Raw genomic sequence first — 144,179 nt, forward strand, 5'->3', positions numbered from 1 at the left:
TCATAAAGAGAAAGCAGACATCATGTAGTGCACTGTTGTGCACTGTTCTAAGAATGTAGACAATGAGAACTTCTGCTTGCAGGCTGTAGTACATATCCAGATAACTCAAATTATTGTCTACGTACATTCCACTTTAACTATCTTTACTTCAACGCCTTGAAGAAAAGCGGAAAAGAAAAATATACCTCTCGGTACACATACAGTCATTTTGTTGTTGTTGAGTGCACATGTTTGTATGTTGATTCCTTGTCGCTCTCAGCGGTGGCTGTCCCAGCGGCAGATGCGATTCGAGGGGGGCTTCCAGGGGCGGACCAACAAGCTGGTGGACGGGTGCTACTCCTTCTGGCAGGCCGGCGCCTTCCCCCTCGTCCACTCCATCCTCAGCAAGCAGGAAGAGAGAGCTCTCAGCATGGAGGCCTGGATGTTTGACCAGAGTGAGTCCACTGTTGCCATGGCTACCAAGTTGTTGTTGTTGTTGTTTCTTTTTTTAAGTATAATTTGTGAACTTAGCAATGCCAACAATGTATGTCTGACATATTGGCACAGAGGGAAAACATAGATTGAAAAAAAAAAAAAAAAACATTAATGTTCAGTATACAGCAGAAGCAGAGACCGATTTGATAGTAAAGCCATAGCTAAATTCACTGGCCTGTAGGAGCCTGATGAGTATGTTTTTGTCCCTTCATGAACCACTGAAATCAGATATGAAATTTCAAGCACTCAGAATTTTCTGGTATTCTTTGTAAATTTGTGCTTTAAGGTGAAAGCCCTGTGGGAGTCTCTTCTAAAATTCATGAAATTACAGTTGACTTCGGCAGTATCCATCGGAAATGTAATGTCAGAGCTGTACGAGTGTATTCGTACTGATATGATTGCTTAATTGAAGGACAAAATGAATGCATGAATGAATATATGTTTGTATGTGTGTGTGAAGGAATGAATAATATAAATGTATAAATGAATGAGTGAATGAGTAGATAGAATATGATATGATAACATGATGATATCAAAGAACTCTTCAGTTTATGGTGAATTTGGGATGAATAGACCTCAAATTTGATTTGCTGGTGAAGACTGTTCTGAATTAAAGAACTTACCTACATAGTATTTAGCAGAATGTTGCCCAAGTATATTAATTTGGATTTTGACTTCCTGTAGCCCAGTAATGTACCTATGTAGTGTCATTACCATTTTTTTTCTCATGCTTGTTTTCTTGCACTGATTCTATCTTCTTTTTAGGAGCCTTACAGGAGTATGTACTACTGTGTTGCCAGAACCATCATGGTGGACTTATAGACAAACCAGGAAAGTAAGTGTGTACGCTTCATGTGTCCTCTGTAATCACTTTGAACATACTTTCTTGCTGCTGGCATGTATGGACAATTTTGCCGTCTCATAAGCTTAAAAGTCCCCTGACAGCTGAGCTGTTACATTCTGCTGATGTCAATAGGTCTACAAATCACAAATTCTGTAATTTTTTTTTTTAATCAAAATATGTTTTGCAGATTTTTTATCAGTTTAATTCTCTCTCTTTTTTGATATGCACCCACTATTAAAGCTTCACCTCTTAAATAACAACTCTCTTGTGTATTGTGATGTCATCAATGATAAAGCCACCTGAAATAAGCATCACAGTGCCCAATGTTATGCCTAAACTAACTCACAAATTCGCAAGAGCACCTCCAAAGCTTTCCATTTTGAAGGTCATATCTGTGTTGAAAATGTTCTAGGATTGAGAGTAAGGGCAAGAAAATGTGTGGAATTGTATCTTATTGTATGAAACTTGCCTTGCTGTTGTGAGCTAGTGTACCTGGTTATGGCAAGGTGTATACCATAAAGTATTATTATGCTAACTCTATTTTAGTTAACTCTTACTCTTGATGACATCACGAAAGCAAAGAAAGATTTTTAAAGGGTTGGAGCATAGTGGGTAGGGAAAAATGAAATGATCAAAAACATTTCATGCATATTTCAATCACGAAATTCCAGGATTTGTGATATGAAGTCCTAACCACATCATTAGAAGTCAACATGGATGCAGACTGGAATTGGATGTCAGGGAGTCTTTAAGTTTGTCTGTGACATTTGACCATTGAACTCTTAAAAAGATTATGAAGGAGGTAGCAGAAATACAACCTATGCAACTGCATATCACAGTACAGTCAACCTTGCCTAAGTCGACTTCATTTAGAAGGAAGAAATGGCTTCAACTTAGAGAAAATTCAACTTATGAAGGATTAAAATCAATAGAATATAAAGAGAAGAGGACTTGAAAAGACCTTCGACTTTGGCAATTATTCGACTTTTGCGAGGTTGACTTAAGCACGGTTGACTCTAGCTTAACAGTTTTCCCTTGCGTATTAAGCCTCAGTTTTTCATGAATGCCATTGCTGCATTCATAAACTCGAGTCCTTTTTCGTAGTTTTGAATGAAGCAGTCAGTGACACCTATAAACAGATTCCCTGTTTTAACATCGTCAAAGATGAAGTTTGAACATTTTTCTGCAAGTCATCTCGCATGCATATCCAGACTCAGAGTGTCTTTTACCATATTCTGTCTTTCCAGGTCAAGGGACTTCTACCACACCTGTTACTGTCTAAGTGGTCTTTCCATAGCTCAGCATTTTCTAGCAGGTCAACTCAGGGAAGAAGAGATCCTAGGGGATCCAAAGAATGAATTGGTAAGGATATAGAGTGGAGGCAGAAATTGAATTGGTCAAACTTTCAGGTGCTTAGTAAAATTTCATTGATTGTTGAGGTAATGTCCAGCACGACATGTTTCTGAAGATACTGGAATTACAGTACCAAAGTATGAATAGGCCACTTCATGAGTGCATTCCAAAATCCCTGCTGCCTAATGGATGTGGTACCCATTTTACTATCTTCTTTTAAATTTTCTCTGTGATGACTAGTCATAATCATTTCCACATCATCAACAGGTGCTTGTAGGGTGCGTCAGCATCGTTTTTGTCATCTTAATTAATTTGTCAAACAAAAGGAAACATGCTTATAAAAAGATTCAAGAGTACACTAGTCATTGGCCAATGCACCACACAAAGGACAATGATCCAAACCAAATATCGACCAGTGATGCATGACAAAGGACGTTAAAGAAGAAAACGTGTTCATTTCTGTTACCAAATGGCAGGCATTTGACCTACAACTTGAGCCAGGTCAATCAAGTTCTAGTTGCATACTAAAGATAATTTGTCTAAGCCTTTAAAAGCTTGATTTGGCATTCTTCTTGTTGTTTTGTTATTGATTTTGTTGAAGGAGCTGTCAAATGCTGTAGTGTCTTTTGTACTACTATTGTACCGATAGTGTACCTAGATGTACCTACCCTGAAAATGTTGGCATCCCATTACTAACTTGGTTCATGACAATGGTAATGATGGCGGTGGTTGTGATGATGATACTAATGATGTTGATGATGGTTATAGTGATCATGATGATGGTGGCGATGATGATGTTGAAAATTTGTAACAGTTCATCTCTCATCCTGTTGTCGTGGCACTGAAATCTTTCTGCAAATACTGTCATCATGTGTCTTTTTTACTCCACATCTGTCTACAGAGGCCGACCCATCCTGTGTACAACATCAGCCTCCAGTGCGCTCACAATGCCACACAACACTTCAGCTCTCTTCCTGTCCCCACTCCAAGCCCAAGATGAACAGAGGCCATCCTCCCCCCCCCCCACGCCCTCTTGCATCTAACCACCGAGTCAGCGCCGATCCCTGCTTTGCGTCGTGTCATAATGAATGGCCGCATTCCAAGCTTGTCTCTGTGACTTGACTTTCCCCACCCGTTCTTTTTGACATGACACTTATTTTCTTTTTCTCTTTCCATAGTAAGTTTGTCATCATAGCATACACTTACTTGTGATCAAGTACATATGCCACAAATGACAGTATGCGACTGTATCAAGATAGATGGCACTTAGCAAAAGGAATTTCTATCGGTTATCTAAGGAAGTGGAGACATTGCAAGCTTTTTGAGGATTGGTCCTTCTTTTTTGTATTTTTCCTTCCTTGTGCTGGGGCTCATCCTATACCCAAAACAATGCCCCCTGACTTTAAAGAAAAAAAAAGGAGAGAGACTCAGAGAAAAAAAGAGTATTGAAGGTTCAAAACTGCCACCTTGATGCTTAAAGAGCTCAAGGAAGGCATTTGTTGTGACCAGAATGATAACTACTTGTGAATGATGCATCTTCTCTTGTTAGTACCAGGATCTTTTGTGCTTCATCATGTATGGTCCCTGTGGTCCTGGCGAGAAGTGTTGATATTACCACCAACTGAATCTGTCGTGCTAGCTGCTAGTAGCCCCCCCCCCCCCCCCCCCCCCCCCCCCATTTGAATATGAAACTGCAAACCTAGATAGAAAATATTCGAGGAAATCTCCATTGCTTGAGATAATTACAAGAAGAAAAAAAACAGTAGTGATACATTTATAAGCATTGAAACATTTTGATGTCATCATCGTTGTCATGTATCATGTTCACTGCCAGTGCGAGACACTGTAGATACTTATATTTGTACTAGTTTAGCTAGCAAGGGAGTGGAAGCTGCTGAGAAAGAAGAATCAATGTTACTTAAGGTCTGATCTTGACTTTGCATCTTAATGGAACTACAAACATAGCGGCAAGTGGAAAAACGTGTGCAAGTTTACATCTGACAGACAGAATTTTTATTCTATTTTGTCTAGTGATATATAGCATGTCTTTTACTTTGCCTCCCTGAAGCTGTGCAGCACCTTCATGCTTTTTGTGTAACAGTGGCTTCCAGGTTTATCTCTCCTTTTTCCGCTATGAAAACACCAATCAGATCCCCACACAAATTTCATTCTCACGTATATATGTACAAGCAGTGGATCCCATGTTCAGAGCAAAAGAATTAAGATTATTTATTGTGCCTCCCAAAAGTGTGGTACATGTATAAAACCATTCAATAGCTATCAGCTATCGAGTTACAGATTGCAATTTACCAACTTCTGCAGTCTCTAATGTTTAAAAATGTTTTTTTTTTTCCTGTTTAAATGAATAAATGCTATATATCTATATATACCTAGCTAGTGAGGGGTGGCTTTAGTACTGCAGCCAGTGCAGGCCAATCACACTGCTACATTGCTTGTAAAGAATTGCCAGAAAAAATGGGAAGTTAAGGTGTACCAGTTATCAAAAACATTGTTTAAAACAGAAAAAAGAAAAGCTACCCCCTTGGATGCGCAAATATTGAGGTCCTCATGTAGGTTGCATTTTATGTAGTATGTACTAGTTGATTAGCAGTGTAGAGGAGCTTCATCTGAAATATGAGAGGTACTTAGTACGAGTGAAGAAACTGAAAGGTAAGGAGATCTTACATGTGGCGACATACTGTAATCCATCGAATTCCTTTGAAGTTTGAAAATTCGCAAAAGACTTAATGACCAGTGTTTATCTTAACCCCTCCCCCCCCCCCCCACCCCCAAGTTGAATAAAAAACATGATTTAGAAAGATCAGAGCTTCACTTCAGTAAATTTTGGAAGGAAATCTTTGCCCAGATTCAGGAAAGTTTTTGTCTTCCTTCAGTTTGGCACATTCACAATTACTATAACCAAAGCTAGCCGTCAGTGTATCTGGGAAGTATTATGTAACAGTGCTTTGTTATGCTGCGTTTGCATCATGTTCCCGGTGGCCACGGCAGCCCTGTTTCCCGAAACATAGTGTGCTGTGGGTAGATGAGACATTCTCTAGTTTTTCCTCCCTCCGCATTTTAGTCTTTGTTTGTTCCAGTCCTTGCCCCAGTGAACTATAGCTATCAGATGCTGTTCTCACAGCGTCTGGTCAGGCTAGACTACATTGTATCAATATTTTCTGTCGCGTCCCGCTACGAACTGCCTCCCAAGTTTTATTACGGCCTATTACGTGGCGTCCCGTTTTGTTGCGTTCACCTCGTTTTATCATGGCATACAAGATTCCTCATTAGTACTGGCACTGCAGTGGCAAATGTTTTGACAGTTTAAAGATCTGACACAGCATCCACGGCAATCACGGCCTGTCACGTTTGCCTATCTCGTCTCACGGCATTGTTTCACGTCCATCCCATTTTGTCCATGGTGGTCTGAAACGTAGCTGCCGAGGCTGCCGGGAACATGGTGTAAACGAAGCATTAAATGTGCAAAGCTTGTTGCTGCTATGGGTAAATGTGAAAAGTTATTATTCAGGGATACCCGTATGTGTGTTAGTGCAGCTGCTTGATTATTGTTGTCAATTTCGTTACCATGATATGAAACACTAGCTTTGCTCTCATATGTCAAACTGACTTTCACAAAGGCAGAACTGACTGTTGCAGAAATAATCAGAGATGCAACACGTGTGTGCAAACTGTGAAGGTCCTGTGGAATGGAGCAATATTTGATGAAAGCATTGCGGCCAATGAACACTATACTTGTGCATGACTTGCATGAGGGATCACGTTGCCCAATGTCAAGGGATATTGAGATAGCAAGAAAAGAGGGACCAGCTTGTTTGTGAAGGAGCAATTTGTGAAAAATTTTGGGAATGTCCCTTGAAGTATCCTAATGAGTCACTGTCAACTCCATGGAGATCAATTGTGCTGTTCCATTAGAGCTACTTAATCCTTGTCTTATGTTGACCTTTGTCATACTGGAAGGTGAATTATGGGTACATGTGTATGATGCCGATTGTCTTAATCATTTCCTGAGGCACATGTGGTGCCAATGGTGGGGGGGGGGGGGGGAGGGGGAGGGTAATTATAAGGGGCAAAGAAAGGTCATTTTTTGCCAGGCTGCCTAAAGTGGTGATGCTCCTCCCAACTTTCATCTCTATTTATGGTGATGATGATGGTGATATGATGGTGATGACAATGATGATGATGATAATGATGACGATGATGATGGTGGTGATGACGATAATGAGATGGTGATGATAATGATGGTGATGATGATGTGATGATGAGGATGATGATGAGGATAATGATAATAATGATAATGATGATGATAATGTTGACATAATGATGATGATGATGATGTAACCAAAGGAAAAACACAAATGAGATGGCTGTTAACTTAAGAGGACATACTGGTAGTTATTTGTTGTCCATTGTAACTCATATTGATGCAAGGACTTTCGTCGCTGACTGTAAGTGTACACATGTGCAAAACGGCATAATGGAAAGGGATGGATTGCATCAAAGATGAGAAAAATTCAGGTGAATTAAACTGAGAAGCTTTATGTTGCATGTGCTCTGTTTGGTCAGAATATATCAAGAGATGCAAAGATTAATGTGGAAAGCTTCATGGTTGCGTAAGTTTGTTTTTTTTTTCGCTGGTGTATGAAATACACATGTATGGCATTGAACTTTGTATATATTCTGCTGGTAGGAATTGTCTGAGGTGGCGTCCATTCATTCATAATCATGCCTGTTTTGTCTTTTCTTTTCTGTGAGAAATACAGAGATATAAAGAGGTATTATCAAGAGATGATCTGCATGTGCAAAGTGGGAGAGTGTAACCACCTCACTGAAGTAGCGATGATGTTCATTGGGAATGGTTTCACGACTTGTGTGTCCATAGAGCAGATTCCCAGTAGTACCTGTTCTAGTTGTGCAGGATTTTCAATGTATGCAGAGACTACTGTACCTCTACAGATCAAATACACTTGATGCAGGATTTACTGGTGTCATGATAATCTGAGAACATTGTATCAATATAACAATATGAAAGTGAAATAAGTCTTTATAGTTCAAGATGCGTACTCATGAGTACTATGACCGACTGAAATTGACATTATCCTATTGTCTGTAATTAACTACCGGTAACCATAGTGAAACTGGAATATAGGTTATCAAATCAACGTATGTTAAAGAACAGTGATGTCTTAGAAGTGAATGGCCTCAACTATCCAAGGAGGTACTAAGGGCCTAGTACCTCCTTGAACTACCTAGTAAGTCAAGATGAAAACTTGCCATGATAAGAATTCTGATGACTTTGTTGCATTCTAATCGATCTGATCTCAAGCAACTGAATTATATGACTGGTTCTGTGTACTTATCAATTACATAATCCGTACCGGTAATAATTGTGGCCAATGTTATTGACCTTGCTGACGTCAAAGTGGAAAGTGAGAGTGCTTTGCCACAGGCATCGTCATTTTAGAAGCCCAGTGATCAGTGTATGTAACTGTTTGAATACTTTTGCATGAGGAAAACTCAAACCAATGGTGGTTGAACCTCTTTATAAAGACCACCTGTGTGAATAAAAAGATGTCTTTGTGAGCAGGTGATCTTCTTAGGTGGTTTCACATACATGTACTAGTACAGTGCTCTGAATGGGAAAACTTACAATGAAGAAAATTAAGAATCCATTGTGCGAATGTCGGCAATTGGTCTTTCAAACAGTTTGTCGCAATGAAACAAGCTTGGCTGAATTAAATGGGGGCCACTGTTATTTGACCATCATGCAGTCCAGCTGCGACCATTTTAGGTCCACATCTGCACTGGCTGTGTTCACAGTTGCAGAAAGCTGTAGCTTTGCTTTAATGTTGATACTGTGCCTGCTTCAGAAATGACTGTTTCCTTTACTGTGCCATCCACCCTTTGCACAACACAATGGTGGAAATGTATCTTGTAGATGCGCTCATTAACATGGGCCATTAATGCCTGGCAAGTGTCCTCTTGTTAGGATGTACCGCAACACAAGTTCTCATAAAAAGTTCCCACACAAAATTTCTTGTGTGGGTGGGAAGCCAGCACAGGAATAAGAGTGAAGAAGAGCCAGATCAAGAAGTTACACTGTTTTTGCTCCCCACGCCCAAAGTATTCATGGCTACAATATATGTACATGTATTTGACCATCACTTTTCAGCGTGCCATATAATTGATTTTAATCAGTGGACAATATCATAATCGTATTGTCTCTATAGCAGTGTTGGATAATAACTGAGCAGATTTTTGAGAATTTTTTTTTTCTACCATCAAGAAAATTTCCTCAATGAGCAGATGTTGTATTAAACTTGGGCTTTACATGGCTTGCAAAATAAATGGAACATGTTTTGTAAATTTTATTTTCCACCAACTCGTATTCATCATTTCAAGTTCCTTTTTAGCCTACCTTTGAAAGTATACTCTGAAATTATCTTCACTAAACATGTTCATTCACATTCTATTGTGTGGTACACTGCACTCCTGTTATAACGAACACGGTTATAACGAAATTCCGGTTACAACGAAGTAAATACTAGTATTCAAGCCGCAACATTATCCTCTCTCTATATTTTATTGTTTATTTGTTCGGTTATAAAGAAATTCTGATATAACGGGGAAAAAAAACTGCTGGTCCCGAGGACTTTGTTATAACAGGAGTCCACTGTATGTGCATATTCACATCATGTCTCTTTCAGTGAATACAGTGTACATTACTGTCTGAGAGATAGCGTCCTAAAAGCAAGCATTTTCCCTTTCCTTGTTCATTTCGATCGAAGCTAGATAACGCAGAGATTTTTGAAAATCTCCAAATGTTCATTTCTTCATGCAATCATCACATCACCCATCCACAAAGTGAAGTGTGAAGGGTAAGATTTACATGCACACTAATCTGGGGCCATATTCTGAGGGCGTAATTAACCCTAATCAGGCCGGGCTTTTTTGGCCATGCTAAAATCGGAGGGGGGCGGATCCCCCCCCCCCCCCCCCCCCCCCCCCGATCGGTGGTGCGATCGCGACAAAATTTGGCATGCGTGACACCCACGTCATAATCCCCCCCCCCCCCCGATCGGTGGTGCGATCGCGACAAAATTTGGCATGCGTGACACCCACGTCATAATCTACAAGACTGTGTCATTAAATTTTTTGAAAAAAATCAATTTCTAATTTTAATTAATTATGCAAATTAAGCTCAAGATCATATTTTAGCCTAATTAAAAGCATTGAGTCTACTTTTTGGTCTGTTAATCTATTTTAGCATATTCAACAATTGTACATCACAAAAACTTCCAAAACTCATTTCAATTCTCATGTATTTTGTTGTTTTCAGAATTTCTTCTGTATTTATCTGTTTTTCAACTTTTTTTTTGTTTTTTATTGGAAATTGTCACTGACCACTTTTCTACCATAATTAGTATAAAATTAATCAATGAAAGTGATTAATTGTAAAAATAATCAGGTTTTCATGACTTTCATGACAGAGTATTGTTTTTCATAGGAAATGTACACAAAATCACAAAATTGTGCCCGTTTTGGGGCGATATGCCGTTACAAAAATGGGCGTGGCTTCGAAAAAGTATGCGCGGACGTTGCAAATTTAGTCTCAAAAGTTGCGCGAGACTTGAACGAAGAAAGTCAAGAAGCCTCGCGACGAGGCCTTCTCGCGATACAGAATTATAGCGCGAAACATCGAGGGGGGGGCGGATTCTGCCCCCTCCCCCCCCCGCCCTGTTAGGATTAAGGTGTAATTAGCACTTAATTACCGAATTGGTATGCTGAGAGCATAATTGAGTAGGGTGTTTATTAACTACCATGACAACAAGTGTTTTGGCAGGAAAGTCTTACGTGCTTGCGCGTATCAACGCGTGTGCACTTCTAAGAGGACTTAATTACAGAGTTAATTACAAATCGGTATTCTGAGCATGTAATTAAAATGGAAAACTTAATGATACCAAAGAGTGTCATTAACTACTCCGATATCACACATTACAGCGTTATTTCTAAGCCACAATGATGCTTACTGTCTTCAAGGAGCAGTTGAATCTTATTGTCATGGTCTCCATAGAATGCAAAGAAAAAAGAAATACAGGCGATCTCTGAGCAATTTTGTCATTTTATGTGAGCTCTTGGAGCGCGTATATGAAGGGTTGTAATCAAAGACCAGAGTGTGCGCATGGAGCTCTTGGGTTGTAACAAGGAGCTTCAGTGTTTGAAGCTCCTTGGTTGTAATTACAGGAGGTGTGTTGAGGAGCGCGCATTGAGGGCATATTTGCGCGCGTAATCATCATTTTGGCTTCTAACAACGTGTCTGATTGGATGGAATAACAATTAGATGGGAGGAACCTAATTATAGGGGACTTAATCATACCTTCATTACATCCTCAGAATACCGATTTTGCCAATGATTAAGGGCCTATTAACTTCTCGACTTAATTACTAAGTTAATTACAGACTAATTACGACCTCAGAATACCATCCCTGATGACATGAAATCTTCCATGCCTTCTCCTTCTCTATGTACCGCACACATCACAACCACATACACAAGAACCTCATTATAATGAGGACCTAACAACCATGACAGTTACTACTTTGTTACATCTGGTTTTTCACTGTGTATCGTGTAACAAAAATAAAGAAATGTGAGGGTTGGGACTTGCAAAATAACCTCGTTATAAGAGGGCTTTGTCACTATTTCCGACCCCTTTATTATGAGGTTCTACTGTACAGACCTATTCTCCACTACTAGCCCACGCACAACCAAGTCACCTCTGACCTCTAGATCAAACATGTACACGTTACTGATTAGCACGCCTATTCAGGCCAAAAAAAACCAAATACTGTACATACAGTATATATATATTTTTTAAACCTAACCATAGCTGTTGTCGTGGTAACAATTTAATTCAGTCCAAGGTAAAGCTGGAAATGCGTCACACACAACCTCAGATCAGGGAGGCGTTTCATGAAGCATTTTGACAGATATATTTTTTCTGACAAAATTTTTCTTGGCCAATCAGATGCAAGGATTTCAGTAGCTTACAAGTTCGTCAGTAAAATCATTAGACAAAACGCTTCATGGAATGCCCCCCTGCCATCACTCTCCCTCTTCCTGATTGTATGTTTCTTACACCACAAAGTAAACACAAAACAATGCATTCAGTTGAATCTACACCCAGAATGTATATTTATTTCTGATGTAGAAATATCACGTCTCTCCTCCTAGCTATACAAAAAACACATCTAAAAAAAAAAATATCAACACCACATGTCCACCTTCTTTCTTTTTCCCTACCTCCCAACATCCAATGCACATTGTGATAATAAAGCTCTAGCAAATTTCAGGTCCATGTTCTGTCCTTCTTCCTGTACAATCACACCAAAGAAACAATCGCCTTATCCCATACAGTTCCCTCTGTGTAAGGCCTTTTTTATCCTGATCAGGACTTGTCCAAAGTTTTTCCCAGACTGATGCCAATGCAAATTTTTCACAATTTCTATGACGGCTGTGTCTTCGGAGGTCAAAGCGAAAGAAATGCCATAATGAATATGCAGGCATACACCTCTTGTTAAGCAATTGTTTTGTGAAGTTTTTTTTTTCTTGAAAAAAATCTCCACCAAAGAGCAACTAAAAGTCAGCCAGGTATTCAATGCCACTTAGTGGATGGTCCTGAATCACGACATTGTCCTTAAAACAGGTTAAAAAAGCATCTCACACAAATACTAGCAAGTCTTGGGAGGACGCTACACATTGTATCTGATACAAAAATGTCAAACTCCAAGCAAAGCCATCGAGAAATCTGGGGGGTGTCACACGAGCTGTACAGTTTGCGGGTTCCTACACACCTCCCTAACCACGGCTACGGAGAGAGAAAAGAATGACAAACGCACCAAAAAGTAAGGAGTTTCAAACTCTTGATTACGTGCAAAAGTGGAATCTTGTCAGTGTGACTGGAAGGAGGTAAAAAAAAACATTGGACTACACACGTGGCCATGTTGCTAAACAATGCCATAAGGCATCAACACACACACACTCTCTCTCTCACACACACACACACACACACACCTATACACTCTCGAAGAAATTCACAATGAGTGAGCCATTATGTCAGAAAATAACAAACAGGATTTTACATTCTTTACTCTGGAAGAAGAAGCAAAATCTTGATGAAACTGCTTCTGAGGCAAGACTCCCCCCCCCCCCCCCCCCCCCCTCCCCCAACCCTTTCCTCCTGGATCTCTCCTCCTGTCCTCTCACAGAAAGAGTAAGGGCTTCCAAGGTAGAAAGAATGCTGCAATAAAGACCTGAGAATTGGAGGAGGACCTCCATGGTGATACCTGTTTTTTTGGTGAACAAAACTTTGGGAGTTAAGACAGATTTATCGTTTTTGCATAGAGAGGTACCGACATGTGCAAATTAAAAACAAACACAAAAATGCCAATGAAACAAAACAGGTGGGTTTACTAATGTCTTCAAATACATATCATGGATTTTTTTTTCCCTTGTGAGGGCCTAGTAACAACTATTTCATCCACCAATACATACTTGATGTATTGCAGTACATAGATTTGTATTCCTTAGTTACTGCTCTGTTGAGCAAGTCTAGGCAAACTTGCTAGTTGTTGAGGGAAAAGACGTACACATAAAATTTGAATACATTAGTAAACCAGTTTGTCTGGAGAAAACTCATTCTACGTCTTCTTACTGCCGTACAGAAATGTACAATCAAGATTATAGTGATATATGATACTTTCTTGCACGCAGAAATACACAAAATGTACAATACTCTCAAAACTCCAGTGTGAACACAATAACTCTGTACATGTATGCAGTTGTACAGACACATCACTCTGAAACACATTTTCTTTTCACTCGCTTCATTCTAAAACACTGATGAGATTCTAGCCAAACACATTTCAAAAGTCTTGTCATTTAAACCCAGTCTAAACAATCCACAAGGTTGAATATACTTGCTGCAGAACTGTATTCACTCGATAGTCCCTTTGTATAGTAAGACAACTCGAACTGTCGCTAAAATCATTTGTCAAGTTAGTTGGCGCAGATCGGTTGCTTCTGAAATTTTACTGCGCCTTTTAATTCAAACCAAGAATCCACACTGTTCTCTCTACATCCAAATGGAGTAGACTGAACAGCATGACAATACTATTGCTGTGTGCTTTCATTTGTAAATGCATCATTGCATAAAATTTATGTCGCAACAGCCTCTGCATCAGCCTGGCCACCGTTTCACGAAAGTTGTCAGCCCTGACAAGTCATCAGTCAGCGACAATTTCAGTAAAATCCCTGGTTGTGATTGGTCAAGAAGCTCTGGTCACTGACTGTTACAATGGTAACAAGGAAAAGTAGAAATTACGCGGTGCGTAACATATGTCCCCGCCGGAAGTAGCATTTTGTAACAAAATGTGCAATATAGGTAAAAAATCAAGGTCAAAGGTCAAAGAAGTCAAAGGTCAAAATTCTGTGTAGAAGTTTTGAAGCCCTCACCTAGTGCCATCACATAAAGCAAATGGAATCGAAATTGGGTTAGAAATGGCGAAGGAGTAGCATTTTGTAGCCAATGTACAATATAGGTCAAAAATCAAGGTCAAAGGTCAAAGAAGACAAAGGTCAAAATTCTGTGTAGAAGTTTTGAAGCCCTCACCTAGTGCTATCACATAAAGCAAACGGAATCGAAATCGGGTTAGAAATGGCGCAGGAGTAGCATTATGTAGCAAAATGCACAATATAGGTCAAAAATCAAGGTCAAAGGTCAAAGAAGTCAAAGGTCAAAATTCTGTGTAGAAGTTTTGAAGCCCTCAACTAGTGCCATCATATAAAGCAAATGGAATCGAAATCGGGTTAAAAATGGCGAAGGAGTAGCATTTCGTAGCAAAATGTACAATATAGGTAAAAAATCAAGGTCAAAGGTCAAAGAAGTCAAAGGTCAAAATTCTGTGTAGAAGTTTTGAAGCCCTCACCTAGTGCCATCACATAAAGCAAACGGAATCGAAATCGGGTTAGAAATGGCGAAGGAGTAGCATTTTGTAGCAAAATGTACAATATAGGTCAAAAAATCAAGGTCAAAGGTCAAAGAAGTCAAAGGTCAAAATTCTGTGTAGAAGTTTTGAAGCCCTCACCTAGTGCCATCACATAAAGCAAACGGAATCGAAATCGGGTTAGAAATGGCGAAGGAGTAGCATTTTGTAGCAAAATGTACAATATAGGTCAAAGGTCAAGGTCAAAGGTCACGACTGAAATTCTGTGTAGAAGTTTTAAAGCTCCCATGTAGTGCTATCATATAAAGCAAACAGAATCAAAATTGGCTCATAAATGACAGAGAAGTAGCAAATTGAAGATTTTGATCACACACGGACGCACACACGGACACACGGACACACGGACGGACAGACGGACGGACACACGGACACACACACGTACGGAGCCCGTTTCATAGTCCCCTGCTCGAACTCGTTCGGCGGGGACAAATAATCAGAGACTGACAATTTTCATGAAATGGTGCCCTGATCCTAAAAAACATTGAAGCTTTAGCTGTGATATAAAAGGAAAACCAATTATACTCTACCATTACCTTGGGCATATATTTGTTTTTCCTTCTAATTATCACTACATCAACTCTTTGATGGGAAGGAGTTCGCTTCATGATGACTGTCACTGCTAAACTGGCAGCAAAACCTGAATGTTGGGTTGGACTTACAACCAAACTTTTGCCACTTTCTAGCTGCCATGGGGCCATTTCTGCTTGAAGCTGCATGCAAATTATGTCGGGGAAAAAAATGCTTCTTTGTTCAAGCATCTTGATACAGTAGTTAAGCGCAGTTTTTTTTTTTAAATATATACTTTGTCAAAAGAGGAAAAAAAAAAGAACACATACGCACACACAAAAAAAGCAATTACAGTCATACTCGCCCTAAGTTGAACCAAAACAGACAAGGGAACATCTTTTCACTTGTATGAATTTTGACCTACATCCATTCAGAGTAGAGTTTTTCTTTGGCTAAGCCACGTTTTTGACTCATGCAAGGTCGACTAATAAATGAGGCTGACTATGGTATGTATTGTAGCAACACCCTGACAGTTGGATGCTACAGAAAGCTTCAGTGGCTTTCGAGAATTGTGTGAGTACGTGTCTCAATTTCAAATTGATATGAGAATACCAACATAATAATTTTCATTGCAATACTGGAATAGGACAGCTCAGGTCTTTGATGCCCTTACAGAATCTGTCCGCTGAGACTTTCTAGCGTGGAACCAAAGAGGAGTTATGACTCATTATGAATGAAAGCCTTCACTTCTGGCATTGGCTACTTCATCCAATGGATGCAGATACATGTAATCCTCTTCTTCTTTTTTTTTTTTGAAATACCCCCATCCTTTCACTTCCATCCAACATTTTCCCCTGTATGTGGTTTACTGTGTATCAAGTTACTGTAAAAATGGAAATTTTCGTACATTCTGTGTGACCTGAAAATAGCACAAACATTTTTTTGCCTGTTATGTGTTATATCACTCAATATCATTGATTTTGGGAAATAAAATATATGCAAAATTCGTCTCACCCAACTGAATGCCAAACAACTAAATAATAATGATAATAACTCTTGAAAATTTCCATTTTCACAGTACTGCATTGGTCTCATACAATTAGATATCTCCTCTTCGACTCTTGGCGATAAACACACACACAAAAAAAAAAATAGCTGCTTCTGCTGTGACTTTTTTGTTTGGTTGTTGTAAAAAATATAAATATGCTGATAAACTGGACAATCCTGTTCCAGCAGTACCTGTATAAGAATAAATAAAAATACCTAATTATCTGTTACATATACTGAACATTTCTAAATCTAAACAAAATAAAAAGAAACAAAAATGCTTCACAGCAGTATTGTCATCTTTACACAAGTCTAAAAAAAAAGTGTAAAAAAAATACCAAAAATAATACCAGACACTTGTTACTTAAAGAAACCTCTTGGAAATTCATAATTTCAAATCGTTTCGGATATCTGCTACACTGAATCCTCAGATGGAAAGAAAAAAGACCTTGAATAAGACAAAGCTTCTTTCAATTTCCAAAAATTAAAATTTGGGAATTTACTTCAAACATACAGGCTTAGGTCATACAATGTGCAGCATGATTAGCCACTGATAAACAAAAAAATCAGAGTGTGTCGTGCACAGAAATGTTAATTTTTACATATTTTGCCTGCAAAGTCTGTTTTTGATCTTACAGGTATGTGCTGCATGCTACATTTACTGGAGAAAAAAAAAGAGAGGAAATCTAATGAAATTTCCTTTGGAGTCCATTTTAGAGGTGTAAGCATTGAGCCATTTCCCCATATTTGACTGCATCTAGTATGAGTGTGTCTCTGAATTTGGGACATAGCTGACAGCAATATTATAGAACAGAGTCACAGAGACATATTCACAGAAGGCAAGTTAGTAAGCAAATGCATTTACAAATCTCTCTCCCGAGCCATAAAAACCATATTCTGCCATTTCTAAAAGGTCAGAAACAAAATTAAAATTTTCAATTGGGCCACATTGTAAAGCTTTCGATGCTCTCTACATCCAGTTAAAGGCTTGCTTTGATTTTCAGCACTAACATAAGCGACAGGGCCTGAGCATGGGGCAAAGGCCAAACAACATCCCAACTCGTGATGGAGCCCTCTTGTGTTGACTAGTAGAGACTCGATCTATGGACAAGCTCCTGTGAGGTATTTCCAACACAGAACAACCATGCTACAATGTATACATCCAAATCTGAAGACATTCATTGGGTCCATCTCAAATGCGAATAAATAACAGGATGCTTTTAGAAAAAATCTACACAAAAAAAAACCCACCCAAAACAAAAAAACAAAAAACAAACAAACTTATGACTTACACTGTATCACAGGGTACCCTTTCTCCATTCTGTTTTCCTCCTGACCTTTAAATGATAAGGTGTTTTTTGTTTTTTGCTTGCAATACATATATTTTTGATGCAACAATCAGTGATGCAGTCTCTGTACCTGTAGTTGGTGCAGTCAGAATTAGCCAGAATAACTTCAATAAAATACAAAGTGAACAATCACTGCCACACCACTAAATGTGAGCTTGCTTTCCACATCAAAATGAAGCCCACTGCCTTCAGCCACTCCCCCCCCCCCCCCACCCCACAAAAGACAATGCCAAAATAGAGCAATGAAATAATGCCAACAACTCTGCTCCGAAAATGACTCGTACACACACATCTTGTAGAAAAATAAGTCCCTATCACTGCACACTGCAACAATGCTCCGAAAATGACTGGTACACACATTTTGTAGAAAACAAGTCCCTACATCTGCACACTGCAATGCGAATCAAGCCAATTTAACCCTATTGGGATCGACACATCAAGATGATACTGATGTGGTGTATAAGTACCTTAACATCAGAAATTTTTGTGAGCATGAATCTCTTGCCAATTTTGCGGGTGAAGATTCAAGAAAGTAAAACGCATGTGAGAGTTTTTGTCTGCATTGAATGCCAGTACAATGCTGTACATCACGCTAGTACAACAGTAGTATTAGTAGTACGCATACTAGGAGTGCACATTTGTTTCTCTTTTTTTTAAAACTATGTGTGTTTAGTAGTGCGCATTCAGTTTTGTTGTGTGCTTAATATCAAGCAGCAGTGTATGTTCAACAAATCCCTGTATAACTAGTACATGTTGTACACTCACAATTTTTTTCATGGTAGGCAATTGGTGACAGTTTCATGCCATGAAAAAGGTTCTTGGCTCCAATTTGCAAATGCTTCTGGTTTTACAGTAGGTTGCACATGGTGAATACCACACCATAGGTAAGGTGGCAAACTGCTTCTACACGGTGCATGGACACAGTGGTACTGTTCAATGTATGGTTGCAACAAGATATACCGATCTAAAACGGCACATGCTCTACTTTCTGGCAATGTGTGGCCATAAGAAGCTGGTATTGTTGCGTACAGCATATAATTCATGCTGGTTTTATTTTCAGAAATATCTGTACAAATGTGCCAAAAACGCGCCAACTAAGATCTCCTGAAGCACGAAAGCAACCACCTTCTCCTCCACAATGAGAGATCAAAAAGAATGGTACTTGTGTCTCATTCAGTAACAGGGATTTTCATAGACAAATTCAACCACTCCTGACATTTGTCTTTTTTTTTTTGTCTGTACCATTTCATGAAATACTACCCTTGCGAAATAGATGGCGTATACAGCAGCTACCTACATTTGTTGCCCCATTCTAATTGATGGCTGAAAAGAGAGAAACATAAGCCCTGACCACCTACCACATCAACACCTCTCCTATCCATCTGTCCAACACGAATGGTGGAACGATACATATGTAACAACTCTAACTCTTTGCATCGGACATAATAGGCAGAAAAACGGCCTGAACACACAATAAAAAAAATGTTAGGTACTGAATTGACATAAGCCACCTGCTAACAATACCAACAAAACCCTCTTCCCAGTCCCCCTTTTATTTTCCTCCATTCTCTTCATGGTGTCCCCGAATAAAGTCATCTTCTTTTGTATGCACACAGTAGTTGTCTGAACATGGAGTTACGTACATGCTAATATACCTGTCTGTATATGAAAATATCACCGTAATCCATGCCAAACTTTCTTTCAGAGTTTCTCTTCTACCAACAGAACAAGGGGTGTAAAAAAACAAAAACCGAGAAACCGATGACGAAACAAAACACGGGAGGGGATGTTGACTCACTTCCTAATTGTGTGTAAATATAGGTCCCACAAAGTTCTTGACATAAAAACAGGACAAAAAAGACGAGGATCTAGGAATTTCAATGACACAAGAGAATTATGTAGGAAAAAAAATTGTTACAATAAGGTTATAAAATTTCCAGAAATAATAAATCATTTCTTTTTGGATCATCTCTTTTGAGTGTCACTGGCAACCTTGTGAGATTTGGAACCACTATCCGAGGCGTCGCCTGTCTTTAATCGTTTGCTCCGCGCCTTGTGACTAGCTTTGTCGGTGGCTTCCGAGGAGTCAGTGTCCGAGTCCGAACCACCGTCAAACGCGGAAACGGGTCCGCCCTTCCTGTTGGTGGCCATCAGAACGCCGTTGGTCTTGCCCAACTCGCCCGTCGTGGCCCTCTCAAGAATGCGAACTGGAATGAAGAGGATTGACATGAGAAAGGCGTTACATATACATTCTAGGGCACACAAAGAGCCAAGTTTTCCCTAGTCTCTTTCCTGAATGACCCTTCCACACCATGACTTCCCTAAGTCCCTGAATAGAGGCTCCTGATTAACAAGGAAAAGTAGAAATTACGCGGTGCGTAATATATGTCCCCGCCGGAAGTAGCATTTAGTAGCAAAATGTACAATATAGGTAAAAAGATGAAGGTCAAAGGTCAAAGAAGTCAAAGGTCAAAATTCTATGTAGAAGTTTTGAAGCCCTCACTTAGTGCCATCACATAAAGCAAACGGAATCGAAATCGGGTTAGAAATGGCGAAGGAGTAGCATTTTGTAGCCAATGTACAATATAGGTAAAAAAATCAAGGTCAAAGGTCAAAGAAGTCAAAGGTCAAAATTCTGTGTAGAAGTTTTGAAGCCTCACCTAGTGCCATCACTTAAAGCAAACGGAATTGAAATCGGGTTACAAATGGCAAAGGAGTAGCATTTTGTAGCAAAATGTACAATATAGGTCAAAAATCAAGGTCAAAGGTCAAAGAAGTCAAAGGTCAAAATTCTGTGTAGAAGTTTTGAAGCCCTCACCTAGTGCCATCACATAAAGCAAACGGAGTCAAAATCGGGTTAGAAATGGCGAAGGAGTAGCATTTTGTAGGCAATGTACAATATAGGTCAAAAATCAAGGTCAAAGGTCAAAGAAGTCAAAGGTCAAAATTCTGTGTAGAAGTTTTGAAGCCCTCACCTAGTGCCATCATATAAAGCAAACGGAATCAAAATCGGGTTAGAAATGGCGAAGGAGTAGCATTTTGAAGCAAAATGTACAATATAGGTCAAAGGTCAAGGTCAAAGGTCACAATTGAAATTCTGTATAGAAGTTTCTAAGCTCCCATGTAGTGCTATCATATAAAGCAAACAGAATCAAAATCGGGTTAGAAATGGCGAAGGAGTAGCATTTTGAACATTTTGATCACACACGGATGCACACACGGACGGACACACGGACGCACGGACACACGGACGGACACACACACGTACGGAGCCCGTTTCATAGTCCCCTGCTTGAACTCGTTCGGCGGGGACAACTAATGGACATCAAAAGAACAAGGCAGTTTGTCAAGACCCAATGAATGCCTGAGTGGTGGTAAGTTAAAAGGGGCCATTGGTAGTACTGTACATGTACCATGAGTCAATATTACATAACAGAATAGCTGCATTTATTGTTCCAAATGAAACTTCCAATATTGCATCATGACATTTTCTATAATAGTGAAATGTGATTTCATGTGTAAGTTTATGGCCTACTGTTAGCATGGTTAGAGGGAGGCTGTGTTTTGTTTGTCTTATGGGACTGGTAATTTCAGTAAAAACTATGAATTTAATCTAAAGAAATAAATACTTGTTAAAGAAGGAAAGATGGCATGTTTGCCATTTCTCAGACACCCCATGAATTTGATTCAAAGAATTGCATCAAAAGAAGTACTGTTAGTCTACTCCGACACATACATGCATCATCAAAATGCTACCACATGCTTGCCAAAAATATGTCGATTGTTTTCAGTGTATTACCAAATAATGTTGAACTTTCAGAGGGAGCAAAAGAGAGAGATGAAGATATACCTCCTAAAATCCTAGAGTGATGACGTGATGATTAATCCTTTGGGGGTGTTCCATAATCTAAAATATTCCAATGGTCTACATAAACACTGGTCAGTAATTGGTCATAATGCGATCACGTGACTAGTGCAGCAATGTTATATTGCCTGCAGTGATGTCACATCAGGAAATATAAATAAAGAAGTGACGGGCTGCCAACAGGGCTAGAATGAAATGATGTGTATTCATTTAGACCATATGATATAGCAAATATTGCCTTGTCTATTGTTGTAGTATAACACTGGACAGTCTCTTGGGTTTTTTTCCCCCTCAGTACAGAGCGCTTAGGGAAAACATACTTTCTTTGGGAAAATATAACTACACGGTATGTGGGGATGTCAAATGCTATATTACACCTCTAACACGGCAATATACAATGTATCTGTATGGATGACAATACACACCAATGTAGAGACGCATCTTGGAAATCAAGTGGTACTCACTTTGTTGTTCTAGTGTTTGGTTCTGTTTCTTCAGGTCATCAATGTCTGACTGGTGGGAATTATTTTTCCTCCTCATGAACTGAATGTACTCTGTTGCCTTGTTAAGAATCTGTGCCCGTGATGCCTGTACATGGGAGAAAAAATATCCCAAGCGACAAATAATGGTAGATTAGTGAGTTAGCTCAGCACTAATAAATTCAAAATTTTGACTCATCTGACAGAATCATAATTCTGTGGGTATCTCCTCCAATTGGACGAATCATCCAGAAAAATAAAACATATACCGGTATTCACAGGAAATATGCAATAATTCTACTCTGAAATTATTTCACTGAGGTTCACTGTACAGTATGTCCCAAAAAAATTACAATCAGATTTTCGCATTGATAACAACCAAAATGATTAAACTGTCTAAATGCTACTTCAGGGTCTTAAAATATAACATCTTAGCTCTATTTTGCAGAAAACCCCATTCAATTTGGTTAAGCTGTCACAGAGAAATGTGGAATGTTGGAAAGCATGTCATGAGTCTGATTCTTCCAAGTATAGCACTTCGATGTTTTTGTGTGTGAATACAATAGACAGAACTTGGAGGGAAGAGATTCTTGACATCCTCTACAAAATTCCTCATTTCTCTTTGACCACTGAGGCAAATCGAATGGGGTTTTCTGTAAGATGTGGGCAATGAGTTATTGTTTCATATCCTGAATTTGTATTTGGATTGATTCACCATTTTTAAAGATATCATTGCGGAGGGTCCCGTTGTAATTTTTTTTTTGTTGACATACGGTAGATTGACCTGAACATTACTGACAGTCAAGCTTTTGTACGCTGTAAATTAAAAAAACAACTAATTGCAAAAACAAAAAAAGAAAAAGAAAAAGAAAACCACATGTGTGGAGAAACAATATTTTATGACAGCAATATATTTTCTTGTTGGTTCAAATTCTTCACTTTACTGTTATCCGAATTTCTGCTATGCTTTGTGTTTCCTTACACTTATTTTGCACAACCACTTTCTTTGTTTTTCTTTTCACCCACATACATGTACTATTCTAGTATTTAATCTAACGGATAACACATCCACATAACAGATAAGACATATCAGTGACTGTGTCTTAGAGCACAACATGGAATAAATGGAGAAAAAGGACTTTATCGGAAGAGTTCTTCAGACAAGCTGAATGAACTCATCCTCAAGAGTTACACAATACGTGCTACATTCAAACACACCAATATAACTGATTCTCACAAAAGCAAGGTAAACAGATATCTGTGCAATTTCACTACAGTGAGATGCTGACTTGAATGCTTCTGCTATATCACATTTAATCTGTATAAAGTATTCTGCAGTAGTTCATGACCTTCCATCTACATTTCAATGAAGGTCAATGACCCTGATCACTGACCTTAGGGACTGACCTTAAAGGGATGGTACAGTTTCAGTTGAGATGGGGCTTGAGGTTTCCATTTTTGTGGATGATCATTTTTTGAGATGAGAAACCTCTTATGAAATATGAAAGGACATATAATTCTAGGAGTAATTTTGGGAAATTTTCCAATTTATTTTTTCCTATTTTTTCCCCTTTCAAAGTACACACCGGCAATTGTATCTCTTGTTATGTGTAAAATACAGATACATATGCCATAAACAATATTGCTACTTTTCCCAAAAATAACAAAGCCAGGATCCTTATGTATATATGTAAGAAAAATGATGAAAGAGGGGAACAAAAACATGCAACTGATGACAAGACAAACCATCGCCTTCATTCTGTCAGTAAAGCTTTTCTACAGATGTAATAACTCAGAGCATTTTGAGATGGAATTTTCCACTTGCAATGATTCGTGACTATAATTTTCCCCCCTTCTCACTTCCTCAACGAGATGAGGCTCTTTTATGCAACTCTTTAAAAGGGGCTAATGGAATGCATTAACTGGTGACCCACTTTCTCTCCGTGCAGGTTCGGCACGGAGTCCCTCAGCATGCTGAAGCTGTCCTTGATGTGATCCCTCCGCTTGCGCTCTAGCGCGTTGTGGTGCGCCCGCTTCTCTGCCTGCAGCGAGAAAAAAGAAGAGCAGACATCCATCGGGAAAAGTCAAATACGTGGCGATTGAATGAGACAGAGGCTGCGTGGAAGCACACAAAAGTGACAGCTGTAATCATTGAAAACATTTTTTTTTTTCCTTTTTGCATCTATAGTTAAATCCACCTGTCATTGGGGCAACCTGTCAACTGATGAATATATTCAATACAGGCTTTGGTTCGGGATTGACAACCACTTTACCAGGTGAGTCAATCCATACTCCCAATACAGTGCATGGGCAGTTGGTTACTCATAATGCAACGATAGCGAAAGTTGACATTGGTATTGACATTCACGGCAACAGAATATGCAAATAGAATAACCAAACAAACAATATATTTTGTTTTGTACCACACATGATTGTACATGTACATATATAACATATAATCAAATATTTTCTCACCATTTTCTGACATAATCCTTTCTAAGGCAAAGATCATTAGAAAAAATTATCTTTCATAATGAACCAAGCAAACTACAATGTATCTACAAATCTGTACAAGGCATTAAATTTTACAGAACAGATAATGAAACCTTATTTACTCAGCTCAAATAATCAGAAACTTGTTTAGAGATGATATCTCATATGTAATGATACATATCATGCATTTTGAACACAAAAAATACATAGTCTATGTACAACACACCATGATGCAGAACAGAAGTATCATTTTTTTCCCCCTCATCTTGCAGTATATAATTTTCTTTACTTCAAGGTTGATAATGGCAGGAGGCACTACACCGTTTGCCCAGCCGTGCTCGATTGTGCGTGAGAAACACCATAATGGGATTAATGGATGACAGATTATAACAACAAGGATGAAAGTGAGTTAAGAGCATGATTCTGCAGCAAACTGCAATATATAATATATGTTGCCTCTGGCACTGCATCAACATCCTGCACATTCCATTGACCAGCCCTTTTTCTGTGCAATATTGTGGGGAAACTGTTCTGAACAGACAAAAAACAAAAAAAACAAAAAAACAAAAAACAATATTGAACAAAATTAAAAAACAAATAGATGGATAAACAATGACAAATAAGTGCATCTCAAGTTGGCAACATTTTTTTTTTTTTATGTTACTTCATTCAACCCATCAAGCCCTGGGCAAATTTTGGGCAGATATTGTGATCTTCTCTTCAAATTGGCACCTTTGAATTTTACTGCGCATCCTTCACTGTTATAAGACTTATAATGGCACTATATTCACAGGTCGATTATATGATTTTTCCAAAAAGAGCTCTTTAGTAACTACCGGTATGACCTTGATATTCAAATTTGTCATTAACATTTTTTTTTTTCCTGGGGAAAAAAAAAAACACCCAAAACTCATTTCATCACTGTTATGCATGCAGCCATTCAACCATACAATGTTCATTAAATGCTATTGACCAATTTGGAGATTGAGGGGGAAAATAAACTTGAACTTGAACCTGAAGTAATTACAATTAAAAATGGAAAGACCACATTTATAACAAGCGATACATTTACTGACTTCAGATCGTATATATATATAGATTTTGTCTGATGTCTGATCTGCTCATCTACTTTCCATAATACATTGTTTAAAACTCATGGCTTAGTAGGCTTAAAAATCCTCCTTAAAAGGAAGTTTTGATATTGCCTTATAAGTTGAGGGAAAATGACATATATCGGTATATAAATAGAGCACTGCTTTCTGAAAAATACGGTTTTCCAGCTCTGGTACAAGTAAGTCAAGGTATCCCTTCCTCTGTATTACACAAAGGCAACAACTGTTTTCTATAAAGACATATAAAAAAAAGAGAAAAGAATAAAGAAATATTTGCTTCAATGACATTCGGCTGTGACCTATATTTTCCATTGAGGCATGGAGCTACAAACGTTCGTAGCTCCATGATTGAGGCAAGCGCTGCCCTTCATTTGTGCTTGAGTAGTTCACCATACAATGCATTGAACACACAACACAACGGGTCGACTGTAAGAAAACATGTGCCTCTCTGAGTCACGTCGAGCTGAAGCAGGGTTTCACATTTAGAAATGAGCTTGTCTGTGAACATGTTTTCTTACAAACTTCTTTGCTAAAATTGAGTTTATTTGTGTTTGTTTGTTTGTTTTTCGTAGTGTGGACACAAATTTGAATCATATGGCTCTCACAAACACTTTTCAAATCATGTTTGATTTAGTGTTCCAGGGCTCGACACTAACTTTTTTCTCTGGTGCCCCCCCCCCCCCAAAAAAAAAAGAGAAGAAAATGTAGTGGCCTGAAATAGAAGGAAATACAAATTGTGCCTGATTGACAAATTGCCCTGCATCAGCATATTTATGTCGATTTGTCGGGCAATTTGTCAATCAGTTGCAAATAAAAACATCTCAACGCAAGGATTTTATCAAAAAGAAAATATAAAATTTCATTTTTAATTTCACTTGCCTGGTTGGGCCACCAAAAGATAACCTTAATGGAAATTTGGTGGCACTACATCAATTTTTAGTGGCCCCTGGCCGCTGGGCTAACGTCAAACTGTGTGATTCCAATTGACGTTTGCTTGACTCTTGAGTGTCCTTTCGTGCCTGTCTAACTGTTTGACCTTTCTACACAATGGAGGACACAGAGCATATTGCTTGACCTCATATTCATTGCCACAGTGGTGAGTGCATTATTATGACGTGCCTACACACGTACAATAAATAGTACTTTTTGTCACACGTAAGCATATCACAAATTGCATAATTGATTGACAGTGCATGGTGTTTGTGCCACTGCTGTGCATTCAACGTTGCTGAAATTCAGCAGTGGGCAAGACTTTACATTAAAGACCAATTCAATTTGGGTACTCTTTTTTATCGTAATTTCTAACTGGGGACATCAAGTATGCCTAACAAAAGATAATTCATGCACTGACAATATAGCAATGCATCTAGCTCATTTATTGCATAACCCATTGAAAGTGCTTTTGTTCTTCTTTGAAAGCCTCCCAGTTATGGCCGCCATAAGTTACAGTGCTCTGAAGTCGGATTCATCTAAATCAGTGTCTGTGAATACTCACAAACTTTAAGCATGCTCAGAAACGTTTGTACTCAGACATATGTTTACATAGGGGTTCTTTGTTTTTTTGAAGTCGGAGCCCCTTCAAATCAAGTGTAAGCTCTGATCTGCCATTGATTCTTGAAATCAAATTTCACTAACACAGTGCATAACCCATTTCTTTGTGAGCTTCTGCGATCAGGCGTGCTGGCATAATGAAAATCCACAACTTCCAGAGGCAGCATGCAGTTTGCAACACACAATAACAACTGCCAGTGTCATATGATACAACTCATTGCTTTTTTTTTTTCCCAGGCTGCTCCATTTTTCAATCCCCCCCCCCCCCCCCCTTAAAGAATGGGATGGAGGGAGGGAGGGGCACGGAACCAAAAAATGGGTAAAGGTATGCATTACAGCTGAACCTACAGCACCAGAAATGGCTCAGTGGTTGGATGACAGGCTGGACATCATACAGAGAGGTCAGTGGAGACCCACCCCAAAAGAGGTTTTACTAGAGGCGGTGGGTGTGACCTCCACGTAGAGTTCATCGCAGGGTCAGCCCGTTGAGCTCCAGTGGCTCACTCCACTCCACTCACTCACAGTCAATGACGACTACATGACAGGAAATCAAACACACAACCTGACAGCCTTTACACACAATTCACAGAGAATGGGCTCGTGGCCCGGCGTGCGCCTCTGCATGTGTGTATCTGTGTGTGTATATGCGTAGGCGTGTACGAGTACACATGCTTGTTTATCAAGAGATGCATTACGATGTGTGCTCACTATTGCACGGGGGATGATGAATTTGGGGAATAAATCTTTCATTTCCAAACAAGATCAACAAAGAACCTACAAGGATTGCATCATTAATCAAACACAACACACAGTGTGACACAATTTTTCCTAATTCTGCTGGATGAGAACAATGAAGTTCCTAACGTAATGCCCAGGATTGTGAAGTGATTTCAAACTGGTTGCATGCTTTTGCATGTCAAAACCATTAGATATGGGGGTTTTGACACTGTTCTGAACTGCATGCCAGATGCACCTTTATACATGTAGGGGCCTAGTTGGTGCTCCTCCTGGCTACCACAAAAAAAAAAGAAACAAAGAAGAGATAAACAAATACAGAGTATGAGTGGAAAGCTCGTTGAGTGCTTTAAAGTTGAATGAAGATATGTTAGATATGTATAGACCTGTTAGTCACCTATATTTAAAAAAAAAAGTGTTGGGAAATAAGTTGTCTAAAATCCCATTACAATTCACTACATTATATTTCAATCAATATCAGATCCATGTAAATACAAGACCTGTGCAGCAGTTTATGGCCCTCCTATAGTATACCACAGTAAACACCAAAATGCAACAGGGCCTAGAATTTGAGTGTTCAAAATGTTCATTAAATCAGAATTGTTGATCAGTTACTGTTTGTATACATTTCTCACTATGTAGAAGGACTTTTTGTATGGTTTTGTTCTGCCTCAATAACCACCCCCCCCCCCCCACACACACACAAAACAACATACTATACAGTCTGTACGTGCAGCTCACTTTATCAATTGATTCACTGATGAGTCCCATCCCTGTCAAGGTTGCAATATCATGCCCCCACCCCCCCCCCCCCCAAGAAAAAACAAACAAAAAACACCCAACTACCAAAACAAAGCAAAACAAAACAAATGGGAGAAATCCTTTTTTAGTAAAGTGTCACACTGTATCTTATGTGTTCATTTCTCAGCAAGACTTTCAGCTCAAGTGCCTAATTGCAGATACAGTACCACATGACACATATGGTGTACTTCACAAATACACTGCAGTTCTACTTGACTATTATTTGATATGAAAATATCCACTCTCCAACCATTCAACACTGCATGGCAAAGACTAGCTACAATTGTACATTGTATGTCTATCATAAGATGGACTGAAAAATTGCTCCTTTTACCGATACATGACACTTGCTAGTACAGACACACACTGCATTGGCCTCACATCTCCATGACAGACTGGGCGAAAAGCTGTATCATGCTACCCTCTAGAAGGAAATTCATTATTCACACCTGGTTGCATGACCAAACCAGCTGCCGATTCCACACGTCACATAAATTTTTGAGTCACAAGATATAATTTACACCAATGCGTCGAATTTTTGAGGGAAGAAATGATGTCAGTACATTCATTAAAACACTAAACATACTGATATATACAGGTGGAACCCTAGCAATCATCTACACTACAGATCTAAAGAGGCAACATGATACTTGTTTTTGAAAACAAAAGAGAAACTCAAAGCCATGTAGTGCCTTCCTTTCATGGCCAATTCTAATGAAAGTGCCACCTTCCTCTCTGTTTATCTGATGTACAATAATTGGGTCTTCATTCCTACAAATGTACTATATAATCTCTGGGGAAAAGTTCTAGAGGTAAACAAAATGCCTTTTATATATCACAGAAAAAAAAAATGGCAGACGATGTCACAATTAGCAAATTACTCATTCATTTGCTGCCTTGAGATACTAATAAGATGATACGTCACTTGACTTACAGACATTCAAAGGGCACTCAGTTTAGCATTTTACAGTTTTGTCTGAACTTGCTCTTTTGTTTATATAGCTGTTTTGCTCGAGGGTCCACTAAGCTGGTATTTTTGTGCTTTTTTCTGCTCCCCATTGAAACAATTCTTACACTGTCGAACCATGGACCTAGAGGTCCATGGTCGAACCGAGGCAGAGAGAGGTAGGGACATGAACACCATCCATCTGCCAATCTTTCCCCCCGACCCGTCATCTACAATTCTAATGCTTTAACCCCACAAATCCTAGGGTAATATACTTGTAAATGTAGCTCGAGAAATTATCAAATCATCTTCTCAATAAATGAGCAAACATCTGGGAATTTTACCAGAAGGAAAAACTAGGTGGAAAGAGTTAGATTCTTTCGCTCTGCACGAAACCAGGATATCTGAAGCAATTGCATCTAAATCTAATATTCCAGGATGTGCTGCCAATTGACAGATCAGTAGCAAATTTAGTGATTTTGAGGCTATTGATTACTGTGAAACCGAAAAGAACACTGCCACAATCACAATCAGGATCAAATGAGAAAGAACTCCTTATTCTTAAAGGACAAGTTCACCTTCATAGACATGTGGGTTGAGTGAATGCAGCAATATTAGTAGAACACATCAGTGAGAGTTTGAGGAAAATCGGACAATCCGTACAAAAGTTATGAATTTTTGAAGTTTCTGCTCGATCATGGCTGGATGAAAAGACTACCATAGCTTGTGATGTCACATGTGTACAATGATATAAAGAAAGAATAAGGAAAATTCAACATATTTCCATTTTTCTCGCATAACAAAAGAACACTCGACTTCTCTCTTTCAGAAGGCAGGGGGAATAATATTACCCTTAACATATGTCAGTAACCAGTCGAAGAAATGTGCGCTCTGTTCAAAAAGTAAAGTTTTGTGAAATTCTCTTTTTATTTTCCTTATATCGTTGTACGCATGTGACATCATACACTGTAGTAGTCTTCTCATCCAGCAGTGACTACACAGATACTTAAAAAATTCATAACTTTTGAACGGATTGTCCGATTTTCCTCAAACTTTCACTGATGTGTTCTACTAATAGTGCTGTATTCTCTTAATCCTTATGTATATGAAGGTGGACTTGTCCTTTAAGTGGGAGGTAATACCAAGGAGTGATGAATGTGATAAGAAAAAGGAACAGCACCAAGCAACAAAACTGTGGTTTCTGATATTTGATGAGCCGAAAAGAAGTGTTATATGCATGCTCACGTCTTCAAAAATACAAACGGTACCAGTCGGTGAAAACTGTAAAGCTATATCTTTGCAGTATGGTAATGAAATTTTCGCGAATTGGAGCCAACAGCCTTTTTAGCGGCATGAAGGGGCAATTTTTTTTTGTGAATTATCACTGGCATTTGATACAACAGTGTAGGCAAGTACTTTCGCCTGCATTTTAATTTGGCGAATCTTGGCTCTCGCAAATTGAACATGCATGTACAAACACTCCTTGTTTTACAGTGGTTAAGGAAGAAGAAGAAAACAAAATAATCCCAAAATGTTCAGACATCCGTGTAATCAGAGACCGAGGAAGGATGCATGGTATTTTTGACGAGCGTATTTTGAGGAGCTAGGAGCTGCTAGGAGGATCCAGACACAAAAGAAGTCTGGAAGACAAAGGCAGACAAACTGAGCTTCCAGTCCTTTTGACTAAAAAGAGGAGCTACAAGCATTAAAGCCATCGAGTAACAATACGCGCTTACAAGAAAGAGAGGGAAAATACTGTCTGCCAGTGTACGAAAATAACTGGAGCATTCTGGACAGGTCTACAATAACAAGAACTAAAAAACAACCACTGACAGACAACTAAGGGGAAAAAATAAAGTGAGGGTATCGAAAGGTTAGAGTGTCACTCACTGTTCACTGAAATCAAACCTGTACCCATTTTTTCTCTCTTTTTTTTCCTTTTTTTTTTTGGGGGGGGGGGACAATAAAAAGGAGACAGGCATCACATGAAACCAACACCATGAAGCAGGGACGGGACTGGGAGAAAAGGAGCATATCTAATCAAAACTGGCATGGAAAGACACACAACGGTTGAATAGACCCAAGACAGGTACAATGCACAATGTGAAATGTTCAATCCCTAGCGCAAGTTTGAATAACTGCACCTAGCACATCACAGAGGGTATAGGCCTACATAACTTGTAGTCTTACAGGGTTGTGGGGCCCTCTTTAAAACATATAAGTACCCTTTTATACATTTACATAATGCTATCTATAGCAATTACACATGACAACAGCAAGCATATATAATACAATGTAATAATACACCTGCTACCTGTACGGTATTCGCTAAGTTTGCAAATACAATGCATGATTACTATACTATACGCCCACACACTGTAAATGCACAAATTTTCACAGTACATTAATTTTCATGCAATGTTACATTTGGCTAGCGCGAATTTTAAAACCCACAAAAATATCTTCACAATTTTCTCTGCATATTTTGAATGGGCTGACAATCATGCAGTGCAAATTCAAGAACATGCAAATATGTTTTTGAGTTGGTCAGCACGAAAAATAAATCGCGTGAAAATATGGACATTTATAGTAAATGCTCTTTGCCATCTTTCCATCCAAATGTAACGACAATCACACATTACCAAGGACGTTCAAGAGATGGAGTCACAACAGTCTCATTCCCTTTGAACCCACATTTGATGCTGCCACTCAAAAATATCTCAAGTATTTGGCAAACTGGACCTGTCTCATAGATTGGAGGCAACTCATGTCTCAGTACATGACGAGGAAGACAACAAAGTCTTCATGATGGTTATTACTTTTCGCCATCCCTACAGTACTTACGTGTACCATCGATACAAAAGATGAGCGATACATAATGGTATGTAAGACAAGGTGATGCACGAATACATGTAGAAATTGTGCAATTTTTGATGAAATACAAATCAAAATTACTCGACGGGGCATGTCTGGGCACTAACTTGACGTAACAATTTATAAAGAACTATAATTGAAGATTATACAAGATCAGTTTTATTTGTCGGAAAAGTGATGCAATTGGCTTTCCAGGAGTTTCAAACACTTTGATTTACACTTCTGCACATATTTATGGACAAGATTGATTCTTGTTATATGTTTCATCATTACGTGAAATCTCAGTTCATTTGATACATAAAACAAGCAAACTACTGCCATTATCATTACCAGTATGTTACATTTCACTATGAATGTTCAGATTGCTCAGAAAGATGGCAGCATCAAACCCCCACCATCAAAGGCACAAATACACCAGCAGAATTCTTTTGTGCATTCCTTACAAGACTAACATCTGCTTGAAGAATTATTACAGCCAGTTGGAACTCCACTTAACTTGGACCTCCTTAATGATATAGCTAGTCTGGTTTTACACATCCACATACATACCTCCCCCCTCCCCCTACTTTTCTGCTGCAAAGTCAGTGAAATTCTACTCAATTTCAAGTTGCGTCTATTAAAGCAATCAAGAATATCTAAGACTTTGTGCAGTGAACCATTCTAAACATATTTCAAACAGTTCCCAACAGTGCACATGTACTCTGGCTTTCAACCTCACTTGGAAGTACACATTGTACAAGCAAAAAACATGTCCGGTCATGCATGCAGCAGACCACATTGTAAGCAGAAAACACGAACAGACCTTTATCAGCCAAGGCTAATATTGACTGAGTTGATGTGTCATACTGAACAGCGAACAAAACATGACTCTGATAAAAAGTCATCTATGCCTTTAAATATCCTCTCCATTGATAAACAACTTCTATGCCATGCTTTAATGGCAACATTCCTGGAAAGGGATAACAGTTCTGATGCTTTCACTTTGGCATTAATATGCTCACCAAACTTTACTCAGAACTTAAATGTTACGGTAATCCTAAAGTACACTTTAAGTTTCAAATAGCTTGCTGCAAAAAGAAAGAGAAGACAAGGATGAACATCAAAATGCAAACAATTCAATAAGATTCGTGCAAACACAGTAGCATACTATGCACAATATAACTCTTGTTAAAACAGAGCTTGCTCTCTTGCTGGGAGAAATTGTGTAGGACTACATATTAGACTGCGACAAGTACTTTCTATGCAGCCTATTATGATAGGTATCTTAGCTTCAAGGCATTTATAGCAGGACACCAATGACTTATGAGGGTTGACATCTTTTACAGTCAAATAAGATCATGACATGTAAAAATCGACTTTTCCTGCCAGCATTTTCATTCAACAGGTACATTTTATTGGCCTCATAACAAACACTTGCCACTCACTGGAAATGTTCTTACCTCCATTGCACTAGTTATCTGAGAAGACATTTGACATAACAGGGCATAATAAAGCAATTCATCATGCAGTTAATTCAATATTGTATTCGATCTTCTTTTTACATGACAACTGGGCCTCCAGCTGTAAGTACCTACCGGCATACAAATTTCACATGCTAAATGAAAACCCCTCCTTAATACTAGAAGAAACCCTCAAGGGTCCAAGAAGGAACTGATGAACAGTTTTGGTTCTACTGCTTTAGTTTGCAATCTTTTAAAAAGTTCTTTGCTCAAAACCTACAAGATTAAAAGCCAAGTTCGATCAGTTTATGCACTACATGAAGATGATATAAATAAAGTGGTTAAGAACTTCATGGGAAATTAAGGGAGCAGGTGTTAAACTGTAGTTTTCTGACTTTCAGCAGTATCCAAATTTTATTACCCCCCCCCCCCAAACAAAAAACAAAACAACAAAAGTTTGAGCAGATTCATAGAGTTTGGCAGCACTGAATTGCTTCTGACTTTCAGAAGTATCCCATGCCATTTCTCCCCCTCCCCAACAAAAAAAAAAAAAGTTTCTGCAAGTTCACAGAATATTGGTAGCACTAACACATGCTGGAGTAGTTAACCAACACATTCATCCATCATAAAACAAGCAAATGACAATGGTCACTCCTGATGACCATAAAGTTTAACATAAGCTTGTCAAGCAGTATTATTCAAATGCACTAAAACTGATTTCCAAGTATTGAAAATGCTGTATTAAACACGAAGATATGTGAACTCATCAGTTGGTATGAGGACAAGATGCATTAAGACGTTCACAAAGACCAAAATTACCGGTAATCAAACAGTGACTACCGCGACACAATTATCAAATTTTACACAGGGTTTTGACTGCCCATGGTTAGTTAGGTAGATCTTTTTAGAAAGAATCACATCAGAAAAACATAAAATAGCTAGACAAGAAACCTACTACCTAGACTCACTCGATAGAAAAGTTAATGTTGCAAAAATGTGACAGAGAAAGATTCCATCCATTTCTATCATATTCACTGCTCTGGTGTAGTGGCATGTATTATGTTGCACTTCACTCACTACATTAAGTGTTGTCTTGTTTTGTTCTGTTTTGCACAATGTGCCTTGACCTTTCCAACCTGACCTCCTCTTCAAGTACATACCATACGACTGATGTCCCATTGGTGATGTCTCCTTTTATAAGTTCATTCTTTACCAAGTTTGACTACCTGTGGTAATTCCACCATCGACCACACCTGGAAGTACGGTGGGTCTTTTGAAATATTTGAAGCTGGCCCTGACCCAGTCCACCCACATTAAGTTTAAGGAACAAGGAACAAGCTCTATAACAAATAAAATTAGATCAACTGTTGCGTTGTAAAAGTAAAATTGATTTTGCTGACATTGTTTTATACACTATGCAGTCTCAGCAGCAATGCAGTCCCACCCCCCCCCCCCACCCCACCCGACTCCAGGAGAATCAGAGCATACAGGTATCAATAGCACATTTATCATTATAACGTTGCTCAGCAATATGCAACTTTAGACGAACAAATAATGCAACCAAAGGGACCTTGGTCATGATATGCATGATTTAATCTAAAAACTATTTGCTTGCCTCCTGGAAACAGTGTGTTGGTATATGACTGATAAACACATGTACATGTACCATGAAAATCACACGATATTATTTCAGCCCTTCTTTTTTTTCCCTTTTTTTTTTCCCCTTTTTTTTTTTTATTTTTTTTTTTAGTGTGCACGTGCCCTGTATTCAATGAAAAGGATATGAAAATGAGTTTTCACTGTGCCCTACGATACAAAACCTGTTTATTTGACACTACACTCACCTAATCCATAATTTACACATGTGTTCTACTGTGATAAATTCTTCTGTTTTCAGGCTGTCAGTAGCTTCCTCCAGTGGAAAGGGGGGACACTCCCCTTCCACACCATCCCCAACCTCTTCCACCACCACCATTACTTCAATCTCTTGGGTTTGGTCGCTCTCTTCCTCACCCTGTCTCACTCTAAACTCTCACTTGAGGTTGGCAGAATACAGCACAAATATAGTTCTTGCTTTATTATAGTAATACAACCAACATTTACTTAAATTTTCCATGAGACGTTTGCCAAATTCATGAAATTCAAATCAAAATCGATACCTGCATTATTTTGAAGTTTATTCCAGACTTCTCTCTACTGACATAAAAGGAGTCCTAAATCATCATTCATTACAAAATATCACCAAGCAGCTCATGACCACTTTTCGTCTGACCTCCCACCCATTGCCATTTCTTACAAAAATTGGTCCAGTTGATTAACAATTTAGAACATTACTGAAGAATATTTCTAGTCAAACTATCAAATTTTATGCATGATATGGTACTTAACTTGTTGAGGACGAGTCCCGAGTATACTCGGAGTCGGACAGGCGTCTATGGGAAATGCGTCCTAGCAAAATCAGGCCAGCCCATCCTCAACAGGTTAACACTAGCACAGGCATTGTTAACCCATTATATACGGCATACAACAGTACCGGTAGTCATCACAATAGTAGTGAGTGCAGTGCAGACACAGATCTTAGATGATTTTTTAGACTGTACATGGTAATTTGCAATATTATTATCTATGCAGCAAAACTACCCCGGGTACCATGCATGTTTAAACCCCGGAGCGCTCCTCTGAATAACAGTAACACAGTGATGACAATGTGTGATGACAATGTTTACTTATCAAATCAAAATGACACTAACAAAATAAATACATAATGCAGATGGTGTTCTGAGCTGTACAGCATACAGATAGTAATTAAATCATGTCATGAGGATTTTTGAGAATTTAATACAATAATTCATTTCACTATTTTTAAACAATAATGTTCTTGAAGCTTGACAGCACTCCAGCACTGTCTCCTCGTCTGCACTGCTGGTTTGAGTTTAGAATATGCAATAAAATGCATGCTGTGGACTAAAAGATTAGTAAAACTAAAAAGTAACTTGCCCTTATCGGCCTTATAAGTTATTGACATGTTTTTATTGTACAATAAAGAGCAAATTGTGATTGACTAGGATCTACTGTATTTTCGGCGATATTACATGTGCATAGTACTTCAAGTCGACAAAGGGAGGGTTGACTTATCGAAGAGTCTGATACAGTGTACACGTCCACAGTGGTCCATGTGTGGCTCAATGATACAGCTACTCACGCAACTATACTGCAATAGCCAGTGTGCAGAGCCGTCAACGTGCCGCGTTGCACACTGGTCTTGCGGTCTGGCGAAAAAACACATGCGACCGAAACACAGGGCTTCAATCTGTGACAGTACTATACGTACGTGCTATGCGAGATCGAGAGAGAGGCCACTCACCAAGCTCGTATACACACACTAACCTGTGAACGATGGTCCTGCTCGCTCTCAATGCCATCCTCCTGGAAAAGATAAAAAAGCAACTTTTTTTAATACATTGTAGTGTCACAAACCCACGATCCATAATATTCTCTAGTGCATCACACTACTTACATCACTTTCAACATCAATGTCTCTTTCGTCGTCGCTCATTTTGGAACTTTAACCGTCGCTTCTAGATCGCACTCAGCGCAGATTTGCACGAAACACTTGCAATATGGCGGTATAAACAACGCCACGCGACTTACCCACGTGTGTTCAATGGGCGGAGCTGTCTCATATCAATCCGCAAATAGCATTACAGCACAAATTCCTTATATCACCTTTTAGATTTGAGAAAATCAATCTGTTTTCGTTGTGACATATAATAATTGGCTTAAGATTACATATATAATTGGCTTGATATTACATATCTTTGTCGTAAGTGGATTGTTTTGCGTGTGTTGCTGGAACTAATTTATTTCTATGGTTGTGGTACGTCCCTACGAGGGGATTGTAAACATGTTGATGTAAACAAAGTTCACAGCACGCACGACACTACCCTTGCAAGGTTGCATGCATACAACAATGCATACGTACGTACGTGTGTGGACTTGCATGCATTTCTAGCATATCTATAATCGAAACGCATGCGTCATTTGTCCATTCGATATCAAAATAGAATGGTTTGGGAATTTTTGAGCAAATTGTGCACGCGGTAACTTTTCCGTTCTTTAGATCGCATTCACCACGGGAAAATCTTTTCTGATTTGTCAGCTCAAGGCAAGGTTACAATAGACAGTGTACGGGACCTTGGCGAGGGGTGGGGCCAATGAATCATAAAATCTTTATTTCTTCAGCGAGTGACTGCTAACTACGTTCTCTGAGTAACAATTATACAGGCTGCCATCTACGGTTTTCCCGTAAAATTTCAGTCTAGGGAATACTAGTAATATTAGTACATTTTCAATGCTTTATATATGGCATCAAAAAGGCATATTTCATATCTCACTCATAACTTCTAAACCGTTCTCATGATGCTCCAGATTCAATGATACATATAAAGCCATTAGTGATATATTTTTCACTTTCAGAAGAATTGCACAGGCCTACATTTATTGATTTGTAGAAAAAATATGTCATATGCTAAAGATCTTACTGATCGAATCACAAATGAAAACAAATTAGATTATCTTTAATTCCTACACATTGATCTAGAAAAGAAGGCAGGCCTATAGGCCTGTATATAGGCCCTACCTACTATATTTTCACATCTTTAGAAATACTACCGAGTAGCCTTTTAGGCCTATATGTATCATAATTATAGGTTAGCTTAGGCCTATATTAAACACAAATTAAAGTAGCTGCCTACCCCCCCCCCCCTTTAACAAAAAGATTTTGAGTGAAATATTTATTGGCAAAGGGTAGCTATACAGGTCTCTGCTAACTTGAATTCTGTGTAAAAAATGAGAATGATTTGTGGAGTCATGTATGGGTGAACACACATTTAATAAAGACTACATAGGCCCAAATGGTTGCTACCCAGAAGTTACAAGAGTCGTTTCTTTTTTTTCTTCTTTTTTTTCTGGGGGGGGGGGGGGATCTGCAAAACATTGCTGTGGTGTATGCTTCAGTGCTGCTGTCATTTCATCATCCATCCTTTGACCCCTCACACCTCTATCATGACGCATGTATCACCTATTTTTATCTTTGTTTTGTTTTGCTTTTTTTGCACAGTTTTAGGGAAAATGGCTGTCATTCTTTAATATACCCTCCTAAAACAGCAAAATTTATTCAGGTTATCAAAAGAATTGACATGAGAGATTATATATTGGTAGGCCTAATATATATATATACAATGTATTACCAACATGTAACAGCACATCCTGTGTGAACATAAAGAGAGTTACGTCATGGTTGAGTGATGTGGACATTTTTTTAATTATGTAGCAAGAAATGCTTTAATATATGCATATACTGTTATTATTGTGTGTGTGTGTGTGGGGGGGGGGGGGGGTCAAACAATGGATGACAAACCCAGATGACAAAACAATAACAGCACTTAATCATTCACCAGAAACAGAATGTTTCACAAATACCAAAAAATGACTCTTTATGACTTAAAAGTGACCATTTTGTCTTTAATGTTTGCTCACTCGTGCATGACTCAACAGATCACTATCATTTTCACACAGAAGTTAGTTAATAAGGGTAGAAATATATTTCTGAAGGATTATTTTGCTCAAAATCTTTTTGTTATAAAAAGTTACAGTACTTATAAGGGGATTACTTTTTGTTATATGTACTTTCATCATTGCAATGCCTTTAATTTTCCTCCACCCAGGCTATCATAATTTAGCAATGATGTCAACAAAATATTTGCAATCATCAAAGAGAGAACAAAAAAATGAATATACCCCCCAAAGACAAACAAATAAAAAAGAAACAAACTTGAATTGATGGCTAGCAATTTGTGGGATAATTAGGGATAAAGGGTTTCATTTGTTATTTGCAGCTTGTTTTAAATGCTGAATGCATTGATCGATACTTCAAAATGCTTTCAAACCCTGAAATTTTGAACTTTTGATGATTGCTCAGTTTGTTCTAGCTATCCTCTGAGATATGGAAAATGGAAGGGAAGATTTTGGACATTATGAACTTATGTATTCAATTGGGAATGTGCATCTGTGTTTATATGCATATGTACATAGGCCTAAATATATTTGTTGTGTTCATAATATTAATTGCCTCAAGTTTACATGGGGTTTAGACCATTTTCCTTTCATGCAAATCAAGTGAGTGCAGAATGTGAAAGAAATTGCAAATATTAACACAAATAATAATGTATGCATCTAGATCTATGTCATGTCACATACAATATCATATCATGTATGTTGTATCATATGCCATGTCACATACAGGGCTGACAATAGCTGTGGCCTGGTGGCCCACGGCCAATAGAAATTTATGTCGGGCCACCAAATGTCTAAAAAAGGCTGTCTTTTGGTGACCCTATCAGGCACTTAAAATTCAAAACAGATTGCTAGGTTTCTGCTTATTTTGGGCCCGGCACTGCATTTCTTTTTTGGGGCACCAAAATTTCAGATTATATGTAAGACTTTAGCTGCTCGAACGGGCCACAAGAAAAAAATAATAATGTAGAGCTCTGTCATATATCACATCATCACACTGCACCACACTACACCACACATACATCACATCATATCATATCAGGACACATCATCAACACAGAACACAAATCAATAAATTTGGAGGCCCGAAACACAAATTAATACTTTGGAGGCACAAAGGCCCAGATTCAGTAGATCTTATCACACATACAGGTTTTCATCTAAAAGTATTATCTCTATAATCTCAAAGTCAAGTTTGCATTCTACTCAGTATCGAGTAAAGCATTCTGCCATATCCCAACCCCCTTCTTCTGGGTCTACCTAATTCTAATTCAATCGCAATTTGAAAGACTAGGATGGTAAACACAGATGACTACTGAATTGCCGGCACAAGGATGATGAAGAATACTGTAAAACACAATATTTTTGTGGCATGAAATTTTCGCAAATTGGAGCCGACGGCCTTTTTCGCAGCATGAAATTTTCGCGAGTTGCTTCTAACATTCAATGCACGTAGTGTGGACATAAACTTTCATGTGCATTTTAATTTTGCAAATCTTGGCACTCGCAAAATTCGCGAAATCAAAATGCATGCGAACATTCCTTGCTTTTACAGTACTGTGAGCAATGGTGTTTAAAAGCTAATACTTTTGATCACCATGACTTGATTTTTACGAGATTGGCAAATATCACCATTCAAACGCAGACTCTTAAAGGGATAGTACAGTATTGGTGGAGATGAGAATTGGGCTTTTAAATTTTTGCGAGATACCAAGAAAACACTTATGATATAGTACAGAGCAAAGCATTTTAAGGGGAATTCACAGTTTATTTGATGAAAAATCGGGTTTGGAATAACTGAAACATCCAAAAACAAAGTAAAACAAAGCAATCATTACAAAGTGTGGGTCCCACACTTTATTAGAATCGCTCTTTTTGGATATCTCAGCCATTTCAAAACCAATTTTTATCAAATAAACGTTGAATTCCTCAGAGAATTACATGTTCTTTCATATTTCATATGAGATTTCTCATTATCTCACCTAAAAATGTTAGAAACCTGAAATTAGGTCTCAACCAGACCTGTGCAATCCCTTTAAATGTGAAAGAATGAAGAAGAGAATCTTAACTCATTCCTGAGTGACATTTGAAGAAAAAAAAAAGTTTATTCACGTAGAATGCACTCATCACTTCATGAAAAATATTTTTCAAATTTCCACACCTAACAGGAAAATCCTAAATTGACACAGAATTTAACATTTTGGTGATTAATCATTTGAACTTTGATTTGAATATACAGACCTACTTATCATGATTAAATGGACTGACTAAACAACAAAAAAGCCCCCAACAAAATGTGTTGAAAATCATATATAACAGGCTCTAAACTGACACTGACTTGGACATAATTATGTGGGACAATGTATCATAAACTTAAGTATTTCAGTACTTGAATACATGTATCTGATTATCAAAATTTTGGTCCATTGGTAATTTGTCTCTCTACCTCACTCTCAAACCATGCCATGATCTTACGATTACAATTGTACTGGGGTAAGAAAGGGAGTTTATCTCGCAATGTATTGTTTGACTGGTTGTCATTTCCCTTCACTGTAGTGTTCTGGTCTTGAGGATAGCATCTGGTTTTTCAACCTGACAAGGTCCATGGTTCAAACCCTGCCATGGCACTACAGCCCCCTTGAGTGCAGCACTTTATCCACATTGCTACTCTCTATCCAGGGGTATGAATGCCCCTTCCCCCTCCTCTCCCCCCCCCCCCCCAAGTTTGAAAGCGAACATGACTGTGGTTTGATTTAGCATGTCAGTGCTGGACAGAGCGTGCGGCATGTACAGCTTTAAATCAAGTAACCAGTTTGCTGTTCCATATGAGAAGAAAGTAAGTTAAAAGAAAAACCAAAAACCAGCAATCACAACTGCTGTCACAATTATCGATGACTACACTCTTGGGCCCTGATTGATGTATAATGTACACAGGGAAGAAAGGATAACAAACAAAGTCTGGTGATGGGTATATCGGATTTGATCATATATTTTGTGTATGTGCAAATCAAACCTGTACAAAGAAAAAACAGAGAGAGCATGGATCGGGATATTGCCTTGCGATTTCACAAGATTTTTCCATGCTTTACATTGAATCACTGGTACATTCTTAAAGCAGGAGGGAGAATAAATGATTTTTGTCACATTGCCTTAGTTCATAACGAACTTTACAGTAATGGATCTAGTGCAAACATACAATGATTGGACATTCATGCACACACACTCACAAACTCTATTGGGCATGTCATGGATATTATTTTTTCTCAACCTCCACAACAAGACTTAGGACCATGCCACTACCAAAGAGATCTACAGAATTTTAAGAAATAAAAAAACAGAGGGAACATTTATGCCAAGTCAGAGACGATCACAAACATCAGTGTCTCCAACAATGACCAGCAAATAATAATCATCGTCAGCATTGGGCCTTCTCAATTTACCAAACACAGTAGTTTCCTGCAACAGCAACATGATTGATCACATCTGCTAGCTACTGGAAACATTATAAGCCCCTTGTCTTTGTGGCACGATCATTTAGGAAATGTTTTTCACACTCTGAGATATGACTGTAATGACATACAGCGTAAGTGAGCACGAACACAGTCACAACAAAATACATGTACAGTAAAATCAGACTTTCCCTACATATTCTGACCTGTTTGTCGTTCAGTTGTCAAATGGCCTATTCATCAAGAACAACACCAATCAAATGTAATTCAGGCAACATCCCTCCCCCTTCCCCAATCTTGCAAAAATAAACCTTCAAGCAATGCTGAGCTTTCAAATGCATTTTAAAGTATTGTCTTCAAGAATCTGACATTGCCATGGGTGTCACAAATTTCCAGTTTTTACATAAAAACACAGATAGCCCTACATCGAGAAGCGTATCTTTAACCAAAATTGCACATGCATGGGTACAACTTTTCAACAAAAGGAATGTGTTTGTCTGTGTGGCAAATCATGAATTCTTCTAATAAACACACAAATGTACATGTACTAGCAAAACAAATGATCAAAAACATTAACAAAAACAAAAAATGCACCCAAAACAAAACCTCTGACATTGTACTGAAACTAAAAGCTTTGTATTTTCTCTACTGGTAGCAGCTGCCAATATTTTTATGCAACATCTGAACCAAAACTCAAGTACAGAGATAAGTTTTGATGTTTTGGTGTGTGCTCCATCTCAACTTCCATAACAAGTGAGTATCATCGATAAACCTCTTCTCAATATCTAAAAAAAAAAAAAAAATCAAGAAACAATTTTTTGTAAAACTTCTCAGTGATAAGCAAATCGGCACAAATGGGTGGTGAGATTCTCTCTCGAGCTTTGTATGTATTTGCCTGTCAAATATTAAAGTTCTCTTTAGTCTTCTTTGGCCATTTTTTTTTTCATGAAAAAAAAAAACCTGTGACAAAGTATGTAATATAACTACATTCATATTGCTATCAAATACTGTTTCACCATCTGTAAAACTTTATTTGCACTTCTCATTTTCTCCTTAATGTTTGTTTGGTTTTACACAATGCAATCAAATTTAATGCACTTATCTGTGTACAATATAGAAACGTTGCTTGTACAGACCAACATGATTATACAGGGTCTGCGCCACCTAGCTACAAGTAACATTTGCCATCAAAACAAAGCGATAAAAGCAATCACATTAAAAAAAGACAACAAACATGCTAATACCCAAACAATGGACACTTGAACAAGTCTAAAGCACGAATGGTAATTTATTTGGGATCTAGCTGAGTATATTAAAAATTCCTTACAATGGGTGCCTGGGAGCATTCTATGAAAGTCTTACACCATGGACAATGCATTGGTCAGACAGCAGATAAACATATATAAGACACTATCACGTCAATGTTTTTGAGGACTTTAATATAAACTGCTCATGATAAACTTAAAGCATGACAGTGATCAATACAGAAACCCCAGTAAATCAAGGAGTATGTCATGGAATCTTGACTTTTCTGCTTTCAAATTTAAGCAACAAGAAAGGATTAAAAGTAACATATATGATGTTCACTTTAGCAGAACACTTTTATTGAAGTTGCTGAAACAGAACCTCTCTAACCACAAGTGGGGCAATTCTCATCCAATAACCAATCTAAATTTGGGTCTCACACAGATCAAGGTTTATCAAATCTACAAATGCCATGACATGGGGTCAAATTTGCTTAATTTCCCTGTGACTGCCGACAAATCACTGCGGCAAATACAAAGCACATTTCTAGAAATATTTACAAGAACATTCGGCATCATTTATGCACCTTTTGAAAGGTGTCCAAGATGCCAAATACTGGTGATCCTGGCTAACTGAGTGAGCAACTATGGGAGAGTATAAGACAACACACGATGACGGCCTGTTCTTATAGCGAATAAGAAAAACTGTGGCTTCAGGTCACTGACAGAGTGATTTGCAGAACTGAATCATATGTAGGAGAATGAACATGTGTAAAAGAGGCAAAGGACATGCATACGATACATACTCGAAGCACATGAATTTTACAAAGGCCTCTGGAACCACCCCCTATATGCAACAAAGATCCCATACGACCACTGTACACTGTCTCTTTGAAGAGGAAATAATAAACTTAATACAGTAAATAATAAAAGTTAAAAATAAGTCATAAAGTACTCATATCACATCACAAACACCTGGCAAAATCATACGAAAACACAAGCTCTTCCAGTTCAACCTCAAAGCTTTGAATAGAATGACAACAGTCATACCAATATAAATCATAAGAAAGAATATATCCATCTCCAAAACACACTAAAGCTGCTGAAAGGTAAATGTACTTGGTCTGTATTGCAGTATTAAAACTCACTCAAACAGTCATGATATCCAAAGCATGTTCCCGTCACATGCTGACTATAAAGTAAAGTTACCTGTGTTTATACACTACACTGGAAGGAAAACTGTCTTCCAATGAATTTCCATCACCAATGCTACTGTCTTCGGGGGGGGGGGGGGGGGTTCATAAAGCTGTTCGTAAAGTTACGTATGACATACGAGCGACTGATGATCAGTTCTTTTGCTAAATTGTGGAAATTCTGATAAGTATAGCACATCAGAAGAGATCACCAGTCGCTCGTAAGTTGTTCGTAACTTTACAAACAGCTTTATGAAACACCCCCCAGGTACGATACATGACAGCTGGTTCGACATTCTTCACATATGGTACAATATGGGTGCCACGTCCTACAGGTACGACTGTCTGCATGTATACGACAGGTACCTTTGTCCTGTACACTACATTGCTGGTATTGCTGTCTCCTAAAAATAATGCATTATTGGTACTACGGTCATCATGTATAGTACAGTACTTTACTGGTACCAATGACTGTCGGTAGGGAACATCATAGGCAATATTGTCTTCAACTATAGCACATCATTATTACCACTGTTTACAGGATAAAGTAACGCAAACATAATATACCAGTAACGACAGCCTATAACAGACTATCTACATGCAATTTACTTGTAAAAAATAGGTAGATCTTCTAATTTCGTTACCAGCTCCACAGAATGATAAAAATTTGAAATACCAAAACACCTTACATTCAGTGGTACGTATATAATGACAATGAATGCCTCATCTGGTGAACAGAATCAGAATAGAATAATTCCAGCAGATCTTGAGCCCAAAGTGTCAAGATTAGCACCCAACATTTTTTTTTTTCCTGCAACGACACATCTAAAAGTACATTACAAATTCTCACTGTGTGACCTTAAGTAACAATTACAAACGATACTTCTGGCGTTTCCACTGCAACTATTGAGCAGCCGTGTGCTTAATGGAAGCACAGAGGTGCAAAGTGAGAACTGCTCTGAGAGACTTGAAAAAAAACCACACACACAGAAAAGAAATATACATATCTGTATATAAAGCAAATATTACAGTGTAACTACCATGATCCAGAAAATGCAAAAAATATACCACAATGTGCTGATTGACAGTGGGTTGGTCAGATTTCCTGCAATGTTTACAAATACATGGAACAGAATACAGAAAAAAAAGAAGAAAAGTATCTCATTTACATGTCAGTGGGGTGAACAAGCTGTGAAGGGCATTCAATCACCTTAAAGTGGCACGTTTTCTGGCTGCAAGGAGCTTGTCTTCAACCAAATTTGTAGAAATGTTTAATTCTGAAGCAAAGCACTTTGCCTAATTGCCTCTACACATTACAGAATGCAACTTGTTGAAAGAGGGGATTAAAAAGAAATGACACTACTGCTGAAATTTACAAAGCAAATTGAAATCTAGTCCATGAATTTTGCAGTTTCGACTGTGACACATCACGTACGCCAACTCATATCCCACAATGGACACACAAGGACACATTCATGAGTCACATACGCATACTTCCCACCTGTTCTATTCCAAGGACTAAACTTAAATAGATTGGACTATAGCTACCTTTGTGAATGCACGACTATATATGTTCAAAGAAATTAAAAACAAGATTTCACAAAAAAAAGCCAAAAATATAACTCAGCCGGGATATAAACAGTCATCCATTTCCTAAGTTGTCACTGTAAAATCATGCAATGGAGTAACTTGCAGGGTTTTTTTTGTGTGTTTTTTTGGTAGTTTTTTTTTTTTTTCCTCACCATGATTGAGGCATACAATGCACAATCGATTGTCAAAATTTTAGTTGGAACAAAGCACAACCCAAGCATGGTATCAAATGACACATGTGGAAGAGGAGGTGTCATTACTATCTCTACATCAACTTTCTACGATTTGAATGCAAAATACCCTCACAATTCATACACCCTATTGCCTTCACCAATCAAGTTTTAAAAAAAGCAATCACTGAAATGGTTAGATTTTCAAAAAACCTTTGCTCGGTGAGACAAAATCAGTCCTACTGTGAACTACTGCTATCTTTTTAAAATTTTCAGAGGCTGAAGAATATTAGGTCAGTTGATCTTCCTCAAAGCACCTCCACTGCAATATAAGGCCATTGGAGTCTGGAATAAATTACGCGTAATACAGGAAACTTACTTATACATTCTAACTCTTCTACTCTCACTCTCAATATTTACTTCTCTATCTCTTTCTCTCTCACTATATCTCTCTCACTAATTCTTTTCTTTTCTCTATTCTCATGGTCGGACATCCTGGTATTAAGTGGCAGCTGGAGTGAAAACAAACCCACAATCAATGCACTATTGGGGTATTTTTTAGACCAAATTATGTACTTTTTCTTCGGTAATTGGCTTTCAAATTCCATACAATTGTCAGATATGTCCATCTTAAAGCCGCTATTTACCATATGCAGATTATAGAAGAAAAAAAAAAACAGCTTTAGTGCCTCAAAATAGTTCTAAAAAGTGAGTTAGGGATAATAACAGCCAATGTAAAAATGTTAATCGGTATAATCAAAGTAGAGTATTGTTAATACAAAATGTGAACAATAGTTTTATTAAAATAATAATTGTTTTTTTAATAAAAAGTCTACACTTATGGTTTATGGAAAAAATTAGCGATATCTCCTTATATTTGCGGCTTTATTGCAAAATTTGTACATGGTAGGATGTTTTGTGATACAACTGAAATATACATATGCATTAAATTTGATGACTCGAACATTCAAAAAAAAAAAAAAAAATCACTGCTCCCAGTGGCAAAGAGTGGCTTCAACACTTCTGACAGCTCCAAAAGACATGTTATTGATAAATTATGTAAACGTTAGGTAGATCGAGGATTTTGACCATCAACGCCAGTGTCTGTATCATCACGCAGATTCATACACTGGATGCTTGTAGGGTAATTGTGCACGCAAAGCATTCACAGTGTCACCGATTCACAATCCAGCTCTGCACATGTATTGTACAGACGAGCCGTTCGTTTTCACTCCAGCCACAACCGGAAGCGATGTATACCCAACCATAAAAATGTGTTTGTTGCTTAAAGCAAAAAAAAAAAAAAAATTAAATCTCCCGGGTTACTCCATCTTGTTTCTCTCCATGTTGGTGATGAGTTCCTCTTCAGAATCATCAAATGCTGCAAGTGCCCTGTAGTGGCCAAAATAAAAAAGAGTGAAGACAATCAGAGCACATTAGCAAACAATGAATCACTAGGACAATTTTGCATATTACATGCCCTGCAATACAACTACCACCTAGTAAAATCTCCAACTAACAGTTTTGGTGTGCTTGTTGGTATGCTAAATTCTCATTAATTTATATATGTTTCTGAATAGGAGGTAAAATCAGTGTACCAAGGGTAAATAAATTAGTACATTTCACATCCCAGTGTCAACTCCAGCATCATGGCTCGTGCTTTCTTGCTGATTTTCATGGACTCATTCTGTTCCTCCTGTCCTATCTCTGCTTTTAATTATCACTGTTGCCCTGCAAAATGTTTTGTAATTTCATTGTGTAATTCCTGTGCGTCTTGTACATCAGAGAGAATCAAAGACATGATCACGCCCTCTGGAGTTAGAGGGCAAACTACTTAAAGTGTACCATTACCCTTAGTATTTTGTTTGCTACAATTGTAGAATATACTTCAGACATGCCTTCTGCAAAATATTAGAATTTTTTGTCACTCCTATTTCTATTTTTGTGGGCTTAAATGTAAATGTCAAAGAGAACACAAAAAAAAAATGACTTGAATTAGACTAGTCGATCACCCAATTCTTTCAATTGAACGACTGTGCTTTCAATATTTTTTCCAAACACGTCTTGTATGATAGTGATATGCAATGCGTGCGTGCGATCAGCTAACCGATCGACATGGAATCTCTATATTATTTGTAAAAAACAGACATGTGTAGCCAGAATGCGCACACATCAGTACCTGCGCTTACGGAGTGGAACTTTAACGTGCAGAGCGCAAGTGCTAAATTATTAAAGAGATATGATCTGATTTATCAAAATATGTATACTTCCAGGGGCTATCACAAGTGAATTATGGTTATTTTTTTGTGTATTCTAGCTGTACACTAATTTGATTTCCAGGGTATTGATACACTTCAAACTTCACAGCAATCTCTGGAAAGATCAGATGCCAAGAATGCAGAGACTCCAAACACAAGCATGTCTTGAACTGGAGAGTCTCCTGCCTGGACCCCCTAGCAAAACTGGAGACTCTGAGTGCATATTATCTGTGCAAAGACCCTTGCAACCAGGGTCCAAAAGCCCAAATATAAATGTGGATTGAGTAAAAGAATATAAAGAAAACATACAGAGAATCCCACAAAATTTGATTTTTCATAAAAATCAACACATTCCATCAACTTGTTACTGACATATGCTAAGGGTAATGTTATTCCCCTGCTTTCTGAAACAGGTAAGTGAAGCACTTTTTTCATTATATTTTCTTTATATTGTTGTCGATAATGACATCACAAAGTGTAATAGTCTCCTTATCCAGCCATGATTCATTGAAACTTTAAAAAATGCATACTTTTGAATTGATTACAAGTCTGATTTTCCTCAATCTTTCACTGATGTGCTCTACTAATATTGCTGCTTATACTCAATCTGCATTCATATTTGGGCTTCTTTAGGGCAGGGATGGATATGAAAAAGGGAACATCTGCTGGACACGTGTTGAGGAAACAACAAAAAGTGATCCCGATGGGAAGCATTGTGGCACCACTGAATTGACTACCAGTACTTATTCTGGGAATCCCCTAGTGTAAGGATGGCTATCACGGAAGTGAATGCCCTCTGTTGGAGAAAGTCATTCTCTAAGATAACCACCCTCACAGCTGGACAAAAATTGAAACCCTAGAGCAATCTTTCCGACAAACTTACGCGTCAGCCACGGCTGCTGGAATGTTGTCCTCCACCCACTGTAGGTCGTCCTGCTCCTTGTTGGCATGGCTGCTGCTGGACTTGCTGGACGGCACATTGCGCATCTTGACACTCTCTGCAGACCCATGGGGAAGGGATGGGGTGTGGTGGGGGGTAAGGTAAGGCAGGGAGGGGAGAAGAATGGCGGGAGGGGGGAAAAGAGTTTCTAAAGGTAAGCTCAAACTCATTGACATTACTATTCTTACAAAGCCATTGCTCACAAATGCAGAAAATATGTGTAACACTTCATGGGGCTATCTTACCATGCTTCTGACAAGTAATTTGAATATCAGTAACATTATCTGATATTGCATTCATGGAACACTATCAAAACAAAATTGCAAACCTGGGTATATGTGTCTATAATAAAGCGTAATAAAAATCAGATTTTTCATTATGGTGATTCCACTTGACTTGGTAGCTTTTAGCATAACAAACAAATCAGCAAAACTGCAACTGCAAATGAGGGCAGCCAATATCAAAGCACAAAGCCAAAGTACGACGTACCAAAGGCGTCATTCATCATGGGCTCCTTGCTGTCGTCGTCGTCGACGGCGTCACTGAGCACCGAGTAGGCGTAGCGCTGGTTGTTGGCCGTCGGCCGCAGCAAGATCATAATGACAAAGAGGATGACGCAGAACAGTATGTGCCAGTAAGCGTCGTCCAGCCAGAGTTCGTTCCATTTCTGGAGAAGGGAGGAAACAAATGAGTATAGCACAGCTGTAATATTCCCCCCAGTCAAAAGGTGAAAATGAGAGAGTGGATGTAAACAAGCTATATTCCCTGCTCACAACCATCGGCATACACAAAGGAAACCGACATTCTAAGATTGCCAGCAAAAAATTTGTCTCTCGCATTAAAAAAGACAGAGACAGAGATAGAACGATTGAGACAAATACACACTATACAGAAACACACAGACACACAACCAATATTCTAACATTCAATGATGTGCTGCTGCGAGTGGCTCTGCCCCTATTTACAGCAGCATACTCGAGTAGTGCATGAGAAGGTATGGTGTGAGAGAAATGCTTTAATGTAAAGTCAAGATCCCCTTCTGTCCCCCCCCCCCCCCAAGGTCAGGACGAAAAGGTTTGTAAAATGTAGACACACTATCTTATGACCCCCCCCCCCCCCCCCCACACACACACACACACTCACAAAGACAACGTGTGATTAGTAAGAATCTGTAAATAGAGTTCACAGTCAGAATTGTCAGATGTAGGTAAAATCTCAACCATGGATTGTGCAAATTTCAACTGTGTATTTAAACAAATATGACATATCACAAACACCAACAGGCATCCGAAAACATGCCAATGCACACATGAGCAAGGTACCCCATTATGCCCTTGCTTTATTACACAGACTACATTCAAACCATGAATTTTACTCAAACCAAATTGGTGGATTCAAGAATACTGTAATCACAAATCTCCTTGTAATGAAATCCTGAAACTATGTGCTACTGATTGAAACATAAGCCTGAATATGCCCAAATTGCCTTGTTGTGGTGGATAGCAATGCAGAGGCAAATGGATAAACATTTGCCCGGCTGATGTACTGATGCCAACACACCAACCTTCCACTAGCCTATAATTTCGGCAGAGGATGCTGCTATTGTCCATGCTGCTACACTGCGGGGAGACTTGTCTTTGTTAAGCGATACCACTAAACTAATGCAGCCAGACTACGAACAGTGGAAGCATCCACAGCCTGTATCCACTTGTCTTGCTTTATAGTCGTTTCATAGTTGTTAACAAGAAAAACTGCCGCGGATTCAAAGTCGATACTAAGAAAATAACGACTAGAGCTAGACGAGTGGATATAGGCAGTGAATGCATCGTAGTCTCGCCGCATCAGACACTTACAGTAAAGACCATAGTTGCATCCTCTGCCTAGAGTATAGGCTAACCTCCCATGCATTCGAAGGTACTCACGTGGACGCAGTTGTTCATACGGTGCATCTTGACGGACCAGATGAGAAAGACGAGGGCCGCGACGACGCAGAAGATGAGGGCGTTAGTAAAGTGGCGGTAGAGCCAGAGCTTCACCACGTTGCGGCGGAGGCGCAGGGTGCGGCTGGTGTCCACAAGACTCCGGAAGATGTGCAACGGCACAGCGTCAAGGAAAACTGTACGTTGCTTTGTGCCATGTGCCTCGTATATATATGGCATGCAATTTAATAAGCTTCAGCTTTTTAATAGAATGAATAACAAGACAGCAGCTTGGCAGCTGAAGAGAGGTACATATTCACACAAGCCACTGGCCACTCTGGCCCTTTGAAAGACTCCAAAGCTATCGCCGATGTAAAGGATCCCCACTGACAGTCAACAAATGTAGGATCACAAGAAATCTGAATGACTTAATTTCCCTCAAGCTCCCCTGGTGCACTGAAATGAATAGCATCTTGCTTCCAAATGAAAAATTGACTACAAGAAATATAATTACCATTTAACTTACATTCAGCTTATCTAATTCCTGACAACTGAATCTGCTATGATTAAATCTATCTTTACCAGTTTCAGCCAAAACATTTACATAACTTGAAAGCATTGACAGTACACTCTCCTAGCAGACAATTTCACTATGATTGTTTCATTCAAAAGGATTAAGAATATCCTTTGAGAAGCAATCATAAACATGATATTCTACACTTGTATGCTATCCCTCCTGTTGCACCAACAGTCATTTTCCTACAGCAGAATGGCCTCATCTTTAAACTATCATAGGTAGAATTTCCCTATGGGTTACTGAGTACGCCATATATTTTGCAAGGTTTCTATTTTTGCAAAGTTCCCAAGTCGGGGTGCCATTCATGATTCTGACTACATATGAAAATACTAACTCTGATCCTGACATGAATGTGATGTGAACGCATACATTTTTTCTGTTCCCTACCGCACTCCACGATCGCGAATTTAACTACTTCATGAAATTGTTGGGAAGTCTCGATTTGTGAAAAAGTATAGTTGCTAAATATACGTATGGCGTACTAGTATACAATAGATTTATGTATGCATGATGGCCAAGTACACATGAGCAAATATCTGCACACACGTGCCGGATGGGCAGAATGAAAAAGGATATCCACCAGCATAGCAATGCATCAAGGACAGACAGAGGTAGGAGAGCAATGGTGCTGTTGTAGTTACTCTGGAAGAGAAGGAACATAACAAATCAAATGAATCAACTGACAAAAGTGTACCTTCTGTGAATGATTCTAGAATATCCACATCATTTGTTTCTCATATCTTATTTTAGTCATGACAAAACCATGGCAAAACCACGGCAAAAATACCTCATCTAAAATTATGAAATGTACAGTGAAAAACAACAAGCACAGATGAGGTAGACTGTGAGATTTACATTTTATCCAAACAAATATAATTGCTTATACTATTTTTTTTAAACCCGACAGTTCAACCTGAACACAACTTAGTTGATGAGTTCTTCCTCATGACTTTGGCAGTACTACACTCTGCTTTTCCTTGTGTTTTGCATAGTATTACTAACTCATTAGAGTAACTGAACACTATTCTCTTATGACTGAAAACACACACACACATACACAATCACACACACAATGAAAACACAAAAAGAAATAAGCATATTCATTTGTCTGTCATGCATGTGAATAGGTATTGAAGTGTCATTCTACTACAAAAGAATGATGAAAATACACTTTCTGCAGTAACATCGCATGAAATTCCAGACAGTGTGAGAGTGTGACAGTACCTTCAGGGTTACGAGTGAACTGGTTGGTTGGCAAACATGAAATAACTCCCTCAATAGATTGTTTGTTTTATCCTCTATATATCATTCTCTAATATCATACTTATTTTTGTTTAAGGAAAGAAAAGGATTTGACAAGAGAATAAAAAAAAAGAAGAAGTCATGTCTATCACAGTCGACTCGGGTCATACTGGTGCCTGAAGAAATACTACACACGAATAGTCCAAGTGACATCTTCATGAAAAAACAACTGCTGGGCTCAAAACAGAAAAGTATGGTTCTCTCAGAATTACGGTTATTTCAAGTGTAAATATACACATATAATAGCAAAAAAAAAAAACCAACAACAACACCTACACCAATCAATAACATAAAAATTCACTCATATAAGTGCTGAACAAATCTCAGTAACTAGCTGCGGATGAACAACATAATCCCAAACCTATATGCCCCACCCGAATGAATATAAATAAAACAGTATGCATATTTGAATCAGTCTGCAACCCTGGTCTCACCCCACTGATCCTGAAGATGGCCTCGATGGAAGAAAGGATGAAGAACAGGACACCGGCTCCCATAACCCAGTTGAAGTCCCGTCCTAATCGGGGCCTTCAGAGATCAATAGCACCCACATTCCATGAGAAGGAGGAAAAATTTGCATGGGAAAACTCTTATAATCATGATGCTCAAACTGCTAGGCAGACACAGAAAAATGTATTTCAACTGTACTTGAAAGGAGAGTGCAGCAACTTTACAAAAAAAACAGATGAGAATCCAGCTTAGACTATTCTCACGACATTTGCAAACAAATGAAATAATGCGGGGCGTTCCTTTTTGATGATGTATCATCCTACTCTTTCTGACTCATAAAGTAAGCGTCACACACTACGGTACTACGGAGCTTTAGATTTTCACAACGCGGACATTCAGAGGAAAAAAACCTGATCTGCACATGCGCATTACTGCTTGTCAAAATCAATCGATTCATATCTTGCGTCATCTGAGTTTTCACTACGCATTTTTGGCTATTTTGCGTCCGCTCAATTCAGAACACAAAGAGCTATTTGATGAACTGATCATATGGGGTGCCATTTTACTTTTTACAGGTTGCGTCGTGGCGTAATGTAAAGCTACTTTGCAACATAACGCAGGTAGAGAGGAAAACTGCCAACACAATCATCATCTTAAACTTTTGTATCACAAATCAAAAGCTACCTATCATCTAATGTGCCCTCCACATGTCTTTCCAAAAGACCAATTTGCATAATCTGTTAGTGAGCTTGAAATGAGCTGCTACTATACTGGTTGATAATTTTTCACAAACATTCCTATGAACTTTGAAGATATGCTGATGTGAGCAACATTCATTTGCACAAAGACACTTTTGAAATTGCCAGAATCTACTTTCTGTCATAATGCTTACATTCCACAAGCTTGACTTAGTAAATCACCTAATTAATAGGACACCATCACTCCATTTCAGTTTGATTTGGTTTTCACCACAAACACCCCCATTTTTTCTCTCTCTCTCTCTAATTGCACTGAATGAAAAATGATGACATTTGACCTTGACCCTGACCCTGAAATAAAACCAGGAAATATCTTGTAATGTGACAAGTACTTGTTTCTTAGATTCATGCAGAGATGCCAACCCTCAAACCTACTTGTCAGTAATATCTCACCCATTTGTCAGTAATAAATAGGGGTAATTTACTTTTTGTCAGTAATCTGGCGATGATTAAAAATTTGCGTTGCATGTGCGCAATCACAATTGACTATCAGCCTGGATATACTCTGCTGCGGGTATGCGTGCCAATTGTGTGTTTGCTTGTTTGTCTGTTTGTTTGTTTGTTTGTTTTCAGTGATCTTTTCATTAATTCCATTTCCTTTGAAAACATGTTTTTAACAAGAAATGTCGCTATGGCGACTGGTATGCCTCCGCCATAATGCATGATTCTCCTAATAGGTCTTGATAGTACATGTGGACAATGTGTGATTACATTTTCACAAAATTGGCAAAATATTACAATGACAAGTTTGTCACAAAGGTGTTGAATGTTCACCTTCCTTGACCTAGGTTTAATTGGATGAATAGGAGAGCTTGTATTTGGGATTTAAGGATTTTAACTTGACTTTGACCCATTCATATGTTTATGCATTGAGTAATTTTCAAGGTATGGAGAAAAAGTGCAATTTCTGTATTGAATAGTAAATTGTTACCATTTTCATCTGGCCTTTGACCCTAAAATTCATAAGATAATCACTGTCATGCAAAAGATGCATAAATATGTAGTACGTTTCAAGATAACTCGAGCCACTTCCGAGATATGGAGGAAAAAATTAGTTCAGCACTTTCACTTGATCTTTGACCTTTTGACCTTTGAGGCAAAAACAAAAGAAGAAAAAAATCTTTCCAGAGAATCTCTTTTAGGATATACATGCATACACCAAGTGTAAACAAAAAATAAATAATCCTGCTGGCATTGCATAAACATGAGGGAAATTGTAAAATTTTGAAGTGTTGCCCTTGACCTTTGACCCCATAAACCCTAAATTCTCTAGATAATCACTGCCAGTCAGCACATGTATATACAGTATGTTCCATGAAGATACCTTGAACAATTTCACGGTACAGATAAAAAGGTTAAGTTTTCATATTTTCACTTGACCTTTTGACCTTTGACCTCATGACCCAAACTTTCACCAGAGAATCTTAATTGGGTAATACATGTATACACTAAGTTTCAAGAAAATATCTTCAGGCATTGCACAGATATGGTGGAAATAGTGAAATTTTATGTATTTGACCTTGACCTTTTGACCTTTGACCTTGAGCATGTGCACCCAAAAGTTGACAGGCACAACTTCACCTCCTAATACACATACATGCTAAGTTTCATTAGGATACCTCAAAAGGTTTTGATAGTTACCCTGTCCACAAAATTCATTACGGACGGACAGAAGGACGGAAGGACGGACGGACGGATGGACAACCCGAAAACATAATGCCTCCGGCACCACTTCGTGGCAGAGGCATAAAAAATGTGTGTGCATATGCATGTGTTTGTATGATACAAACGCATGCATATGCACACATATGCACACATACACACACACACACACACTCACAGACTCACAGAACATGCACAGTCATTAACCTATCATTTCAAAGTGATCTCACCGTGTAATACCATAGCCCAGACTGACAACAATGACCAGCATGCGCGCCAGCGTCCGCTTCAGCACCGAAATCTCTTCTGCTATGAAAATGCCCGTGTTGGTGCTGCGGCCAGTGTTGTTGTGACGCTCAAATTCCGCCACAAAGGCAGCCTTTTCAATCAGACCTACAAAATACAGAAGAATACAAAGTTAACATTCACATTCTACAGATGCTGTCTGGGAGCTAGCATACCAGAAATAATGACACGTTCAAGATTCATATGGGTGGATAGAAGCCTGCATTAGGGCAAAAAGGCAAAAATATGCCAACCAATTACACACAGCCTAAAATTCATCTCAAGAATTTGGCAAAAGAACACAAACAAACAAACAAAAAAACCTCACAGAAATGCTTTACAGATTCTCATTCTGCAAATTGCAGAAGATAAGCAATATTACAAGACATGTATTTCTTTCCCGAAAACAATCTAAAATGCATGTATTGCTGTTGGGGCGACAATACCTTGTATGGCATACATGTCAAATGTTCAGGAGAGTGAAAAACACAGCAGCCAAAGCACTATGACAAATAGGATCTCCATTCCATTGACATGCCATGGTGGCTTCATTTTTGGGGTAAGACAGCTAAGATTTGGACAGGACATCACTCAACTGATTATCTGATAATTAATGATGAAGTGATTTTCACCAAAATTTGAGATACAAGGTCTTGTTACCCCTAGTGATAATAATTATGTAGTTGCCATGCTGTTGGTTCTCATTAGGGTGTCTGCCAATATGTTTACCTTACCCACTTGGGGGCAATGTGAAATCCCCAAAGTATAAATCTGATCTAAGTGTGCTCGCAAATGGGGTACAAGCTGCAAAGCTATCTCGTCACTAGCGACTCTAGTAGGCAAATCGTATTTGTATAGGACGACAGACGGATGATAGATGGACCACATAGGGATGGTTACTCTTCCAATCCCTCCATCCCACTTCAAATCTCAATGGGCACGACTGCTGCCAAAGGCAAGCCTCTCAATTCAGTCCCACTCATGTAGCTTTAGCCCCAAACTATTCTTGAAGCAAAGCGATGTCTCTTCTCCTCTACCGAATCATTCTGATACTCCCACTTATCTTCTAACCACCCCATTTCTTTCAGAAAGCTTGCTCCAACAGTCCACTTCAGGACTTTACTGCACAGCGCAACCGCAAACTTATATTTCAAAATGTTATGAAATGTGTATTCTTACTACTGACTACATATTCCTAGCTTGAAATGAAGGGGTGTCAATTTACAGCAACAGCAGTAACACATGATATTTCAACATTAAATTTTGAAAACTGATTGATTACTGCTGAAAAAGTTTACAGAGTATCAAGTTATTTCAGCAAAGTGTCATCTAAAGACACAGAATGAGAGATATACATGTGTGTATATATACAAATATAGGGAGACAGACAGACAGACAGACAAAGGGAGGGAGTGAGAGAGAAACTTTATTTACCGAGTATGATGACGGCGGAGATACAGAACTGGATCCTGAGCAGATCTTTCCACTGCCTGAAGAGCAGCACCATCCAGACCAGCGCCATGATGCTGTAGATTCCGCACATCACGCCGTAGAACTGAGGACAAGGCAGACATGAAGCAATTATGTCTGGATGACACGTAATCCATTCACACGGACACCACAGAAATCCCATCCAGAAATGGTAGACACAGTTTGCGCTGCAGTGTGTGTGTGTGTGTGTGTGTGTGTGTGTGTGTGTGTGTGTGTGTGTGTGTGTAGCATACCTGGCAAGGGCCTTAGGTCATTCTCTATGACCCAAATTCACGAAGGTGGTGTAAATTCATGAAGGTGGTGTAAATTCAGACCATGGTCTAAAATAAGCGTGAAATAAACGTATCTTTGACATGCGCGTATCAACATGTGTTTGCTCCTTGACGTCTGTTAGTGTATGCAATCTGTCAATTGTATTTATGTAGAAGAAATTTGCATAAATCATGATTTAAATTTAAACCACCATCCTGAATTTTGGGCCTTTTGGCTTATAACAGCCTCCCCGAATTTGAGCTGGACGTTGGTCTGTTCAGTCCAATTTCAGAGTGACACATGGTCAAAACACCTGAATTGTCAAGCTCTTTTTAGCTTGGTCCTTTTGAGGGCTCTACTTAGATAGACTAAGAGTTTAATACACTTGGTGCACTGCAAAATGCCTACAACCATACCAGCTCATCATACACAAACTGACTTTTAAAGAAATTATTTGATCACATTTTGTGAAGAACCTCTTTGTCTCTTACTGTATACATATGCACTATGATTTGCTGGTGTAATACATTGCACTTCTTACTCTGGGACTTGTACGACAACTTCATGAGCAGTTCAATTGTGATCAAACAGCATATCAACGGATACAGAAATAAGAATTATTCCTTTTCAAGAGAAAAGTTTGCAATTTGTCATCTTGGAGATAGTATACAACAGATTTGTGTAATGGGAGGCAACATTTGTGCAAATTGATTTGTCGCAAATAAAAAAAAAACCACTGCAAAAACATAGTGTGTGTATAGTAAACAAGCAGAAGCACAAACACAAACAAAACAACTTTGACATCCATTTCATAAAGATTTGGTTTCTGGGTCAAAGCTAGTTTTGCTCAATTTTCTCAACAAAAAAAAGTTTGAATGCATATGACTTGTACATAAGTAGATACAAACTGCCCATTCAGGTCACTCTCTTTACCTCTGAACATTCTTTGTGAATGGGATATATACACAGGATGGACTATAAGCCATCAGGGAGTATTGCTATCGGATATATGGAGTTGCACTCTCTGCCAATAAAGTTTGTATTAAAGATCCGGCAGCATGGGGATTCATGGTTGGCCGATTCATTCACCGTTCACTGGGGTACATTAAAAAAACATGTAGAGCACCAGTAAGCGAATATGAGCATTGAAACATATGCTCATCGGTAACGTTACACTCTAGTCAAAGTTCTTTGGCTGTGTGTGTAATTACACAGAGATCAGTGATAAAGCTGTACATAATTGGTTGTGAGGATTTCGGAATACATCCGAATCAGGCTAGCCTTCCAACTCCATTGTAGCCCCACGATTCCGGGTCTTTAATGCGTGATTAAAAATGACTGTTCATTTTTTCTTTCTGGGAATGCATGCGAGAATTTTTCAATTCATATATGGGCAGGATCAAAACTATTATGTAAAACATTCTATCTTGACCAGAATTTCAGTACTGTGAAAGTTTTGAAGCATTTGAATTCATTCAAATTTACTTCAGGCTCATTTCACTTTGTACTCCACCGTAGATAAAGCGAAATGAAATCTTGTTATAAACAGAATAATAGCTTTATGACTGTGAGTAGATGTTTAGCACAGATGTTCTTTTGCATATCAATTTTCTTGTTTGTTAGATCCTGCAAGTGACCAAGCCCTTTTTTTAAAAGAATAATCATGTATATCATTATCATCTATGCAAATGACAAAAGACGGGTATGTGATTTAAAGCAGTATGACAGTGTACACGCATAAACACAGGCCATTATCGAATGCATATATTCATGTTTGTACTATCAAAAGAGTAGCAAAGGTTAATTGATCTGATACATATTTCAGGAACCTAGAAGAGAGCATTGAAATGGAATACTAGTAGGATCATTTTTTGAGAGACCACAATGGTCTCATTTTCTTTGTTTCTTGCTGTTGTTTTTCTTCTCAAAGAAATTCTTACTCTTTTTTTTGTCCCCATGAAAGGCCAACCAATGAAGCTGCAGTCATACATTCTACCTCTCAGAAAAAGCGCTAGATGGAAGCCCTTTTGGGCCACTTACCGGCAGAAGAGGATACTGGGTGGCCGACAGGTAGCCCCAGGGTGACTTCATAGTCACTTCCACTGAGGAATCAAAGGACATTTTGAAACATCTCAACACTTGCAGCTACCTTGGATTTTATAAACACGTAATATTTATGTAGTATAATGTCTACTTTCAGATTTATGTTAGTCAGTAATGACATTAATCTCACATTTGCTTGCACATATTTCAAATGGTCGGTTATCAAGCAAAGGTCTGTACACTTGTTTGCTATGACTCAACTTTGTGGGGACAGCATCCAAAAGACACACTACCTGTGGACAATTGATATTTGACCGTCCCGTCATACAAATACCGGGCTCATGGGGAAGTCGCCCCTCTTAATAAAAGAAAATGAAAAAAGACAAAAGATCACAGTCACATCAGCAGCAGGACAAACAGAGGCTCAGTAGTATCAAACAAACTAGCGCTGGTAATGTTTTGACAGGAAGAATGCCAGCTGCTGTTGTATTTTATGGGCACGTCGTAATGGCTGTATGACTAACAGAACTATACATACACACAAAATCATCCATCCCGCACTTCTCAAGATTTTCAGACATATTATTTTGCAAGAATGTGGTTACTGTAAAAGTGGAAATTTTTGCACATTTCGCGCAACCAGATGCTAGCACGAAAATAAAAGAACGTGAATATTTTTGCATGCCATATGTTCCAATAGTTAATGTCTTGATTCCGCGGAATTAAACACACAAAATCCAGCTTACCCGGCTGAGCACGAAAAATTACTCGCGTGAAAATATCCACTTTTACAGTATAGCTTGAGGGACAGTACTATGTATATTACTTCAACAGCCCCCCCCCCCAAAAAAAAAAAAAAATTATATATAATTTAGAAATTCTTTGAATACTCACTTTTAACTTTCACATTAGTGCTACTAGTCAAGGAAACAAGGAAAAGGATGCGACCATCCTGCTCGTTGGTATGGAGGACTCTGTTGGACAGCTTTAGAAACAAGAAAACATCAGATGGTGTAACAATGATTTGATCGATACCTGTAAGGTTGTAGTAAACACTAAGTTCCCTATCCTCAAGAGTATTTTCAAACTTTTCCTCTATTCTGCTGAACCATTATCAATAGTAATAATAACAATAGTAATAATTCATTACACTGTATACGCCGAATATTTTGCAAGGTTTTTATTTTTGCGAAAGTCAGGTGCTATTCGCGAAATCAAAGACACGCGAAAACATTGACTCTGATCAAGCTATGTGTGTGACGTACGCATATACGTAAGTTTCTCCATTCGGTCCAGGACTCCACGATCGCGAATTTAACCACTCGCGAAATCGTCAGGAAGTTCCGATTCGCAAAAATTTAGACTCGCGAAATATATGGCGTATACAGCAATGCATTATAATCTAAAAGATTCTCCATTGCCATTTACATAATTTCCATTATATAGTGCAAGCGGTACATTGGAAAAGAGGTAAGTTTTCAACAATTTCACAAATTGCTTTAATAGTGTCTGTGTTAATTACCAACCTAATCTCATTATAGTTATCTTCACACTCCTTACAAATCTGTAGCATGTTATACATGAGATAATAGTCTATTCTGGCTTTGCCTCAGGTATGTTATGATATGATGTGTCGAGTTCTGTACTCAAACCCATATGACTAACCATTCAGCTAAACTGGCTGTTATATTTACCTTCTTGGGAGGTGCTTTTGTTGCCTGAAAAGAAGAAGAAATAATTCTGGGCACTGTTATGAACTGTAATAATTAGAGGTAATGGCAATAATCTGTATGCTTCCTTCCATGGTATCTCCAAGGCAAACAATGTATGTGACTGAGAACATAGATATATAAAAGACTACAAGATGGTAACATTGCAAGTAAAGGACTTGCAAAAACAAATACCTTCCCCCATTTATCAATTATTCACTTCCTTTTTTTTGGGGGGGGGGGGTGGAGTAGGGTGGTTGAGATAGGGTTAGGTGAGATATATCATAAAAAGAATTACTTTTGTGTTCGCACGTACGTCTCGGATTGTATGAGACACCTGAAAGTGTGCGCCCTGACTGAGGTCAGAGGTCTGTGCATGTCGATCTGGGGGGCATTTCATGAAGCATTTTGTCCGACAAGTTGTCGGACAAATTGGGCTCTCAGCCAATCAGATACAAGGATTTCTATAGTTTGTAACAGTTTGTCAGAAAAATATCCGACCAAAATGCTTCATGAAATGCCCCCCTGATAAGAAAAAGGGATGAACTCTCTTTGACCGGAGACCTAAAACCACGGAATATCATCGTACATTTGTCTGTGTACTCTGTCGGTTACGAGAGATGCACTGGACGAGAAGCATTTTGAAAGTACAAATTGAAATACTTGCACTTTTCTCAGCAGACTCAAAAGGCCAACACAAATGCAGCACTCGGTGGGATAAGCAAATCAAAGGTACTACGCAGTACAGCAAATGAAGGTTACAGTATCACTTTGACTGAATTTTGTTTTCTGCATTATTATGTCCATATCTTTATGTCTTCCCTAAAATCTACCCCAAAATTACAAAACCTATTCTCTCTTATCTTTAATATTTGGATATATTTGCACTGGTATTTCATAGTTCAGTTTATTCATTTTTTTACCTTAATGAAAGCAAGCTCATTTGGCTGTAAGCCCCGATTAATCAGTGTTTGTGAAAGAGAAATGGAGAACAGAAAGATGTTCAGACTAGGTGATTTAATGATACCAAAAAGGGGAAGTAGAAAATGCCTATCAAAACAACAATTAAAATAGACTACTGTACGAGCTGAAATTTTCACGGTGGTTTTATTTTCGCGAATCACCTTTGAACCGCGAAAATAACAACACGCAAAAATAACAACGTGCGAATAACTAAGTTCAGTTAGACCCTCGCAACCGCGAAATTAACAACACGCAAAAATGTCCTCAAGTAGCAATTCGCGAAAATATCTGTACGCGAAAATTTCAGCTCGTACAGTATAAGTCGCAGTCAACAAGAGACAGCTGTGTCATCATCAAACACAACTGAATACTTGCAAATATATTGGGCTATTCATGTACAGTGTGACAAGTTTGTGTATCAGGGCAATGCCCTACATGGAACAACATTGACTGATGTACAAGCTAATAAAATTTGTCATTGGATTATTTTATTGAAACGTAATATCAGATGTGATTTTTCTTTATCTATGAACTTGGGAATGAAATATTTTGATTACATATTTGACACAACACTTACACTTTAAACTCACATTAAATAATGAACTATTGCTAACATGCACATGTGAAAGGAATACCTATTTCATGCTTGTTTTAGTCCATGGACTAAATCCCCCCTAAAAAAAAAAGAAAAAAGAAAGACATACTGTATTCGCTGGGGATAAGGCCGCAATATTTTTCACAAAAATAAAGAAGTAAAGTCAGGGTACTGCCTTTACGCCAGCACAAGCAAATTATTGTCTTTCAGACTCAGAGAATCACTTGCCTAACCAACACACATAATAATGACAGTATAGGACTATGAAATGTACCAAGGAGCAACGCCATATCAACCACTGAATTAATCAATCTTACCGACGAGCTATAATCTGCAGTCAAGTGGCAACTTTTTTTCTTTTTTTTTTACTCTACTCGTTACTGTCATGGTGCCAATTCAACAAAAGTGTAAAAAAGAAAGCAGAGCACATTATTGCAAGTAGATGTGCATAGCCACTGTGGCGATTGCAATCCTGCACACATCACGCGATACCTCTACAATACTTGGCTATTGAATTGTACAGTGTGTGTGATTGAAGACACACGGTCCACTACTAGGCTATTCAACAGCGCATCTGAGGGTACACAAGCTCAGTTATTCTTCACATTAGAGCCATACACACAGAAATAATTATTCAAAATCCTGACACAAAGTTTGCCTCAACTGGAAAAACTTCATTCATTTGTATCAAACAAACATTAATTATTGTTAGAAAGCTCATGGAAAGACGGAGAAGCAACAAAATTTCTTGGCGATAGTATGTCGAGAAGTGATGGAGGTTTGATCAGAACCAAACCCCTTTCATTTCATCTTTTTTTCTGATTTTCATCACCAAAGTCGGGGTGCGGCTTATCTGGCGCTGCGGCCTTAACGCCGGCGAATACGGTATGCGTTTCATTCAAATTACCTTGTGAAATGTGGCTCACGCAACTTATTTCACAACTTATTTCGCTATAAGCATATTGTATACAAGCATAATTGTATACATACCGCAGGTGGCTTGGTTTCCTCGCCCACTCCACCATTTTTACTGTCATCTTGAGAATTCTCTGGAGACTTGTTTCCCTCTTCTGGGGGAGGTTTGTCCTCACTATTTGCTTTTGGTTGGTTGGATGATGGCTCTGCTCTCTTTCTTCTGGCCTATTTTAGTTAAAACACATGTTAAATAGACAATGGGCCAAATGAGTGCGGTTTTCATAAGCCGTTGTTTCTATGAGGAAATATCACATGCCATCTGTATGATATTGCACGTCCAGTTCATCAAAGAAATTCAAAACATCTAAGAATTAGTCCTACTGTAACGCTACTGCACAGGCCAAAAATAACTTCTGCTTATCTTTTATCTGTGGTGTTTGATAATGAGGGCAAAACAATTTCCTTGCATCTCCTGAAATGCCAAGCCAATGCTATCTCTGGCTTGTATGAAGCGATCAACCCCATCCCTCAGAATTTAATCTAATCTCTCAGTGCTGAGAGCGGCAAACCTTGTGTTTACAAAACAGAGTACTTATAGTATTACTACAAAAACAGAAACTCTTGAATGCATTTTAATCTGCAAAATCTGTGAGAGCCAAGATTTGCAAAATTAAAATGAAAGTGAATTTTTTTTGTGTACAATATAATATGCATTTCAATGCCAATGGTAATTCGGGAAAATTTCATGCCGCGAAAAAGGCCGTCGGCCACAATTCACAAAAAATTTCTCGTTCTGCAATGTGTCAAAGCATCACTGAAGGAAGTTGGATAGAGAGATTGCATATTTTGAATGCAACTGCTGGGGTTTCTCAGATAATTGCACAGCTTTGTAGAGCATGTGAATGAGCTTGTAATGGCTAGGACATAGCTATCATGGCCTGCCATTTGGTATAGTGCAGGGCTGCACACTAACCCATTTTTTCTACTGGTCCGACCTGTCTGTTGGACCAGTACGTACCCAGTTTTTCCATGTTTTACTGGTCAATTCCTGAAAAATTTACTGGTCCGACAGTGATTTTTACTGGTCAGGGACTGTCGGACCAGTGCCAGTGTGCAGCATTGTAGTGTGATAGTTGAAATATTGACAAATAACCCCAGGGTGTGGTGTAACCTGCACTTATACTACTCACATTGATAAAGGCATTGGGGAGTCTATACATTTTTGTTTTTTTGTTGTCAAGATGCCTCATGAAAACAAAGAGTCGATGTTATTCACTCCCTGCTAGTTCCAACCATTATGCAGGTTATTAGAATGTGAGTAAAGCATTCACAGCAAATACACACTTGGGCAATTCAATGACAATGATATTCAGCCACTAGTGTATCCCCAAACACATAGATGTAGTTCATGATAATGACCCTCGAAATTGGGGTTTGACATTTAACGTCCTTTGAATGAAGGAAATGTTCCCAATTTAGGTCCAAACTTTAGACTAAATCATATTGCATCATAATCGTGAAAGCATTTGAGACTGAAAAAGAGCACTGAAAGCAACTTTAAGCAACCTTAAATCTGGGGATGTGCCCTTTAAACTTCAAGTCTAAATGTTGAACTCTATCTCCCCATGTAAATAATAGTACACTTGTACCTAAATGTCTGACTAAATTATCACACACGGGAAACTCTACTAGTTGTTGGAGTTGAAAAATATAACACATTTTACTGCCAGAAAGTTACCTTTGTTTCAGGATTGGTGCCACCAGGTTCGCCCTGTGTCTTGGCACCGCCCCCTGACGCGGCATCCTTTACCTGGTCACTGGCTCCTGTATCGCCGTTTCCACTGTCCCCTGCTGCCTCCCCACCTTGGTCCTTGCCACCATCACCACCCTGATCCTCATCCCCACCTTTCTTCCCACTCTCTTCCACCTGCGCTGGGTTGGGATCCTCTCCTCCTTCGGCCCCTCCTCCTTGATTTCCATCGGGCTTAGGCGCCGCCCCTTCTCCTGCGTTCTGTTCTGGGGGCTTGTCCTGCTTCAGCGGACATTCCTCCTTATTACAGTGCTGCGAGTTAGGGTCTGAGTCGACACACTGCCAGTCGGTGTCGCTCAGGTCGTGCAAGCCCTGTGAAAACCAACACGTTGGAAAGGCCATACAAAGATAGACAGTGAAGAGAGAGAGAGAGAGAGAGAGAGAGAGACAGAGAGACAGACAGACAGACAGACAGACAGACAGATAGGTTAACAGACAAATACAGCCTGGGTTCTTCTTTTCTCTCCTACAGTCTAAAATCAAGTGGAAATGCTGACTGCAAGCCTACCATTATGACTTGCAGTTTTTCTCCCTCATGCTGCGTTCCCATCTTTATGATTGGCACCATAATGAAAGGGACTGTACAGTACTGGTTGAGGTTCCTTCCCCTCCTGCCTTTCTTATACCTTTCTTTTATTCCATTACCATTAATTCACTTTACACCTTCTTAACTTCTTATTATCAATATATATATTATTATTATTATCAATATATATTATCATTATATATATTATTATTATTATCAATATATATTATCATTATATATATTATTATTCATGGCTCGACACTAACTTTTTTGTTTGGTGGCCCGATGGGGCCACCAAAATCCTAAATTTCACATTTTTGGTGGCCCGAGAGAAAAATTTGGTGTCCCCAAAAAACAATAAAAGACATTAAAAGTCCTTTTTTTTTAAATGAGTCAAATATTTCAGATTTATGATAGTAAGAACTAGAAATGTCGCTATGGCGACTGGTATGCCTCCGCCATAATGCATGGTTCTCCTAATAGGTCTATAGTACATGTGGACAATGTGTGATTACATTTTCACAAAATTGGCAAAATATTAAAATGACATGTTTGTCACAAATGTATTGAATGTTTACCTTCCTTGACCTATGTTTAATTGGATGAATAAGAGAGCATGTATTTGGGGATTTAAGAACTTTAACTTGACTTTGACCATTTCATAAGTTTATGCACTGAGTAATTTTCAAGGTATGGAGAAAAAGCGCAATTTCTGTATTGAACAGTAAATTGTTATCATTTTCATCTGGCCTTTGATTCATAACAGAATCACTGTCAGGCAGAACATACATAAATTCAGCATGTACTAAGTTTCAAGATAACTTGAGCCACTTCCGAGATATGGAGAAAGAAGTAAGTTCAGCACTTTCACTTGATCTTTGACCTTTTGACCTTTGACCTTCTTGGCAAAAAAAAAAATCCCAGAGAATCTCTATTGGGTTATACATGCATACATCCAAGTTTTAAAACAAAAAATCCTGCTGGCATTGCATAAATATAAGGAAAATAATAAAATTTTGAAGTATTACCCTTGACCTTTGACCCCTGACCTTTGACCCCATGAACCCTAATTTCCCTAGATAACCACTGCCAGTCAGTAGATGCATATATACTATGTTCCATGAAGATACCTTGAACAATTTCCAAGATACAGAGAAAAAAGTGAAATTTTAAAATTTTACTTGACCTTTTGACCTTTGACCTTTTGACCTCATGACCCCAAACTTTCACCAGAGAATCTTAATTGGGTAGTACATGTATACACTAAGTTTCAAGAAAATATCTTCGGGCATTGCATAGATATGGGGGAAATAGTAAAATATTAAGCATTTGACCTTGACCTTTTGACCTTTGACCTTGAGCATGTGCACCCAAAAGTTGATAGGCACAACTTCACCCCCTAATACACATACATGCCAAGTTTCATTAGGATACCTCAAAAGGATTTGGTAGTTACCCTGTCCACAAAATTCATTACGGACGGACGGAAGGACGGACGGACGGACGGACGGACGGACGGACGGACGGAAAGACGGACGGACGGACGGACGGACGGACGGACAACCCGAAAACATAATGCCTCCGGCACCACTTCGTGGCGGAGGCATAATTAGAAGCTGGACATATCTACTCATAAATAAACTTCAACAAACTTGCAACACTCACTCTCAGGCATTCATTCAGTCCTTTTCATCCATCCTTTGAACAAATTTAACTGCTAATTTCCGGCGCAAAAAAGTTACGAATTTATTGACATACTTTTCAAAAAAAAAAATTTGCCCTTTTTTGGTGGCCCGACTTTCATTTTTGGCGGCCCCGGGCCACCGGGCCACCGTTAGTGTCGAGCCCTGTATTATTACTATCAATACATATTATCATTATATATATTAGTATTATATTTTCAATATAAAATGCCTCCTGTAATGCAAATTTAGCACAAACACACACACACACACACATACACACACACACACACACACACACACACACACACAAGAAAAAATGTCTCTCAATGACTATTAAAGACATCACCAATTTTGCCTCTTTAAAGGGGAATACTAAAGAAATAGAATTATATATGAAGTGAAAGAGTGGGACACATATAACAATTTGTCGTTTACATCAATTAAAATGGCCTTTTTGAAGTGGAGTTAGAGGATTTTGAAAATTTACACCTGTCACTCCCCTGAAATCTAGGTCACAGCGTAAATTTCGAGGCTTTGCCGATGACATCATGGGATGAAAGGAATCGCGCAAGGTCTCAAGCGCCGCAGGCCCCGGCGCGCATAATGCATGCATTATACAAGTTGTTGCAGATTGTATTTGCATACAAAGTTTAAAAGTTTGTTTTTCGATAATGCACGACATCGTACGTTAAGGCCATGCAGTGATGATCAGGATGATTTCTTGGTGGAATTTGAATGTGGGAGCGATGATGAACTGAGTGATACAGTACACACTAGTGATGATAACGATGATGAAACTAGTGATGATGACCCTGGTGAAGTTGGAGAGATAGATGTTGCTGACGAGCCGCACGGCGGGGCGCGCGCAGGAGGGAGACGTACGCGCGAGCTAGTGGGGAAGGCCCAGGGAGGGCCGGTTGAAGCGGACGGACTTAGTGGAGATTGGCAGTACGAGCCCTTGCCACACGGCAGGCCAGGGGACAATGTTGGTGACGCAGGACCAATACCAGGTAGACTTCAAAATTTAGATGGGTAAGAGTTTTTTTTTTATTCTGAACTGAAAATGAACCGAGCTTAGTGCTGACTTGATCTCGTACTTCAGAGCAGCAGTAGGCCTAACTGAACACAGCCCAGTCGCTGTAAGTAGCGCAGTGTCTGGTCGGGCCAAGTATTATCAATCACATCACACTCACTCCTATACAGCCCAGTCGCGGTACGTCGCGGCAGGTATTCGCACAGCGTACTTACAGCGTCTGGTCAGGCTAACTCACTCCGTACTCCCGTTCACAGCTCATCAGCATTCTCTAGCAAGAGCTATAGGTACTGCACGATCCATTCATTACTTCACTGAGTCCATCAAAGGTTTTATCACTATCGATGAAAATCGCAGTGCTCTGTATCGTTTATTTTATCACCAGATAGGCCGGCCGGCCTAGTCAAGACTTCGACTTAGCCGATGCCCACGCATTGATTGCGTGGTATCTAGCATTAGCGATCCACGTACGCCGAATGTTTCGCGATTTTTTTTTCATTATTTTCGCCAATTTCGCGAACCTGGTGCTTTTTGCGAATTTAAAAATACGAGAAAATAATTATTAACTCTCTTTCCGTATATATTTCCTTCTTCCGTGGTGTACTCCACAACCACGAATTTAAGCACTCGCGAAATTATTGGCAAGTCCCGATTCGCGAAAAAATAGACTCGCTAAATACATGTAAAATATGTATATGGCGTACACAGCTGTAGTACTACCGAGGAACTGCCGATATAATACATTGTACGTATCAAAGAGGTACGAAGCTCAGGCTTCTCCGCTCTTTGATACAAGGAGGCTACTGCACTGCGACATACGCGGCCGGTGATGGGCGCATGCATGTGACTGATCGACTGCGAAGCATCATCGTACAGGCACTAGGCCTGACAGCTTCTGTATTCGTGGCCTAAATAACACGTAACAGACTCTATTTAAACGAGGAAATGTGTGATTTCACAGGAGACTTGAAGTAGAAAACAATTCTATTTCATTTTTTGTGACATTCTGATAAAAAATGTCTTGGGATTTCGGGGTATGAGCCTCGACATCACGCTCTCATCGAGAGCATACACTGGTAAGCTTAGGCTGTTGTGTGATACTTCCGGGTTTGCCTTTCATCCCATGACGTCATGGACACGCCCCCAAAATAACCACGGATCTTCCGATTGAGCACGATTCAGGATACAATTTTTCTAAGCAGCCGTTCTCCAAAACGCAATTTTCTAAATGGATGAATTAAAGGCCGCTTTGCTTAACATGCTCTATGCTTGAAATGGGGAATAATCCAACAAAATATGCGTTTCCTTTAGTATTCTGCTTTAAACAAAACAGTACTCATCCAATTTTGTTGCTATGGCTGCTGGTTCTGAATTTAGCCATTCACAAAACTGCTTTGCGGGTCCCTGCGCTCGAACACCATCGTGCTCACAATCAATATGGGGGTACACAGTGATGCGACAATTAGAAGACGACTGACAACAGTTTGAGTGGTGGAGCTCGCCTAACACTATCACTGGCCCATAGAGAGACATCAGTGCCCGCTGCTGGGGGACGAATACAAAGAAGCGGCTGTGGGAATAAGTTCTCGCGAGACAATCTCTCTCACCTGAAAGACGATTGGTCCCTCGTCGGTATATTTAATCGGAACGTTGGGCGACACCACACTCTTCATGTAGGCCACGTGGAGCTCGCTGTCCATCTGCCGGCACTGTGGGAAGGTGTACAAGGTTCTTAGCAGGTTCAGCTCTGTTGTGAAATTGTTGGTTGCCTTTTTTTCCCCAGAGAGAGAAAGAGAGAGAGAGAACAAATGAGAGTAAAGATTAGATTGTAATACTGCAGGTCTCTCAGCAAGTACAACTTGGAAGGAGCAACCATATCCTTACCTCATAATTAGCCCATCGGTTTGTATACAGAACTAGTGCTAAAATCGGAGTATATATTTTTTTTTTCTACTTGATGGTTTAGCAACTTTAAATATCACTGCCAACTTTTAAATATCACTGCCAACTTTTTAAATATCACTGCCAATATCAATGCTAACTTGGAACATCACGGAGAACTGCACTCTCAATTGTCAATGAAAACCACCATGCTTCCAGATGGTCTGAACAATCTATGATATGTCAGTTTGTGACACAAACTTTACATAAATGCACACAATGGCTCTTTTTTTAAACCAAATTCTCTTCATCTGCAGTCAACCCATAGCAATTGATACAAGCAGTCATGTATATACTCTTAGAGTCAACTGAGAGTGGAAAAAAACAACAACTTAAGAATATCAAAGCATAAATCTAAAGTATACTAGAAATGTCGCTATGGCGACTGGTATGCCTCCGCCATAATGCATGGTTCTCTTAATAGGTCTATAGTACATGTGGACAACGTGTGATAACATTTTCACAAAATTGGCAAAATATCAAAATGACAAGTTTGTCACAAATGTGTTGAATGTTCACCTTCCTTGACCTAGGTGTAATTGGATGAACAGGAGAGCATGTATTTGGAGATTTAAGAACTTTAAAGGTGCATGGTCCCGGTGTTTTAGTCAAATGCGTACGCGGGCGCACAGCGCAAGTTTCCTATAGAGACATTGCTATTGACTTCTCTTGGGCGCTTACGCTTTGGCCCACTTTCCCGAGTCCGAAGAAGTTCGATCCACTGTAGTCAGTGGTCCGATCACAGTTCGGCTCATGATTCGGCTCAGGGGGATGACAGCTTTAGCAAACTTCTTTGTGATGTCATAATAAGAAGCACATATGCACGCACCCTGGCATTACTACAGACTGCGTAGAGAAGACAACGAAGGCAACGTTACTTAGCAACACCTATGCGCTATACTCTTGATGACAGCTCAATTTCGACAATCTTCGTATCAATGCTAACGGTGATCGGCAGTAACATCAACAGCGCCATCTACACTATCGGGACTATGCCCCTTTAACTTGACTTTGATCCATTCACAAGTTTATGCACTGAGCAATTTTCAAGGTATGGAGAAAAAGTGTAATTTCTCTATTGAAAAGTAAATTGTTGCCATTTTCATCTGGCCTTTGACCCTAGAATTCATATTAAGATAATCACCATCACGCAGAACATGCACAAATATGTAGTAAGTTTCAAAATAACCTGAACCATTTCCTAGATAAGGAGGAAACAGTTAGTTCAGCACATTCACTTGATCTTTGACCTTTTGACCTCTGAGGCAAAAAAAAGAAAAAAAAACTTAACAGAGAATCTCTATTGGGTTATACATGCATACACCAAGTGTAAAAAAAAAAAATAATCCTGCTGGTATTGCATAAATATGAGGGAAATAGTAAAATTTTGAAGTGTTGCCCTTGACCTTTGACCCCTGACCTTTGACCCATATGAACCCTAAATTCTCTAGATAATCACTGCCAGTCAGTACATGAATACATATACTATGATCAATGAAGATACCTTGAACAATTTCCAAGGTACAGAGATAAAAGTGAAATTTTAATATTTCTACTTGACCTTTTGACCTTTAAACTTTGACCTCATGACCCCAAACTTTCACCAGAGAATCCTAATTGGGTAATACATGTATACACTAAGTTTCAAGAAAATATCTTCAGGCAATGCATAGATATGGAGGAAATAGTGAAATTTTACGTATTTGACCTTGACCTTTTGACCTTTGACCTTGAGCATGTGCACCCAAAAGTTGATAGGCACAACTTCACCCCCTAATACACATACATGCCAAGTTTCATTAGGATACCTCAAAAGGTTTTGGTAGTTACCCTGTCCACAAAATTCATTACGGACGGACGGAAGGACGGACGGACGGACAGAAGGACGGACGGACGGACGGATGGACGGACGGACGGACGGAAAACCCGAAAACATAATGCCTCCGGCACCACTTCGTGGCGGAGGCATAAAAAAAAAAATAACAGCATAAACAACAGATAATGAGATGAAAACAAAACAGTTGAGAGATCATGAGAACTCTCTCTTTAAATACATCTATTCATTCTGGTTTTCATTTAAGAAGTTTAATCTGTCACGTGATATACTGAGCAGGGATTAATCTGCCTACTACCGAAACCATTTTGGGCCTACTAAATACAAATTTTGGAAACTGACTTCAGTAAATATCCTGCTCACCCTAAGAGCAATCCACATGAACTCTTGCTTCATAGACATACATTATGTACAGAACACTCCTGTTACACGTACTAAAAAAAAAGCCAACTCTAGGCCAGCCTGAGGGTGGCCTCGATCGGCTTTTTCATATGTGTAAAAAGTCACACAAAACCCAGGCTGGCCTCGAGGTTGTCTCCACTTCAGGCCACCTCTGGAAGCGGTGGGAGGCCAGCCCCAGCTATGTGTAAATGTGGTTACAGTTCGTTATTCCGAAGGTTCGTTATTCCGAAGGCTCTTTAGTCCAAAGATTTGTTATTCCGAAGGTTCATTATTCGGAATTTCATTTTTGGATTAACGAATCTCTGGAATAACGAACCTTCAGAATAACGGCACAAATTTTCAGATTAACAAACCTTTTTTCATTTTCGGATTAACGAACATCTAGGTATAGGGAATTTGTGTGTTTCGCATTAACGAACGTTCGGAACAACGAACCTTTGGAATAGAAAACCTTAGGAATAACGAACAGCACCCATAAATGGTACCCTGCCTGAGGCTGGCTTTCGGAGCTGCGCGATTGACCGACACATGACCTTCTGCAGGGATTATGAATGCCACAGTACAGTGGACTCCAGTTATAACAAAGTCCTTGTGACCAGCAGATTTTTTTTTTTTGTTATATCAAAATTTCATTTTAACCGAACAAATAAACAATGAAAAAAAAAAAAGAGTAGATAATGTTGGGACCTGAAATTTCACTCCGTTAGGACGTTGTTACCGGAATTTTGTTACAACTGTATTAGTTATATAATGGGAGTACGCTGTATTATGACGGAACCAAATATGCACAAAATGTTGTTTAATGAAAGGGTGCTCCTACGCCAAAATAAGGAAAGGCAACACACAAGGTCAGGGGTCCTACAGGAGCGCTGTTGCTCTAGCTGGCCCCAAAGTTCATGAGTAAACTGATGTCACAAAGTGGCCTCGGGTCGAACAGCAAGCCTCGTGCTACCTTTCCTGTGTAACTGGGGTCATAGACAGTCAAAAACGAAAATAAACACCATACACACATCAAGCAGACAAAGAAAGTCTATCTAGGTTCATACCCCAAATAGTGTTCTGTAGATTCCATCGCAGTATGATTGCCGGATTGTCCACTCTATAGTAAACTGACAGGATTCAGCACAATTGCCAGATACGTCAATCACTGGAAGAGGAAAAAGACAATGGAGAGCAGAAACTGACATTATCCACAACAACTCGCATATTCTGAGATGTCATCCTTGTGAATGGCAATGCAGTATTCTGATTGCTGAAAAAGTGTATTTTTGGTGGAAAAAACAGTATTTTTACCTTTCCCACAATATACATGTAAACGTGTTGCAATGAAATTTGGTGGAAAAAACAGTATTTTTATGAAAGCTGTAGCATTTTGGGCAAAATACAGTACTAAATACTGCACAAATAGTAACAGTTGGCATCTCTGCATATGTACTGTACATGTTAAATGCAATTTATACATCATGGAAATCCTGTACCAGTGATCTGTGTATTGCTCAACTGCTACTGGCCATAGAGCTCATATTGATTGATGCCACCATGTTGGTGCCTCTTATAAAGGAGAGTTGTAGATGATTTTCAGACTTTTGGATATTTGGACATTTATACTTGGTTATAATACTGGTTACGGTTTCAGAATTTACAGTGATTGGGGTACAGTACACAAGGCATAAGAATATTTTCAAGACTGTTAACAAATCACAATTGACAAGGATGATGAAATAGCAGCTTTACATCAAAAGAATGCATAAACGGGTGCTCAAGGAAGCTGGACATAAGAAGGGACCATGATTGCATAAATTATACACAGCGACAGGTGAATTTGTTAAGCAAGTGGTAATGTAATGGAATTACATTGCTTCATTACTGGCCTCTATGGCCCCGTTTAAACTATCGAGCCAGCCTGAAGCCAGCCCCAATTGCGGTACTCTGGCCTGCGATTCATGCGTTTGAACGAGTTCAGGCTGGCCGAAAATGAAAACATTCCATTATCAATCGTAGTAGTGGCACTATCCATGTAAACAAAGATTTACTGTATTTGGGTGCAATCCATTGCAGTGGTGGTGTGTAGGATTTTTTTTTTTTCACTTGCTCAGTATTTACTTCATGCACAGAATGGATTGAATGATCATCACTATGCTTATCAGGAGTTACAATTTGAACTATTTTCATGAGAAGTCATGCACCTGCGCTCTTGGAAAAAAAAAAATTTGTACATCATTACATATATACATGAAGACAAATGCATGGGACAGTAATTTAGTTTCATAATGTAATGGTGTCCAGTTAGAAAAATGCTTGCCAAAGCAACTTTGGGTACCAACATTTAATCAACAAAATTTCTCACAAAGAAGAAGAACAAAGAACCAACCAACTTCTATCTGTGATAAAATTACATTTAATTTATGATATGTTGAAACGTTAACAAAAGAGAGTGTTAGGCATTCAACAATGGATGAGTACAATGTATCAAGACAGCTGAAAGGAGACCTCCAAATGATTTCTAGACCTTTGCATTTAAACATGAATTAGTAATACTGGGTACAGAATTTCAGAATTTGTAGTGATTGGGATGCGGAATAAAAACATTTTCAAATTGTATACCAAAACACAATGAACAAACATGATGACATAATGTATAAGCTGTTATTTCCACGTTCTATGAATTTGGTGAGTCACTACCATGTGAAAACATTCCAAACGCATAGGCACTATTATACCTACGATAGCTTCATGTGAAATTCACAAAAACAATATATTGTGAAAATGTCTGTGACCTCCTCATTTGCTCTCACAGTACATCTTAGCGGTTTCACACACTGGTACATTGTAAGAATGCATTTAACCGAGTGCTCAAGAAAGCAAAAGAAAAAAAGAAAGAATGCATAAATGTTACATAGGTGAACTTGTTATGGTATTGCAATGGAATTACATGGCTACACATGTACATTACTTGAATGTGTAAGTCTCCTCTGTCATGACAGGGATTAATTTTCCTGGTATCACATCGTAATTTGTTTTTTACACTACTGCAGTGCTACACAAACTATCTGTTGTGCAGCAGTTTTCTTCCATAGAAATGTACAGGACACCATTTGAAATGCTGTTCATATGCTGAAATTGCTCATTAAATTCAAGATGGAAAATTATGTTCAATTATTCCCTGCATCAGCCTTGCTCAGTGGATTACAGTGCACTATTTTTCTTTTTTCTTAGAGCATTGGTTATCTGCTCAAGGACCACCATACCAAAAATCTGTACTACCCGTACATGGTGCTATTGATGTATCCTAGCAAATGTGAAATTATGTACAATGTAAATAGTCTGGAAATCCCCTTGTATGTAATGGTGGTTTGCATGCTGCATGCGAGTACATATCACATGATGAATTTGGTATTACAATAGAGCCCATATGCATTTACACACACACACGGGTTAGCCACAGTATCGTACATTTGTGTGTGTGTGTGTGTGTGTGTGTGTGTGTGTGTGTGTGTGTGCGTAACAGGGGCCTGCTTTGTCATCATCATTTTCAGTGCATTATGTTTTGGGATTTTTTAGTGTATTAGTTTGCTACAAGACGGCAATAAACATCTTCCTTCCATTATACATTTTACAGTTAGTGAAACCTCTAAATTTTGTGTTGTTACTTTTGTACTTACCATTGATTGCTACTTCTGACTCACGAAACACACTCTTCTGTACAGCCTCCAGACTTTGATTACTTCTTTTGCCCTAATATTGAGAAATGAACGACACAGTAACATTACATCCTAATTGTGTATTTTCATACGCAGTCAATCAATACGAATTGAAATACAAAATGTACAATAGGGCATTCATGTTTCTTTTCACATCAAGTCTGATGGCAATGAACAAAATATGACCTCAAACTTAGCCCCTACATGTGTGGGTGCGTTCGAGCGCTCTCCTGAAGCGAACTGTACTGTACCGTACCCACGCCAGAGGAGCGCTCGAACGCTCCTAAAGTGTACCGTACCGTACTGTACCGAGCCAAAAGTGGATCACTTCCCGATGTGCTCCAAAAGCGTACCGAAGCATACCAAAAGTTCGTTGCAAAGCATGCGCGTATCAAGCGCATACGTCACAAAGCAAAAACATCATTCTCTTTGTTCGGGACAGCTGTAAGTAGTTCAAGCGAGAGGTGAATGACATTCTTGCTGTAAACAAGCATGACCTTTCTAAAAATAACCCGTGAGGTACGCTTTCTCCACAGAGCGCTCGAACGCACCAAAATTGGCGTGGTAGGGTATGGTATGCTTTAGTTCAGTTCGCTTTGGTTCGCTTTAGAGCGCTCGAACGCACCCTTTGTCACAACATGTGCACTTTTTGGTCCAACCCCTTAAAGAAATTTATTTATTTATTTATATGTTTTATTTTCACAGGGTGGCTCTTTGTTCGGGACAGCTGTAAGTAGTTCAAGCGAGAGGTGAATGACATTCTTGCTGTAAACAAGCATGACCTTTTCTAAAAATAACCCGTGAGGTACGCTTTCTCCACAGAGCGCTCGAACGCACCAAAATTGGCGTGGTAGGGTATGGTATGCTTTAGTTCAGTTCGCTTTGGTTCGCTTTAGAGCGCTCGAACGCACCCTTTGTCACAACATGTGCACTTTTTGGTCCAACCCCTTAAAGAAATTTATTTATTTATTTATATGTTTTATTTTCACAGGGTGGCTCCATCAGTGGGTTAAACACTGTTGTTCTTGGAGGCCCTGCATGAACACATACATACAAATAAACACATGATAATCATACAATACCAACATCAAAATCAAATTTGCAGTATCAAATCTGTATCTTAATATACTGTATACTGATATATATGAAACTCAAAATTTAACAAATATTATGCAACACATTACATCCTCATATCCTTAAATTTCCCCTACATCAGAAAGAAAGAAAAAAAAACAGAAAAAAACAACAACAACAGAATTATACTTGGGCACAGTGGAGTGCCCTCCAAAATTGGGCTGAGAACGAATGTTTAGATGGGGCATGCCTTAAGTTTATTGGTAAACTGTTCCATTCGAGTGCTCCGGTGTATGAAAAAGACTGTTTCCCAGCATTAGTTCGAGTTCTAGTTACTATTAGCCCGTCAGAGACTGCTGATCTAGTCTGGTAGTTGTGTGTATTACAAACTTTCTGAAACAAGAGTGACAGGTACTCTGGAGCGTCCCCATTTAGTGCCCTATAAACCAGTTTGCACCTTTGAAGCTTCCACCTATCCTCTATTGTGGTCCAGTTTAGTTGACTTAGTACGTAGTCAGTAGATGTACGTGTATCTACCCCTAAGACTATTCTGGCCATTCGTTTGTGTTGTCTCACAATAATATCTTTCGTAGTAGAGGGACATTTTGATCAGGCGATGCTGCAGTAGTCAAACAATGGGAGAACTAAAGAGTTTGCAAGAAGTTTTAGTGAATTCAGAGGTAGGGATTTTTTCAGACGACTCATCAAACTTAATCTGGAACTTATTTTCTTACTTGTATAATATACTGTACATGTTCCTTCCAGTTAAGGGCCGGGTCTAAGTGTACCCCAAGATATTTGTAAGACTTTACTTAATACTTTACTTTACTTTACTTTACTTTAATAAAAAGGAATACCGGTATGACTTACCAACCGAATGACTTGCAACACTTCTCTGGTTTATTTTGATAAACCTCAATTGATCTGATGTCTCCATTGTATTTTCTAAGACATGGTGACAACAGTACCGGCTACTTCTTTGAAGATACAATTTGTACACATTTACAATGCTTTGAACAAGAAATCTAGACTAATATCCAACTTATTGTCACTACAAAACTGTTTTTGCCTCATCATTACATAGACCCTCTGCAGCCAAAGTGTGTGTATGTGGCACAAACCAGTGAAAGCTAAGGTATTGACGTGGCTCAGTAGGCAGCACATCTATCATCTGTCTTGCAATCAAATGAGTTAGCTTTTATTTTCATGGAGTCCAGCTTAGCAACGTTGCATGTAATCATAATGTCCTCCTTTGAGAAAGAGGCAAAAAACACTCTGTCCCTCGGATGGGACATAAACTGGAGGAGTGTGTGACAGCAGAGTCACACTTCATACACATGAAAGATCCCACTTCACTTCCTTGCAAAGACCAGGTGCTGAACTGGTGAAGTGGTCCCCTCCAACCCTCCACCTACCCACACCCACACCCAGTAAACCGGCAAATGATGCCAACCCTACATGCTGGTTTACCTCAGGTGACTACTGATAGTATACGGTGACATGACATTTGCTCCTGCGACAATTGCTCCGGTCTTATTTTCTCTAAGGACTTAGGGTTAGGGTTAGGGTTGTGATAGGGTTTTAGGTTTAATTTGATGTGAGAATTAGGATTAGGGTTAGGGTTATGTTTATGGGTTGAATTTACGTTTGGCTTAGCACGCAGATATATCATGGGAGTAATTGTCGCAGGAGCAAATGTCATGGAACCTACTGATACATGTCATGATGGTGTACAATACAGTAGTCAGTACAGCATGCCATCAATCTGGCACATTGTGCCATACCAATATGAAAAAGAATACAAAGGAGAACAAGAAGAACAAGGAGAATATTAAGAAGGAGGAGACTAGTAAATTTACTATTTACAAAGGATACAAGAAGATGAACATGAGGAAGAATACAAAGACAAAGCAGATGGGGAAGAATACAAAGGATACGAGAAGACGAAGATGAAGGAGAAAAGAAGAACAGCTTCTACTTTGCACATTTTTCATTTCCTGTGCTGTGCTGGAGCCGTTTTCTACTGTGGGTTTTTGTCAGTCTTGATGTAATGTTAGCAATATTTTGGGTGCAATCTGGAGAGTAGATAACCGCGGGGCGCTGTAACACATAAGACGTAGACGTGTTGGGGTCCCTGGTGCACGGTGTGGTTAGTCTGAGCATGGACCTAGATTTCTGCTAGAGTGCTGTTAGTCCCTACACACAAGACAATCATCATCCCTGATCATTTCGCTAATTTAATGGCAATGCATGCCTCTGTGTAAAAAAAACATTTTTAAACATTCTTCCCTGCTTTGATCTCATGATTATGATGATTATGATTTGTAATCTCATTTCCCATCTCTATCTCACATTTTCCAGAGTAAAAAGAGACAGCAAAGGGAAGCAGACATGTCTCACTAATTTACACTAGAATCCGTTTCTAAATTATCCTTGTAATGTATATATTTAAGTTGTAAAGTTTCATGTGCATGTCATTGGCATTGCATCGTATCGCGTGTCATCGTACCTTCTAACGTTAACTGTTGCCTTTTACATTGGCTACAGAAACTTAAGTTTAAACCTGTTTTAGTGTTAGAGAGTCTATCTACGGATTTCTCCATAAAAATTTTACCTCGGGAGTCACGACCGGAACCGCCATTTCCAACTCGAATATCCCCGGTTCTAGGTAGAATGCGCCTCTTGTAAACGGTAACACCATGCAGAATACTGCTAAAACCGCAGAGTATCTCTCAAACTGCCCCATTCTGCGCTTGAAGATGAAAAATACGACACTTTAAACTTGTGGGGAACACTGCATTACCAACTTATGTTAGGCCTAGCTATGAAGTCCCAAATTCTCTTTTATGTGTGATGCGATGATGCGAGGATCGAAGGTTACACGTAGCGACCAAACACGTCCACGTACATTCACCCCGTTTTACTACATAGGATCCGAGCCCTAGCGTGTAAAACACTAAGTATGGTATCGGAGAATACAAAATAACAAGGAAATCGGGTGTGAAAATCACAATTACAATTGTCATGGACAATGTCAAGGTATGTCTGTCTGGAAGAATTTTATGACACTTTTTTTTTAATTACTTTTACGGCTCTCCTCCGTGCAGTCAGACGTACTTAGTCCAAGGAGTTACTTGCTTAGTCTTAGCGGAATATATCCCCGACGATAAAAGTTATGTAATTCTATGTATTGTATATATTTTATACAGGGCCGGAGTAACGGGGGGGGGGGGGGGGGGGGGGGGGGGGCAGGGGGGCTCGGGCTCCCCACTTTTTTGCACCCGTACAGGAATACATAAAGGGTATTACCACTCTGCCCCCCCCCCAACTCTTTTACCCCGAAAGTGGCACTGGAAAAAATAGAAAGAAATGGAATGAAACATTTGAGCGAGGTGCGGCCTTATGAAGTAACCCGGAAGTGACATAACACCCGATCTTGCGCTGAAGGCTTTTCTTTTTTCTTTCTTTTTCTTTTTTTTTTTGTTGTTGCTTGTTAGCTCATGAAACCCCGGCCATGCTAATATTCTATTCATAATGTTTTTTTTTTTTTTGTGTGTGTGTATTTGATACAGACTGATCTTTCCGTCAAAACTATGTCATTGGCACTATCAACTTCTCTATACAAAGTGTGAATTTACATGCAATTATTTGTATTTCAGCGCAAGTTTCGACCCCTCCTAGACTCTGAAGGAGGGGTAAGGGTCGGTGTCACTATCTTATTCACTGCAAGGTCATCAAACAAGCCAGACGAAGATATTGATCATATAATTTTAGAGATTACTTTTTTATTAATCATATCAAATTTCATCTAGAATAATACATTTTCTAATTAATCAGTTACCCAACGATACTCAGTAAAAACCTGCAAATACATCAATTTGAACGTTTACTTCGTATTCTAGAATCACAGAGACATACACATAGATATTATGACATATCAAACATTTAATTTGTGTCATGAAATACAACGTAGGAGCCCACTTGCTCAAAATTCAATAATATATGTAGTCCTACTCTACACAATGCTCAAAATTCAATGATTTTATAGGCACAATTTTCTAATAAACTGATGCCATCAAAAAGAATATCATATTCATCTGCAGTGACAAGAGATAGGCAACATGATGTTATGTATAAGAGTCCCATTAATTAGAGTTTGCAAATTACGGCTCATCAGGTTTTCTGCTGACATTAATTAATTTCGAGTAATCAATAAATTGCTAATGCATTTCTTGTGAGTTATGATAACCTCTCGAAGCAAAGGATGCAACTTTCACCGATTTCTTTAGCATTCATTCTCAGATTCCAACTTTCATAGATCGACCACTATATGTTTTATATATTTCCAATATTCTATGTATGTCTCCTACAGCTGGATATCATGTATTTCATTTAATTTTGTTATATTTGATGTATTTTTTTTTTCATCGAAAGATATAAAATTGCAATTGAAATATAATGATATCACTGAGAGAACCTCCTCTAAAAGGTATCCTATCACACTGTTATACCAACATTCACGACTTTGATGTCAGAATAAAGGGAATACTTCTTTCACTTAAGTTGTAAACTGCTGATTCCTGGGCAAACATACTTTATACACTGTTAAAGCAATCTGAGAAATCTCAAACGTCAATCATTTCTGCTATATATAAAGTTATTTCTTTGAGGTCTGTCGGTGCATCACTTTCATAGATTTCGACTGTTTGTGCTCGACCATAATGCATATCGAGAAAACGAAGACAAAAGTTTGATCATTGCTAGAATACAAAATCACAGAGAAAACTTTCTACATGAAAACGCAATTTTATTTTCACTTCTCATGTCGCAATATAAATAGATATGATCTCATGCATTCTCATCATAATTATTCTAACTTGTTGAAATTAGCATATCATGGAATATTTTTTTTTTTAAATTCATGTTCCATATTCCACATTTCGTACAAGTTTTATATTCCATTTGATTTGAAGCAGAAATGTTTTTCACACAATGGTCAGTTTGAACCAATAATGCACAAATGTATAAGGACATATAATATATTTCATGCGTATAATATATTTCATGCGTATACATTTATATCATTTTTCTATGTGAGGGTAAACATGCGAAACTTTAACCAAACTTCACTTTAACAACCATGTTTTGATCTTTGAGGCAGAAACAAGAGTTGCAACATTTTGTCTTGAATCAATGCCTGTCTAGAATTTGCAGTATAGGAGCCGACTGGTAGAACAGTCAATATTAGTTTTATATGTACTATAGGCTCTCTATAAATGCTAAATGTTTTCAGTGCATCAAGGTAAAGCATTATCAATTAAGACTTCACCACTTTCATATCGCTAGCAGACAATGTATACAGGTTTAAATACAAACCAACCATCTACACGTGGAGCTTTAGCTGACACCATACAAGCTTATACCGTGGCCATATAGAAAAACAAAACAAAACAATGTCAAAGTCACCATTTTCTCTATTACTGCCTTCATGTTCTTGATAATGAACTAATTCGTTTGACTCACCAGTTATTAGAACTTTTCTTTATTCTGAAAGTGAGTAATATTTTCTTTTCTTAACACCTCTAGCTCTGCCCCAAACCAGAGTATACCTATACTGTTGCTGCAATCAAAATAGAACGAGTAACACTTATATATTTTGTCAAATTTAATAACTCACGAATCCTATAGGGTATATGTAAAAAGAAAAGCCCAACGTGTTAAAGTTTTTCAAATTTTAGAGTTGGCAAAACATTTTTAAAGGTAAATGTAAATATGAAATATATACGCCTCCGAAGTTTGGCCTAATCTCTTTATTAACAAACAAGGGGGCATTGCGTATTATATCTTCCTCATTGCTAGAGTATAACATAACTGAACAGTCTTGTTTACTTGAGGATATTTCTATAACAGTTTTGAAATAGTGATATAGAAACATTTCATGATCGATATGCTCATACATATTATCTCAGTGTTTACAAAATGGCAAATTTACAGGCGAAAAATTCAAAGCAAGATTACAACTATAAAGACTTATAAATTATACTTTCATTTTTCTTGCTTATTTAATATATATTTCCCTATTTTGATAGAGTATAGTGTATGATCACAATACATGTTTTAGACAGTGTATTTATGTTTTTTGGGGCATTTATGTACAAATGTAATATGATATTTCAATTGATACTTTGTTTCACTCAGTTCTGCCATAAAATAAGGTTAAATCATTAAATTGTTAATTTGCTCTTAGCTGACAGCTACTTGATAATTATGAAAACAACTCATCGTATAATCAATGGACAAGTCAATCATGGTTTGATGCATTTACACCAGTATTCCTCTCCATTTCCAACCATTTTTTTCTGTACTTGTCTTGAAATTTACAAAATTGTATCACTGTTCATCGTTTGTTTTTCATTGCATTGCTGTATCATTAGTATGTGTATTCAAATGTTGTAATCATATGTGTTGGAAATGAAATAAAACGAAACGAAAAACGAAACGAGAATGTAAAAGTACGTGCAGCCACTATAACTTGTCATTCTGTATATTTTACAATGTCTGATCTATAGGGCCCACATACATGCACTGTATTTCATACAGGTTATTTTCCTTGTCATTTTATTTCATTCATGTTTCATTTATTTGTGTTGTTCCATATTGCATAATACTATGGCCTGCACTACAATAATCATAATAAGGCAACAATATAAACAAAAAACACAAGGAAACAGACAAACTTTTCTAAAATAAGATTTCGTTGAGTTGGTAAATAATGATTAGAGACAACGAGATAGACAAAGGGGGAAAGGTGCTGCATGAAAAGCACTGCATATGACAGTTTAGGCTCCTCAGAGAAAAATATTGGGACCCAAAGTTCAGAACATTCAGATGTCTGTATTTCAGTAACAGTATTTCTGTATACATGTACTTCCGATATTTTGTAAATGTATGTAAAGACATTTCTTTTATAATACACTGTGATGTATAATTAATGCATTCAACTTCTAAAAAATATATGTACTATACAATGTATATGTTAACTATATACTGCTATAAATGGTACAAGCAAATGAAATGAATGAATTGATGAATTACTGAGAAAGACAAGAGAATGAGAGAGAGATAGCGGGGAGGGGAGAGAGGAGGAGAGATAACAGGAAGAACCGAGATTTATCAACTAAGTGGTTATACATTGCCATGTGTGTATGCAGCTACATTATGAGTTACAGGTGAGTTGCCTAGTGTTGAAATAGGAACTCATCAATATAATCATTATTACACACAATTACATTGTTGTAGAATATGAAGTCATTTTCGATTTAAACTTTATGCAGTTCAACATCATAAATACTGGGCAAACAGAACGTACAATAATCGACGGGAGGAGTGAAAGCGAGAGACCAAAGATATACCATCCAAATAAGTATAAAATATCCAAGAGTCGCATGGTACTTTACTTTGTTTATATGCAATGTCATATTGTATACTTTCGTCGGAAATGAAATAAAATGAAATGAAATGAAAGTATACCGCTTGGTCTTTTCCCTATGTCATAATGAACATACAGTATTTGTAACCAATGTTAAATTTGTACTTACAACAATATACAAAATAAGCTGGAGATATAGATCATTTCATGTCACACTCTCATAATTTTTATGATGAGAGCAAAATGTATGATCACTTGTCTTTTAATCACGTAAAGAAAACATTACTTGTATGAGCAGCTCATATTCTAGATTGCAATTGGTGTTCGAAATCAAGCAAAATCAGGTCATGCTGGCGAACAGGTATCCACTTTTCACCTTTAGTTACATACCAATGATACACACAAACTTACATGAGCAAGTTTTCATCAAAACCAAAAGTTAAATTGTCCCTATTGTGTCAAGTCAAATTGCCTTTTGACATTGCTATATTATGTTAACAAAAATCCCTAGGGAATAAGGATATGGGGACCCAGAAATAGTGCATCAAATTTATTTTTTTTAGGAACTACATGTTAAAAACATTAATTATCCCCCTAAACAAAACGAACAAACAGACAAACACAAACACAAAAACAAGAAAACAAAACCAACAACAACAACAATAGAGAGATATTATTGATGACATCAATCCACTGAGGCATAAATGACGTCCCCTAGCCTGATGACCCCCGTGGACTCCACCGCGAGAAGGACTCCAAATATTGGGGCGGAGCCGTGCGTTTCCCTGTCTGGGTTGTCAGGAGGGGCCATCCTCACCCTATTTCAGCAAACAAACAAAAAATAAAATAAAATAAAACAAAACAAAACAAAACAAAATGGCATACATGGCGAGGAAGGAAGCAAAAGGTTGCTGTTGCATGAAAACAAATTTGATCCTCCATGGAAAAAAAAGTATAAATTACAATTTTACACAAAATTCAAGTTTACTTGAAGAAATAGAGAGAGAGCAGAGATCAAGAATGGTCGAAATTTGAAGACTAAACTGGACTTGAAACAATGAAGAAACTTTCAGAAATTTAACATTTTCATCATTATTGTAATTCCTTGTTGCAAGAAAATTTAGATGATCATATAATAATGGTCATAATAACAATAATGAAAACAACGATGATAAAGACCATCATGGTGAAAAATGTTATCTGATGTACTCTTCAGCTAGACTGCCGTGCTTGCATGTGTCTTCCATCATACCATTGCCCAATTATTTCACACATGTTCTATTATAGTTCAAGCCATTCAGTGGTCCACAGCTTTCAAACACGAGAATCTAAAGATGAAAACAATTTAACCATCATCTCATGCTTCACTCGTCAAACGATAAAGAAATATACAGAGGACAATGAATACCACTTTATTATTGGAATTCCTTCCCGTCTTTGTTGAGAAGACACACACTTCCAGTGTTATACCCATTAGACACTCAACAAGGTAGGCCTATTCGAAATAAGGACTGCTCCACACTAACTTTTATTTTTGGTGGCCCAAAGGCAAACATTCGATCTTTTTTGGCGGCCCGATCGGGCCACCACATTCTTCATTTCTGAATTTTTGGTGGCCCCAGGCCACCGGCCCACCGTTAGTGTCGAGCCCTGCCTATACCAGTAAAAGACAGGTGTTAGCCTGCCCCTCCTCCACACTCACGTCAAGTCGTCGTCATCTGTCAGTTCCGTATGTGCGTTCCCGATTTTTCGGGAAGGGGGTATAGGCCTGACATGAGGGGTTTAAATATTATAGGACAAATCCAAAAGGTGAATTATCGAAATAGGGGTTCTTTTGATATTTTTTCTTCTAAAAACATCTTTAAATTAGGGGTAATTTTCACGGTGGGGAGTGGTAGCAGCTATATCAATCGCATGCATGACAACAAAAGCTCTATCTATTTCATAATTTATGCATGCTTTGTATTATGCACATACTTCTTGAGTGTGGCCAGTGGGTCCCCATTCTGTATAAATTTTCCTTTGTCTTGATCTACAGTGGTCTGGATACACCTACAGTGATGAAACACATTGCAGAAATATTGAATTGGTTCATCATAACTTTTAAGGAAAGTGACCAATTTATGTAAAATACCTCTTTCACTCAGTTTTCAATTACTAGTAAATCAAGACATGACTAATCAAATTTGAAAAAAAAATACTGTTTGCTGTTAGCTATACAATGAACAATCATCCTGTTCTCATGAAATAGACTTGCTTGTTTTCATATTACAATTGAAAAGAATTGGGCAAAAACTGGACATCATGGGACATTTGCTTTGCTGACCATATTTATTACATAACAGCCTACATTACATATAGCCTTTAATTGTTCCTTGTGGTATCTAACTGGGCTGGAACAAAGTCTGCACTACTTTACTTCACACACTGTCAGGTTGCACAGATCGGTATGAATTCAGACCAGATGGATTTAGACATAACTGCCATTCAGTGATCTCCCGAATTCTACATGGTATACACAAACAAACCGAATTTCATCAACATTACAGCTTTTCAATTTTGGTAACTGCAAGATCACGCAGCTGATAACTCACTTCCACTTTACGAAAAATGATGTATCTACTAGCGAGAGGTAGACGTAGATTTATTGCATAAGACTCTGCCAAACTCTCCAAATTATATATGTTGTGACAATTTTTTCATCAATCTGTTCGCAATGTGGAACTCCGTTTGTTTGTGTGTGTGTGTGTTTTTTTTTTTTAAATCACTCGATTTTGATTTCAAGTCCATCTGGACTCCGAGTTTCTAATTATTATTCTTATACTTCACTACATCGCTTCTTGTAATGCAAGTTACAAAGTCTTTCCAAGAATAAAAATGGTGGTAGATATCTGATCTAAATATGCACTTACAAATTCGACAGGACAAATTAAAAGTATTATAATCTAATGCAGTCACAATCACTTATCATGACCGATCGAGCCATTGAAATAAATGACTGCTCTTCATTTGATTGTATATCAATCTTTTTTTCAACAAAAAAAAAATCTTGCTCAACAGACTTTTACCTGCCACATTTGTGAGTTATCCTCATCAAGGCACTGTCTCCAATACGAACATACTTCCACTTATCCTGGTTAAAGGAAGAAAAAGAAACATTTTTATTCATAAAGAAGACTGTGCTGGCAAATTTCACATGTCACCTTCAGCTGTATAATATAAACTGAAAATTCAACATATACCACATTCCTGCACACAACTAAGCGCTCGGCAATATGTTGAAAAAAAAAAACTGCTGAATCAAAGAAATCTATAATAAACCTGAATGCATTTAGTAGCGGACTTGTCTCAAACCAGTGTGCAGTTTTGTTTTGTTTTTTCTCTCCAAATCTATGGTATGCTCCTTTAGCCTGACTGGTTCATCCCTGCACTAGCAATGTTTGTGATTGCTATTCAGTGAGGTATAGCAATTAAAGGACTAGGTTGATAATACAGACGGGATGTTGCCCTGTAATTGTCTTTACACAGCCTGGAGACTACACCTTCTGAATCCATAAATCTTCCAGAATTGGCACGCAGGTCAGAGAGGCACAAGCAACCCATGACGTTACAGCATTTTAGAAAACGAAATGGAAAATGCATAATTCATCATAACTGAATATAGAAGATTTCTGGTAGGTTGATATGCACTATTTCACTAGCTAAATATGCATACTCATCAACAAATGTCAAGTTTGTCAGAGTAAGATAAAAATATTTTACTTTCTGAAATTACAGCTTTTAAAAAATTCCAAGATAAATATATAATTATGACAAAGGAGAGATGGAATAATATATATATATATATATATATAGTAACACAGACTCAGGGTAAAGTGTTTGAGAATTAACTCGACCTGGAGATTTGTCATGTTTCATGCACTTACTGTAGTCTACTTCCAAATTTCTGCAATTCACTCACCTCTTCATTAGCCGTTGCACACTGTACAACAATGTTCGGTCGGAAGTTGCGGAGTTGCACGGGTTTTTCAAGCTGGGAGTTGAGCTGTTCAAGAGACTTTTCACTCAAGATGTGGACTTGAGATAGATTCTGGTAAACAGCCTGCATATTGTTTCACAAAAACATAAATGAAAATGACACACACAATCATTCAACTGAATTTGACATATTGTGGTAGTTATACATCGCATCTGGAACGTTACTATGGCGACGGCTTTGGCGTATGGCTTCTTATAGGGTCAGCTCGCACTCACCCTTTCATGGCTTTTGGCCTTGTGTCCCCACTTGGAGTCGTCACAAAGCACCTTGCCACCAAGTCTGTCCAGGTGCCGCATCAGTCTGAAGCGAGGTTCACCGAGGTATTGGTTCAGCCACTGCCTGGCCTCTTGCCCACAGTCCTCCCCCTTCAGTCCAAGTCTGAACACTCTTTTGATAAAAGCAGCAAGGTCAAAGTTTCAAATGAAAGAGTCAGTTATCAGCTCTTCAAAAGAGAATAGATATCATTTACTTTGGCATTGATTGCAAGAAACAGAGATAAACTGCCTCCTTTAGGCCCTACATTTCCTGTGTAATGTACAGTGTATGTACGGTAATGTATAGTCTCAAGTATGACTAATAAGGAAAAGCTAAAATTTGCTCTATTTATGGCCAGTTGTTTTATTCAATCTTAGTTCAATCAGGACTTACTGCATAATCAGCCTCTGAATTGGTCAGAGAGGTTTTTTCGGACATCACTTGAATATTTTGGTCCATTCACTAACTTCATGGTGGTTGGAAAAACATGTAATTCAACGATTTGTGTATACTATTATGGGGGCTATTTGGAAAATTACAAGGATCACTTATACACGATATCAATGTCGTCATGCCATTGGAAAGTTACAAATTGCAATTGCAACTTTTTAATGCTTTAACTAACTGTACATAGCACTATACCTCAAATATCAATCTATATCTTCCTGCCGAGGATTATGATGTCACAATCATGCAACCATGTGCAGTGTTGACGGAAACATGATTACTCATCTACAATACCTTCACATGTAACTTCTTGAACTATAATTTCTTCTTCCTGCGGGCAAAGTGAGAAATAAAAAATGGCGTTCAATTTACAAACCAGAACTAACTTTAATTACCTGACATCACCAACGGCTCCACCCTGCTCTGCCAGAGGTACCTGCAATGTAGGCATCCCTGGGGCATTGATGAGAAGACTTCTCCTGTCCTCAGAGAGGGTCGGAATGATGAGGGCGATGGAAGGGTAGACCCTTTGTGTGATGAACCGCCCCTCCTCATCAACAATGATGAAAGACCTGTATGACGAATTCAGGGCATGGCTGATAGTGAATCAAATTAAACTCATTTGAATTGCCTCTATATCCCCTTTCATGGTTTAGAAACATATATTATATATATATATATATATATATATATATATATATATATATATATATATATATATTTGGTTATGAGATATTACGAAGGAGAAGAGGGTGTGTAGAATTTGGAATTGTTATTCCTCTTATTGTTCCTCCAATTTGGGAAAGAGATTATATCATAATTATTATCATTTTAGTGAAACTCAATTCATTCTGTTGGTACTTTCCTCTGCATGTACAGTATATGTTCATTATAATTATATCAAAATAACTTGATAATTAATGGAGTTGCATTTGTGCTTCAACAATGTGAACTTGAGAGGATCTTCGTATTATACCTGTCCAAGACACCATCACTGCTAATCCCCAAGGAGACACAGTCGGCCTCTGTGACCTCAAGCCCTCGGCACGACTTGATGGGATGCACAAAGATTCGAGAGACCACACCGACTGGGGCATACTGTCGCCGAGAACGACGAAACACAGTGTAGTAGAGAAGTCCAAATCCAACTACACCGGCCGCACACGCTGCCAGGCAGCCAAGAATCAAGTTGTTATTGTTTGTCTCAGGCATGGTGACTTTTCACAAAGCAATCCTGTGTAATTCATATTGTAAAGATAAAAACAACATAACAGAAATATATCACTGTGAAAACAGCACTCATTAAACTTTATCACATTCTTATCAAAGAAAATACAAACGAGTGGTTCGAGCGTTTTACGTCGGTAGATACAATTAACACTTGAAAAATGATAAGGATTTTTTTTAATTCAAATCAATAAAACTGTTTGTCTTATCTGTGTGAGCAATCCACTTGTTGAGACAAAAGAAAATTAAGAGCAGAGGGCTTGGACTGCTTAAGCCTCACACTGTAGACAGTATATAAACAATTGAAAATGTTTTGAATTACAAAAAAAAAAATGTATATGAGCACTTTAAAGCATACCATGAAATGCACTTCAAGTATTTTTCACTGATTCTTTTTTTCCCGTCTTTTCCTTGAAATTTCCCAACAAATTATTACGTGAAACTGAGAATTGTGTTTTACCTGTATTACTTGCACGATATCCATAAATATTGAAAACTATTTTAGCATATTCATGATAGAGAGAGAGAGGGGGGGGGGGAGAGTAGAGAGAGGGAGAGCCGAGAGAGGGAGAGCCGAGGGAAAGAAATAAAAATAGATAGCTTGGCCTATACACATGACTTTTTAAAATAATATGTAATTACATACCATATCATACATCATATACCTACACACACACACACACACACACACACACACACACACACACACACATACACACATACACACATATTATATATATATATATATATATATATATATACATGTGATGATCAGAACGAGATCGAGAATGACATCGATGTATAGGCTTATTGCAATAAATACATTCCTCCCCTGTTATATATTATCTGCTAAATTGTTCTTACTGTACCTGACAAAACTTGCCTTTGAAACCCCGATAATGATGACATTCTGAGTCTGTACATATTCGTGCCTGGCAATTCAGCAATATGAGCATAGATGAAAGTAAATCTTGATACGTTTATTGTAAGTTTGATAACAATAACTTTGAAAGCAGTCATTTATGGTCTGATAAAAGTAATATACTGAGCCGACACATTTTGATCTTTACGAAACTTCCGAGATATGTAATCACAATGCTGAAGATTATGTTAGTCGAATAATTAGAAACATAATAACAATTATATATACCTTAGGCCTACGTAGAAGTTAGATCGGATCATGAAACCTCGCAAGACATGTATAACCCGGGTGAACGAATCTTGAACTGAAATTATGCTCAGCTCTTTATTGTACATGCGTTGTATCATAACCCTCAGCTTATCTCATGCAGTGCTTATCGATCAGTTACTGTTGCCAGTAAAGCAAAAACGATGTTCTGTGACTTTTGCACTTCCTACGGTTGGTGATCGGCAGTTTATTTAACCTATAAACTTGGTTCTCCAATAAACATATACGCTCATCGTTTTCGTACGAACGAACACAAGAGAGCAGAAAGTGACCAGGAAGTTACCACGTTGCAAAATGCAAAATTGAAAGGTAGACATCCCCCCCCCCCCAAAAAAAAAAAAAAAAAGATTAACAAACTGAGGCATACTCCACATGCTATACCACATGAAACAACGGAACTGAAGATCGGCCCAGCTGTCTATTTCGTCCCTGACAGTGCGCTCTTTTATTATGAGATCCGGGGTATGAGATACTAGTATATTCCGTTTGTGAGGGTATGAAACTGAGAAGCCCAAATGAACTGACACGGCCGGTGTAGTCAGTAGAAAGTATACAGAGCAGTTTTCTTGTGGTGCTTACGTATATTCTGTGAGATCGCTGTAGGCCTGTATGCAGTCATAAGATTTGCCGGTGGTATATCCTGCGAGTCTACAGCTGGGTATAAATGACAGCAACAAGACAAGATAACCTGCATGATACTCACCTTAAATACTTTGAGCTTGAACCGATGGTTGTCAAAGAAGTGAATCACTCGAAGAGATGCGTGTGAATATATCTCATGTTAACTGTATAATAACCCCGATATATTTAGTAGTCTTCATGTGCGAGTTTCCCGGACTTTGAACGCCTCTTCGCAGTGCAGTGTAATTATACGTGAGCCCACTCTGCCCGTACACGAGTTCGGTCTTTGCTATACCGCACACAATTTCACTGGATTTTGTCAGCTATAGCCCCATATAATTCCAAAGAAATTGTATCATATATATCTCTAAGTATCTCTTTGGCCAATTCTAAAGTTCGCGGCAGTGACATGCAGACCTAAATGATTGTCACGATAACGCAGTCAATAAATAGTGCGCTGACGGTCTATACCCTTTCTTCAAGACACGATGAGACATGATCTAGCCGTTTAAATATGATAGCTCGATACGGTTTTACAGATTTATAATTATTTTTTATTGCAGGCCTAATATAGATATACTACTGAGAAAATATGGGCATGGGACGTGATCTTATGGCTTCAATGAACCTCTCAAGTTTTCCCCACTTTTGCTGTGGCAATCAGTTTAGGGCCTTAGGTTCTACGATAAAAGCATAGAATTAAAAGGAATCTAAAAACAGAGCAAAACTGTGTGTGTGATTAATTAAGGAATCAGAACACATTGCAATCTACTCCGTAACCGTTTCATCTACATTATTCATCAAGCCTGTAGGCTACCTCACGCCATGGACCTTCCTATATTGTCGTGGACATTTGATCGCTCGTTAATTATCATTCACCTGTTTCTGTAAAAAGTGTCACATAAACATCTTTTAACATGCTATCCTGCTTTGATCTCATTATTACAGGCAACATGCAACCAGTCTATAGCTGAATGTTTATGTCTGTATTATAACACCGGATATATATAATTTCCGTAAGAGATTTTCGCGCGCTATCAAGACCACGGAGGGCATTTCGTCGCGGCGGGCAAGTGGCGGTCTCGATCGCTGTGGGAGCAGGAGGGAGCGAAGCTATCTCAAGAGAGATCTGCTCCCTTCTCTCATACCATGCATTCAATTCAATTCAATTCAGTTCATTTATTTTCATTCCTTTTTCCAACAGAACATAAGACAGAATAAATCAGGAATTATATCGTAGGCATATATTCAACGTTGTGCAAAGGATAAATGATTATTGACAAATAAAGATATACATGCATACCGGCAAAATACAAAGTTATGTTTAGAAAGGAAACAAATAAAAAATGAGAGGTCCACTAAAAAACATGCACGTTATAAGTCTACTTGGTATTGAGTGGTTTTCTTCAAAACGCGAAATGTGCCGAAATCGATCTTTAGTATGGCACATTAAAATGACAGTCCATTGACCTCTGATATGCAAAGACCTCCAAAATGACGTCTGTTCTCATGCTATGTAATAATTATATAACATTACATAATAATAACATAGGAAAATAATCAGAAACCCTGTGAGGTAAAGCACATTTCCTACTTGATTGGAGTACATCATAGTGCATTCTGTAATTGCTTATTGAGTTTCTGTGCTAAAGGTTCTAAATTTGCTTGAGCTTAATCATTATAAAAGTCACTCAGTTGGATTGGACGTGTATATCGATGGGCGCAGAAAAGGTGCCGAGTTGCGGGAGCCTGATGCCGCCGCGCGGAGCTCAATTTCTCTTTGAATGCCGAAAGTGGCGACAAAATTAGATTATCATAAATAATTATGATAAATATACTTTAACCATTAGATTGACTAAACGTGATGATGCGACTTTGAATTACCTATTCACAGAGTTTTCTATATCTAGGGTCTATATTTCAGAATGAGTGTAGGCCTAAGGATAAAGGTGTTTTATGCAATATAAGAGTTTGAAGGGACATGCAGAGTGGGAAAAAAAAATTGCTAAGACAGGACTCAGAAAACCACATTATCATCTTGACATATTGTCTTGTTTCTGGTGCATAACCTTACATAAGATTAGTTTGTCCAATTCGTCAATTTCCTGCAATAATAATGTAAACTTTCGATAAAACGACATCGGCATTTATTCCTCTGAAACTAATAAAGGCCTGCTGGAATATATCCACTAGGCCAGGGCCTATTTCATCGCGACAAATCAAAAAACTAAATTAAAATTCTTTAGTGCTCTTCAATCATCACGGTAGTTTACATTGATTTGAAATCTGAAGGACAACATTTCGCTGTAACAAACGTTTGAAATTGGCAGGAAAGTTATAATCCCAAGTTAAACCGAAATGAAGACAAAATCTGGATGATAATAATTTATGGAGTAGTAATCATCAGGGACGAGAGTCCGCAATCAACTATGGAACGCCATGTGATTGCAAGGTACAGGACTGGTGTATTGTACTGTAAATTATCGCAAGGATCCCGATGATTTATGAAGTTACTGATTTTATGGTCCCGGCACTTGAACCCATCATTAAGAAGAAATCAATTTCAATTTCAGTTCATTAGAACCGAATAATTCATTGATTGACACAAAGTAACAATAATGAATAGTGATGAGTATTAACAATCTGGTGTGATAATGAAGTTTTAAAACATGCATGTTTACCACTCGAAGGAGCACAGTGATGAAGGCCATGGACCCCAAAGAAGCACATTTTATGAGCTCATATATATCATTGGGGTCCATTGTCTATAGTGAATCAAAGATTAGAAAAAAAAAAAGACGGGGCTCAAACAGCAAATTTGAAAATAGAGAGCTATATGGGCACAGATGACAAGATTTTCTCAGGGACCTGGATCCACCACATGGGTCAATGCTTATTGAGATAATTATGGTACATATTTTACTCACAGAATTAAAAAAGAGACTCTTTTAGTAATAAGGTTGAAATCACTTAAATTTGAAGGTGGAATTACCCGAATGAAATTCCCACAAGTTTATAGCAATGAGATCCCCGCAAGTTTAAATACTTTGTGCAGGCTCCACTTTTTAAAGGAGAAAATCGAGAAAAGTGAGAGAAAAACCTCAGTGATTTAAAAAAAAAATTACATTTAATCAATCAATTTATTTATTTATCTATTTATTCATTCATTTATTTATTTAAAAAAACTTGTGATTGATTTCTATCACAAGTCTTTATATTAAATAAGACAGGCCCAGATGTTTTAATGAGTTTTGGAACACACGGTATGCCATACTTTCTGCACTCTTGCACTCGACTCATGTTCGCTCCGATCAGCGATCCACCCATAGACGGCCGCGGAACCTGCAGGGAGGTGCGGTCTGCATGCAAGGTGGACACCGTACCACGGAAAAGATCATCTGGAGATCGAGAAATCACACATTAGTACACGGCGGGATCTGGAATGTACCGGGGGGTATGCGGTGCAGATTTTGTATGTGATAAATGGCAGATATCGGAGGGTAGAGAGCTGTCAGCTGTGCAGGGTTTCAGTTTCGTGTAAGTATCAAAGCACGTAGTCCTTACTGTTTCAAGGGAAGTCTTTCTGTAAGTGTATAGACTCTAGTGCAAATATATTGAGCATCACCGTAAAGAAAAAATAAAAAGTGTGGCCTCAGCTCTTCATTGCATGGTGTATTTTCCTTTGAAAGAATGTGATAAAAGAGGGCTCTTTTAGTGTTATCACATTGATACATTCATCTTTTTAAAAATGAATTTATGTGAATTTCACAGGATTGCCTATTGAAGAGAGTCATCATGCCTGAGTCAAGCAATAACAACTTGATTCTTGGCTGCCTGGCGGCATGTGCGGCCGGTGTGGTTGGGTTTGGACTTCTCTACTATGCCGTGTTTCGTCGTTCTCGGCGACAGTATGCCCCAGTCGGTGTGGTCTCGCGAATCTTTGTGCATCCCATCAAGTCGTGCCGAGGGCTGGAGGTCACAGAGGCCGACTGTGTCTCCCTAGGGATTAGCAGTGATGGTGTCTTGGACAGGTTTGATCCCCCTCATGTTTTTGTTTGTTTTTTACATAAGTGCATCGCAATTTCATATTCATACTAGCTGCAACTCCACTTTATTTTAGGTGACTTTAATAGAGTTGTAGAGTAGAATTACGTCAGCAGAATAATGAAAGCTTCACTGAAATAGGTTATGAAATAAAAGGATGTGGACTAGTTTGCATTTCTCATTTTTCATCAAACATTGACATTTAGTCACAATGACATAGAAACTAAATGATTTTGAATTTGTGTAGATGCTGCAAGATTTAATGCTTGTTCCATACTCGATCATCTTTGATACAGCTCTTGGTATGAATATAGTTATGTCAAGAGAAAATAAAGGCAGTTCAAACGTAAAATGCACTTTTAGCAAAGTCCCCGCTATTCCATTTTTCAAACCACAGGTCTTTCATCATTGTTGATGAGGAGGGGAGGTTAGTATCACAGAGGGTATACCCTTCCATCGCCCTCATCATTCCGACCCTCTCCGAGGACAGGAGAAGTCTTCTCATCAACGCCCCAGGGATGCCTACATTGCAGGTACCTCTGGCAGAGCAGGGTGGAGCCATTGGTGATGTCAGGTAAGTAGTAAACTGGGTTCTGGTCTGTAAGCTGAACAACGTCTTTTTTTTCCTCACAATGTTCACTGGAAATGAGACATTATAGCGCAAGAGGTGACCTGTGATATCAGATGTAAAAAAAAAGAGTGCATTTTCTTTTAACCTAATCCTCAGGTGCAAGTTTATGTTTGCGGCATTGTAAAATGTAATTTATCACCAAATATTTCATAGTCATGTAAATATAAATATTTTGTAAGATTTGAAGAAACAAGTTTCAACATGACTTCATGTAATACTGAATGATTAATCATTTTCAGGAATAGCAACAGAAATGATTTATGTTTTCCCATGCCAGTTATACTGAAATCAGTTCAGTGCTTTTGACATTTGGTCTCAGCAAAGATTTAGTTCATATGATTTGTGCTACATTTGATGGAGAATTATTTCATCTCCATACTATGCTCAGTGCTGTAAATTAAAAAATCATGTGACTGAAGGAGTGTAGAGTCTGTTACATTCTGTACCAATGCATTTTAGTTCATTGGAAGTAACAGTATGTCCCCGCAATCTTTGCATACTCTTGAATTATCAAGCCCAAGATTTATTCTGTACTGCACAATTTCTTGCCCATTCTACCATCATTCCCTGCAAAACAAAGATTGCATGTTTTTAGATGCAAAAACTCTTGAAAGGCAAGTCTTTTTGTTCTTGTAGAATATGTGTTTGTTTTTGTAATAAATACTTTTGCATTGTCTAAATATAGAAATATAGACAAAGAGACATATAATATGGAAAAATATGTACTGCTTCCACCACTAAGTAATGAAAGTACCAGAATTTTCCAATGGTATGAAGAAAATTCTCTGATCAATTCAGATAGGGACTGATCGCTGTGAATCTTTCATGAACCAGGGTTGTATCAACCAACTGCCTTGGCTCTTGGACATTGCCAGAGCAAGTAAAGTAGCTTCTCCATATATTCACAGAGACTTCAACCCTAAGCACCTTCTGATCTGGAGATTCTCCCGCCTGAAACCCCTAGCAAACGGGTGACTCCAAGTTGAATGTGCGCTTCGCGCACATCACGAGCGCGAAGTGCAAAGTTCCTTGCGGCCGGGGTCCAGGGCCAGCTTAAGGACCCTGGAGGCTCTAGGGTTTTAGATGCCCTCTTGTGCTATCTAAGGTTTATTTTTCACCATACGATGGCAATAAGTAAGAAATCCTTTCCAACGGGAGACACAGAGCCAGGGCGGGAGAAATTAAATCTCAAGTGGGAGAACGGGAGATTTTGCAAAAATGGGTTTTCGGCGGGAGATCTCCCATTGAAAGCGGGAGAGTTGGAGTCTCTGTATTCAATCTTCAGGCTACTTGCAGAGCCCACTGTGCATTATGACATATAACATGTAAAGGAGGCAATTTATCTCTTTGTTTTTCTTGTGATGGTGCAAAGTTAAATGATACCAATTCATTTCATTCTCTTTTGAAGAGCTGATAACTGGCTATTTCCAATGCTGACTTCTCTGCTTTCATCAAAAGGGTGTTCAGACTTGGACTGAAGGGGGAGGATTGTGGACCCGAGGCCAGTCAGTGGCTGAACCAGTACCTAGGTAAACCTCGCTTCAGGCTGATGCGGCACCTAGACAGACTTGGTGGCAAGGTGCTCTCTGACGACTCCAAGTGGGGACACAAGGCCAAGAGCCATGAAAGGGTGAGGGCAAGCTGACCCCAAGATGCCCAGATTTTTGGGGTCATCAGGTTATTGGTGAAAGAAGTTGTAATCTTGTTAATAGTGTGAAATGAAGACATAATATACCTTGTGGTTATGGTGTGGCATCTTATGATAATGACTGCAGGGCATTACAAAAAGTTAAGAAATCAGAAAAATGTGAAATTCTTTGTGCTACTGTGGGGATGCAGCTTGAGTTGACATGTGATGTGGACACTTGTCGCCTATATTATGTAAAACATATGTCAAAATTAGTAAGGGTTATAAATATAGTGGCTTTAAAGCTTGACCCATTTTGTCATTTCAATCACTCTCTGCAAGTTTGGTCGGAACACAACATCAAATAATATGACTTAGTTTACATTGCAACTGTATTAGTCTTGTGCTTGTGGTTTCTTTTTAACTCTGAAAGTAATATTTTCTTTTTCTTTTTATGAATGTTTTGTTTATATCTTCAGGGTGCTACATAGCTTTTTTTTTTTTTTTTTTTAAACACTTGCCCGGTCAGACAAGCAGATTTTTATATTGTTGCAGAACGTGGATGTTACTCGTCCAAAAAGAAAGTCCAAAAATGTAAGAAAATGGTATAGAAAATCACTCAAAGGCTTGATAAAACCATGAAGATACAAGCTCCGTGACGAAACACATTCATTTGAATGAATGCACCCATTGATTCAAACTTAAACACATTAGAGTAACAAACTTGGTTCGATCAAGTGTTGGTGTGGCATTGCATTGGGGCTTCTTCACGTAAGTGTTTGAAAGTTGCTGAAATGAATTTTTAACCTGCTGCATTACTAAACAGTTAATATCTTTTGTATGGCTGACTTTGTGGGTTAGAAGGGGGAAAAGTGAAAGAATATGGCTTCAAAACTTTTTGCTTACCCAATTGGGGAAAGCATTTTTTTTTTCTCATTGTTCCAAAAAACTCGCCCGACTTTGATTCTCACTTGCCTCAGGCAATTGGGCAAGCACTTATGTAGCACCTTGATCTTGTAGTACACTAAAAATGCAACTGATTGACAAATTGCCCTCCATCGACGTAAATAAGCACTGAATTGATCAGTGTTATAGTAGTAGCCATGATAAAAAATCATGGGCGTACATACTCGAGCAGGATTCGAACCTACGACCTCCTGATCACCGGACAGGCGTCATCTCCACTAGACCACCGAGCTTTCGCCCGACAGCAAGTGTTGGTTCTAATCCTTATAGCATGCAGCGGGTACTGCTTTTGTTATTCAAATTCATGAAAATTCTTCCGTTGACGCCTGTCCGGTGATCAGGAGGTCGTAGGTTCGAATCCTGCTCGAGTATGTACGCCCATGATTTTTTATCATGGCTACTACTATAACACTGATCAATTCAGTGCTTATTTACGTCGATGGAGGGCAATTTGTCAATCAGTTGCAATGAAAACACCTCGACGGAAGAATTTTCATGAATTTGAATTACACTAAAGTTGTTGTTTCCACTGCATGTTAAGCTTTCATAATGGCAGAGATGTCTGCAATTTTGAATGCTTTGCATTTGTTAAAATGGAAATGGCATAATCTAAATCGAATATCTAGATCAGAGCTACTCTATTTTTAGTGAGTTTATTATATTTTTGTGAAATAATGTGCAGGCTGTTTACCAGGATCTATCTCAAGTCAACATCCTGGGTGAAAAGTCACTTGAGCAGCTCAACTCCCATCTTGATGAACCGGTTACAATCCGCAACTTCCGACCGAACATTGTTGTGCAGTGTGAAACGGCTCATGAAGAGGTGAGTGAATTCTCGGTCTTGCCAATGCGCAGAAAATGCGCACGCTGAAGAGCTCTATCACAGATGCACTGTGGGATTCCTCGGTGCCCTTCTTCGCTTCAGGTTGTCTCACGCGAGTCGCAGTTCCCATACGATTCAGTGGAGTTATTTGTCTGCTTTTCCATTAGTACCCCCTTTTTTCTTGGCTATAAGAGTTTCTAAGTTTTACTGATTTGCAGTCACTAGAGTCATGGTTCACTACTGCAAGGCTTCAATGTGCTGGTCACATGATGGAAAGCGAAGAAATCTTCAACAAAAAATACCTCTGGATAAAGACAGAGTGTGATCTGAGTGCATGTGCAGCAAAACTGGGGCAAGTTTGTCCCATGAGCTATCCCATAATACATCTAAAACGCTGCTCTGCGCACAGCATCAAGGTATTGGTGATATCGAGAATTGCAGACATGAGGAAGTACAATACTAAAGTTCTGTGAAAAAAGGCTCACTTTTTTGCACCATGGAAGACATCAAAAATTTGGGATGCACCTCATAAAGAACACAAGAAAATCTTGGCAATGGTATCCAAACCTAATGTATGTCAGTGTTAGATTACTTGGATTTGGCCATTTCGTAACATTCCCAAATGCCTTTGTGGAAGAATGAGATAATGAAATGTAAATGTACACAGCTGTAGGTTACATTCTCAAATTAAATGGCAAACTCTCCATAATCATTGAAACTTTTCCTTTTCTTCCTTCTATCAGGATAAGTGGAAGTATGTGCGTATAGGAGACAGTGCCTTGATGAGGATAACTCACAAATGTGACAGGTAGGTATTGAGCAGTATGATTTGTTGGATGATGGCATCCGCAGTCAAACTGGCAAAACTTTGTGAAGTTTGACCCGTTAAAGACTAGTCCCAAGCGTACTCGGGCAGTTGTCCATTGAAAATGCATGTAATAACAAAATCAGCTTATCCTCAACAGGTTTAATAAGTTCTTACAGTCTTGCCAGTGTGATCACAAACTTCTCCCAAAACTTCCTGTTCAACTAGGGACATTTCCTGAACCCTCGCAAATCTTCTCAAAGTTTGTGCAGGCTCAATGCTTGCAGCTGAAACTCTACAAACTTTGTCATGTGAGCAGTCCTCTTCCTGTCTTTGTGCCTGCAAAGCATGCACTCATTGAGATGTACGCTTGTGTATTGTTTATGTGACAGTCGTTAGCTTGTATACGGTGCACTCTTTCTCTTTTGTTGTGCATGCACACCGGCGACTCTAAACTTCAAGAACTTATTGAGAACTGAAACTTTAAGAAGCTTGGCCACCAGTGTGAACAGACAAGCAAAATTTGCAAAGAGTTCTCGAAATTAAACTTTGAGAAGTTTTGCCATTTTGACTGTGGCTTTTGTGTTGGACTGAAATATGTGTCAATTGTAGAATTAAAGTGACTGCGAAGATGAATTCTTTTACTGCCTTAAAAGCATTGTAAAATAATTGCATTGTAAGAAAGTGAATCTAAGGTCTATAGACTTGAAAGCAAGATTGGATGAAAAAACAGGAACTCGGGGGAATAAATCATCAGAAGATAATGAATGTAGTGTAACGAACCTTGGTACACGAAGCCATTAGCCAACATTCTTCCAATCCAACCAGATACCTCCATGGCACAAGACTTTTGTATGTTTATGAGATTAATGTAGCTGGCAGAGCTTACGAAGTGGTCAATGAATTGATGTCTGTTTCAGGGTAGTCCAATATACATGTTAAAAAAATCAACAAAACAAAAATGAAAGTTTGTTGCATATGTGTGCTAGATGATGTTGTCATTCCGACAAACTGAATACAAAAGTTATGAAGACAGGACATCACCGACTGTTCTGATCTCCTATCCGGCAGAGATGCTCTTGTCCAGAACTGTACAATTCCTGCCTTTTCAATGGATCATTCAATTTTCCTTGGACTTCACTAATATGATTTTATAGTTTTCATGCAATCGTTGAATTTCCATGATGTCATACATGTATGCATGTACACCGATAAGTACTATTTTTGTCAGTAAGATCTTTATGTGATTTAAAACTCTTCATGAATGAGAGAGAGATTTATATTTGTATAAAATCTTGTGGTCTCATTCTTTAAAAGTAATGATGGACAGGGTTATCCAGTAAAAGAATTGTCCTGAACAATGTGCTTCTTCACCGTAGGTGTATGCTGACCACTGTGGACCAGGACAAAGGAAAATTCATACAGAATGGGGACCCACTGGCCACACTCAAGAAGTATGTACATTATACAAAGTATGCACTGTTATGGGCAGAGATCTTGTCGTGTGGTTGACACAACTTCTACCATCAATTGTTTCAGTGTTACATATTACCTTTTTGAATGCATGATCAATGAGTACACTCTAAAAGTGTCTTTGCTCAAGACATGTATTTTTTTTTCTTTATGCGCTTCTTCTCTCATAGATTTTTTTCCCTTTAAACAGTGAAGTGTAAGACGATGTTCGAGGTCATATTCAGTTCTTGTGACTGAAAGTCATGAGCCATTGAGTGGCTTCAACTAGAAAACATTGCATGAAATAATTGAACAGTGTGTAATGAAAGACAAGTGCTAACTCTAAAGGAGACTATCATTTGAATATATACATTATCATTTTCATCACATTCATTATGTATCATTATTTTTTGTCGTCCTCATCATCACAGTTTGTTGTCATCATCGTTGTGAGTATCTTAATAAGATATAGTTAGCTGCAGTTCCAACAACTAGCAAGCCCAACCCATGCTCAGGTAGCCGTTGATGTCTAAATAAATCGGGCAACACAGAATTGTAGCAATTTCATCAAACTCAAATTACATTTGTCGAAGTCAGTTTGAAAATGGTATGAATTCCACTAAAAACTTTTTTACTTTCGAATCGGGTTGTTTTGTGGTTTATGCAGTCGTGATCTGTGGCACCTCTCATCACTGTTCATTGTGCCTTTTCCCCCTTTTTGATGTTGTTCACTTGCATAGGATAAGGATGGCTCCACCCGACAGCCCAGACAAGAAATCGCACGGCTCTTCCCCACTCTTTGGAGTTAACCTGGCTGTGGAGTCGACTGGGGCCATCAAGCTAGGGGATGTCGTTTATGCCTCAATGGATTGATGTGATAGATTGATGTGATCAGTGTCTTCCTATTTTTTTTTTTTTTTTTTTTTTTTGGGGGGGGGGGATGACTTAATCATTTTGTAATTTTCAAGCAAGTTTACCAGATGATATGTTCACACATAAGCTCTTGGACCATATGGATTAAACTTATTGGACTTGTGGTATTTTGGTCGAAAATGGCAACACAATACAGGTCTGGTCTATTTCTATTGCTTTGTTTTTGTCTCTAGTGAGATGATTAGTGACTTTATCATTTACAGTATCTGAAGGGAACTTTGAAATGACTAACACTGAAATAGTAGCCATGGGTTTCCACAGATTTGATTGAACACATTATAGTTTAGATACAGAGTCACACTATATACTGGTAAATCATTTTTACATGTCACAAGTAGGCCACATACTGGCATTGCGTGTACAGTAATAGAATTCTGTACACAGGTATGCAGAATGTTGCGCTTTTTTCATATGCAGTGTTTAGTGAGAATGCTTATGAAGGCAATGTAACATTAGGTTGCTGATACAAATAACATTTGTCTTGTGCCTTTGGAAATAACTGTGCTTGGAATAGCATTGTTGTTGCAGGGATAGTTTGACGCAAACTGATCTGTATCTACAGCTCACCCTGTATATTGTTGAAAAAGTTGGTGTCGGTTATAAGTACATGTATGTACACATATGTATGTATCAAAACCAAAAACAAAAATCATGAAAAGAGAAAGTTATAGCATGTGCCATTGGTGTTGTATATACACACGTAGCTGCAAGCTTTAAATTGCATTAAAAAAAAAAAAAAACAAATGATACAGTCTGCCTCTTAATACAGAAATGAGACAATATATTGTAAGTACCGTGTGCCTTAATGTAATTAGCTTAATAGTGATATGTGACCAAGCCTGTATTGGTAAGTTTAATGAAACTATTATCTGCAAATGACTTGTGATAATTGAAGGCAATGTGTTCAATGTAACTTTAAACAACTGTGCTGAATTTGTCTTCTGGATATATAATACCAGAAAAGGCATGAAGTATGAACAACGAAATTTTTCCCAATCACAACTTTAACACTACAATAGAGATTGGACCAAGTCAACTTGTTATAATCATACAGTAGTAAAAAGTACATGTCCATGTGAATGTGCACCAGATTTTTCCAAATTTCATGTACACTGTACTGGGTATTGACTGATTTATCACTCGGTCAAAGTTCGAATCCTAGGCCAGTGTTAATCCCAACGGAGATGCAGTGACCCTCCAATCTGCTCCAGAGGTCACAAAATGCCTGCCAGAATCAATTTGGGTCGAGAATTTACACTCATTGCCTCATAGCAGTGAAACTATGCATCATACGTAGGCACTGAACAAGTCAGTACACTCTTTACACTGTATAACTATACATACCATGTTGGAAATGCTAATCAAGGTCGATTATGATGTGACACGAGAAAAAAAATACACTGTACATGTATATGAAATGTGGAATTGATGTTTGCCTTTAATACATTTTTTGCTGCCACTGCCATAAAGGAACTCTTGTTCATTTTCCATACATGTGTAATGTGTATTTCTTTAAAATGAAAGCACATGCACATCCTAGTTATTTTAGAGTGAGCAGTTCATATCTTATAGAAGGGACTACCTGAAAGAAATGTATGTATCTCTTTCCTTTATTCTGTCCATTTCAAAGATATGCATTTTTAGTGATTTTTTAAAACCATGTACACATGAATTTTTTTTTCTTGTGTGTATACATGTATCCCTAAAAACTAGCACTATACAAGTACTTGTACACTGTCCAGTTGAAGAATTCTCGTTATGTTATACTTCTTGCACAAGGTTTTCCAATTCATAGGGAGACGCAAGTTTTATACTGCTCTACAAAAGTCATATGTCACTTTTGAATTGTACATCATGAGGCTTCTATTTTTTATTGCTGCTGAAATATAATTTTCTGAAATGAAGACATTTCTGTTTTCTGTGTAATCACTACTAGGATATGCTGAAAAACATCTCAGTGCATTATTGATGACATCATGCCTTTCATTTCTTAGATTTGCATCTCAACTCGGGGCTGAGAGTCTTGAAACCATAGGCAAAGATGTGAGACATGTGAGACCAGATCCAGTCAAATCTACTTCACTGACCACTTTTGGCTCATGACCATGAACTGTTGGGGACCCCGGAAGACACTGAATGTCCTCAACGCAGTTTACTGTAGCACCCATCTCTCCAAATCCCACTTGTCCTCTTGCTTCCCTTTGTACTTATTCATAATACTTCTAATAAAATCCTTTAAAAAATAAGTCAAAACCAATTGCATCTCGGATGAGAGGCAGTGGTCTTGGAAGAATTTCATTTCATTACCTTGGCTTAATGAACCAGTATTCAGTACAGAAATAAGGATGTGATTACGTCCAATTAAACATATTACATGTATATAGAAAGCAGGTCCAAGTCAATCACCATTTGTATCTTTGAAATACACATTAATGCACTTTGACATTTTGCTGAAATCTTGAATAATAGCAAGCCGGTGGAGTAAAACAGAGACAAATGGGGCCTGAGCTTATTACTCGATCCTAGCAGAATCTTCATAAGATGCAAAATGACAAACAGGAGTATCGCAGATCAATGAAAATGCAAAAAGTGTATACACTGTCGATAGCGAACACGATCATTCTGATGGCTTTGATGTCAACATCTGTAGTGATGTTGACAATGGAACTGCGGTGAAATGGACATGCAATTCGTACCCCCGACGTGAAAGACAGAAACCCACTTACTACAGTTTTTCATGAACAGACTTGAACTTGACCATGATTAAAGACTGATTTATAGACTTGGAGGTACTGTAATTGGATGCATGAATCAAAGTTTAAACCTTGTGAGGTTAGAAAACACTAGACAACAAAAGTGTTGGTATGATATGCCCTCATCACTACATTTTCAAAATTACAGTTTAAAATAATTTCAGGCAAAAACAAAAAACTGAATGCAACAACAAAGAGGAATGAAGAAAAATGTATACTCTATATGCCAAATATTTCGTGAGACTTTATTTTTGCGAATTTTGCGAGTTGGGTGCTATTCGCAAATTGAAAACAACACAAAATTATTAACCCTGATCCCCAACAAGAATGGATGTGCACGCATACATCTCTCTGTTCAGAAATGTACTTTTCGATTGCAAATTTAACCACGAGCTAAATTGTCCGGAAGTCCTGATTCGCGAAATATTAGACTAGCTAAATATAGTCCTCCATAGTTATGATAAACCCGATATGTGAACAAAAGATGCATTGTTGGATACCAACACACTTTGACAATCTTTTGAGGATTTTGTAGGAAATCAAATGGAATTTTGAGCCAAGGGGGAGAGATATGTATGAAGAATTAACAATACGACAGTCATCATTTCCCTTACTTGCTCTACTCATCACAAGAAGATTGGAAAGACGTGGAAAATAAAACAAATTTTCTAGGTAAAATGTTGGATGGTTTAAAAGCATGTTAACAAGTAACGGTACAACATGTTAACAAAACTATTCGTCCATACACCCTTTTCTGACACACAACCATGCCAACAGAATGTGGAAAGTAAAACAAATATTCTAAATATAATGTCAGATGGTCTAAAAGCATGTTAACAAATAACGGTACAAAATGTTAACAAAACTATTCGTCCATACACCCTTTTCTGACACAAACACGCCAACAAGACAATGTTTTCACCCGCAATACTGCAAATGAGGTTTCACGTATTGTAAGTTTGTAATTTTTATGAGTTGTGTGAACACGGAATATACTAACAAATGCATCAAATGATGAACATCAAGTTTCATGACACTTTCTGTAGTTCTCACTCGTGATCTAGTTGCATTACAGGACTAGCTGTTATCTCATTGTAGTAAGTTCCGTCGACTCTGAGAACTTTCCACATCATTTCGGCTGCTTATAGTTCATCGTCCATTAGACTTGCACAGTGACTTAAGCCTCCACATTTCTGTCAGTTTTTGTCAACACATGTGCAAATGATGCTTGACTGCTGTACAGATCTCCCAAGTGTGGACCGGCTGTAGATTGGCATGCGCCAGTATCATTCCCAAACTTGCCATTTATGTAAAGTTCATGTCGAATCAACCCACATTCGTCATCTTGACTTCTTTGATGGGCCTGGTGAATCTTCAGCTTTCCTCTTTGCTGGAGAGGATTTGGCTGCAACAAGACAGGAAAATAATGCACATGTCATGGAGAACAAACATAACACACAGATTGCCCATACACTAACATGAATACAGGTTGTATCTTGTAAAGTGTACAACTTTACATGTTAAAGTCTTCCCTATGTGCTCATATTTTGTTACTTTCCCTTTGTCAGAATTTTGTGCCACAAACATTCGGATTGAACAAGGTTGTGCATTGTATTGGCACAGTTATACAATTTTATCTAATAAATGAAGTAAAGTTTTTGCCTATGTATACTGATTTAGTGGACTAAAAATTCAACATGTCACAATTCAGTATGATGCCAGTAGCCAACATAAAGACTTCCAAACTGTAAAGTCAAAAGTGAGATGAGGACACCACTTTTTTTGGCTCATTTATTCAACATCATGATTTTTGCCTTGTTGATGTGTCAAATGACCCCATTTCAATGGGTAAAAAGTAATTACTGTAAAACGAGGAATATTCACATGCATTTTAATTTCACGAATTTCGCGAGCGGCAACATTTACAAAATTAAAATGCACGCGAAAGTTCTTGCCTACGCAATATGCATTGGATGCCAGTGGCAAGTCGCGAAAATTTCATGCTGTGTGAAAGGCTGTCGGCTCAAATTCGCAAAATTTTCATGCTGCGAAAATATTGTGTTTTACAGTATCATCAGGGATTTGCATATTTGAATCTAAGTTTGGAATGATCACATGATGAAAGTGACCATAAATTCGGAACATTCATGTCTGTTCAATAGAGGGTAAATTTTGATACGTAAATCAATATTGAAAGGTAAATTGCTAATGCATGGAGTGCTTCTCACCTTCTTCTTCATTCTCCCAGAGCGCATTCCTGACAAATCTCTTTGCAGCATCTTTGTCCAGTTTGGCCGCTGGCAGAAAGGAACAGTATCTGACTTCAGCATGTTTTCATTATAAAATGCACTACATAAACTAGCAGATGCACATGTACTTGTGACAGGGAATAATTTACACACACACACACACACACACACACACACACACACACACACACACACACACACACACACACAACAACCCAACAACAATATATCTAACAGGACTTTGAACAACATTTCAAGAATATTTTGATTTTCCTTTTGTATTTTTTTTTCTAAGTATAAGGATAATGAAACATAAGATTGTGATTCCCTGCGTTCACATTGGTCCCCGTGACGCGGGGACAGCCACAAGCGATCTTATCTTTTTTACGACTGACCGTTCACATTGGTATCTCATCTGTCCCTGAGCTGTGGGGGCATTTTGGGGCTTGGAGCGAGCTCTGCCACTTGAATCCAAGCATAGCGCATGCGCACATTTGATGACCACAGCTGGACGCTATCAATTGCGCCCCAAGGTCACTCTCCCCTCCAAATCTTGTCCCCGTACCCGATTTGCTTCGCGGGGACGAGGGGACAAGTCCCAGTGAGCGTTCACATTATAGTTTTGGAGGAGAAAGTCCCGCGGCATGGGACTTTCCCCGCATCGTGGGGACCAATGTGAACGCGGGGATAGATTGTCATCATTGTACAAAAATTCATATATACATGTACGTACATATATAATAGACTTCAGATGCTTGGGGGGGGGGGGGGATCGGAGCCCCTTGCTGTGAATTCAAACCACTCATCATTGCCTTGCTGAAGGTTTAAACATTTGCCATACATGCATTATTCATACCTGCTTATGTGCTACTGACCAGAGGTTTGTCTTCTTCCCCCTCTAAAGTTTGAAAAGTGTGATGTTGAAACGATGACATTACAGCCTGCATTTCACGAGATTTGCTTCCTCGTGAAGTACACTTTCATTTAGTCTTCACGTGCTGCCAAAATCTCTGGACTGCATCATACTCAATTGGTGCATAACCTATAAACTGCACTTGCCATTATTAAACTTTACTGTTTTATGCATGGAATGCAGCAACAGCCTCTGGATTCAAGTCTGTGAGCTGTTCATTCTTAAGTCTATGTGATGTCCACTTTTCTCGCACATCTCAGGTCAATTCATGAATGACCCAACACGTCTGAACTCACCTTTCTTCTTGTCCGTTATCTCTTTGACTTTGCCCATGTATTCCTGTATCCTGCGCTGTAGGTGAACCAACCAATACAGGGTACAATTATAAGAAAGAGTACTTGCAAATGCATAATAAACCTGGTAGGTTACCTTATAAATTAAAACGGATAATAAAGTCTTTTAATTGATTTGATTTATTCCTCATGCTTCACAAAATACAATATTCGATAACATCACATAACAGGTATCACATTGAGTCTTTCCACTTGGACATGGAGCATCAAGAGAGAGAAGTTCTGGCCATCTCTAATCAACTCAAGCACCTCCATTGGAGACTTAATGAAGTCAACAAAGAAATCGATAACGTAGCGGAACAGCCATTGAAAGTGCTTGGTCATCCATAGTCTCCCCAAGAACCAGAACGAGCGCACAAATGCAATCCTCTCACAGTTTGCTAAAAAGGAACTTGGCATTGGCCTCTACACCAAGGACATCGACACAGCCATAGACTTGCACAAAGACCTCCATTCACTGTTGAAAACACCTTAGAAAATGGACCACTGAATCTGAGAACAATAATTTGTAGTATTCTCATTAATACACTACATAATAGACAGCAAAAATTTCTTGAAACATAACATGCATGCATAGCGATAAAGTTATTCAAAGTTTGCTTCTACTATTAACAAAAACAGGAATACAATGTACCAGAGCCTTTGACATGAAATATGCGCTGAATTACAAGAGACTGTCAACAGAGCTGCCTATGTCACTTGGTATACATCATATTGTGCATGAATCGCTGGGACAGAATATTACAATTTTCAGAAACACAAATATTACTTACTAAATTATTACATTATATGACAGAAAAATTCAGCTGCAAGTCTTGCAACATGCAAGAGGAAATTTGAACACATAATTCCCATCCTGCTCACTGCAAAGTCACCACTGGTTGCGGATAAAGGATCGTATCAAGTTTCAGGTTCTTTCACGAGTATTTAAATGCTTTCGTGGAAATGTCCCTGCCTATCACAGTGAATTTAGTAAAGCCATATATCAGTCTGGTTGCAATGTATATGTAGAGTCCAAAAATCTCCTCTCCGAAATACATAGTACTATGTATGTGTGAAATCCAGGACATTTGACGACAGAGTGTTTGTAAAAATAATATCAGCTTAAGCAGTCAACATTTTGCAGATTTTGAAAAACTCCAATGAATACTGATAACTTATCATTTTGATTATATTGTTGTTACGTTATGAATGTTGAAATCTTATATTATTATATTCTTATGGTACAGGCAACTCCTGTTATAACAAAGTCCTTGGGACCAGCAGTTTTCTCATTATCTTTAAATTTCATTATAGTGGAACAGCAAAGTGTACAAAAATAGCAGATCATGCTACTTCTGCGACATACACCTATACATTTTTACTTTGTTTGAACAAGAATTTTGATACCAGCAATCATGTTCATTATAACAGGAGTGCACTGTATTATTCTTTTCTGAGAATTTATTATTAATATCATAATTACCAACTCTTGCTTGATAGGATGCTGCCTGGGGTCAACGCCTTGTGTGCAAAGATACACTGCATAGGGGAAAAGGATAATGTCACTGGTAAAGAATACATCATTATACAAATACAGAACACTGATGACAATCTGGTTCGACACAAACATACATGAATAAGGTATGAATATAATGTGTTCATCACTCTAAAGCCCATTTTAACAACAATTACAAAAATGGAGTTCGACATTGTGAGCCATTGAATACAACAAAAGGAGATTAAAGTTTGGCCAGGTTGATTTCCTTTAAAAAGTTAGGACATTACTGTATATCCATATTCTTCTGTTCTAATTCCATGTACAATAAGATTAATCAATGTACTCGCGAAGCACATAAGTGCCAAGGAAAAGATGCCATAACTTTTCACCTTCTCGACCTTTTCACGTTTGACAAGATGAGATCCAAGTTCTTGTCTTCTGGAATTCTCGGGTCCAAGAAGACAAAATGGAGAGGTACAATTACAAGATCTCATCTACACGTCTTCTCAGACCCAAGAATTTTGAGAAGACAAGAAGACGAGATCTTGGATCTCGCCTATATGGATCCGATAAGGTTGAGAGGGATAGGAGTTATCTTGTCTTCTCAATGGCACTTAAGGAATGTGAGTGTGAGGCAATCTTTGGTTTCCAGATTTCCCTTCCTCCTCCTTGCCCTGTCCAAGTCTGGTATGATGCTGGCCTGTTAGAAGGCTTTTGTCAGATATGTGCATAGATGTGATGAATGCCTTTCTATATATGTGGGTACATTTTCTTGTCAGGCAGAGCTCTGTGGCGACTTACTGGAGTCTTCTAGCCACCTTAACCTCATTAAATTGCAAATCACGTCAAAGACAGAAAATAGTACATGTAGTTGGTTTAGACTGATTTTGATATCTGACTTCAAATTTGAATTTCATCCTCAACTGTTTCCAGCTTACACAAGTATATGGTTCCTTTTATCATGGGTGGCCACATCTGGGCACATGAAATTACATAAAACAGAACTTACTCCAGAACAGTGAGTTGATGGCATATGCAGAAACCAGCTGCAGCTTTGCTTTATCAAGCACATCCATCTGTGATCAAGTACAATGTACGTGAGAATTGACGATAAACTTCATATTACAGCAAGTCAAATGGGAATTGACAAAACAAATCAACAAATAAAACTGCATAAAGTCATAAATCTTTAATGTAAGGCAGAAGTAGGCATGGTGTTACATAACACAAATACCTACAGTGAATCATAGCAACTGTTCAAACTGCTCAGCATAGCAATAGCCCTCTGCTGATTGTTTATTTCAATCACATTTACACTTCACCACATCACAAGATGGTCAGGTTTTCTAGGTCATTTTTCTTTTTTCTCCAAGGCAATATCAATAATCCCTTGCAAAACTAGTAAAAGCCTAGAACTTTGGACGGTCTAAAGGATATAAAATCAGACTACATTGTATGCTTGAGGGGATGCATGATCAGCCACAATGCACAAGTTGTAGTTGTATGTACATTATGTACAATGTAGCAGAACAAACCTAAGACACAAGCTGAAGTGAATCATTGTCATTCGTTGGAGTATGAAACACGTAAGCTTTACTGTATGTGTGCACTGCCTGTAAACTACTTATATCTTTAAGTTTGTCCTTGTGCGCTTGCTATCGTTACACACTATCAAATCATCTCACCACAGACAACATACACAACTAGTATTAATTGTAGCATGACTTAAAAAATAAAGTAGTATCTAATATTCATACCACATGCCACACTGCCATGCCCACATTGTGCAGTATTCATAAGCGCATACACTGTCAGGCAATCGTGCACTTTACGGCCCTATTTTATTGGTGCGAGATTATACCCCAATCGAGCAGTGCGTGTGGATTAGAGTACCTATCAGGCACCGCAGGTTCCACAGCATGTGTTCCGGTACTGTACTGTGTGCATGTGTGTGATATTTCACGTTGGGATGCAATGTGTGTATGTGTCAACGTGAGTGTGCATAATGAAAGCACTTAATATGGTATGCCACATGGTTGCTCTATCGCCCTTCCCTGCGTGGCGTAATTGAGCAGAGACAAACAGGGTTTTCTGCATATTGGCACACAATGGAACACAGAACACAAGCAGTGGAAAACTTTCATCCTTCTTTCATGATATTAAATGAATGGATGGTGCATTATATCTCAAGCAGATCACCAATTAACCCATTGCAGAGGACATAATCACATATATCCACTGTCTTGGCGAAATTATTCTGTGAAATAATGAAAATGTTTACATCGTCTACACAGTAACCGATTTACGGGCAGTCACAACAAGGACACACACACACACAAGCCTTGCCCGCGTGGCGTGGGTGATTTGCGCGATTTGTGATGGGGTTAGAATGGATGAAGGAGCGGGATAAAAATGTATTCACTGTTGTGGCTAGCTAGGACGTTCAAAAAAGGAAGCTATTGTATTGCAGACTTACTGCCAACTTTCTCACACTTTCCTGCAGTGGAGAGCATTGGCAAAGGCATGTGATATCACACACGGTGTTCCTAAGTGTTTACTGTGTGATCGATGTGTCAGAAGCGCAGTGAGGTAGGCTTTAATGAACTTAGCACTCGTCAAACAGCATTCCATACAGCAAGAGAAGCTCGCCAGCTGCTCAGTGCGTGGTGGTTCATGGGATATCAGTCCCTCACCTAACTGCGACCAGCCCCAACGCATAGCGTCGGGGTTGAGCATTGTAGGATTTTGGATCTGGAAAGGCGTAGTATCGCGGTTAAATTTAACCTTATATAGTAAAAATGTGTCAATTTGAATACTTACCGATGTATTCCAATTATTGACAAGAGAATACGCGGACATTATAGTCCGTTAATATTCCATTTCTGTCTAAATTGATGACTTTAAATGATTCAGTCAGCAGGGAACTCCGAGATCGACAACTGCTCACGAAGACGGGATTTGAAACCTCTGCGCTTGCAGGAGTCGGTAGCACTGTAGCCTTTTTGACCAGGCACTCTTGCTGCATGACATCGTGTGGCGCCCGATGGTGTGGGCGTTTCACTCAAACCCTGTCGCCCGCCACTACACTGCGCGCAGCGAAAGGGCCTGGTCCAAAGGCTAAAATCATTGCGACTCTCATGCCTTATTCATATCGCCAATCGCCAATGCGTAAAGTGCCACGCAAGGTTGCATTGAAAGCCAAAGAATGAACGGGAGGTACATCTACATGGGATAAATGTGGAAATTAACAAGGGAACGAATTGTATGAATAAGGTAAAAAATGTACGCACATTATAAAAGTAAGCCTTTTGCTGGTAAATTACGAAACTTATAGTTACGCAAAAATTTGTGTTGCTTTTCCAACTTACACTTACAGAAATACTATAGCACTCTTTTTACTTGGGGCGCTCCCACAGTATAACTGTGTACAAGGAGCGCCCCGGGGTTACTATCTATGTTATCGACTATAGTATCCCTCACCTTCCCTTGGCCTTGGCGTATGAGGAATGAGGTACCAATAATCTTGGGCCGTAAAGTGCACGATTATCCACTGCCATATCCTTGCACACCACCACCATACACGCCCACTAAATTTACAAATGGTAAAACCTTCACATCACACTGTGCAATGTCAATGGGACGAGGACCGGACAAACACAGGCGCAGGCACAGCACTTCCACTCCGGCATTCTGACCACAGTCCGTCTCCAGTTGCAGTCACACTCACAGCCAGTCAGTGTTACAGTCTTGATTGAAGACAGTTGAATATCCAGGAATACACAGAGTGATGAATGGGCCAAATCGTGATATCGGTCCCCAGTCCCTTCTTGTTCTGTGTGTGCGTCTTAACCGTAAAATTTCACGTCTTCACCATGTAATGTGCAAAGTCTATGGTCGTATGGAGGTTGAATTTGAAAGCATGTTGATGTAGTCACCGGCTATGATAAACTTATGACGAAATGAATGGCGGTGAATGGAGTGGTGGACTATTTCACGATAATGCCAATGAATGTAAGAACCTTGAGATCTACTCCATAGGCCTATAAATGTACATACATGTATTGTAGACAGCAGGTTGCTGAAAACTGATTCACTCAGCACGAGGTTGATGAGCATGAGCGCATGAGCTACATAAAAGTACTGAGGTGCCTCCTAACGTGAATCTCCATACATGGGACCAGTCTAAAGAATGAATCGAGTAGACAGGCACGGCACGGAAGCGTGGAACTTTCACATCTCCGTTTCTACTATAACTTACCTTCCTGTGTATATCTGCAAGACTAACTGAAAACAGAGATTCAAATGTTTCTTCTACATCATGCAGAGACGATTTGAAGACCTCCAAACTTTTGCTTATTTCCTTGGGAGCCTCCATGTCGACATCGTTTGTCCACGTCGCGTCAGCGCTGGTTGATCGTGCGTGCGTACCGCGTGAAGAGTTCTGTGGTGAGATGTCGATCGAAATCCTCCGCAAAGCGCAAGCGCTCGTCGCTGCATCGCATGCTTGGCTTAGATCGCATCGCGATTGCATCGCGAGCAATCGCGATCGCATGAGGAACGAATGAATCTGAATTTTAGAGGACAAAAAAAAAAAAAAAAAAAAAAAAAAAAAAAAAAAAAAAAAATGCATTTTTTTTTTTTAAAATTGTGTCCCACCTAATAACTTTGGTAGTTGCCGCACTTGTTGAGGATTATTGTTGGCTTATCGCTGAATTGCATACTATTGAGTACTTTAAATACGGAATGTAAATAACACACACACACACACACACACACACACACACAAATAAAAAAAAAAACTGGTACATTCAAACAGCTTGTACTGGTTTTATTTTTCTGTCACTCGCATTGCTTCATTTCTTGAAAATTATGCTACAATCTCTCAATTCAAAATTTCCAGACAGGTTCATTGGTTTGAGCAAGGAGGTTCAAGGGATGGAGTTACAACAGTGTCATTTTCTTTGATTCCATGTTTGATGCCGCCACAAAGAAATATTTGAAGTATGTGCTAAACTGGAGCTGCCTCACAGATAGGATGACAATTGATTTATGCGGCATTGCATCATGACTCATCACTCTCAATGGAAGATATGTCTTCATGATGATAATTAATTTTCGCTGTCCCTTCTTATGAAACATGAGCGGTACATAGGGTACAGACAAAGGGGTGTGCGAATAAAAATTCCACAAAAATTGACGAATTAAGAATTAAAATTACCCGACTCTACATGTTTTTTTACACTAATCTAACATTATGAATTAATAAAGAACTACACTTGAAGATTATACCATATCAGTTTCATTTGTCGGAAGTGATCGTAAAGATGACGAAATCGACTTTCCAGTAAGGGTGCAGTTCAAAATTCACATTTTCACAACGTACGGCTCAGATTTACACTTTTTGACATAATTCTGGACAGGAGTTACTTTCTTTATCATAATTATGCCTTATCATTAGCTGAAATTTAATTTCCTTTAATACAAAAACAAACAAAATATAGCCAACATTATGTTAGCGTTCCAAATGAATCATTTCTTTGCTCGGAAAGACGGCGGCATCGAACCCCGATCATCAAAGTCACAAATGCACCTGTGGAATTCTTTTGTATACGTCAAAAGAAAACTGACAGCTGTTTGAATGTTTACAGCCAGTTGGAACTTCATTTCTCAAACCTCCTTGGTTTGAGTAAAATCAGTTCGTTGTTTACACGCACGCGGACACACACACGCGCACACACACACGCACACACACACACACACACATACACACACACACAGTACACAGACAACTTACAAATACATACACACACAAATAGAAATGATTTTGTATATAAAAATATATATATATTGTAGGCCTATGATAGGCCTATATCTCTTATTGGTTTCGAAGGCCAATATTATTCAAGTTGCTTAACTTGGTTATGATTAATAGTATTCCAGTTTTTATAGCATTTTTTCAAAGTGAATCAACTGATAAATTGTCCAGTTCTGACCAGTGGAATCCAATTGGTATGAATATGCCCAGTTTGGTCCTTTTTGTCCTAACTGGAGTCAACTCATGTACTGGTTTGCTTTTCAGTGTGCCTGTTCATTCCATTGTTTTCAAGTCGAATCAACTATGATATATAGGTAGGCCTAATTTACGTCCAGTCGATTCCAACTGGTATCAAAGGGCACTATTGTTTCTATTTGGAATCAACAGGTTGATGTACCGTTTTATATCATCGCCGGCAAGAAAGTGAAGTATATCTGCAAGTGTGTCAAGAATAGTCCTTTCTACTGGTATATGATTGGCCAGCTCTTATCTAAACATTAGTTTCAATTAAAATAAGTGATATTAGGCTTATATTTTAGACGTGTCAGTTAATTCAAATTGTTTTAGCGGGATTTCTTAGACTGTAAATCTGCCACCGTGTTTCCAAATGACAGGCCTATAGAATTACTCAATCTGTTCAATTTGTTTCACCTGGAATTAACTGGTATATTTCACGGCTTGCCAGTTCATTCCATTCGTTTCAGCCAGAATGGTGTCGAATCAGTATAATAGGCTTATGTTAACTTTCAGTTATCCAGCCCAACGGACCGGCGTATGATATAGTAGCTGCATGGGTGCAATGGATTCAACCGAGACCAATAATGATACCAGTTAAAATTTCCTTGGTGGTATAAATGTTTCCCGACCCGAATATTGATGTAACATAAACATTTGAAAAATGATGGTCAATAATAAAGTGGACGGTAAAAGTGACTTTGATACACTAAGTCTATATACATACATGTCTATTTTTTTTTTTCTGGTTAAACAACGTAACGTACTGGTTGAATAATTTATGAAAAGTGGCCGTCATATTGATAGTGGTCATAAATAAAGAACATTTTGTTCATAAATTCGCCATATTTTGACTCCATATCTCTGTAGTTTAAGACGATTAACGACTGCTGTTACGATCGCACCTACAGGAATTCGAATATTGACGTAAGACACATTTACGTCATGAATATGAAAAAAGATGTAAATGATTTCCATGAAAATCACTTCATTTTGAGGACATAAAAACAACGTGAAATGTGTGAAATAAAGTTGTCCTTATTACCTCATGACTTGTAGGGCCTAAGGGCTAATATAGTCCATGTGATAATAATTATGGTCAACCAGTCTGACGCTCAAATGATTATCATGCAATCGAAAGGACAAAAGAATGGGAAATCTTTTTGAATTGTCTTAGTCAGAGGTTATTAATTGGTGAAGCTATTAACGTAGATCTCCCATATTTCATATTGATCATGAAAATAATGCAATTATGCAAGGACGTCTATACTAGGCCTATACGACATAAAATTGTCACCTTTTGACTTATGAAAAGTCTTTGACTTGCTGGGCATCGTCATTTTTATGTATTTCACGTCAATTTTTTAACACTTAGAAATTGAGCACTGTAAAAATATAGGTCGGTGGACAAATATTTGACATAATTCCCAAAATAAACGTTGTAGTTAACATTAGGGCGTTTTCACATCAGCCCGATAAAAATCCAAGCTCGAGATATTTTTTTTTAATTTCCCAAGTCAGAAAATAGCGCGCTATTTCGAAACATCGGGCTGATGTGAAAACGCCTATTGCGTCACCACCGGAGACGTGTCCAGAGAACTCTGACGAATACGTGTACAAAATTGTACTGGATATGTATGGATAGCCAAATGTCCCACAATCGAAAAACTCGGTTAATCGTCCGATACACTTAGTTTATCGCCCCCCCCCCCCCCCCCCCCACAGAAGACCTGAATCGCTTAAAAGCTATAAAGTCTATCGATAAACTATGTCTGTCAAGTGAAAACTAAGTTTATCGAGCGAAAACTTTGCTTATCCTAATGAACTTAGTTCAACAACCAGCAAACTCAGTTTCTCGCGAAAAACAGAGAATTTTTTTTTCGACGATCTAAGTTCATCAAGTGATTAATTTTGTTCATGAAGCAATAACCAGGGTTTTTCAGTAAACTCTGTTTGCAAGCAATAAGCCGAGATTTTATCGAGCGATAAACTAAGTTTTTTTTTTACCTGGAAAAAAATGAGTTTTTGTATTGACAAAACTATGCTCACTGAGCCATAAACTAAGTTTATTGCAAGATAAAAAGAGTTTATCGATAAAGCGACTTAGTTTTTCACTCGATAAATGATAGTGTTTTCAATACCATATTAAAACTAACAAAATATTAAACCAAAAATCTAATCATTCTAAAGTCCGTTTATTAAGTAGTAACTAAGTTTACTCTGTTATCAAGTGCAAAATTAAGTTTATCAATAACTCTGTTATCAAGTGCAAAATTAAGTTTATCAATAAACTCTGTTATCAAGTGCAAATTAAGTTTATCAATAAACTCTGTTATCAAGTGCAAAATTACGTTTATCAATAAACTCTGTTATCAAGTGCAAAATTAAGTTTATCAATAAACTCTGTTTGTAATAACTAAGCTAACAGAATAGGAAACTCTGTTAATCAATTGGAAAACAAAGTTATTCGTGATAATCTAACTGAAAGTTAAGTTCTTTTTGTTTAATAAAATGTGTTATTTCGATTCATCATCCATGATCGATTACAAATGGAACTTTCTGTAACAGCTGAAACATTTATAGTATACAAAATGCAACTGTCATTGTGTCAAATGATAATTATCATACGTTACAATAACATATATCAATAAATGCATCCATCATCAAGGCAATAATTATTAAACAATGGAATCAAGATAATTAATAAGGGGTCAAACAATAAGCGTATACATGTATGAACTATGCATTCAATACCTATGCATAGGTGTACATATTCAATGTCTGTACATAATCCATGCCTATATTTAAAACGTTGTTACCCTCGATCGCTCACTCCGGCTATTAAACATTTCCACTCTGGGCACACCACATCAGGTTTACCTCATTCAAGCACAAATGCACAAGCACACAGACAAACACACAGAGCCTGTTCACCATGAACACAAATAACCACACATAATCATGCAATGTAAATGGTATAGCTATAGATGTACAGTATAGACTTAAAAGCAACGTGTTAATATCCACAAAAAATTGGTTCCATTTCTTGCTGTTCGCTGTTGATGTTCCTGCTTTACTTCGTTTCATTGTGAATTTCTCGAATTTCCGACATTCTTTCCTATACTTCCTTTATCAATTGGGGCCTGCTCTTTGCAGGGCAGGAAAATACACCATCATTGAGTTCCTCAATAATATCAATCAAATGGTTTATGAGTTGCCCCTTTTCCGATATCTGTATTTTAGTATACATACATGAACAGATTGCCAATTTGTATTTGCATGGTACCTGGGCTAAAACAAACACTTCACTGCATAATTTCGAAAGATTATTAACTTTTTTGAAATGAAAAAAAAAATACCCAAATGTTCATAGGTCTCAACCTTAGAGTGACAAAACGCATATTCATTGTTTCCTGTTAAACCCAAAAAGAAATAACTTTCCCTTAAGTATCAAACCATACAACATTTGATATTGAAATTCACGTAACTTGCAACGAGAGAAGACATCCTCGAGGCGTATGAAATCCAATCTAATACATGTATCTCTTTCCTGAAAATCCTATGATAGAGTTTGTTCGCAAAAACCGATAAGTCCATATTTGCCAAATGGAGATATTTGCGATTAGGGCCTAAGGTCAAGAAAAATAGAGAGAATACTAAGAAAATTTTTGCTTCTTTTGACCATAACTTCAAAAATGTACCTTTATATGTAATGACCAATATATCATTCAAAAGGCATTATTTTGTACTTTATGACAGAGACCGTAATTCAAAATCTTCAAAAATGGACTTATCGGTTTTTGCAAACAAACTCTTCAATACCGGTATGTCAACTAAATTATTAAATGCTGTTGATGTTTTAATTTGTCAATTCATCCCTCATCAATGCTTTATAGATAAGTTTTGATATACATTGTATCCCATCCTTTGTATGATGTACCTGTATCTCATTCTGCAAATAAATTCATTTTATTACGTACATGTACTGCTAACTGTATCCTCCATGATTTAATATTTACACACTGGTATTCCGCACCCTTCCTCGCCCTTTATAGAGCATTTGGCTTGCCATACATGTAAATGGATGCACTTGACATGCAGTTCCAGTGTACAGAGGATAAAGGATCGTCGTCGGAGACAGGATGCGATGGTCTAACTGGGTCTAGACGTCTCTCGACTCGAACTCCGCAGCAGCAGATTCACTCTACGTACAAGTGCAGGTATAATGTGTGTACGTGTGGCAGCGAGGAGCACTCCGAATCAGATGTCCCATACTCAATCAAGCTACACAACTAGTGTAGTACAACTGAAGTCGAAATCTCGTGGTGTGTGGGCGTACTGAGATTTCGAGTTTATTTGTCTGATTGTTTCCCGGTGTCCAAAACTCTCTAAGTGTTTACGACTTTTGTGACGGAGTGCCGGTTGGATTATAAAGTGTACAGTGCAGTGCATTATCGACATCATCACTACTACTGCACTACCCGTGCCGTGGGCTGTTCGTTCACCAGTCAGTCTACGCTACCGACACGACGTACGGTGTCACTGTCAGTGTCAGTAAACTTGTCGTCACAACTGGTGGTCATTAATATACGGCAAGCAATCGAGCTAGTGCGTGGATGCCCAGCGAGTACTTGACGGTGACAGGTAGACATCTATGATATTAACAACCATCCACTTTTTTCTTCTTTTTTTTTCAGCCTCGTCACTATATCGTGGTGCACGAGAACAGATATTTATTATAGGCAACCTAGAGAGTTCTATACCGGCACGTGACCGGTATTATTATTACTATTACTATAGGAAATAGGAAACTGCAGTGCTGGTACTATGAAACAGCTGATGCTGTACTGTCTGTAGTTTACATTCAACAAAGGAATCATGGTGTCTTTTACAAGCAGAAAACAAACTAAACTTACTGTTGATCATAAAATAGACTAAATAGTAATCACCTGGAACAACTTCACAGTTCAGGCTAATTAAAATTCTTGTGGAATGAAAGCCTGTTAGATGTCCCAAGACGGAAATCTATTTCTGTAAAGAAATAAAGAAACATAGCTTGATGTTGCTTGAATTTCGTTAAAGGTGCATGGTCCCGGTGTTTAAGTCAAATGCATACGCGGGCGCACGGTGCAAGTTTCGTATAGAGACCTACGCTGTCGACTCCTCTTTGGCGCTTATGCTTTGGCCCACTCCCCGAGTCCGAAGAAGTCCGATTCACTGTAGAAGCAAATCTAGTCAGTGGTCCGATCATAGTTCGGCTCATGATTCGGCTGAGGGGGAAGACAGCTTTAGCGAACTTCTTTTGTGATGTCATAATGAGAAGCACATATGCACACACCCTGGCATTACTACAGACTGCACGATGCGCAGAGAAGACAACGAAGGCAACGTTACTTAGCAACACCTATGCACTTTACTCTTGATGACAGCTTAACTCGGTAATCTTCGTATCAATGCTAACGGTGATCAGCAGTATCATCAACAGCGCCCTCTACACTACTGGGACTATGCCCCTTTTAAAGTACACTATGTCCAGAGATTTGCGCCAGATCATAACTGCCAGTCCATACTGCAGTATGAGATGCGCTGCCTGCCTGCCAAAAAGAAAACTTACAAATTGTACAAATTCCGATGGAGACAATTTCAAGGCAGTTGCAATGTGAATTCTACAGCACTGTTAGAAAGTCAGCAAAATACTCTTAGATTGTTAGTATTACACTTAATGAAGTTGTAAGATTTACATTGCATTGTTGCATTGCGTAGCTGCTTCTTTGTATACGTGTAAGTGTTGGATAGTTGCTGAAATGAAATTATAGTGTGTTGCATCACTAAACAGTCATCTTTGGGCTTCTGCATGGTTGACTTCGTGGGTTTGTGGGGGGAAAAGTGAAAAAAAAGTGGTTTCAAAACAGACAGAAGTTTGATAATGCTTGTCTGATGTACTCAAATGTTTGTTCATCTGTTCCTTATAACTTTTGTGTATTTTCACTCATCACAGATTTCCCAGCTATTTATGAATTTTCTTTTAAAAGTGTCTGGGAGTATACTAACAGTGTGTTAAAGGACAAGTTCACCTTCATAGACATGTGGGTTGAGTGAAATGCAGCAATATTAGTAGAACACAGTGAGATTTTGAGGAAAATTGGACAATCCATTCAAAAGTTACGAATTTTTGAAGTTTCTGCACAATCTAGACTGGATGAAAAGACTACTGTAGCTTTTGATGTCACGTGTACAACGATATAAAGAAAGAATAAAGAAAATTCAACATATTTTCACTTTTCTCGCATAACAAATGAACACTTGACTTCTCTCTTTCAGAAGGCAGGGGGAATAATCTTACCCTTAACATATGCCAGTAACAAGTTCAAGAAATGTGCACTTTATTCAAAAAGTGAAGTTATGTGAAATTCTCTTTTTGTTTTCTTTACATAGTTGTACGGATATGGCATCATTCACTGTAGTAGTCTTCTCATCTAGCAGTGACTGCCCAGATACTGTAAAAATTCGTAACTTTTGAACGGAATGTCTGATTTTCCCCAAACTTTCACTTATGTGTTCTACTAATATTACCGCATTCACTCAATCCACATGTATATGAAGGTGGACGTGTCCTTTAATTTCATGATCAAGAGTAAAAAAACCCCTTGAAACAAAATAATACAAATGCATTTAAACCTTGTGATTTACTTGAAACTTGAAATTGTTTTCTTTGTACTTTTAGGGTACATGTGGAAGTGTGTGTTGACAAACCCCCTGGTCTCTGCTTGCTGTGCAAGACACAAGAATATGGAGAAGTTGGTGTGGTTGCCCTTTGCGCCTTTGCTTGTGCTCTATTTAATGGCCATGGTTGGGAACAGTGTTGCAGCACCAATGACAACTGACATGGACATGGTGTCTACAGTGTTTGTTACTGAAACTGAACTTGAGAATTTGAGCACCATCACAGCACCATCACCCAGCAAAGAGAATCAGAAAAATGATTCCAAACTTGCAAGTCCAGCAGAGCAGGTATATTATTCCTACCTGATCTTGACTAATGAGGGATGCTTGTATTTGGATATAAAGTGCATGGAGAGCCAGAACTTATCGGTAGTAGAAATGGAACTCACATGACTTCACACAACACAAAATTCTGCTTAACTGAAAGTGTGCTTTAGTTGACCTAGTATCCTGTTTTGACTGATCTTGTTTTGCTGTTACATGCATTGGAATCATTCCCAGTATCAAGACACTGAAATAAATTGTGTACAGATTGATGATGATTGCTGTATGTTTTTAGCAATTTACCAATGTGGTACTCTCATGAATGAACAGAGTACTGTAGGCATCTTTATGTCATCAAAAGGTAAAATATTTATGACAACTCTGCTCTAAAGGACAGTATTTAGGGAACATTTCCATTTTGTGTGACCTTTTAAAGCTTCTCACTGATTGATAGTACACTCTGTGTATCAAAACTCAGTGCACCTCAGCCTGATTTATTGTCTCCATTTGTGTTGCCATGATTAAATGAGATCAACAGATATTGTTCATTTAGCTTGTATACCAAGGTACACTGTATTTCACCTTCAATCTTTTTGGAAAACTTGCCCGAAGATATTGGTGACAGATCATGTGAGTGTTAGAATGAAACCCATTATAATCATAATCGTTATCTGTTTCCAACAGCCCCCTTTATTCCATTATTTTACAATGTTGATATGTTATTCATAATGCGCTTGTACCCTGCAGGGTGACATGACTCCAGAGTCACCCACTGTGGAACAGACTGCACAACAGTCAGCTCTGCCATCAACCCAGCCTGCAGCAGAGTCCACCAGAAGCCCTCAGTCGCAAAGCTCGATAGACGGTCTGAGTACCTCCTCTACACCAAGTAGCAAAAGGACAATGACACCGTCCACATCAGTTTCCACTTCGTCAGCTGTATCCTCACAGCAACCACCTACTACGAAGTCATCCACGACTTTAGCCACGCACTCAACGGGAGAACCAGTGGAGGGAGTGTTGTCATCATCAGCAAAGACCCCTACTCAAAGCCCGTTGACATCGTCTGCAAGCACCAGACAAGCAACGACAGGCGCAAGCACAGGACAACCTTCGACACAACCCACGACGTGGCATCAATCCACGTTACCGCATCAATTTACCACATCGCCGCAGAGGGAGATATCTGCTACTGCGACAGCAGGTGCAGTGCTGACATCTTTAAAGAAGGCAACTGCACCGCATAGCCATACACCAGCTTCAAGTGAGTATATTATGGTCATTGTTATTTGTGTGTGTGTGTTTATATTTTCTTTTATAGTGCACTCCTGTATAATGAACACGGTTTCGTAACATAATTCCAGTTACAAGGAGGTAAAAATCCAGGCTGTAACATTATTCGCCCTATGTTTTTTATTGTTTACTTGTTTGGTTATAACGAAATTTTGATATGATGAAAAAAACTGCCGGTCCCCAGGACTTCATTATAATGGGAGTCCACTGTATCTGCGACCCAAATTATTTGCTCTTTTCGTTGCTATTTAAGATTTATCAACCTTTTGTCACAGAAAACAGCACAAGAACAATTGGTAGCAACAAGAACGAGTGGTAGCAAAGTGTATTCTTTGCAGCTAACACATGGAGATCGGAGTGTGCATGCTACTGCTATGTATTGTCTGGCTTTGATATTCCAGACATGTAGTGGAAAAGCTCTGCACACTATTTATCTGACAGGGCTAACACCATTACAGATAAGAGCATTCTACAGTGTAGTGAATCATGATCATGTCTGCACTCTTGTAGTTCCCATTAGCACGGTACATTGGGAAAGAGGAAAGGTTCTAAACGTTGTACCTTGTATTATGCTAAAGCTTGCATTGACATAGACCAGCCTCCTTTTGCCACCAAATTTGATTATTCTTCGTATCAGTTGCAATCCAATTGTAATTTCACATGAATTGCTGCCATGACAACCATAGAGTATGTTTTAATTGTGATGTTGCATTTTTGTGAGTTAGCTGATTCAATTCATCATACAAAATTCGAGTTCAGTCCAATTATTTTTCACACCATTCCACTGAAAGATCTAAGACATATCTCAAGCCAGGATTGATAATAATGTCTGAATGTTTTAATGTTTCAATTTGTAAAGGATTTTTATGGAATCAACATGTGGTTTTTTGTATCATTTTAAACCTTTTAATTCATATCATCCTGGTGGAGTTTGATATAGATATGAATATTAATGTTCATACATTGTAAAACATATCAAGAGTGGTAATTATTCCCTCAGAATTCCATTCATGTGTTACACTGCACTTTTTTTCTGTGAGTAAAACATGAATCTCTATGTATGGAAACATTGAAATATAAGTGTGTTTCTTAGCAATTGTAAATGTAGGTCAAAATTGATCTTAAATAACAGATTTTGACCAGACTCATTCGCAGCTTGAATTTCTTTTCCACTTTGGTTATTTAATAAACGTCACATTGAGATTTAAGATTATAACTTGGCTTCACATTGGTCATGAATCAAAGGATAAGTGGTCAAAAAAAGGCAGAAATAACTTTGATGTTGGGGAATGAGCAGTGTGTAAAGAGTGATAGTTGCATTTTTGTGTACTTTGATCTGAACTTGACCATGATCGTTGGCTTTAGACTCTCTCAAGAGCATGTTGCTGTCAAAAAGAAAATCTTTTATTCAGTTTAACATGAAGAAATATCAAATAGCAACATTTCGCTTTGTATGTTCTGTAAAGACTGGATACAGGTATTTGTTAGCAAGCAATGATGGTTTTAAGCACATGAGAATGAACCTTTTTGCTTTCAGCACGTTTAACCCTCAATGGAAGTCCACCCTGAATAATTAGTTTGTGTTAATGGAATCAGAAAGAGAAGAGGAACAGAATAATGAAAGTTAGGCAAATGTAAGATGAGCTCACATGCTACATTACAAAGTTGTCAATTTCTGTTTGAGTGGTCACATCATCAAAATTTCATTACTTTTTAGCTCACCTGAGCCAAAGGCTCAAGTGAGCTACTATTGCGATCGTTCTTCGTCCGGCGTCTGGCGTGCGTTGTGTGTAAACTTTTTACATTTTCATCTTCTTCTTGAAAACCCCATGATCCATTTTCACCAATCTTGGCAGGTAGCATCCCTAGGGGGTTCTAAGGAACTAAATTTGTTAAAATGGGCACTATGCCCCACCCAGGGGGCCCCATGGGGGCCCAACCCCCCCAAAAAAATTAAGGAATCTTTAAAAATCTCCTTCTCTAGAACCAGAAGTGATAGAGCTAAGTTAATACAATGAGTTTATAGACATTGATGACTGTACTTTCAAGTTTGTTTATGGCAGAATCAGGGGTGCCCCCCCCCCCCCCCCTGGGACCGGGGGGGGGGGGGGGGGATGGGGAGGGGTCCTAATGGGGCCTAAATTGTACATTGTCATCTTCTTCTTCAGAACCCCATGACCCATTTTTCACCAAACTTGGCAGGTAGCATCCCTAGGGGGTTAGGATCTCAATTTATTAAAATGGGCACCATGCCCCACCAAGGGGGCCGGGGGGGGGGGGGGGGGGGGGGGGGGGGGGGGGAGGGGGGAGGGGGGAGGGGGGAGGGGGGCCGCAAACCCCCCAAAATTAAGGAATCTTTTAAAATCTTCTTCTTTAGAACCAGAAATGATAGAGCTAAGTTAATACTATGACTTAGTGCATTGATGACTGTAATATCAAGTTTGCTCATGGTGGAATCAGGGGTGCCCCCCTTGGGACCCATGGGAGGGGGTGGGGAGGGGTCCTAATAGGGCCTAAATTGTACATTTGCATCTTCTTCTTGAGAACCCCATGACCGATTTGCACCAAACTTGGCAGGTAGTATCCCTAGGGGCATAGGATCTCAATCTGTTCAAATAGGCCCTCCAAGGGGCCCAAACCTCCCAAAATGAAAGAATAAGTGATAGAGCTACTTTAAATAATACTAAGAGTGAGTACATTAATGACTGTAGTTTCAAGTTTATTCATAGCAGATCCAGGGGTGCCCCTTTTGGTGGCAGGGGGAGGGATGGGGAGGTCAGGTTGGGGGCCTGAATTGTACATTTTCATCTTCTTCCTGAAAACCTCATGATGGATTATTATCAAACTTGGCAGGTAGCATCCCTAGGGGGATAGGATCTCAATTTATCAAAATGGGCACCATGCCCCACCCAGAGGGCCCCAGGGGGCCCCAATCCCCCCAAATTAAGGAATCTTAAAAAATTTGGGCCCTTATTCGATACTCACGTGAGCGCTAGACCCAGGGGTCTCTTTTTTATCTTTTAATGAGAATTTGGTCTAAATTACATTGTCCTATTCTCATTTTTCTGGTTCTATTCAACAAATTTATTTTTAGGGTGGACTTCCCCCTAAAGTGCCTGTGCCCAAACTGCTATTGGCTTTGTGTACAGACATATTGCCAATAGTACTGACTTGGTTAGGTTAATGGAGGTTCAGTAATCTCTGTCTGTTATGAAAGTTCTTCAGAGAATTTTATTTCATTCTTTAGAAACCATATTGATTTCTAGTAATCATAAAATGTCATGGGATGAAATGCCCTTAAGAGCAGGTAGGTCAGAACTTACAAGATGCTTTCATTATAGGGCCTGATGCAAGGATACACAAATGCACATGTACACTGTATTATTTAATGGATATCTTTAGCAGTCAGTCATTATTTAGGGGTTCAAACTTCATAGTCACTTCATCGTGTGCCCAGTAGAATGACACAAACGCATGGGAGGAGCCTAGAACAGTGATGCAAACGCATGTGAGGCCCATAAGTATATTACGCGCCTCTCTTGTGCATTCTTGTCATTATTTCAAGCATTTTATGCTCCTCGCATGCGTTTGTGTTGTTCTTCTGGGCACACAATGAGTTGGATTGAAACCAATTTGTTAATCTGTCTTACAGATATTGTTCAAGACATCGCAATTGATCTCTTTCCCTTTTCCTCTTTTTTTTTCTCTCTGTTTGCTTTTGTACTACACATCTGTCTGTCTCTGTGCCTTTATCTGTTTGTGTATCTTTCTGTTTTTTCCTGTCCTTCATAATTTCCTTCTCTTCTTTTTTACCTATGCTTAAAAACAGGTGGAGATTGGTCTATTCTTGGAATCACAGTAAGTATGTTTGCTTAAAATATTGTGAAAGACTTAAAGTGAAGGAAATCGTTTGATAAATGTCCTGATCATCATTTTGTCACTTATGTCCAAGTGCCTTAGAATCTTTGAACACATTTAATGATTCTACGAAAGAATAGAATAAACGTTTGAAAATGTATCGACGAATGCGTTCAGAGTCCCATTATCCATTATTGCGCATCATCATGTGATGGATTCAAATAGTTGAGTGATTTGAGTCCAACAATGAAATAATGTAGTCCTAAACATAATACATGAACTGAAGATGTGATTCTGATAGTGAGTATGATCATGATGAAATGTGATTCAGTGGAGGGGACGTGATCTTACTCGGGTATACCTGATGTACCAGCCATCTATTCCTGTTGCATGCATATCATTATCTAGTGTCTAAATGCAATGATCTTGATGAAACATCTGTGAACCATCCCATCAACCAATAAGCAGTTCGTAACAATGACCTCTACTCTGAACTACAGACTTTTCAAAACATGGACTTAATCTTTTAAAATTAGAGGAGCATTTGGTGTACAGCCAAGCGAAGAAGTGGTAATTTGCATGTTCATGTACAGTGTATGTGCTTTCATTAATGACCTTTGTTAATTTGGTTTACAAGAATACACATTTGCCTGCACATTCTAATATGATATTTAAATGTACTAGTTCATTCATCAAAATTTATCACACAGTTTTCGTGAAGACCTGTCCAGTTTCTCAAATATCTCATTTACAAGTCAATTTCCAGAGAAGGTCTACGTAACCTCTATGTGCACATGCTCAGATTGTAGCAGAACTGGCTGATACACAACATTTGCTGCTTATATATCAAAATTAATCATATAAATCTCATTTGATGAATCCTTGACTCTGATTGGTTGAAATAGGGGGGCATAAATTCAGGCTCTCTGAGCATGCTCTTTGAGTCATAGCATGGAATTGAGATTTCTCTGGGCAATGATATTAACAGTGCTTCAAAAAGCGGTCCATATCAGTAGACTAGAATAGTCTTCCTGCATGAAGGATAATTCCATCCCCATCAAAATTCTCTATCCCTGTTTGCCAGCCTTCCCCCCACACCATTCATTGTAAATGACAATTGCGAGTTAGCTCCGGAGAACATCACATGCATTAATGAGTTGCAGGGGCAGAAAGTCACATTATCATAGCATGTGTGTATTTGTGAGAAGGTGTGTGTGTGGTTATGTGTATGTGTGTGTGTGTTTGTTTTTATGTGTGTGTGTACGTGTACAGCTGCTGGATCAGCAAGGTTGGTCAAATTATGAATTGATGAAATCGGCCTGCCTCCCATCAAATGCAAATATGAATCGCAAAGCTCAGCTGCAGTTGATTAGACTTGGGGATGCAGATGAAACACAGTACACTAGAAATGTTTGGCAGCTGTGAATATTGACAAATTTTGAGCTGCACATTAGGGTAACTTGGCTTGGCAGATTGTTCTAAGAGTTCTTTACCACATGACATCTGCTGTGTAGTTCCATTTTCAATGTTGGCATCCTTCCAGTATGCCTGCTTTTTAAGAATGAAGAGATATGTTCTGGTGGATGGTACATGTAGATGGTGAAATATTTATTCACCGAGCATTTGATTAATGAAGTATGGTTCATTGTTTGATAATGCACTGATTTGTTGTTGTTGTTTTCGCTCTCTCTCTCTCTTTCAACTTGACAGAAAAACAGCTTTACAGGCAAGATTCTACTACCGATTGCAATTGGGATCTTATTCTCTGTAGTTATCATAGCTGTGGCGTATGCATACTGTTCTCGGAAAAGGAAAACAAGGACGGGAAAGACACATGGAAATGGGGTAAGCAGATGGAAGCCTATCCTTTTTTTTTTTGGACAAATTTTGTAAATAGAATATGTCGGTGATTCATTGTGTGTCAGGAAGTGTCAACAAATTATAAAGTACATCTCAAACAGACATCCATTACTACCCCAGATGATAGAATGCAGATATCAATGTTTACAAGGACAAAATTGATGTACAGCTATAACAACAATGGAGGAAAAATATGAGAGAACAGAGAAGAATAAAAAGTCAAACTCCAGCATAGGAATATATAGTTTCCTTTTCTGTTTCCTGTTTATGTTGGCAAACATGACACTTGCTTCAGTACATGTAGCCAGGAACAATATTGTCATTTGACAAGGGAATAATCATCAGATTAGGAAGGAAGCTGGTTGTGAGATGGCAACAGACACTTGTGATTCAAATGATATTGCACACACTCACTGTTGTATTCATTAAACCTGTGGAAGTGAAAGTTTTTTGTCACTAATGAGTTTTCATAGCACAGGATATTATTGACACAAACAACAGAAACATGAAATCTGCGTTAAACAGCATTAAAGTGCATGATGCTCGCGCTGAGGGTTTAGAGCGGATTTTCCTTGTTCAGAAAAGGAAAAACTCTGTTTTTTGAAATAACACTAATTCATGACATGGTCATGTCAAACTTGCACATGATATGACAAATGATCTCATCAACATAGAGGAGATTTTACGGAAAATTAGACAAAATTTAGAGAAATCACGATGCCATTCAAGAACTTCACTGGTGACACAATATCTTGGGCAAAGGAAGTTCTCAGTGCATTTCCTCAAATTTTGATACCTGCTTGTAACATGACAATGAAGCAATTGGGTCTATTAAGGCCATATTCTGACACATTGCTTGCTATTCATAGAGGGATGAAAACGATGGAATTGAAAAATGTAAGATTTTGCCATGAAATTGGGTGCACAAGTATCACTTTGATATGCTTCGACTTCACAGACATTTCAGTGTTCATTTAAGACAGACATAAGGATTTAGAGCATGAAGTGTAAAAGTTTCCCCTGGTATTTCACAAAGTTACAAAGCTGAGTTGTGATTTCTTTGAGAAATACTTGTTTGTATACTTCCTTCTAAATTCCTCACAATGGACTGAGTTGTTTGCCAAATATGTACATGTATGATGGGGGTCATACACAAGCCAGAAGAGTTAGCAATTTAATTTCCCAGCATGTTAAGTAAACACTCCCTCACCCCTGTGCAAAAAAATGCACCTGTTTGCATTTCATCTTGAGACAAACATTCCTGTCACGTTAACCCATTTAGGATGGACTGATTTTGCTACCACGCATTTCGCATAGATACACCTGCCCAAGTATTCTCGGGATTCGTCTTCAACAAGTTAAAGATAATATAAAGTTTTGGTACCTCAAAAGTTTCCCTGAGTTTCCTTGTCTTAGTTTGTGTTTCAGGTTAAAGTACCTTTCATATAACTAACACTGTGAGACTTACTCGCCCCAAAGTGCTCTCGTGTCTTAGTAATCATACAATAATGGTTTCGTACAATACGTGTATATTGATTGTCGCAGTACCGCGTCGAGTCAAACTAACGGCTCGTTCGAATTTTTCAGAGCCCGCTCTGCTCTGGTACGAAACCATTATTGCATGATTACTAAGACATGAGAGCACTTTGGGGCGACTAAGTCTCACAGTGTTAGTTATATGAAAGGTACTTTAACCTGAAACACAAACTAAGACAAGGAAACTCAGGGAAACTTTTGAGGTACCGGTACCAAAACTTTATTATCTTTAAAGCGTAACCACTGGTAAAAGTGATGCTGTCTGTGGTATTGACAGTTTCTGCTTTGATTCAGGCTCATCTGTTTGATGTAAATAACAAATTGCTTTGTATCTAAGCATGTCATTATCTACAGTGAGATCTCTCTATGGGGAGGATTCATGTCAATGTCACCTTTTTTTTTTTCATTGTGAAGCATACATTTTTGCATGGAAGCGTAAAGGAAATCATGCATGTTCGGGTCAATACAAATTTTCCACAAGAACCCTCAGAAGGTACATGTAGTCAATACTTAGAGCTCTGACGTATGTTTAGCTTGCTGAATGATCTTGTTTTTGTCACCCTGTTTCTTCTTGTTGCCCTAGATTCATATTTCTCTGTTGTAGTATTTTCTATCTATCTTTCCTTGCAATCAATTATGCCATCTTTGAGGGTCATGAGACTTTGTAACTGGCATGCCCTGCTGTCTAATGTCCATGTTATTTGGATTTGATGCTGTTTTACCCCATGTTGACAATGAAAACACAAGACTTGCATTGTTCTGAGTGCACAACATAATATGAAGTTTCATGACAATTGAAATTCCCATGCTACAGTGGAGAAAGCATTTTGTTATCAAAGTAACTTAAATAAACAGGAATGCTGTTTCTGTGATGAAATAGTCAAGATTCATCCTGTGGGGAAAAAAATGAAGTCTGAAAAGGTCCTTAACATTCTCATAACTGCCAGCTATTAGTAAAATTTAGTTAATGCTAATACTGTTAGTACTGTTTGGCATCGTAAAATTCTGCGCATTATTAAAAAAAATTAATAGATAGGCTATGTGCTTCTTTGCAAAACAATCCACTATTATGTTGGCAATTATGCATTCGTAGTGTAGAATGTCCAGTTTGTTAAAAAGTGCCCCCTTTGCATTTGTTTGGTTTGACCCGTCAAGTCTACGTGAGCATGGAGTGTAATGTCAAAAAATGTATCAATATATCTCTGGTTTTCCTTTTTATAACATTATCTATCCTTTTCTTTTCTCGCTTTTGTCTAACCAGGTACATGACATGACAAGTATGGACAGAGTTATGCTTCTGGCGGACAGTTCAGAGGATGAATTTTGATCAGAAAATACCCTCTTTAAGGTGAAGGTAGTCATATATGTATAGAATTGCAATTTTCTATGTGTTTTTTTTTTTTCTTTTTGCATAGTGATGCTGTAAAGTTGATTTTTTTTTTTTTGGTCATACTTTTGAGAGATTAAATATAGTATATGTATGTATGAATATGTTTGTGTATTCCAGCTCGTCTCTTTAATACCAGCTTCTAGAGAGTTGTGTGTTTTTGATAGTGCACAGAAAAAACAGAATAGATTCTCAAATGATCGGCTGATATAACAAGAGTTGTCTTCCAAGTTTACTTTATTTATGTCATCAGTGTACTTGAAAGTATTTAATGTTCTTGCTTGCAATAAAAACTGTTGATTTTGCCGTGCTACAACGATAATGATGACTAGTAGAAATGACCCCATGTTGCTCATGTGAACATGGCAATAATGGATTGGGAGATTGATAAAAATGTGAAGTCAGTACGAATTTAAAAAAAAAAATCAAATTCAAATTCAAGTATGAAAAAAAAAAATGACTTTGAATGCGAATAAGGGAACTTTGGTAGATCATTTTTGTTATGTTCCCCTCATAAATTCAAAGTTTCATGACCCATAATGCTTGTCCAAGGAGGCTCCCAGGTTTGTGTGATGTAGCAGGAGTTTAAAGCTGCAGTCTGCACTTTTATAGCTGTTGAGATGCTCTTTTCAAAGCATCTTGTCGGGATTGCCTGTCGCCATATGCTTAGAAGGGAGAACTTTGTGAATGTGCATGAACATATGATACATGTAGACCAATAGTATAATGAAATACATAGCGGTAAGTGATCTGAAATTGATATAAAGAATGGAGCAATCATGCAAATAGAGCAACGAAAACTATAGTATGTAACATCAAAATTTTTTTTTTTAATCAAACTTGTGCATAGTTTGCATATAAACACTCACATAGTAGGCCTTTGAGAAACAAAAAAGTGAGTTCCAATGTCTCTGTGAATCGAGTATGATCTTTAAATCATTGTTTTTCTTTTGTATGTTCCATCTCATTTCAGATTTTTACATGTATGTCATGATAATTGGACACATGACAGCCTTAAGCATGTTGTTATAGCCACAGGACATTTAGATAGGTTTGCAGTGCAAATTGTACGATATTTTAGATAAAAGGCATATCGATAGTATAATGGAAATATTATAACACAATTATGCACATTTCCGAGGGGTGTTGAACAATAAGTCTCCGATATACATTATATACTTTTTTTGTTCACTTTTTGCAGTATTTACCTTGTGGTACAATGCTTGTTTCCTCGATTGATTCTGTATGTATTGTTTATTTTTATGCTTTTTAATTGTGATTTTATTTATTTATTTATTTATTTTTTTAACACAACTGGCAAAATAGATGCACACAGTATCCAGACATTTATAAACTTTGGAGAAATATTTTGGTCTAGAATCATTGTTAGCACTTCATACATGTGCAGAAATGAATATCAAAGCTGCAGGAAGGATTTATGATTTGTTACCTTTATTATTGTGGATTCCAGTAGTGTCATATATTACCGATTTGCAGTGGCACAAGCATGCACACTAAAACTTCATTTACAACATGTTCACCAATATACATTGTATCTTTGCTGATGACAAGGACGTCAAGAAAGGTTTGAAGAGTACCCAGGGGGATTCCAGGGGTACCTAGAAGGGTTCTACAGGTGCATAATTATTTGGATTGTCCATCTCACAACTTGAACACCATGATATATTGTCCTCATTATTATCCTTGAACCCTGTGATTGATTTCTACCACAAACCGTTTGAATCCATGCTCACCGTAAGGTATGGGCAACCTGATTACAGTTTGGGTGAATAGGCCAATGGTTGTAGGTCAAAAGGCAAAGGTTAACAGACTTCTGGACATTAGTATACATAACCAAGTAAGCAGAACTTCCTATGTCAGATTTTTAAGGTTAAGTGTTAAAATATAAAAGTAATTCCTTCTTTGTATGATAATTAAGTTATGAACCATAAACTATGTCTACACATAGAGGGTAGATGACAAGTCAATTCCATAATCATTTTTTGAACCCTAATTGTCAGAATGTCATATTCAACATAAAGGTCAGACTTTTCAGTCACAAGGGAAAAGAGCTGTATTACCAGCAGCTTCATGATGTCAAATCAGTTTGGATCCTGCAGGCATGGTACCCAGGGTGGTGATTTGATATGAAAACGTAGATAACTGTCATTGCTTAAGTCACTGATTTTAGATAATACTTTTTGTTTTTATCAATGTATTCTCATTGTAGTGTAGTATCTTGGACTGGACAAGTCAGGTAGGGACTGATATGGAACAGTTTGTTTCTTTTTCTTTGTGGCCATATACACTTTATTTGCTTCTTTGTCGAGACCCAACATAACAGATGTGGAGATATGTGGTGCATTTCTTTAGAAGAATTTCTAGCAGGATGTTTGTTTTCTGTATTAAATTGCTAGTGCAAGTAGATAAGTGTTGATAGTACGGAAGATGTTCATCATCGTGGTAGAAACTGAAGGAAATAAAGCTGATCTTTTGTCCCACGAAGCGAGGTAAACACGAAAGAATGAATACGACGTTTCGGCCGCGAAATCTGCTAGCCTTCGTCTGGCAAAGTAGACCGAGAGCTGCAGTGTGTGCCTATTTATATTGCTAGTGGAAAAAGATCAGCTTTATTTTGTTTAGATAAGTGTTGTGTCAGGAAATCATGGTATGTGTTTACGTAGATAGGCTTGTTTAATCCTTTCTGGGCCAAGAACTGTGGACAGTGTGTGCTACTGTACGAGCTGAAATTTTCGCGGTGGTTTTATTTTCGCGAATTTTGCGAAGCGCCTTCGATTCACGAAAATAACAACACGCGAAAATAACTGCGCGAATAACTAAGTTCAGTTAGACCCTCGCAACCGCGAAATTAACAACACGCAAAAATGTCCTCCAAGTAGCAATTCGCGAAAATATCTGTACGCGAAAATTTCAGCTCGTACAGTATGCGGTGGGGTTTTCTGTGCCAATCAGCACTCAGAGCACACACAGGGTTAAGATGGACTAAGGACTGCCATGAAGTAAGCATCTCTTCATTTCTGTAGTACATAATATGCTCGTTCCTGTGATATGAAAGGTACAGTTTTACTGTCTTGTGTACATCGTCGGAACTTGCTCGTTAATCATGTCATAAGAAATCCTTCGTCTTCCACGCAACCTATTATGAACATGTATAGAGATGTATTTTTGAATGCACACATAGCTGTGGTATTGGGGTAATGGTGGGAGTACCAGTAGGGTTTTAGTCATTTCATAGTTTCATCCTCGTTCGAAAAGACAATCATGTGCTGGTCATACAAGTTGTATCACTGCGGCAGTAAAGCAGGGATCTCGCGATGTCAAAACTGCAGCAGTGATCACACTTTTTTTGTTTCTTGTAAGTGTGATGTCACTTTTTCTTTCCCCTTTTCATTTCTCTCTTTCTGTCTGTTGTAAATGAGGAACTGATGTGAATAATGTACGTTGTCATCATTTGCTGCCGAGGAAAGGTGCTAAATAGATTTCTAAGCGGTAATGTGCTCTACATGTGCAGTTTTATTGGAAAGTGTGCTGCAGTACAGACATTGTGCTGGCAATTTAATACATATTGGCTTGATTCATGTCATCAAGCCTTCGGTGGTGTACTTGAAATGCAATATTTTCAACTCATTCTCATTGAATGAGGCCAAAATAACACTTTGAAGGGCGAAAGGAAAAGGATGGTTATTGCACTTTATTTATAGCGGGGTTTTCTCATTTCTGGCGTGGGACCAAATTTGTTTTGAGTGCCGTGGGATGAACTAATCAACCTTACTCTTAATACAACATTGTATCATAAGGAAATTTTCTCCCAGGCATGGATAGTTAGGGATGACTTTGACAGCGATTATTGGGAATAAAAATGATAACATCCACACAATATGTCAATTTATTATTAGCTGGGGGAGGAAATATTGCTAAATGAATTCCTGTTGTGTTCAGTAACATCACCTGAAAACTACCTTTCGCAGTGGCACTGTTTTTTGTGGTCGCTTACAGTACCAGGTAGATGGCATAGTTTGTGGTGTCTTAGCATGTCATCATTCTCTTGTGTGTTCTGACATATCCCCAAACTGCTGTATTTCTCCCGTTTTGTTGATATTTATAATTTTGCATGCATTTTTTTTTTTTAATAATAGCAGTCACTTCTCCAGACAAAATAAAAATATCCTTTCCATTTTCACTAATTACAAACAAATTAGATTTGCAGTAAAAAACATGCAAAGAAATAGAATGGAGGAAAACAAAAAGTAATTATCAATGATTTGACAGCATCGGAAAATTTTATGTGGTAGTACAATTGTATAAGATTTCTCGCAAGGAGGAATTGGGCAGACACCATGCGTTTTTATAGTGCCTCTGTCATAATGAGTGATACAAATTTAAGAAGTAACAATCATGCTAGTCTAGTGTGATGCCCACACCTATACTGATTAGATTCATCACATGTGAGACTTTAAAGGGGATGGCTATTAACTGATCAGTGGGAATCAATGGAAATGCAGGGGGATGATTGTTCCAGTCCTTGTGGGATTCATTTAAGAGTACATTATGATTATATCTATTGTTGTGTGAAAATTATTTGCTTCAAAACGGTCTCATATTCAAGTAATGTGCAGTTTAATGTTTCCAGGTTAGCATGCCTGTACAGTGACGGGGCATTGAACTGCACATTACTTGAATATGAGACCATTCTGAAGCAAATAATTCACACAATAGATTTATAATGTGCTCTTAAATGAATCCCACAAGGATTGAAACAATCATCCCCCAGCATTCCCACTGATTCCCACTGATCAGTTACTAGCCATCCCCTTAAAAGACCTGGGGGTGTTTCACAAATCTGTTTGTAAAGTTACGAACGACTTACGAGCGACTGGTGATCCGTTCTTGTGCTGAATTATGGAAATTCTGATAAGTATAGCACATCAGAACTGATCACTAGTTGCTCGTAAGTTGTTCGTAACTTTACAAACAGCTTTATGAAACAGGGCCCCGGTTATGTGGGGATTCATGGAGTGTGAAGGCTGGCCAGGTTTGTTTGGATATATTCAAGAATCCCTGTAAGAAATTGTGTACAGCTTCATCACTGATCTCAAACTAAGTACACGCACAGCCAAAGAATCTCACCTGGAGTCGACCGTTACCAATGAGCGTACGCTTCGATGCATGTACTCGCTGACCAGTGCCATTCGTGGTTTTCGAATGTACTCCGTCGGGCAGCGAATGAATCGGGCCACCCACGAATTTCCATGCTACCAGGTCTTTTGGAGAAAATCTTGTCCATGTTCAGGTTTCCTAGTATGCATCGTGGGAAGTCAATGATACAATTTAAAGGGGGCTTCAGTAGTAGACCAAGGATTTAAATTTATGTAACATTTTTGTGATGTTTGGATTGCTTCATCCTGCTCTCTCCCTGTATTTGTTCTATCATATTTCGTTGGAACAAGAATAGATATTGCACCACATAAAGTTTTGTGTACAAGTTTTGATTATGGTAAGAAAAATTTAAACAGATACGATGCAGGGTGCCACATGTAATATGTGTTTCTGCTGCTCTGATTTTTTTTTTTTTTTAAGTCATGACATTCCCAAAGTTTTTAGGTGCTTAAGTTATGTAGTATACAAGGTATATTTGTGTTTCATTATATATGTACTTGTATATACAAGATTAGATAAAGATTATGTAAAGAGAAAATGGAGAGTGATGATAAGTGTTATATTTTATAGTCTCATAAATGTGATTCATGATCAATGAACATGTTTTCTACTTGTACTTTGAAATATCATTATAGCTAGTTATGGTTTATTAGGTTAAAAAAAGGGATTTTCAAATAAATGAGGTGGTATGATTTGAGAGGACATATATTTAGATCAAGAAATTGCAATACCATGGTATTTTCTAAAAATGTATACAATGTGACCTGTCAGCACCTCACGATCACTATGTTGCATTTACTTAAGTTGAGAAAACCTCAAAATGAGGTGCTTGCATGCAAAATTCATACTTCACTTTGATGTTAAAAATATTACCTCCTGTCCACGTTTTCAAGTCAGTGAATGATTTTCTCTCCCCCCCCCCTTCCCTGTTTTTTAAAGGACAAGTCCATCTTCATATACGTAAGGATTGAGAAAATGCAGCAATATTAGTAGAACACATCAGTGAAAGTTTGAGGAGAATTGGACAATCCGTTCAAAAGTTACGAATATTTTAAGTATCTGCGCAGTCACTGGTGGAAGAGAAGACTACTACAGTGTATGATGTCACATGCGTACAACTATATAAGAAAAAGAAAAATAAAATTTCACAAAACTTTACTTTTTGAATAAAGTGCACATTTCTTCGACTTGCTACTGACGTATGTTAAGGGTAATATTATTCCCCCTGCCTTCTGAAAGAGAGAAGTCGAGAGTTCTTTTGTTATGCGAGAAAAATGGAAATATGGTGAATTTTCTTTATTCTTATCTTTATATCGTTGTACTCATGTGACATCACAAGCCATAGTAGTCTTTTCATCCAGCCGTGACTGAGCAGAAACTTCAAAAATTCATAACTTTTTAATGGATTGTCCGATTTTGCTCAAACTCTCACTGATGTGTTCTACTAATATTGCTGCATTCACTCAACCCACATGTCTATGAAGGTGAACTTGTCCTTTAAGGAGCCTTTTGGTTGTGATAAAGAATGCTTCTGTGTGGCTTTGAATTGGCCTATCATAAGTGATTGTAGAAGTGGAAACTTTTTTTTAAAACCCTGTAATGCTCATTCACTTCAAAGCAGGACTTCTTGATTTTGTGATTATCTGAGGGCCAGCTTAATACCATTTTCTATGGTCAAGCTTGGAATTAAAGTGGGACACATCATACATGTAGATGACTGGAACCTGGTTTTTGTGGTGATGATTGCAAGTGAGTCATGTAGGAAGAAGATACATGTGGATGTATGTTGGATTTGGAATACAATAGCCACTTCTCATCAGTCTCATCCAGAAATTCACATTTTGTGGTGTGCCAAATGCTGTTTTACACATGATTTAGATTTGATTCTGAGTACATGGTTGGTGAGAATGGACATTTGCTATGAAGAACATGCTACAATCCTACATACAGGCATTCTCTTCGTACTCTGATTGGCCCCAGGACATACCGGTACCCTAATATGTGGAATTTAAATGTTGATGTCTACCATTTTGATTATTCAAGACAAATCAGGAAGTAATATCATGGATTTGTAATTCACCTTTTCATGGCAGCACATTGAGGCTATTTCACCACAGTTCCTACAGACAAGATTCTAATGACCAAGGGTAACAGTTATCGAGATATATGAAAGTTCCATTGAAAGTAGGAACCTAGTCTAATCACAGATAGCGGGGTAGTGTATGGTGCAAGAAGCTCAGAGTAGTTGCATCTGCTTTACTGTATGTGACACGACTGCACAGCTTCCTTGCCAGTGACTCGTCTGTGGTCCTTGTCTCGCCGTTTTCTTGGATCATGGGGTCAGATGTAAAAACAATCGTGATACCTGACGCAATTCGTGGCAGTTTGCGTGAACCTTTGCTCAATGCACTTTGATGCCCGCACAATTTCATTTGGAGATCACAAGAGAGATTTGTTGTTCATAATATCAGTGTGTTGTCCATGTCTGATGCCTTTC

The 144,179-nt window shown here is 38.4% G+C and overlaps 7 protein-coding genes across 8 annotated transcripts in view; 3 read left to right on the top strand and 4 right to left on the bottom strand.

The window, feature by feature from the left end:
* Positions 1-4,042, top strand: part of LOC139731988 (protein farnesyltransferase subunit beta-like) — a 31,100-nt gene extending 27,058 nt beyond the window's left edge. The window contains exons 9-12 of the mRNA XM_071642864.1: positions 260-434; positions 1,240-1,309; positions 2,566-2,680; positions 3,573-4,042. Of these exons, the coding sequence (XP_071498965.1) occupies positions 260-434; positions 1,240-1,309; positions 2,566-2,680; positions 3,573-3,671 (459 nt within the window). The 3' untranslated portion in view covers positions 3,672-4,042. The remainder of the gene's footprint in view (positions 1-259; positions 435-1,239; positions 1,310-2,565; positions 2,681-3,572) is intronic.
* A 14,669-nt stretch (positions 4,043-18,711) lies between these two features.
* LOC139731845 (protein max-like) lies at positions 18,712-37,579 on the bottom strand. 2 transcript variants are annotated; one of them, XM_071642723.1, is made up of 5 exons: positions 37,471-37,557; positions 37,341-37,379; positions 23,937-24,044; positions 21,988-22,111; positions 18,712-19,865 (listed from the first exon to the last, which is right to left on the bottom strand). In XM_071642723.1, the coding sequence occupies exons 1-5, from the start codon at positions 37,507-37,509 to the stop codon at positions 19,624-19,626; spliced, it is 552 nt and encodes a 183-aa protein (XP_071498824.1). In that variant the 5' UTR covers positions 37,510-37,557; the 3' UTR covers positions 18,712-19,623. The 2 variants fall into 2 exon arrangements, with proteins under 2 accessions (XP_071498824.1, XP_071498832.1); XM_071642731.1 differs by lacking the exon at positions 37,341-37,379 and having other exon boundaries at positions 37,471-37,579.
* Positions 37,580-48,153: 10,574 nt separating this feature from the next.
* Positions 48,154-82,206, bottom strand: LOC139732107 (transmembrane protein 87A-like). The gene is made up of 17 exons (XM_071642977.1): positions 81,913-82,206; positions 78,186-78,258; positions 75,570-75,670; positions 71,954-72,115; positions 67,031-67,414; positions 65,368-65,517; positions 62,805-62,828; positions 62,005-62,095; positions 61,108-61,169; positions 58,759-58,879; positions 57,270-57,432; positions 54,593-54,697; positions 53,444-53,507; positions 52,294-52,461; positions 50,861-51,038; positions 50,315-50,429; positions 48,154-48,565 (listed from the first exon to the last, which is right to left on the bottom strand). Exons 1-17 carry the CDS (start codon positions 82,042-82,044, stop codon positions 48,496-48,498), a joined length of 2,163 nt encoding a protein of 720 aa, XP_071499078.1. The 5' UTR covers positions 82,045-82,206; the 3' UTR covers positions 48,154-48,495.
* Positions 82,207-87,326: 5,120 nt separating this feature from the next.
* On the bottom strand, positions 87,327-92,680 carry LOC139731863 (mitochondrial amidoxime reducing component 2-like). Its single transcript, XM_071642741.1, has 7 exons — positions 92,445-92,680; positions 91,864-92,040; positions 90,982-91,153; positions 90,689-90,829; positions 89,796-89,860; positions 88,705-88,779; positions 87,327-87,545 (listed from the first exon to the last, which is right to left on the bottom strand). The coding sequence occupies exons 1-7, from the start codon at positions 92,678-92,680 to the stop codon at positions 87,413-87,415; spliced, it is 999 nt and encodes a 332-aa protein (XP_071498842.1). The 3' UTR covers positions 87,327-87,412.
* Positions 92,681-97,836: 5,156 nt separating this feature from the next.
* On the top strand, positions 97,837-105,744 carry LOC139731874 (mitochondrial amidoxime reducing component 2-like). Its single transcript, XM_071642753.1, has 8 exons — positions 97,837-97,949; positions 98,277-98,536; positions 98,947-99,123; positions 100,639-100,810; positions 102,456-102,596; positions 103,340-103,404; positions 104,781-104,855; positions 105,594-105,744. Exons 1-8 carry the CDS (start codon positions 97,869-97,871, stop codon positions 105,724-105,726), a joined length of 1,104 nt encoding a protein of 367 aa, XP_071498854.1. The 5' UTR covers positions 97,837-97,868; the 3' UTR covers positions 105,727-105,744.
* A 4,135-nt stretch (positions 105,745-109,879) lies between these two features.
* Positions 109,880-117,925, bottom strand: LOC139731885 (nuclear nucleic acid-binding protein C1D-like). The gene is made up of 6 exons (XM_071642764.1): positions 117,793-117,925; positions 114,544-114,610; positions 113,520-113,575; positions 111,998-112,052; positions 110,768-110,836; positions 109,880-109,944 (listed from the first exon to the last, which is right to left on the bottom strand). The coding sequence occupies exons 1-6, from the start codon at positions 117,907-117,909 to the stop codon at positions 109,880-109,882; spliced, it is 429 nt and encodes a 142-aa protein (XP_071498865.1). The 5' UTR covers positions 117,910-117,925.
* An 8,531-nt stretch (positions 117,926-126,456) lies between these two features.
* LOC139732118 (uncharacterized) lies at positions 126,457-136,488 on the top strand. The gene is made up of 5 exons (XM_071642989.1): positions 126,457-126,594; positions 127,318-127,834; positions 131,693-131,721; positions 133,432-133,566; positions 136,379-136,488. The coding sequence occupies exons 1-5, from the start codon at positions 126,457-126,459 to the stop codon at positions 136,442-136,444; spliced, it is 885 nt and encodes a 294-aa protein (XP_071499090.1). The 3' UTR covers positions 136,445-136,488.
* Positions 136,489-144,179: the final 7,691 nt, after the last annotated feature.

The sequence above is a fragment of the Diadema antillarum genome, unplaced genomic scaffold, assembly GCF_040938485.1.
Source record: "Diadema antillarum isolate AM-2024a unplaced genomic scaffold, OU_Dant_1.0 scf00000023, whole genome shotgun sequence".
NCBI classification, from domain to species: domain Eukaryota; kingdom Metazoa; phylum Echinodermata; class Echinoidea; order Diadematoida; family Diadematidae; genus Diadema; species Diadema antillarum.

Excerpts from the sequence above, each read along its gene's own strand:
- LOC139731845 (XM_071642723.1), bottom strand. The coding sequence starts at position 37,509 with ATGAGCGACGACGAAAGAGACATTGATGTTGAAAGTGAT. Across the intron at positions 24,045-37,340 it reads AGCAGGACCATCGTTCACAG|GCAGAGAAGCGGGCGCACCA; the intron begins GTTAGTGTGTGT and ends TTCTCGCTGCAG. Across the intron at positions 19,866-21,987 it reads CCAAACACTAGAACAACAAA|TTCGCATTCTTGAGAGGGCC; the intron begins GTGAGTACCACT and ends TCTTCATTCCAG.
- LOC139732107 (XM_071642977.1), bottom strand. The coding sequence starts at position 82,044 with ATGGGGCAGTTTGAGAGATACTCTGCGGTTTTAGCAGTATTCTGCATG. Across the intron at positions 53,508-54,592 it reads ATCAGTGGGGTGAGACCAGG|TAACTACAACAGCACCATTG; the intron begins GTTGCAGACTGA and ends TCTCTTCCAGAG. Across the intron at positions 52,462-53,443 it reads ATGCATTGCTATGCTGGTGG|ATCTTCCGGAGTCTTGTGGA; the intron begins ATATCCTTTTTC and ends GTGCCGTTGCAC.
- LOC139731863 (XM_071642741.1), bottom strand. The coding sequence starts at position 92,680 with ATGCCTGAGACAAACAATAACAACTTGATTCTTGGCTGCCTGGCAGCG. Across the intron at positions 92,041-92,444 it reads AGTGATGGTGTCTTGGACAG|GTCTTTCATCATTGTTGATG; the intron begins GTATAATACGAA and ends TTCGTCATACAG. Across the intron at positions 89,861-90,688 it reads GTGCAACGGCTAATGAAGAG|GATAAGTGGAAGTATGTTCG; the intron begins GTGAGTGAATTG and ends TCCTTTAACCAG.
- LOC139731874 (XM_071642753.1), top strand. The coding sequence starts at position 97,869 with ATGCAAGGTGGACACCGTACCACGGAAAAGATCATCTGGAGATCGAGA. Across the intron at positions 99,124-100,638 it reads GGAGCCATTGGTGATGTCAG|GGTGTTCAGACTTGGACTGA; the intron begins GTAAGTAGTAAA and ends TTTCATCAAAAG. Across the intron at positions 104,856-105,593 it reads CCACTGGCCACACTCAAGAA|GATAAGGATGGCTCCACCCG; the intron begins GTATGTACATTA and ends TCACTTGCATAG.
- LOC139731885 (XM_071642764.1), bottom strand. The coding sequence starts at position 117,909 with ATGGAGGCTCCCAAGGAAATAAGCAAAAGTTTGGAGGTCTTCAAATCG. Across the intron at positions 114,611-117,792 it reads TTGCAGATATACACAGGAAG|ATGGATGTGCTTGATAAAGC; the intron begins GTAAGTTATAGT and ends ACTTGATCACAG. Across the intron at positions 113,576-114,543 it reads CATCAACTCACTGTTCTGGA|TGTATCTTTGCACACAAGGC; the intron begins GTAAGTTCTGTT and ends TCCCCTATGCAG.
- LOC139732118 (XM_071642989.1), top strand. The coding sequence starts at position 126,457 with ATGACAACTGACATGGACATGGTGTCTACAGTGTTTGTTACTGAAACT. Across the intron at positions 127,835-131,692 it reads TAGCCATACACCAGCTTCAA|GTGGAGATTGGTCTATTCTT; the intron begins GTGAGTATATTA and ends GCTTAAAAACAG. Across the intron at positions 133,567-136,378 it reads GAAAGACACATGGAAATGGG|GTACATGACATGACAAGTAT; the intron begins GTAAGCAGATGG and ends TTGTCTAACCAG.